The 144,179-nt window shown below is 37.7% G+C and overlaps 1 protein-coding gene across 1 annotated transcript; it reads right to left on the reverse strand.

The window, feature by feature from the left end:
• Window positions 1-5,675: 5,675 nt before the first annotated feature.
• On the reverse strand, window positions 5,676-115,633 carry LOC124157375. The gene is made up of 3 exons (XM_046532045.1): window positions 115,617-115,633; window positions 30,536-30,680; window positions 5,676-7,159 (listed from the first exon to the last, which is right to left on the reverse strand). The coding sequence occupies exons 2-3, from the start codon at window positions 30,677-30,679 to the stop codon at window positions 6,995-6,997; spliced, it is 309 nt and encodes a 102-aa protein (XP_046388001.1). The 5' UTR covers window position 30,680; window positions 115,617-115,633; the 3' UTR covers window positions 5,676-6,994.
• Window positions 115,634-144,179: the final 28,546 nt, after the last annotated feature.

Consider the following 144,179-nt stretch of genomic DNA (forward strand, 5'->3'; position numbering starts at 1 on the left):
TTTTCAGCTGTCGAATAAATACAGGAGAGGAAACCCCCTAGCGCTACACCCCCTTGTCCCTATCCTGGATACGTTGCTGTGATCAATATCAATGTTTGTGAGCTAAATAATTCAGAGCTTGGATCCCTCTAAAGCCTAGTAAAACGAATTAATTGTATTTTTCAATTTATCCTGGGGTTATTGAACCTTATTTTGTACGAACTCACTCATTTATTGAGTGATTTAACCCGAGGATTGTTTATTATCGGTTAAGATGGAGCTCACCCCCAGGTTAAGCCACAAGTGTGTTAATATCACGCATTCAGGCCAGAGAAGTAGTTCCTTTCCCTGGGCCACCATGCAAAGCTAGGATTTTATAGGGGGGTATCCTTAGGGGTCACTCGAGTTTTGCTTTCGGGACGCTTGTGCCATCAGAATGTAGTCTAACCCCCCGGGCTACCAATCCCCCATTTACATAACATGAAGTTATTACTCAGTTTTATTGATAAAATAGGAATATTATCTGCTATTCCCATCGAATATGTCAGCATGGTAGAAGATATTCATATAGTAATAAGCCGTAGTTTATTGACTCTCTTGCTTCTGCTATTCTTGTGCAAATTATTCCATTAATCCCTAATAACGAATTTCTAAAATTCAATGTAATTCCCCTATCGTGACGAATTGGCCACACTTGATCCCTGAAGACACTTTCAAGAGATGAGTTGTGTTATCGTTGCGCTAATTTAGCGATGGGACGGGAATATCGATCGGGGTACCTTTATCCGTCCACTGTTGCTTGAAGTACGTACTTTATCTCGTGACCCTTTCCAACTTGTCAGTATGTAAGGGTGTCCGACGGAAGTTCTTTGATAACTGTATTTGGCATTGATTATTCATGTATGCGTGATGTTTATTCATGCCCAGTTATGGTCAGTAACCCACGCAGGTGTTTTGATAGTTGCGGTTATTGAGGTATCCGATTTATCCCCGAGCAATTTCAGTAACGAATTAGTGTGTTTTGGATTATTATATTATATAATTCAAATGAAAGATAGGCGTCGATGAATTTCCGGAGTACATATTAATATATTCTTATCTTCAAAGATTGTGCAGCGATTATTTAATTTTTGGTGCTTGGTAAACCCTTGAATTGTCGTGCCAGACAATACGCAAGTTCCATTTTTACGTACCCGCGAATGCTTGTTTTTTCAAACATTTTCGTCTTTTTAGAATGCGTGATTTGAAGAACAAGTGTATTTTTACACTATTTTTAAAATGGGTGTCATTAACATCATTTTAATTCTTTCTACATATTGACAATAAACCGTAAAGATAATTAATACCTAAAGCCATTGAAATTGTGATACTCCTTAGTTATGTCGCTTATTTTTTTGTGAAATTTCAGTACAGCGTGATTCTAGTCTCTGAATTTCTTAACGGAGAAATAAATTCGCTGTATTTCCTTCAAAGGTCCTTTCCTTGGGGAATTTCTGTGGCATTTCTGTGATGAGATAAGTGGAGGATGAAGAGTTAACAGCCACTGTGTTTTCTTGGGTCCACTGAAGGCGAAGAGGACGGTTCATACTTTTTTTAGTGTGTGGTATTCGTGGCGTTAATCCTACCTCGAGGACCACAGGAAATGCGGCTTGGGAGAAAAGGCATCGTCATCCTGGGAATTGCGAACGACTGCGAGTCCGTGCTCTACGTGATTCCTGAGGGACTCTGGAATCTTAGGAGCGCAAGCTCCTGCCACAACCCGGCGACGTCGCGTCGCTACGATAAGGTTAGTCGTGCAAGAGGCTGGGCGAAGTAGTCGGACGCTAAAGAGTCCCTGGCTCCCGCTATCCACCCTATATTTTCAACCTTTTGTTCGAGGGTTTCACAAGATGCTCGCATCCTAGTTGCCTGGTCCACCAATTTTATAGGAATTCGTATTTCCCCTTTCGTCTTCGCGTCTCTCGATTGGATTACTGTCGAGAATTGTCGTATCGTGTCTCTATTCTTTAACTCTTTGGCTGGGTACAGCCATTCACCAAAGGATGTAACCAACAAACGGCTCCTGTTGGCGTCATTTGTATCGCGAAATTGACGCTTATAGCACGAGCTTATTAACTCTTCGTCGAAAAAGGTCGCCTTTTGTCTCAACTCCAAAGACGTTTTTTGTGTGGATAATATTTTTAATTCTGACTAGCGAATCAGCCATTGTGTTCAGTAGCAGAATGCATCTCTGAATGTTTTGACGTAGCTGCGCGATTGTGTTACCCAAGTTTATTTGTACTAGGAATACATTGTCCTATGATTACCATCTTCATGTCATTATCTGCCCAAGTTGTGAATGTCAGAATTTAATTGCTAATCCTCTCGGATCAATTCATCTATTATTTGTGTGATTTTCTTGTGTCTTTTGCGGTGAATAATGTCTCTAACATACCTTTCCCAATATTTACAGCCCTTTTACCTGTTATTGACTGTAGGTTATTTCTTTTTCAAAGGAAGCCCCTACTAATTTTGAGACCGTTACGTAAATTTTAATTTTTTGAGCAAAATTCTCTCTTCTGCCATATGGCGTCCAAATTTTATGCGTGACTTCGGATTCCCTGCTACTTCACTTGAGCTTATTTTTCCTTGATACCATCCAAGTTTTATAACTCCACTGCATTCATCAGTTATTATTAAATATTTATCACCTCCATTTTCTACAGCATGAAGAACTGGAATGTATAAACGTACCAACGACTGTAAAAACATTGAACAGAGAACTTAATATCAGTTAATGCTGCCTCTGATTTGGTCTCGTTTTTGCTTCATTGGTTCATATTTAAAAACCGCATAAGGTTCTTATAGTAAATTTTCACAATTATCAGTTTTGTTGCACAGATGTACAGATTGTTTGTTGGCTCCCTTCTATCATTGTTGTTTTAGCAGTTTAATTAATATATTATGTAAAACATTTTAATTTTTTTCTTTTCATCGTAAGCTTGTGTCGCATATTCCAAGCTCTCTCTTCCTTTCTTCCCAGATTTTTGACTTATTTTTATCTCCTCTTTCATTTATCCGTTCCATGCCCTTAGTTTTATAGTCGCCATATGTCTATTTTAAATATTATCTCCGTCGTATTCCCTAAAGTGAATCGATATTTAGTATTTATGTTTTATGTTAAGGACTATCTATTAATTAGCTAATTCATTGTTGTGAAAGTAGATGAAATATTGACGATGGCATTGAACTATTTTCATTGGGTATTATGTTAAGAACGTGTAATGTCGTCCCTAAATGTTTCATTTGAATGAAAGCCTAGCTCTTAAATCAAATACTGATTCCCTAGATCGTCGTGAAATCGCCCGGATCTTGTAATGTACTCATGGGGAAGGCTATTTGATAAGGCTCTGTAATCCTCTGGGACCTCGGTTCAAACACGAATGGAGCTCTCTAGGGAATGATCAGCTATACTCGGGCTGTATCATCAATTTTCCGTCTGTGATTTCATGGTGGGAAAGCTCAGGTGGTAAAGGAGCGGGAACTGGTCCTCCAACCTGGTTTGTAGATTCCATATACTTTGGTAGGCTACACCACCACAGATCAAATCGACCTTTGGGCTGTGGATTTTGTAGTGAAATCCTCTTAAAATCCTTCTCTCTTGTTAAAGATAGTTTCACAATACCAAATCAAATACCATAAGTTAAGGTTTTCTTTTGGTATTGTTCACCTTTGTCCCCGTTATTAATTCGCTTGAAGAAAAATTTGAGTATTTTGTCTTATCTTTACTTTTATTATCCTTGAACTCCATTTCACCCTGTATAACATTTATATTGTCAATATGATCTAATTTATTTTTGGGCCATATATTCTTTGCCAAGTATACAAAGATGTGCTTTAAAGATATAAGCTGTATGGCATATTATGATTTAAAAAATAGGTTAGGTTCTTGTCGGAAGAATTGTGATATATATAATCATTCATCGCAATCAATAACAGATTGAGTTCAAATTACGTACGTTATCAATGGCTTCTTACTATTGCGTGAAATCCTGTTTCAAAAACATAGAAAATGTATGCTCAAAGTCATATTGTATCACGTGGATCGTATATGAATATTTTAATCGATATATCATTTTCTCGACATGGTGGCATGATGGACCTATGTGTTACAAATAATGTTGCAGATTTTTATATCCGTACTTTCATCAGAATACCTTATATTTTCTATGAAATGTATGAGGAAATTTTGGGAAAAATTGATTAAGCCATTTTTTATTGAGCCATAATCCCGTAAGATTAACCCTTATCAAAGCTTAAAAAATATAGACCATTCTTATCTAAAATAATCTATCCAATGTTAAGTATTATCTCCACACGGAATATACGTAGCGTCATTATTATTAATTAATTGGGTTGCTCGTAATGAGCCATTTCGTTACTGTATTACAATTTCCTGAATATTTTTAATGAATGTTTTCAATGAATATATTTAGTCCTTGCCCTCCATACCTATGACCTTGTCTTAGTCATGCGATATTTCGCATATTTTTATTCACGCCAATTCACTGCTTCTACGTGATGGATAATACTTAGTATTCCTTATTTTTAACATTCCAGGAGTCTCAAATTTCGCCCAGTCTTAGGTTGCGAAGTACTTCAGTCTAATCGACATACATTAATCCTCTCATCTAATTAAATAATGTATTTTTAAATTCAACTCAATTGAATTTTTCGTTGATTTTATGCCGATTTCAGCCCATACCATGGCTAAATAACCTTCTTTTTCCATTTAACGTTTAAAAGATTATTGTAGGCGGTCCCTTTGTTTCTGTTTCGTGGTAAGGGCTCTTTTCAGATTCAGATGCATGCAAACATCGCTCATCGGGCGGAAAATCATTTTTCGAGTATGCTATTGATTTTTTTATTCTACAAAAATATTGAACTTTATTTTTTATTCATGTTCTGTAAGAGAGGGTGCTCGTGAGTCAAACTTCGATACAGAGGGAGTACCTACTGTATGGAGGAGGCCCAATTCCATCCCATCGAAGGCTGATTTCTGTTGCCACTTTGGTCGCATTTTAATCCGTTTTCAAAAATGTTCGCGGCGCGGTGATGAGTGCCATACGATCCCCTTTTTTTACCAATATTTGCAGTTTAACGTTTGTAATTGCGAGGAATAGCATCGAAATTATGACTTTGATAGATTACATCACCATGTTAATAAATATCGGTTAAAACCCCATAGTATACCATACTTTCCCGTGAAACTCGGATCACTATGTCTGTCAGCGGCGCGAGTGGCGGATTTTGTAAACCCAATCAAATGCGCGGTGTGTGGCAACACATTTAGAAACCGACTTGAGGACCGCCCAAATTTTCGTGTTAATTGAGTTCTTCGTCCGCTTTCTTCTTTGGAACCTTTTCGTAGCAATGAATTTCAATTCCAAAATAGAGTACATAAATTTCAAGTTGGTTCATCTCGGTGATTGGTTTAACTTCGGCTTGTAGCGGAAAATTTTCCACGTATGGGTGGCAGTTTTTCCCAGTGTGATTTACCGAAAAAATTAAAAATACATATTCTTCTGAAATAAAAGTATTACATGTACGGAGAGATGTGTGGACAGTAGCTTAGTTTGTATCCTTCGTATCTTTAGATGGGCAATTTGTCCTAGAGACGCTATTTTCAGTGGTTTCCAATAAAACAACCAACGAAATCCATTTTGAGAAATATCTAATTTAATCACAACTTCAACATTACAGTTAGTGACACAAATTTAACACACGAAGTAATTTCTCTGAATCTATTCTCAAAGAGATTTAAAAATAAAATTTCTCTGCACTCGATACAACAGAATATCTTCAAAAAAATATACCTCATCAGTGTGTTATGTGGCAGGAATTTTGTAACTTTCTAATCTACGTTTTAAAGTGCTAGTGAATGTATTAGGATTGATTTCAAAGACACAAAGATGAACATTTTAAAGACGTTGTACTTAATTAAAGAAACGCTGATGCTTACTAAGTTTGGAACAAAAAGTAGGTGTTTTTAGTTAGGGTCTTGAAGAGAAGAAAACACATCAAATAATGGGGCAAATTAATTTAATATTGCAGTCCTTGGTAATTATCAATGAGAGGATGGGGCTTTTTCATTAATATTTCATGAGATCTTCGTGCCAGTTCACTGCCAGTTAGTCAGGGTAATCATAGAGAACATACCATTGTCATCCAGCTTACAATAGACATTTTAAGGTTTTGCTAAAAATATACTGCCATGAATGAAATTCTTTTGCGTCATGTTCCCTTTGATTTGAACCGGCTATTCACACAGTTTTATTTCTCAGTATAGACCTTAAGGTATTGTGCCAATAGAATTATTTTCAGTTTTCTGTCACCAATTTAGCTACGCACTGTCGTTTATTTGGTAAGTTTGTCGTGATTTTTAATAGATTTTCCCCTAATGTAAGGTTGTACCCCATGAATTTCATTCATTATGGCATTTCACATCGAATTAAGAATTTTATTCTAAAGCTACGACGGAGAATAATTTTTTACAACTCGAGTGCAAAGAGGAAAGAGAAATAATAGTAAGAATGAGAAAAAAATATTTTTACTGGATCTACATATTTTAATGATACCAAGAGAAACACCCAGTCACATTCACTGAGGTGATTGTCTTTACATTTTTTTATTCATAACATTGCCGTGATGTAAAATCATAAGGTTTTGAAATGAGAAGAATTAGTGTACCACCAATTTTATCCAATATGTAATTCACAAATTTTTCAACAGAAACATGTTTTATGACTGCAATAAACCAAAGAACATCAAGTGTTTTATGTGCAGAAAAATTCCAATAATGAATTTTGAACGTATCACCTCAGTATTTTGATATCTTAAAACGTCGAACCATGTTCATTCAGTGTATCAACTCAATTTTTACATTTTTTTTCGAATTTTGCGACTTGTTTTTTAAATCATTTTTTTGAAGTATAGATTGTGTTGTTTTATGCTGATGATTTGAGCCTTGGGCTTCTTATTGCGAGCGTGGGTGTGAAGCCGCTGCGTGATGTTCGCCCGCTCCGACAGCTGCGGCAACTGATGCAGGTCCATCAACGGCTCCGGCTTCCCTCTTGTACACCAGTTTCCTCTCGAAGAGCTCGTTCTGGTTGCCAGGCTTCTCCAGCTCAGTGTCCAGGAGCTGCGGAATACGAAATGGAATCATTAGTCTCGAGTTACCTCTCAGACCAGAGATATTGACACCTTGAGTGATTAACCCCTTCCATTTCAATGTTTTTCTGAATATCGTTCTCCTATCCTCAATTTATTTTGTCTTTGGTTCTCTTTTAAATTGGATGTTGAGTAATGACATGGTATTCTGTCATTTTTAATCAACGTAGAACAGTGAGAGAAAAAGTTGTTACTATTTCATATTGTAAAGTATATCGTAAAATATATGTAGAACACAGATATCGCTACTCGTATAAAACCATTTTATTACGTACTTCCAGTGCATCATATTTTATTAAATATGAGTTTTTTTAACGTATATTATAGATGCTTGAATATTGTATAACTTTTAAAATACTTATATTGTTCCCCTAATTAGGGCTAAAGTTATGAAAATCTGATAACGAGCTAGACTCATCAATGCAGCGCAAGGAGTTAACAATAGAAATACAAAGCTAATGATGAAACCTTGAATGGAAAAATCTTTGGAAATTTTTGGTATGTTAAAATTAGAGAAAATACTTTGTCAATTTGTAGTAAATCAGTCAATGAGGAGTAATGGTAACGATCAGAAGATGGGTAAGATGGTCGATTTACTTCATAAGGTCACGATCAAATTTTAATCTTTAAATCTCATGATGTTGGAGGTGGACTAACCCTCGACTCCCGTTCAAGCCGACAATTTTTAAAACCTCTTAGAAAAAATAATCATATATTTTGATGGAAATGCTTGTCAAAATGGTTGTCAAAGGTCGTCATCATTGTTACTAATATTGGTTAGATGTACTATTTATGGAAATCCTCAAATAAAAAAGTGATTTACTCGCAACTTGAGAAAACATGGATTCAAATTATCACTACATTTTGCCAATGAAATTATAAATGGCAGTATAAGAAATTTCTGCCGTTTGTATGGAGAACTGAGAACATTTCTGCATGATTTGATGAAAAATGTTTTTTTATTATCGTATCTCTTTAACAGGCATTAATTCATGGCGAAGTGTTTTTCAATTTAGTACATTCAGGAGGTGAATGAAACGAATAGAAATGGGCTGTAGAATTACTCAAGGAATGATCTGAATCCATATTTATTGAAACTAGAATGGGTGCCAAAGAAATTCAGCTGCGTAGCTTAGAGACACTTGTTATATAGAGTCGAATAAAGCGTATTCAGTATTCTGCCTGAGCCATGTCAGATAAAATATGCAAATCCCCTTTAAGTGAGCATGCCCGTATTCGTGAGCATCATATTCAATTTTGTATGTGTGGGAAATGCAGTTGCTAACTCGAAAGGAAGAATCTCTTCTGATGCTCGCTTTCTTTTTAGGATCCGTTGTGTCCTGTGAACCCGTTCTATCCGAAACCGCATATAAAGGCTCAATGCAACAAAAAACTAAGTTTTGTTCGATTAAATCCTTTTCGGGGATATATTCTTCCGCCTACGCTCGATATTCTTTGTGGTATTCCGGCAAATAAATCAGCAGATATGCCGCAGGAACTCTCCGGAGTTAAGTTTTCTCTTCCCACGTTCTTTTCAATCGAAACGAGTGGATAGGAAGATAAAAAAAACAGATTATGGCCTCTTGCATTCCGTTCCATTCTTTCGAATGATCCGGATAGTTCGAAAGAGCAATTCCTCCTATGAAAAAAGTGACTGTTGGTGTGCACCTCTGATGTACGGGATACAGGAATTCCTTGCCGCGACCTCTTTCAGTGTTACGCCAACGATCTGGACTTTGTGAATACGAAGTTTTTTTCCGTTCCGTTCCGGGTCATCGCTATGGTGGCAGAAAATCCCTTCTTCCTCTCTTCCCGTCTGCCTTTAGCCGCGGCCAGTGGCGGATCCTGGATAAGATATGGGAGAGAGCTCCCAGCAGTAGTGACGGTCCGGAAGGTTAAGATATTTTGATAATTTTGGGGCCTTTATCTACAATTTAAAGTTGTGTCATTACTAATTTCCCAAAGAATTAAACTTTTAAAGCAAACATTCATAAATATATTTTTATTATTTTTGATTCTCTTAGCTGTACTTTCCTATGTGCATTCGACAGCTAAACAAAATTACAAATATATCTAGTGTAAATTGGTTCCCTCAGGAGGGAGGCTCAGCCCCTCTTTGGATCCACCACTGTTCACGACAGAATATTCCCCGTACATTTTGTGTGTCAGAGCTTTTCCTAGTCCTATCCTTGATAAAGTGACATCTACAATAATATGAATCATTCCCGAATTTAAACCTAACGCTTATTTTTTTTATCGTTGAGGAATAGTTACTGTCAAGTTTTGATGATTTTATCACCATAGTTACCACTGTGTTAGCTGACTCCTATTAGTAATTATTTGGTTAAATGGTCAGATATTAGTTGATTATTTTGTATCTTTCAGCCATTTTTCAACTTTTGGACACGTTTAGGGTGTCAAAGGTCGTCCTCATTGTTACTAATATTGGCTAGATGTACTAATTATGGAAATCCTCAAATAGAAAAGTTATTTTCACGCAACATGAGAAACGTATATTCAAATTAATGACTACATTTTTCCAATGAAATGATAAAAAATTCTGCCGTTTGTGTGGTGGATTCATTGTTTTCTTTTTTGTTAACTAAGTGGTCATTGTCATACGTGCAATTTGATGAGAGGGCCTCTGACGCGTGTAGTTGGTGGAATGCTTGTGTTAATATTTTTCTTCATTCTAAGATGCAAATTATCCTAGTTCTACATTCAGTTTGTTGGGATATTATTTTTACTTGGGTGTCCATTTATGATATGATTGTAAGCCGTCACCTTTATATATTCAGGCACCTTTATATACTTATTTTAAAACCCAATGGAATCTGAAATTTTAAGTTTAAGATTTCTCCCCTCACTAGGTATTTGGCTCGTATTTAGTGCTCGACACCGTGATACCTACGCCTCTAACGTGCCTTTTGAGTTTTTCAGTCCCGAAGGTTATTTGCTACTTTTTTCACATTTTTCATAGAGAGACTGGCATTCTTGGAGTAACGTCTCTTTCAAAAGCGGCAAAGAGTTTCAACACTATTAATGGAACACCGAGTGGAACCCCTTTTTCAAGCCACGGACGTTTCGGTATGGAATAGCTCGGGGGCACATTTTCCTTTTTTCTCTAGCTACTCTGGGCTTTAAAGAGTGCCCGAGCGGAGAAAGAGATGAAAGAGTTCGTAAAGAGGGAAAAGCAGTGACATTAAACGTACCGAGATGCTCCCTTGGGGTAGGAGTTGCTTGATAAAGTGTCACGGCGAAGAGGCAAAGAATCAAACCGAGGTGGAGGGGAGAAGGTGGAGTGGAAATGAAATGGTGGAGTGAAGGACTTATCCCGGAGGATTAGACTGACTTGAAGAATAGCTTGGAAATATGAATCCACTAGTAGTTGTAATTAATAAAGTTTTAATGTGTCATTGTACATTTGACAACCCTAGGAGCCAAGGGTTACAAGGGAAAGTTTTATGAATTTGGAGAGATAAGTGTAGATAATGGCTGGTGAGGTACACAATATTGCTGTGGTTATGAGATGAAGTGAATTTCTGAATCTAGATCTATATATAGATTCAAATGATGTATAGTATATGTATCAAATGATATGTGTATAGATTCATTTATGTAGATATGCGTAGATTTTGAGACCTTTAAAGAAAGAGAATGAATAACGATAATGTTGCGATTTTGTTTGTCCCATTTTCCATTCTCTAAACTTAAATGATTAATATATCAAAATAATAAAAAATCAGAGCCATGAAGCTGGATTAAAGAGTTAATTTCGCCGCATAATTTCGGTATGTATCTACTTTAGTTCAATGGCTTTTTATGTCACGTACCTTTTAAATACCCATTCCAACATTCAACTCCCCACCCTCACGGTATGGCGCTTAGGTTTTACTAGAACTCAAATGCACACCGACATGTATGTGGTGTGAAGGTTATTTTTTGTTTCTCATTGGTGCACCTTTTTATTTGTGAATTATTTAATAACAGTAAGTGATGTTGAATATAACTTTGTTACTTCTTTAGTAACCGTAATATAAGATGTGTTTATTTTTCTTTTTTTATCGGAAATTTTAAAATTAACGCGGAGCCCTAGTGGGCACTTCATTTATAGGTTGTTTCCAAGCCGAAAAATAGGATGTCCTTAACTGTAAATAAATGATTTTTTTACTTCTGAAAATGAATTTTAATGGAAGCTATTTCTAAATTCTTTGAAGCTCTTCGATTTGCTACTAACCCTATTGTGTCGAACAAGATTCTCTTTTAATCGTTACCGTAGGTGCTATTTGATGTTATTCAGGAGGAAAGATGGAGCTTTTTCTTAAATGTGTTCTGTGGATGGAATAATGTCTCTGTTAGAATGCATATGGTTTTCTTAGTAACGATATCCGCTGGGGAATCCTATCGAATCAAAAGTGTTCAGTTCGCCCTGCTTTGACGACGGATCGTGCCTTATCCTACTACACCGCTTGGGCAATACATCAGGCAGTGTCTCTCAGTTTTTGTCCATTAAGCACGGAATTATTCCCGAACACTTTTTAGCGCTATTAATTCATACTTGTGCGCGCTCGATAATTCCATTTAACCACACTAAATGTGGGAACGAGGTAACGTGAATTTTTACGTTTCTGGAAGGAGAAATAGATTTAAGGCTTGGAGGCAAACCAGGCAAACCAGGCAAACCAGGACCATTCTCCACTTGCCGGAAACCCGTAAGGAAGATTCAAAAAGGGGAAATGAATCAATCCATGCAGGTTGGAAATAAAATGTAATTTTCTTTCTTCAGCATAGTGGGAACCGGCGGTTGATGGTGTCCGTAATGTAAGACGGAATGAATGCAAATTTCATGCAGCTTTAGGTGCTTACTGTGCTTTGCTTACGCATACGAAAGTAGACGCAAATTCGAACGCTGGCGTAATTGATGCTGCCCTTATATTTTCGCTGCCGTTTCCAAGTGTAAGATTTCATTTTGCTTTGCCTTTCTATCCTTTTATTATCCTACTATGTCACTTGTTATTCATTACTCATTTTTTACTACAAATTTTAGTACTTCATTTAATGTTTAAACACGTGAAGCCTTTAGAGTGGTGTATTTGTTTCATCAGAACATAAAAATTTGCAAGTATTCCTGTGACAGTCTATAAAAACGTTGGGTCGATAGTGGCGTTTTCCCGATTTTATTTGGGAAATTTTATTTAAGGTTTATCACAGGTCTCACCTTTCACTCATTTTTTAATCCATCGATTGGAAAGTTTTTTTTTTCAAATTACTCTTCGTCATCGGCCGGTATGGAAAAAATGCGTGGATTAAAAGGTAATTCCTTTCCTCCTACGGTAAATGTTTTCACGTGATGCGTGGCAAATTTATTAAAAATTACCCTTCGTCATGCATCGCAATCACAAATTGGAAGTGTACTCTCTGTTCTGTTCGCGTTTATAACTAACAACCTTAAACTCAAACATCGTCCTGTTGTTTAGATGACTAGTAATACGGAGTACATCCACGGCATGAATCTACTCTGTGGCGATGGTTAAAACAAAAAAAAAATTCAGCTGGTTTGATCCACGTAATATTACAAAAATACGATTTCCCGTTTTGTGACCGAAATTAAAATAGCAGAATAGGGTGGTTTCCTATTATTTTTTTATTGCCTAAATCGAAAGATTATTACTCCTGGAGTACGTATTTCACGCTTTTAGATTTTTAAATGACGATATCTATTTTTCGCGATTAAATGAAAAGTGAAAATTTCCAAGCGCGCGAAAACGCGACGCGTAAGTATGAATGCCGGGAAATCTCTCCGTGTGACGTATTTCTGGTTCCCGCTGCCGCCCTGTGAGGTGACCTTGAGGCGAGGCTTAACGCTGATACGACGCAGGTTGCTAGCGGGTAGCTGAGTACCCTGCTGGCTGGTAGCGCTTGGCTTAAATAAGGATTATTAATACCTTATCAAATGAAGAAAACTTTCCGACCTTAGCTAGTTTAAATAAGTGGTTATTAAGACATGTTTCCCTGAGGTCTGTGCCTCATGCATGCATTGGTAACCTCAGACAATGTATAACTCCTATCTTCTCGTATAGAAACTAGGTCCCTGTGACGTCACGTGGAGTGGCATCGCATGGGCGCCAATCTGGCCCTTTTCAAATGAGGATAAAAATGGACCATTGCCATTCGTCTAAACCGGTATTTCTAAAACGAAATAATATGTATATTATGAATACAGTAATGGTGGGTAACGAATCGCAATCAATGCCTTTCGTTTTCTTTGATGAAGGAAACTACCCTATTCGAGATCACATAATCGGTCTGATTAGCTAGCTGATATTAGCGGTTTTGTTAATGTTGTTTTGATTGTTTTTTTATTTCAATTGAAGGGACACTCACGAAGAATGGGTAGTATAAGGATTTTAATGAAATCAACTTACAAGTATTTCATTTGCTAACTTTTTTCATTTCCCATATTAATACTGAAATAGTAATGTAAAAATTGGCCTCACCTTTTGGTTACTACGCAGCCACCCGCGCGCCGCAGTAGTGCTCTTTTGAGCATAATTAAACGAGAGCTTTGAGAGATTATCAAAAATACGATGGCGCAGTCTCAAACATCGTGTAATTAATTGTTTCTTACAATTATAATCGCTTATTATCGTCCAACCTTTATTATTTAATGCCCTTGAAAATCCAGAGCATTAATTAAAATGCTGGAAGAGCTGGATACCCAGGAAAAACTGTTTTCACTTTAACTGCACAGTGCATCCAAAAACAAACTCGTTTGTTTCAGGCTTTACTTTGTGAAAATCCATTGTATACAATAAAAAGTTATGGTACTTTTTCACAACGAATAAACAAGAAAATAACTATAAAAATAACGATTTCTGTACCTGAAGATGTCGCCTCTCCGACGAAACCGGTCTTCTTAATAAATAGTGTGAAAAATTACCATAACTTTTTATTGTGTACATCCAAAAACATGTTTGCGTTGCCACAGCTCAGTAACTAAGGAGTTTCGAACCTACGTTTACAGACAAAGAATGTGTTTAATTATCTCCCCTACCACCTCCAATGGTATTGCACATTCCTCCTGAAACAGTGTATATTTACCTGCGGTATAATCTTGCTGGCACAGTTTCACTGTCGAAACTGACGACCCGCCGCGTTCAATGCCCGTTACCGCATTTCCCTACCGAGACTATAGTAGTCGACCCTAGCTCTCGGATTGAGCAGTGCTATAAAATAGAAATTCCTCACGTCCTTCCCATTGGATAGATACTGCGCCAACGCTTAGGGAAAGTAAAAGCTGCCGAGCGATTGTTTGCGCCGAGAGTTTTGACAAATGAAGTCATATCAAATCACGCACGGCGGCGCCCCGAGCTCCGGGAACCTGACGAGAATGACCGATTAAACATTGGGGAAAAAGTAAAAAAAAAAAAAAAATAAACGGGGGAGAATAAAACTCGCGCGTCTGAATTTATGTGGGAGGACATGTTGGATGAGCACGTCGCCCCTCGGAGCATCAGCGAACACGTCGTGGAGGGAGAGGAGGTGGCTGCGTGAACCAACCGCGGCTCAATCCGCCACTATATCTGCGCGAGTATTTATGCTTTTTTTCTCCTCCCTTTACTGGCCCGACCTCCCCCTCGCATAATCCATCTCTTTTCGCGTCGCACCTGTCGCGCTGCCCGCTGTTGCATATGACCGTCCAACACCACTCATACATGACGAATTGGACCCTTTCGAGATGAATGAAGATATTCCCTCTCTCTCCCCGGCCTAGTTAATTCCACTCATTTCTCTCCTATATTCCCTACTAGCTAGCCACAGGTACCACTGCGTCTCCATAGAATCTCGATATGAAAAAGCCTGACTCTCTCTCTGTGTCCCTTCATCTCTTGTGTATACTCATATTGCGCGGTGGACAGATATGGGATTCATTACTACGGCACTGTCATTAGCGCTCGTCTCGTTGTCTTTTCTCTCGTGCTCGACGTCCTGACCACGGAGGCGTCAGTCCAGCTGATGGGGATATGTGTGGACTGCTTCTCGCGGCGTTGAACGGCCATAAAAGGAGAGTAAGGATGCACACACAAGGGTCCTCTGCTCATCTGGCGAGCCGACTTCAGAAAGGGCACAGCGCGTTATTGTTTATCCCGTTTGGTTGAGAGTGCATTAAGTTTATTTTCTCCGCGATCCCTTTGTGGGAACGAATTTTATATGGAAAGTAAGTTCTCGTCTTCCTTCATTTTTCTCGAAAGTGAAGATCGAAAGGAATGCTTCTGATGAATGGTGGAAGCAAAAGAAGTCTTTCTTTAATGCTCGTTTTATACTACATGTAATTTGAGTATTGTTCACTACTACTTTGGAATATGATGAACTTCTTGAAATCAGACGTTTTTACTACCAGCGTTGCCGTGAGTTTTTATGAGTTGTTGATGTTATTCTGTGTTTATATTTTTTATGTTTTACCTGATAAACTTTTCTTTATTTTTAAAAAAATATGTCAAGTTGTAAATGACCGTCCAACACCACTCAGACATGACGAAGTGGACCCTTTCGAGAATAAAGATACTTCCTCTCTCTCCTCGGCCTTGTTATTTCCACTCATTTCCTATATCCCCTGCTAGCTAGCGATTTTTAGGTGTGAATATGTAGGTTCAGTTAGGCATATAATCTGACCAGAGTGGGTTGGCATGTCTGAAAAGGGTGCAATGGTAGCAAGTTTACTAATGGTCAGATAATTAGTCTACCTTTAAATCTTATTCTACACTTATCGATAAAATCTGTTTGGAAGCTATTGCAATAAAGATAAGACCTTCGAAGTGCGCATGGTAGCATGAAACAGAGGCAAAGAAGGAAGTAATTTTTCACCCGGTACCCTGCATCTACTGCTGGAACCGAGTTGGAAAAGTCCAGAGTGACCTCAATGCGCACGGAAGAGAACCATATAGCTCACACGCAGCAGGTAGGAGAGCAAATAAAACGTCGTAATCTTTTCGGAGACCCGTAGGATTTAAGTCTTAACTTTCGAATTTTCGAGGAGTAGTAGGTATGATTAGATGACAGGAAAAAGATACGAGAATAGACTGAGAGGATCCGTAAATAAGAAAATAATGTAACCTCCCACGACTCGCGGTTGGAAAATGGTTTTAGGGTGAAAAAAGAACTTCTCCACGCGAAGATAAAAATGTATCGAGTTTTCTAAGGGACGTGGGCGTAACGGTAGACGAGCAAATGGATTCACGGCTGCTACTATTTGCTGCTAGGTTACCCTTGTGGGACAGGATGAATTGGTTTTCAGCGTCAGAAGATGATTTCTTCCCACTCAGCTTTCCCTGACGTAACTAGAGGATTTTTTTATCCCTACTCGCTCCCCCTTCTCTGCGATGAAACATGGAGAGTGGCAAATAATTTCACGTGCGAGACGAATGTCTCCAAGTGCGCTAAGTGGATGACCGCATTGTGTGACGGGCATTTAGTGCCCCTTACGATGGACGTCGTAATCGCCGGATGAAGCTGAGGTAAGGGAGAGCATCTGTAGCTCGCGTAAGGATGGAGAGGTGGAGAGGTTTTAAGATTTTGAGACACCTTGAGGACAAGCGAGAACAAAACTCTAACGGAGATATACTACGAATGTATAAATAGCTTAAACACCCTAATTCACTTGCTGAAGGAAATTTTTACGTTTTTATATAAGCAAAGGAGGTTAATGACCATCTTTGAGTAGGAAATGTGCGAAAGCGCGTCTTAAATAAATAGTTTTGACATTGCTCATACATCCGTCATGTGTTAGGTGAAATATTAATGCCTAAAGATTTAATTTTTACAACTATCAGTTGCCATCTTTTTCCATTTATTCCTGGAATTTTATGGTTGACTAAAATTCAATGCTCTACTGGGAGGATAGTATCGTACTCTCTTTTTTTTACTTTATTTCAGTTCTATAAAGGCTGGTGTATTTTTAGGTATGAATAGAAGATGCTGATCTAGGCGTCATCAAGATTCACTCGCAGCACTCCTTTATATGCCCCCGTCTAATTGATTCTGTGATATAATGTATCTTTACCATCCGGTTTTTTTTGAGGGAGACGGTGGCTGTCCTCCCTTGGATGCGCCTAAGTGAAAGAACAACTCTTTCATTTTTCAGCTCATTCTGATCTAAACTTACTTTTTACCTGAATCTTTCAACATTGTTGATCAAACTAGTACGTCGAAGCATTAAACATTATTTGAGATGCAATAAGGTGGTTTATGTTGTACGGCAATAGCTCAGATAATTTTCCTCAAAATGGCACTATGAAAAATCGGTTTCCATGCGGTGCTAATTAATTGTTCAGTGTGAACACAACCACACCTGTGCAAGGTGCATTAATTTTTTCCTTCAAAATGCAATGGTCCCATTCCATAATTTTGATTTCACCTCGACACACAAAAAAATCATAACGCGAAGTCAGTTACAACTGGTTAGTTTTAATCGTGAGAGGGCGAGGGAGAGTTGAAGATGAGACGTTCGTCGTAGGCGTCTCACCCGTCTACATTCTTTGGGTAATCGTTTGCTTTCCGCCCCTTCACTTAAAGGCTCACCCATCGGTCCTCTAAAAATAAGTACGCGTCCCCGTGCGCCTATGACCCATTGCCTCCGTGCTTCGCCTTCCTGACACATTTCTGGCTTTCCTTGTCTCGGCCGCTAAACCCGTTAGGTGACCCACCCGCCTGCTCATCCTCCGCTACCCGCGAGTCGTCCTTGCCTCTCACCGGCGCGGCGCCGCTCCGGGTGCTTTGCGGCCGCTGACTTTCTCACACCTATCACTTATGTGTTCAAGGGCCATCACGTTTTGAACTAAAGAATTGTTGAGGAGGACTTCGATATCATCTGACCCCCAGGGCCATTTTTCTGGTTGTTCATTGTACTTTTTAGCCATGGTGACATAAGTTAGGAGTTCGGCTGACAAACCATTCTGATTGTGTATTACTTTTCATGTGTTTTAGGAGGATATTAGGAGAAATGAAACGATGATAAGCAAAAATACGATTCACAGAAGTAAACATGTGTGCCAATTGAAGGCCTGTCAATTCTAGCCACATTAAAAGCTACATTAGTCCGCTGAACATCAGTTTTGGAATTTTATTATTAACTAAAACTTAATAAGCCCTTGCCTCTCACCACCGCCGCTGGGTTTCTCACACCTATCAATTATGAGTTCAAGAACCACCAGGTTTTGGCCTAAAGAATATTTGAGGATAAATTCGATATCGTCATACCTCCGGGCCCTTTTCCTTGTTGTCGATTATAATTTTTTAGCTGTGGCGACATCAGGATAGTGTCCCGCTACCAAACCAACCTGATATAGGCATGTTACTTTGTAAGTGTTTTAGGAAGATATAACGTGAAATGAATCGGAGTTAAGCAAGATTAAAAATGACAGAAGTAAACACGTCATAAAAATCAAAAGCATGAAAGACCTTTTTGGAGTTCCCTTGTGAACCGTTAAATACAAGTATTCGGTAATTTGGTCCGTATGAATGTCGTCGACGGGTGAAACATCTTTGCATTTCGACATCATCTAAAAGAGCGTGAACCCATTGTGCAGAAACCAATGACGTCAATGTTTCCGTGGGATCTTTTCTTGTAAATTGTTTATGGGTCTTCTCGTTCCCTGTTAGGAACCAGCTTTCAGTACTATGGTGTTCAATCTTATTACAAACGAAATTAACAAGCCTAATTTAACCAAAGCCTATCGACGTATACTCCTCTGTTATCTCAAGCTCTTAAAACATGATAGAATTTGTTTTTCTAGTTCTCAGCTTGATATTTCGCTCTTATATTGAGAATGTGAATGAATAGGGAGAATTAATGATATCAGGCGTTATTATTGAGGTTGTTCGGCTGCCAAACCACCCTGATTTAGGCGTTTGACTTTCTATATGTATTAGGAAGATATTATGTGAAATGAATCGGTTTTAAGAAAAATTTAAATTGACAGAAGTAAACACGTTTAAAAATTGAAGACCCTTTAATTATAAAAAATACATTAGTCCGCCGAACAAATTTGTGGGATGGCAATTTTAAAATGTTTAATACTGTTACATTTTTCGGGAATTAGGTATTTATCAAGTATATTCAATGTCCATCCATTGAAATTATTGAAGTGATAACATCAGTATCTATGAGATATTTTAAAATTTTTAATCGATTCAACTGTCTTTTTTTTGTGTTACTTTGTAATTCCAGCTTTCAGTTTTTGCTATCAATTTTTTATTTTCAGTTATGCATACGTATTTTTGCAACGAGTTCAATTTGAATTGGGATGATCATAAAAAATTCTTTGTTATTTAATCTGACCTAATTTAACCTCACGGATACTGTGTCAGTAATTCAGTAAAAGATTTCCCATTGTAAGTTATAGTTTCCGTAAGAAACTTAAACCGGGGCTCCTGGCCGAGATTTATGTTTAAATGGATACGGTGCTTAAGCCTAGGTCAGGTGCCCATCCATTGTCTCGTTGACTGCGCCCGGTTTTTCCGCTGTTTACGCTGCAAATGCTGTGTGAAGTACGCATGAATGGCGAAGATACAATTAGTGCAGGATTCATTTAAAACTGTTTTATATGGGGTCATTTCACTCGGACCTCAATTCGCACACGCTCTTGTGGAACAATTGGTTGATAGAAATTGAACTACGCACAACGGTCAGCCGTGTTAACGCTTGGGCTAATGCCTTGGTTAATAAATGAATGAGAATAAAGGCATACACCTTTTTTCCGTTCACATGACGTTGGAATTTAGTAAGGGTTTATCTTTCACAAAAACGAGTGGATATTGAAGCCGGAACTTATTTATTTAAATGCCGATACATGGAAAAATTGAAAGAAAAGTCCCGACATGAAAGACAATGAGATAAATGCATGGGTTGATAAGGAAGACCAAAGGGAGATAAACTGTAGGGAAATAAAATAAATTCCTTGAGTATGGGAATATGTAGGGGCGCAGTATAAAAATCTTAGTAAATCTTGTATCATATGTGGCACAATGTGGTGAAGGTTCTTAATATTAGTAAAATGAAACATTACGCCGGGTTTCTTTGTTGCAACAAAATTATCAAATCCTTTTGTTGCAATAACGATACGCATCGTATTTGAATTAATCCTGTGGAAATAATGTTATGTTAATTTGACTAATTCCAATCTTAGGGTCGTAGCACTGGGAATGAAGTAAGCCCAGATATCACCTTCCGAGGTGAAATTCAATGTGGCCCGCTGAGTATTAAGTATATTACGGAATACTGAATTCTATTATAACTGCTCATTTTGGAATCGACATATAAATGGTTGGAATGGTTTACTTCAGACGTTACCCCTGCTATTAATAAATATTCAACGTTCAGAATTAAACAACTAATACAAATTTATCATCCGAAGTCCAATATTTGTTTAATATTTCAGATATTGAGTGGAAAAGTCTGTTGAACCGAAATTCCTTCATTTTTTCACATGTAGACTTAGTTTCCGAACACTAGTTCCTTTTCAGTCAAAGGATGGGAGAGAAATTCGGTGATATATTAACTAAATACGGGCGGTAAAAGGGAAAATGAACCAATTTTTCTCTCGTATTTTGGCCGTCTTGATATTTGTCTATTAATTAACTTGCTACCAAGACATCGACTTTCGGAATCTACTACGTGTTCAGTATAAACGACTCCTTGACGTTAATGGAGAGAATAAATGATCCCAAATGGACCTCTTCGCATGCAAAATGTGTAATAACCATAAATTTTCCGAAATAAACCTTCTGAGTGGAATATTTATCACTCTGGAACATACTTATTAACGGAGCTGAATTTATTTCTTCGATTTATGTATTTATGACGGGTCGATGTTCAGCCGTTAAGGAGTTGGCGCGATTTAATATATTTAGCAACCACTCATGCGATTATTTGGTTTAAAATGTTCTCTGCAATATAATTTCATAACTTTTGGGCACTTCTTCATTTATATTATTGACGAAAATTTCTGTGGTTTATTATCGAGAGACGGGAAGAAAAAGGGAGAAAGAAACTAAACTTCACTCATATCTTGGCCTTATGTATATTTTCCAATTTAAGGAAGTACATCCAAAATCATCTTTGATAATAAGAAATGTATGTATTTCAATGCGAAATAGATTTTTGCCTAAAATGCGTATGTGTGGCTGAAATTTGGTCCTGCCTGCACTATCTAGGCGAAAAATTTGACCAATCACTCACGATCCTTTTTAAAACTAGATAATCGTGGTACTGTTGTGCAAATGATCTCCATTTTACGACTTCTCGAAGTAAGAGGGGTCAACGCACATATATGTGTAAAGGATTTCCTTATGTTCTACAATGCCTGGTGAAATTTTTGAGTTTGTGCGTACTTTTCCAAGGTAAGAGCTTAGTTGTCACAAAATGCTTAGAAATAATAATCTCTATTAAGGTTCAAAAATTTGTATGAATTATGACTGCCATCATCACATTCTGAACCTGTGATCTTAAGGAAGCAACACGGCTCATGCCTGTCTCCGATTATCGGTAAATGTTTTAGATTTAACCTTGATATAGAAAGCGAGGGTAAGTGAGTGGAGTGCGTGGGTGCTGATCGAAACTTCATGGGTGCATATCCTGGTGAAGCTTTGGGGAATCCCCTGAAATATTGGGAGTGCGAGATTTAGAAGAAAGAGGTGAGCTTTATCTTCACCTATACAAATCATCTTTCCGGTTGAGGCACTCGCTGATTGAAAAACTTAGGATGGAATGAAAATCGCATATTGCCCTCGATCGTGGCTTTCCCTAACAAACTGTTAAAATGTTCTCCGTCACATTTTGAACTGGATTCCTTTTCTCAGAACTTAGAAAGAGACGTTTATGTGGAAGCCGACACCTTTCTTTTCTTGCGTCATCCGAGGCGGACGTTTCGGGCACCTCTCCACCTAGCGGCGATAATCTTTCGTATCTTTTTTTCTTAGCTGCCGCGAGTGACGGACAGGTGAGTGTTTCGTGATGAGCTTCCAGCGCGTCGTTCGTGTGGAGATTTGAGAAACGCACTCCTATCACTCTCACTGTTATAAGACCCGCTGGACTTTCCTTTTTACGTTCTTCCCATTACGTGATCCTCTATCGGCCCGTTTCATCGTTTCTTATCCTGTCTTAACGTCTTTTCTTTCTGCCATTTCATTCACCTTTCTGTGTCCTGGGAAGAAAAATCTTTTTCCCATCAACGTTAGCTATGTCCCGTAAAACTGTTACTTTGGCGGTCGCATTTTTCTCTCACTCTGATACTCTCCTCACCAGGTGGGATCCTAATTGAATCTTGCTTTACCAATGACCACAGAAAGGCTCTTTCGCTTCACCCATGTCACTCTGGTGCCTTATATGGACTCATCTTTTCTTCCAAACGTTTCAAGCATAAACAAGAAAGACCCATTAGGGATTCCCTTGTGAATCGTTAAAAATTCGGTAATTTGGTCCGCATAAAATGTTGTCAGCAGGTGAGACATCTTTGCCTCTCTGGACATCACCAAGCTGAACGTGAACCCATTTTGCAGGATCCAATGACGTCAAAGTTTCCGCGGGATCTTATCCTGTGAATTGTTTATTGGCCTCCTCGTTTTCTACTTGGAAGCAGCGTCTAGTACTGTGGTGTTAACTCTTATTACAAACGATATTACACCTAATTTAACCAAAGTGTATCGTCGTATCCCTTTCGTATCGCCGTAGTCTGTTATCTCAAGCTGTTAAAACATGAAACTCCTCGTTCTCCGCGTGTTATTTCGCTCTTATGAAGAGAATATGAATGAATGGATAGGATAAATTATCTCGGGCGTTATCAGGGAATATGTTCGGCTGCCTCCTCGTTTCCTACTAGGAAGCAACGTCTAGTACTATGGTGTACTCCTATTACAAACGACTTTAACGCACCTAATTTAACCAAAGCGTATCGCCGTATACTCCTCTGTTATCTCAAGCTGTTATAAACACGATAAAATTCGTTCGCCTAGTTCCCCACGTTATATTTTTCTCTTATGTAGCTGTTTAAAGAACACCTTATTATTATGCATTAAGTCACGCTTATAAATGGTGCAACGCTCAGGCATTTTTTATTTCTTCCCCATATGATATGCTTTAGACAGCACATGCCCCTTCTCAAATCAAACGGCAAATGAGAATTACTCAGCGGCAGTTATTCCAAGGCTTAGCGTAGATCCTCCGTCACTTGATATCGGAAGATAAATTGATGCGTGATCATACAGTTTCGTTCCCGTTCTCCGATCTGAGCGGGCTTCATTTGATTCACTGGCGTTTTGAATTTATTGCAGCGCATGTGTCGCGCATGAGTTGATTCCCGGAGTCTCAACATTTGGAGTTCCCATTTGTATTCTTTCTCAATCTGCAGAGCGCTAAAAAAAATATGTATATGATTCAAATGAGTAGGATATTTCTTTAAGGCATTGCCTCTCCATTTTTTTACCAACCTGTTACGTACTCGATCATACTCCGTATTTTTCAAGCGCTTTTTTTATCTGCTTATCTTGTACTAAAATGTCTTATATCGTTCATCTCCTTTGTGACAGGTCTTTCAATCAATTGCGGAAAGCGCCGTCGGAGTTATATTTGCATGACAAGACACACTTATACTCACATTTCCTCTCCATCGCATGTACGTGCGCATCGTCAATGGAAAAAAATTATCGCTTCAGTTTGAATTTGTCAAATTCCATTCAATGAAATTTATGCAGAATTTATTTTCAACCCACCTTTTTTTTTGAGCGACGAATTATTTTTAACCAACCATCTTCGAGTAAACATAGACACCATCTAATAATATAATAGTTTTCTGTAAAATCTCGTATTATTTCTTATATATGAGAAAGTTCTTGGTGCCTATTTGGGAGTTATGAAAATGGTTTGTTGATTTCAAAATTATACCATATTCTCATGTTTCATCATTTGGCATTCAGTTTTCAAATAGCTACGTACCTAATTGTTGTCCGTGTAAACAGCGGGTAAGTATACGTTTTCCTGCGCTAGCGGTCATGAGTCTATGAAAGCGGTGGTTATTTTAAATTATTTTATTCTTATGGAAGCCTTCTGTGCGTACGGAGAATGCATATCGTGAGATACGTCAATTCCGCTGGATGAATGCTTTTCAAGTCCACGTGGGGGAACTAGGAAGTGGAAGTCTGCTCATTCTGTCCCGTTTTTCTTACAGTACTCATCAATCTGATGACTGGCCAGCAGAAACTTATGAGGAAATGTCGGCAAAGATATCAGAAAAGTTTAGATGCGTTAGCCGGGCAAAAATCGTGGTGAAATTGACGAGATTCGGGGCCGTAGGAATACATTGTGAAAATTAAAAATCCTCCGAGTGCCCCAAATGATTACGTTGATACTAACGTAGCATGTGGCAATAATTCTTTTCAAGGATTAGACTTGATCCCGGAGAATTGTACGAATAGAGGTGGGAGCTATTTACTCCCTTATTAACAGACTACATGAATGTTCATTTGCTTGTATATAAATGCAAATTTAAGTCGTTTACATTCATGTACGCTTAAGAGTAATGATCCATTTCGAGACAAGTGGATGGATACGGATAGTGTTTAGTGTCTGATAGATTTTAAATCACTAAATCATAACACTTGAAAAAAGTTCTCTTGGAATATATATTGTTGGATCACTTATAAGCTTTCCCATAAAACTCTGGAATTCGAAATGGCCTGTTCAGGCTCATAGATATCGTAAAATTTAGGGTCGATCAGCCCTTCAAATATTTTCTAGTGTGGGTTTCTTTCTCTAGGATATAGAAAATCCCGTCGTTATAGGTATTTCGCTCGGTGGTAAAACCTCATGGTCTTCGTTATTACCGATTACTACTCTAACTAAGAAACTAGCCTAGGAATGAGCATAGAACCAAGGAAAAAGCATAGTTACAATAGTGAGGGCTGTGTTAAACTCCTTTCCAAATCGAAATTTTATACCAATATTCTGAGCGAAGCTCTTCTCGAAGGATATCACTGAGCACCTCAGATTTGAATTCCATTCACCTAATCTAGCAATTTCCTTGTGAATTTTTTTTATCGAGCCTTGGCGGACTCAAGTCAACTTTGAACTTGAAGTAATATTTCCTCTCATGCCTATATAAGCGATTAGCTCTTTTCTTGTCCATTTAAGGATCTCTGTTGCGCATACCAAATGAAAGTGGTGGGGTATTGAGTTGGATGAATGGGAAGAGTTTGTAGCTTTGAGTTGAGGATTGGAATTTCAGTTGCATTTCTGTTTCCTGTTAGTTTACGAATGATAAATTGGAGAAAAGATCTTTCGTTTCATTGGGAGAGAGATTTCCCAGAGAAATCTTACTCACGGATTCTCTGTTTTAATTTGTTCTGAGTTTGTTGTGTTCTTGGTGTCAAATCCATGCGTAGGAATCAGAAATCAAGGGAAACGTATCTCGCTTTCAAGCTTCGAAAAAATCATCTTTCTTCCTTCTTTCATATCCCTGCAAAGTAAGTAAAGCTCCAAGCTCTAAGTATTAGTATTATCGGAACGCATTGCGATTTCTCTAAATATTCATTCATATTTCAATCCAGATTGCAAAAATTTTCCAAATAGCTACAGAAGGATTGCTAATTCTTAAATACGGTCGACAAGCGCAAAACAGTTCTTTCTTTATATAAATGATGCATGACTGATAAGGAAGGCATTGCACTTGTGTGTAGCATGCTTGTGTTTTTACATCTCTTCGCAATTCATAATATTGATTGACTATATCAGTTTACAATTTTGTTGTTTCAAATGCTTCCTTTTACGATAAAAATTATTATGTGAGTGTTGATGAAAAATATTCCTTCTCTTTGGCATCTCCTGGTTCCTTTATTCTACTAGATAAGTTTTATTAATTATTGTGAATCATGAATGTGTCATGGAATAAGGTAAATGTAACGAATTCGTTTCCATAATTCTGTTTTTTTCTGCTTATAAATTTACATTTCCCCTATACTCGGAAAAATTCTTATTTAAATAGATTCCTTGTTGGATTATGATTGTCTGCTGCAGCTGTGATGGAAGATAAGAGTAAGAGAGAAAGCGAACGTATTTGGTCTTGATTACACGCTGCGATGAATCAGTGTCTGTGGACGTGGAGAGATAGACATACTAAGATTATTAGGACCTGTCATTGTATTAGCTCTCTTCTTTCCACTCATGAGGAAGCTCTCCGGATAAGTTTTCCAATTTACCGTAAGTTTTAGGTGTCTGAGGCGCATCTTCTGCATTCGAATTATTTTGTAACTATTTATGATATTGCGTGAGTTAGCTTACGTGACATCGAATACCACCTCTAGATATTCGAGTTTAGTATGCATAGCTCGTGCTCTTTCTCCGAATTTACAGTCAAGGAGCTTAGTTCCTGCAGTAAATAGACAAGCTTTGTAGACACTGTTTCCGATGCTATTCAGATAATCAGAAGGTAGATTCCTCTCTTTACTGATTTACTTGTTTTTGTCGATGAATGATAATGTATTATATTACCTATGTATATTATTTAGCCTTATCTGAATTAATTTCAGCAGGGCGTTACTATAGGACTTCATGTATTGTGTTTTTCAGTAATTCATTGTGAACCTTTGTACATTTTATGATGAAACAATTGCAGGATATTTAAATTGGGTGATGGTAGTATGGAAAGGTATCAAATTAATTTTTTACAAAAATCGTCATCATTTTTTTCTCTTTAGCACCACATTTACTATGCAGCAAATTTAGAAACAATGGTCAGTTTAACTATCGCATATTGGTGCCTGAGGGGGGAATTAGTTAACTCCTCCATCGATGGCCCATAACATGATTAGAAAAAAAATTATAAAATCTTTGCCGTTGAATTAATATCTGTGCTTGATCATGGAAAACTTGTATGGCTAGCGAATTAAGAGTTACAGGTGGTCCTATTTTTGCGCTTTGAGTAAATTGGCTAAAAGCATTTATTCATCATCAGTGGGAAATATTTAGGGCGTGCGTATTCGTTTTTTGTGTGATATTGATTGACGACGAATTAATTACACTCGTTGAATACAGTTTAGTTTTTTTTTTGTGAAGCTTTATATTCGATTAAAGTCCATATTTTGCTTGAAAATGTAATAATATTTTTACGAATGCCATACGAGTAATTTGTATTCAAAGGAAATCAATCGGAGATAGATAGTCTTAATTAGTTACTCCAGCGTGTCAGTTTGAAAATCGAAGTCATTTTTCCCATGGATAATTAGATTAGCTTTGCCGTTCTTCGTATCATGATGTATTGAAGTGGTTGCATTGATTTAAAGTAAAATCATAGTCCTGCATCCATAGTTGAGAAATTTGTACGTGTGTGTGTCATTTCAATTTATGTTATTTTCCTCTATGTACGCATAGATTTTTGGATAATCTATTTTCCTCTATTCAGCAATGGTTTATGTTTGCTAAGTACGCATAAACATAAACGCAGTAGGTGATTTATCGAGCGTGCGATGCGTATAATCTTAATCTCTTAAGCAGCCCAATATGCCTTTGCGTCGTGATTTTCATTAAACTTAGTCTTGCATGGTACTCCATCTCTCTTCCCTGTTATCTTTCCGTCACGAGCAACAAAGTAGGATTACTTTTGTTCTCAGCTAAAAGTTTTCATATTTGCTTCCTTGTTATCAAGTTACGTAAAACTGGAGTTTGTTTTCTGTTTCCGATATCGAATCGGGGAGGCGCTCTTCTCGAGCAGCTGATATTCCGACTTCTTCCCATTCGTGCCTGTATCAGCTCAAAACATGTGGAAGTAGATTTGACAGCACGATCTCATTGCTGCTATCCTTTCATAATTCAATGATATCCCCCACTCCATTGAATTATTTCTCTGAGATTTCCCCATGGGCTTCCGCTTCCATTTAACAATCACACCGCCAATAGGTGTATCTTTTCCATCTTTTTTGATGTCTCTGTCTTCCATCGGAGGTGGAAATTTTCCCCCAACTCGATAAAGAAAATGAAACTCGTTCAGAGTATAACTCAACCCCCAAGCCTCGCCACAATTTGTTATATTGACCAGTGGCCCTGATCCTGTTCCGAAACAGTCTCAGTTTCCCTGTTCGCTTCTAGTTAATGTCAATTTTTTGATATTTGGCGTGAAATCTCGTGATCGAAATTGGAACACAAGGTAAATTTGATTTTTCTTTGAGATTAGTGCCCAATGAGGTCGTATGCATCAAATAATAGCATCAATGTCATTTGATTTCATTCTTTCTTCAATTAAGTTACTAGCTTAGTCTGTTCCGTCACTCAAATTGATGATAGGTAATTTTATCGTAATTCCTCGAAAAAAGAAGCAACTACGTTTGGTGACATCGATTATGAATGCCTTGATTGAAATTTCATCGAAGAATTTATTTAACTGTTATGCGCGTTTGATAAAGTTAATGTGATGAACTTCTGAAGATTAAGTTTTTGATTGTGATTATTTTAATCATTTTGTATTATTGTGTTGGTTCAGATTTCAAATCAAAAACTAAATGACTCCGGCTTTTGATTCATTTTCAGCATTTTGTTGCATCGGATACTGTTTAAGTAATTTTCTTTTACCCTAAACCCTTGACTTCATCTATACCCAATGCGAATATACATTTGCCGTTCGCTTTGCTTTGATGAGCACCATCGGAAATATTTTTTGTGATTTCAGAAAACTCATGTTGAAATTACACCGATATACACCATATTTTATATTTCATTGAGTGGTAAAATTGTCGTGAAATTAATTATCGTACTGATGTCATTAACAAGTTAATTAGAGGAAAGGAAGCATTCAAGAAAATTATTTAATAAAAATTTATAATCAACGTGGTTTTATAGATTGTGATTTTGGTCGATAGCTTGTCTAAAAATTGTAGTCCATGAACAAGGTGTTGGAAACACTACCATATTCTGGCATCTAATTCCTTCCAATGTCAGTTATGACCTTGATAATGTTCTGCTTTCTCTTTCAGATTTTTTATCAGAAAGAAATATTCTTCAACAAGGATAGGAAATATTCCTTCCCTCTTCATAAGAATTTTTTTCGGTGCGTTGTCTTGTGCGGCCACATCCGGCTCATGAAAAAAAATTTCCCCTTCCTCTCCCTATGCTCATTCACCGGATATTGGAAGTCAGTATAAATAGGTATTTTTCTCCCTGGCCAATGTCACACAAAATATATTTTGATACAGATAAAGAGACGGTTTTTAATTTAAATCGGTTTGGATAATGTAAGTAGGATAGAAGCTTGTACTGACTGTGTCAAGCAAGAGTGGTCTCTTTCAATACAAGGTATTCGATTCATGCGCGTAACAAGGGTTGAATAGAATATCAGATAATGATAGGTAGTGATATGAAAAGAAGTAATTTATGCTTATTATTATATTTATTATTTTCATTATTATTACTGGAAAAATCTCCATGGGTGTAGAAAATGGTGGATGCGGAGTGGTAAGGTGATGAATCTATCATTGATGATTTGTTGACTGACGCCTTGTTGAAAATAGCGGTTTTTTATTATATTATTGCGGTTATATGATCTCTAGGAAAGAGAAAGTGGCTATGATACAGTCGTATATAATTCTGCTACCGCCTAAGTAGCCAAACTTAACGTATTTAATTTTTCCATGTGATAATATGAAATAGAGGAATTGATTTCTCATGATATAAATTTGATAGACATAATTTATTACGGTTAAGTAATGGAGCTATTCGCCTCAGGGATTTTCGTTTCAAAGAAAAAGTATAAATGTGTTCATTGGCTAGAAATAATGCTTCCGAAGGCTCTTTGTATTCTGTTCTGACGAGTCCGTGTTATTGATATTTACGGAAGCCCTTCCGATGCGTCGCCGCCCCATTGCGTATAATTCCCTCTTGTCCTGGTAACATATTTCCTTGATAAAGTGTGAGTAAACACAATCGAAATGTATAAATACCTCTAATACTGACTGATAAATCAACCCTCAAAAATTATGTAGTTATTGAGCACGCTTATTAATGTATATTGCATCAGTATATTAATTAAGTTTATTATTGAAATCCTCCGTCAATATTATTTGATATTATTCTGTTGCAGCCAAAATTACCGTGATTTTCAGGGTACAAGTTAATATATTTATCTTTCTTCATATTAATTACCAACAGTTAGTCAATTTATTTTCGCCAAAGTGTCATTTAATTCATTTTTCCTGCGTTTCTTATACACATTTTTTAGAAAATTATTGTATCTTTAAAGGCAAAAAATGTAACCTGTATTGTATCCGATATTATTTTACTTTTCTTATGTCTATAGGAATTGCGTGTACTCACGTCCTTGATGAGCTCGCGGAGTCGTTCGAGGCGATCGTCCTGACTCCTGGTGGGCAGGTAGCGAGCCTCCGCGCCCCAGTTGGACAAGGCGATGATGACGAGGGCGGCAAGGAGTGCGTGCTTCATGAGAGACAGGGGAGACATCCTGCGGAGAAAGAAGAAAGTAGAGACTGTCATGAGAATTCCATTCAAGACTTCAGGCTGGTTAGTAAAAATACGAATTTCAAAAGAATGCATGCATGGTGCGAACTTTCAGCTTTTTAGGTGCTCACTTGAGCTTAAAATTATTTTCCTCAACTCACTCTTACACCAAAAATATATTTCGTAAGCGTTGAAGTAAAAGAGCAAATTAATTGCGTTTTCAATCATACTTCATTTTTACCCTGATTTTGAGATTTCAGTGAAAAAGTATGACATAGTTCTGTAAACAGCCCTGTTTAGAGAAAATTAGAGGCACATTGTTTTAATGTGCAAGCTGTATAAATTTGAATGAATCGCTAGATAAATAAGTTAATTCGTTTTATTCACCGAAGTAAATTAGCTTACGATACTATTCATAATAGAATCTATATATTTGAGAACAATTAAGACTCCTTTTTTTTAAATCCTACATTTCGTTTATTCTATACTGCAACTACGTGGATCCATTGATTCTGAATTTTAAAAATCATAGAGTTATGGTAGAATAAATATTTTCCGTATGCAGATGTTTGTGTTAGTAGTTGATCCTGCGAAGGAAATTGATAGGTCCAATAATGATAATAATATACTATACTTTCCACGGTACTCCATGATACTTAATTTGTTGGGTGAAGTAAAAGATTGAGTTTCAGACATGGTCGAAACATGAAATTCAGTCAATGCAAAAACATTTGGAGACTCACTTAGGAACACTGGTGGGTGTTGTTTTTCTTTCAAGAGTAGCTTTAAAGCTATCTTGCCATTAAAATTCTATGCGGCAACACCCTCGTCCCATGTACCGATTGGTGGCCGAGATTGGAATTTCGGAATTTCCCGCGGTATCTCCGGCCATCTGTCTTCGCTGTCCCTCCTCGGCCTTTCGAAGCGTTTTAAAGGCGACCCACTGTGGTCCAGAATCCCAAAAAGCTGGCTGAACATCAAACAATTAAAACACTGTGTAGGTTGGATTTTAATTACGTGATTTTATGTCCCGATAGTATTCAGAATATTCATAACATTTTAATTATTATTTAAATACTATAAGTATTAAATAAAAGCGAACAAACTATGTATAAATCCACCAATTTATTTTTGTGGTACTACTAGTTTCGACGCAGCGGCGTCATCATCAGGTACCTGATGATGACGCCGCTGCGTCGAAACTAGTAGTACCACAAAAATAAATTGGTGGATTTATACATAGTTTGTTCGCTTTTATTTATTAGAATGAACCTCCACAAAGTTGAGCCTGTTACGATAGAGATTATAAGTATTCGTTATTTCAGAAATATCTAAGGAGAAAATTGCAACGAAATTACGCTGCCAAACATTTTTTCCGTAGTTACTGTAAGTAGTTTCTGCTTTTTCCCGACACTTCTTCCATGTCTCTATCGCGCCTTCTGTTTTGGTATGATATATAAAGTTAAGTTTTAATAAAGCTTCACCTCCAATCGAGTAATATTCGATAATATACCCATACAGATATGATCCTTCAATCATTGTACCATTTATGCAGTCGGTCACAACATCCACCCGAACCACTGACATGACAGTTAATATTTTCACTTGAGGAGCCCACTCATGACGTGGATGTCAGCTTGTGAGTGCAACGTGTTCCATGAGGACTGTGGTGCTAGTGATCGAGAGCAACCTCATAATAAAAAATTGTTGATGCTGGAGCCCATTACCTTTTTAATACGTCTAATTTTTGTGTAGGTGAATCGTGGAATTGATTACTTGGAACATCTCAATGCCTCATTACATACCCACTCAAAGTTACTATGGAAGTGTTCTATTTTTTTCATTTTTGGCGAGCAGTTTGAGATTCTGTTCCAATGTGAGACCCTCGACTGTGAAGCATAGGTACCCTAAATCGATGGTCGCAGGCAAAACCCATCTCCTCCATCAGTATTTATCTCCGCCCCTCGCCAAAACGCATGCAAAAAAGGGACGGAAGAGGAGGATGTGTGTGGTCATATGTTTGTGCCATCCTTTCCTCCGGGCCATCTTCAGGGTAATGGATGGAGATCCGTGGGGTAAGGAATAAATATTTTGACACGAAGTCGGTTTCGACTTGATAAGGGTGTTCGTGATATCGAAAGGATGATGTAGATTGAAGGAGAGCTGTCTGGTAGATGCGTTGGAGTACTTCCGCGTCTGTTTCCGAGACGTTTTTTTTATGAATGGATGTGTATACCGTTGAGAAGAAACGGATGTAGAGCTTAGCAAAAAATATTTCTCTTCGCGTAGTGACTGACGGACTCAATCAAATAAAGGCGGTGTATGCCAAATACATCTGAAAGTATGGTGACCAAAGGATTCATGAAGTTCCTATGTAAGGTATGGTTTTCTAAAATGATAATTTTGCTCGTTGTGTGCTTATGTTTATACCTATAAAAAATTACTAGCATGCATCTCTGTACAGTGATTTTTTTTTCTTTGACGTGTACTAATTTCTAATGCCATGTGAAATGACACCCTATCTCTTGAAGACGGTGCCTGACATTTTCTAACAGCAACATTCGTAATATTATTAGGAACAAACCAGTACGTTCAAACTGATATGTTAGTTTTCTGACGCTTTGCAGCTTAGATATTTTAATAGGAAAACTGTTTGCCTACTGCTACCTTATTTGTTGAATCACATTTGTAAATGTTATTAAAATATTCTTTTATCTTGCCATGTCGATACTTTCTCACCGATTCTAACTCTGGACGTTGGTAGGTACTAACTGACTCGCGATAAAAAATATTGGTTTGGAGTTACATGTGTGTGTTTGCAATTATTAATAAAACTTCATGAAGCAGAGTCTAAATTCATGGTACCAGTCTTAGTTCATGGTCGTATATACTTCCTAGTTAGATGAAAATAATATTTACTCCTTCCAATTGGGCCATTTACGGTATCATTTGTGCAATAATTTTTCATTTTTCTAGAACCTTTCAACTTCTCTCTATCTCCCAAATGCCACTGAGTTCATTCTAACCATTATCACCGTGAGTACTGCATCCTTTCCCTTCTCTGTACAGTTTTTCATTAGCGGAATCACTGTCCATTTTCTGCGTGACTCTCAACCTAATTTCCTGTATCCCCGAGCCACCGAGTTAGCTGGAATTGTATCCACATTCATTTTTCTCTTTCAACTGTATCGTTCCTTAAATCACTACTCGTTTAGCTAAATATCGTTCCCTTCTTTTATCATCCTTTTGTGGGTTATTTGCCAAAGCTATATCCACCTCTTCTAAAAAAATGAAGATTGCCAAAAGTAAATCAGAGGTGTAATGATTTCAAAATATAATCCTAGCGAGATAGTTTTCTATCTTATAATTAAAATAATCAGGAATTGTTGGTGAAACACTACGGTTAGAAGAAATTTTCTATGTATCGACGTAATTGACCAGCGTTAGAAACGTGAAAATATGTTATTCAGTGAAGAAATAACATTACACCTGCTCTTCATAACATTCGTTTTGTATTTTATTTTAGTTAGCCATTAATTTTTTACTAAGTTTAGCCTTAAGTTTTCTTTATTCCCTTAATTTCCCGAAGTTGTATTTCGTAGTTAATTACATCCAGATTAATCAATTCACCGGTAAACCATCCTAATTCAAGCATGTTAGGGTAGGGTTTGTCAATTTATTAAATTAAGTCTCGGTAATAAGGACACACTGAATAAATACAGATAAAATATATTTCTTACCTTATTAGGTTCGCCAGATTGATTGTTTAATTAAAGAGACTGTTGGCATGGATTTCCTGATTAGACTTGATATTATTTTTAATTTTTTTTTCGCCAAAACGAGAGGGTATTCAGTAAATTAGGTATGTAATAATGCGCTATTGAACGACTGCGAGACTTAATAAAGTTCACTCGTAACGATATACTGTATGATTTAATACATTATTCGATTCAAGATAAGCCTTAGTTTATCGCGAATGTATGGTGGCCCGACTGAGGGAAAACGGGGTCGGGATGATGTCGCATCGGAAGTCCCTTTGGGGTGGGTCGTGCGCTTCTACCCCTATCCTTAGCCCCCGGCTGAAATTCCTCACTGGCGAAAAGCCAAAGGAGGGACCTAGCGAGGTCGCATCGGGAATTGTTGTGGAAGGCTGCGGCGGTTGAGGAGGAGAATTTCACTATCGGAATTTTGAACAATATTTTTTTTTAAAGAGACGCTAGAGTCAATTCCTACCATTCCTCAAATATATAAATATTTTAATTCATGGACCGGGAAGGTTAAGAAAAAGAATGTGAGCGTTTTTTAGCTGTCATATAGAACTTATTAGAGGCTCTGATGTGCACTGGCGTTTTAAAATTTATAATATCTACTGTACCAAGGGCTTTTCATTGAGTCAGCAAGGGAGTATTTTTACTTTCGGCATTGGAAGTAGCACTATGTTTTCTATTAACCTGTTCTTTGTGGTCTTTTATTCGTTGAAGTTATCCAGGAAATATTTGAGTTGCAGTCATAGTAATATGGGCTTTTTATGGAATGCTGCGTAGTTTACAGGGAGAATGTCTCATTATATTAAAACATTTTTGTCGTCACAGGAGATGTATGTTTTCCGAAAAAAAAGTAAATATTTTAAAATATGTGTTAAGAAGTTAAAATGAGGCGATGGGAATGTCTGTCTAGACTTGGGAATCACGGATGTATGGAGGTCCTGGCGTGTAGTAATCTTTTAAATTGTAATTGCATTCTGAGGAGCTTTCTTTTGAATCATGCTTTAGAAGTCCGAATTAGAACTCATGCTATGCTGTCCAGTCCCCTGTTAAAACTGTGGTCAATTCATAGAATTTAACGGTGTCCATTAGAATTGCTGTTGGGAGGAAATCGGGGACTTTAGCGGAAGGATATGGCGGTGTAAGGGATGTTGTGGGTACATTTTTTTAAGGAGACATAAGATTTAAACCCTTCTCAGCAATCTAAATATTTTTAATTTTTCTTTTCACGAAGGAAAACCAGGCGACAGCTACACATTTTGGCCTTTGTGTCAGGCTCCTGTATTATTATATCTTTAGGAAATTTAACATACCTTAGTGCTTTCTTTCAGCCAACTATTGCTTTGCTCCCCGGAATTTGAGCTTTTAATACCTAGCATATTACCTTTACCTGAGTGGTCTGAAATACACGACTGTTTCTATCCATTTGGGAAAATTCTCTGTGGGAATAGTTTTGTATTGCGTAGTTAGTCTCCGAGGAAAACGATTTGCATAGTTTACTCATGAGTAAGATTTAATTAGTAGGTACCTACTCAAATATTGAGTCAACTAAATATTTTGATCTACTTCTCTAGGACTGAAATATAAAGCAAACAGTGAGTAATTTAATGGAGTTTGACGTAGTATGCTAAATAACAGGATAGAGTCGTGATACATAGGGCTGTAATTAGTGTTTTTTTAATGTGTCTGCTTTTTCATTAGCATTAAAATCTTTAAAAGTCCTAATTAGCGTACATTTTTTTAATGATAGGTGTGTACATCTGTTGAATTGCCGTGATGGTACGGGCTGAATGCAGAAAAGACCCGTGAAGATGATGTCCAGGAAAAAAATTCGTTTAGGTAAGAGTCGCATAATGACGACTCGTAACTTATACATCATGGATTTTTAATGCGTTTATAATGAAGTACAACTACTTTCAGCAATTTATTTGTTTTATGTATTCTTTATACCATTTATGAAACTAAGTTAGAAATTCGTGCTAGTGTTAGACATTCGTGTTCATATGTTAACTCATATTTATGATTTCAACATTGATATGTGAGCTATGTCAGTGAAACTTGTGAAATGATTAAAAAATGGCATTAAATACTTAATAATTGGTCTTTTTCATTCTTAAATAATATGAAGTGTAAAACATCAAGGCAATAAATCAGGCAACAATCTCAATTTCGTTTTGGATTTGTAAGGTTCGAGACTCACAATGAAAGTGACTTGATTTGCGCATCAATTGAAAATTTGTCCATATTTCAAGACCCAGGCCAATAAAAATGGCATGAAAAACGAAAACCTGACCCAGAGTATGAAGCGTAAAATTTTATGCGAGAAATGGTTATTCACAGCGCTATATGAGCTAACATCAAAACGAGGGGATTTCTGGCCCTTTAAATTCAATCCTAACGAGTATCTTCTGTTGTAAATGTAAAAAAAATTGAGTACACACTCAAGAGTTAGCTTCAGTCGTAATAAAAATCCTCAACGACCCAGCGCAGTGGAAGGTTTCCATTCATTTCACGGCGCTGGGAGAAAGAAACTCATGTTCACGACGGATCACCACCCTACGCCAAGGAATGAAGCTTTCAAGTCAACTTTTATGCCCTGAATTACATTGCTCCAAGCCCTGATTTTTCACGTTATAGTGCAGCCGTGTATTGAAGTTGAGTATTAAGGGGACTATTCGGCGATCGAAACACTTAGCGAATGCCGGTCGCGTCTCACCTGTGTCCAGTTTCAAGTTATAGGTTACGAAACGACAATATGACGTGGAAAAGCGATTAGATCATCGATCACCGCGTTGAAGAGCGTAGCGATTTATTTTTTGGATGGATTTTTAAAGATTCTTGACTGGCTTTTGACTGGCCTGGCTGAAGGTTCAACATTTTAGCGTGAAATATTTTAATTTCATTTTTAGTCTCTTATGTATTTATTATTTGAAATTAAGGGACTTTTTTCATAAGCTATCTTAAATATAGGATTTAATATGATAGGATAATGCTACATACCATTTTCTAGCTTTTAGCCTCCATGTCTATAAAATATTTCACTCATCAGGTTTATGCTCTTCTCTCGCTGTTTTTATTTCTTGGGTAGATATATCTCTGAACGGTGCCGACAAAATTTTTGTGGCACCGGTATTGACATTTCAGTTTAAAACTGAAATAGTTCTCTTATGATTTGCTTGAATTTTGTGAGGAACAAAATATGTTTGCACCCATATGAGAACTATCTATTTAATAAGGAAAACTTCTACGGCCATGTCCCTGAATTGCTTCGGTTTTTTGTCAGTCAAGGAATATTACTTGTTCTGCGCCAATTATCGACTTTGAAAACTTTTGCTGAGCAATTTGATGTGATTTTGTTAAAAAACATCATTCTAAAACATTCCCCCTTATTCCTCCAGTTGAATAAATAATTTACTGAAGCAGTTTCTCCAAGAGTACCATTAATTTTTGCCTTATTCCCCGCCACATTCTGAAAGATATAAAGCCATTCCACAAGGTGCTGAAGTTTTTTGCCGTCCAGCATCAATGACGGGAAATTATGTCATATACTCGCTTAAACTACCATTTTTTTTGTATTCATTCATAGCAAAAAATCAGTTCGAAGTGTTCCTATAAATAAAAATATAGCGTACATGTTTCGCTTCATAATTAAAATTTTCTTAGTTTAGATTTAATAGTCTTGTAGGCCCTGTCAGGGATGTTAGTTTGGGATGTCTTGAGTTTTAATTTCAGTGGCTCTTTTGGGCATTGCACACTAAATCCTCGCGTCACGATTGTCTGCGATCAGTGCCTACTTTGTGGTTAGCCGAGCTCCTTCCATGTGTATCCAGCCAATCTACTCTCTGTATCATGGTTTGGAGAGCACTCTTTATTCTATGGTTTCGTGATGATGATGATTGCTCTATAGCGAGAACAATTTACTTGAGTGGTCCTCGTGTACGTGCGTCTTGGTCGGTGGTTCCCCTCAGATTCGCATAGAAGACACAGGATCGTGTCATCCATGTTTCATCCCAGTTCGATCGCAGAAATGCACTTTAATCTGAATTGTATTGACAGAAGAAAACCACGGATGTCACCAGAGCTCATGTTCAAAGGCTCAGCAAGCATTTATTTGTACGTATCAACGCGATTTCCTTTCTCTGGTTTGTTTTAATGCATTGATCGGTGCATGAACACTGTGAGATTCGTGCACTCGCGTAGCATAATGCCGCAGTGACCTCATTGATTCTTCTTTCATGAGTAATGATCGTGATTTGCTAAAGTAGCAGAAGTTAGAGATATAGGTGCCATTTGTGGTACATCGAAGGTGTCTTTCATTCCATTATTTTAGAGAAGTTTGGCGATTCAGATGAATGTGATAGCAAATTCAGTTTCGTACGGTATAGGTTCTATAGCCAAATGGTAGAATAAAGTAACATTCTTTGGTGGCAAATACTTCCTCATTATCAGTCGTTTATTTCAATTGCTAGTAATTTATTCTTTCTATTTACCATGTCGGATGTTGAAAAATGTTGAATAGGAATTATTTTTGCCGTCTTGCTTTTTAGATAAGTTGACTTGTGTCAGGCTTCACTCAAAACAAAAACGTATTATTATTTTGTTAATTAGATTTGGGTCGTTTTCGGGAGTATCTGGGTTTGTAATGATTTAGAGCGATTTTCTGACTTCCCTCGGTTGACCCGGAGGGTGGTCTCCAAGGTTAGAGGTGAGTCGCGTTTATCATAGAATGGTCGGACAAAAATCTCCTTGTGATATCGTTTAGAAACCGCTTATTAATGACGTGAATAATGATGAATACGGGGTGAAATGGCAATTGGTATTGAGGGTTACGAACGGCGCGAAGGAAGAGTACCTCAAGAATGTAGGAACAGATTACATATGCACCGTTAAGAATTTTAACTTTGGTTGCTTGACGATAGGAATACGATACTTTATATCACAAATATTGTTCAAATTTCCCAAATTCTATATCATTTATACATGCATGAGTTCAGGTGTGAAAATGCTAGTTCGTCGTGTAAGTGGAAATTTAAATTATGTTACAAGTTTTTATAATAACCACACCTATATTTTCCTTACAGCCTGGTGTCTTAAATTTTCTATGTGAACTCGTGCAGAAGTTAAGTAAAATGTCATCGGTTAGATGAGATATTAATGGCTAGAAGTTTCCGGTCGACCCTTAGCATGAGCAACGTTACGTCGTAGTTGTACTAGAATTGTGTTAGTTGGGAATTGAGTCGGACAGTCCTTAACCCTACCAATGTTAACTGATAGAACAATTTACCTTTACAAACAGCATGTGCGGTCGATTAACACGCCCGCACCGCGGCCTAGCGCTTTTTATCTTCCGAATCATCTGTTCCAAAATATCCTGTATTTTTTGTCGTCGTGGAGATGAATATGCTGTGGCATAAGTAGAGAAAGATACGAGCGAGAAAAGACCGTGGAATAAGCGCTCGGGCGGACGACAAAGAAAGGTCGAACGGAATAATAGACGGAATGGAACCACCACCCGACCCACGTAACGGCGTAATCCAGGGCGAATGCGAGGAATTTTAACGGCACAAACATTTCCCCAGACTGGTGCGGTTGAATTATTAATAGGCCTTCCATCCTGCTCATGTGCCACTGTAGCAATACAAGAAATGCGGAGGAGAGGTCCAGGGGCAAAAAAAAACTTATAAAGGCTATAAAAACGACTAAAAGTGAGGCAGAGACGGGAAGTATGCCATTTTTTCGAGGAAAAGGAGTAGTAGAAGTTGAAAAATGACCTTTTTTTATTACAAAACACCCTTTTTACTAAGGACCTTAATTATTTTTGTGAATGGGTTAACTTGATCGTTGAATATCCCTTTACAATGAAAGTGAATATTAAAGTCGAACTAAAGCTGCCAATGGGTTCTTGGCAGTCCCCATATTGTGTCAAATGAATACTTACCCATATATTTTTGAAATAGGGCCTTTGGAGAAATTGTGCTATATCATATGTTATCCTTAAATATTCATAGTTAGAAATCGATCGATTCTGCTTTCATTAGGTGAAAACTCATGCTAAATGAAGATACACAACCTTTGTAAATTTTTACAGATTAAAACAAAATGTGAAATTTAAAAAAGGTTGTGTATCTTTATTCATTCATGATTAGTCCTATGGCGTGTAACGATTGGCCATTAATTTTTATAGAATGAGTCATTAAAATAAAATTTTTAGGATTTTCCATTGCCTGCCGGGTGTAGTTTCTATCTAGTTAGGGATCCCAGAGTGGCTTAAAAGTGACCACGAAATTTAATTTCAATATTTATATTTCGTTTTTTAATAGACCTGCAAGGGTTTACGTAAAACCCTATAGCTACGACTATCCAGCTATTGTCCTCAGCAAGGGGTTATCATTGTGAGGAAGAAGGACATGGAACGAAGGGGGTTAGATCTGAGAGCGGGAGATCAAAAACATTTTCCACGGCCATTGGTGAAAGCAAAGGAGGAGGAGAATAAGAGGGAGAAGATCCAATTTTCTCGTCATCCGAAATCGAATCCTATCCGTCGTACGATAAAATGCCGGTGGCAAATCAAAACGGGTAAGAAGGGGCACGTTTTGCGCGGGTGACGTAATCGAAATGTAAGTAGAGGAGGAAGCGCTCTCAAGGAGGAGTACGTCGGGAGTGTAGTGTGGAGGCACATTTATATAAAAATTGTCCTCTCAAAAAGATTTTTAAGGCGCACTACTCCCCGAAATATCTCAGTCCCGAGGCTTTTAAGCACTTCCGCCGCGGCTTGCTGACTCTGACGTGGCAGGTCTTTTATCCCCGTCAAACATCCCTAAGCGGAGGAAACTTCACTTATTCACGCGCTTTCATGAACAAAAGAGATCGCAAATCGTCAATTGATTCATGCATGATGATATGAAATGCAGCTCTCTCCGTTATTTCTGTTGCTGGTATTTTATGAGGATCGAAAATGAAGCAATTTTTGAAAAGATCTCTTATTTTTATTCCCCTATTTTCCTATCAAATGAGTAATTTCTCTTTATTTTTTCCTGTGCCACCGAAAACAGTACCATTGGCCTCTTAAATCGGTATTTTTAACTTAATAATCATCTGTAAACGAACATCAATGCCCTGGATAATGGAAACCTACGCAAGCGGGACTCGAACCCAGGATCTCTTGCATGACAGACAAGGTCTAAATCCGTCTCCCACCGAGGCCGGTGAAGATTGACGCAAGATGAATTTGTAAAATAGCAGTTAGGGTAATGAGGAATCAACTAACGAAGTCCACACTTTGGTTCATAATAGTGCAGCGCGCACACTTCACAGCCCAGGATATTATCCTTGATTCTGCCTCAAATTAGTGCATTCCGCTTTTAATCGAGTCTTGTTAGTTTCATAATCGCAACATTTTTCCCACTTGAGTGGTTATTGAGAGAGTAGTCAGAATTGTGGCCTGCTATCAATTAGATAAGATGACAAACTGGAGCACTAGTCCTCTTCTTCAATTGTTTGCCACGCAACTTTTCTCATCGTCATTTCTACGTTTAATTAACTAACCCTTTGTCATATTCCAGCCACGTATTCTTTTCTCGATAGGCTTTTTGATCTTCATTGCGCTACTAATCTACGTTTCCCCAAAGCGCGTATCTGTCCTGCCGAATTCTGAGATTTTTATTTTTAAGATTTATTTCTAACGAATGTTACTGTAAATTAATGCGTTTACGATTCGTAGTTATGAAAAATGCCATTTACATAAGCTAAATCATTCAAAAAAATATCTTTACTTAGAAAATTTCGATATTAGGAGGTAGCATCCCGGTGAGAAAATGTGGCACGAAAACTTTACGACTCTTCAATGGCGATACACTGGAATAGGCTTCGTACTGGGTGGGTATCTGTAATGGTGATGAAAATTCACGTTGCTGATTTAATGGTATTCATAAAGGAAGACTGCTGAGAAGAGTGCTGTCAGGAACGGAAATTAGTTTTGATACATTGCTTTAGAGAGCTCTGGGCATTTTTCATGCCGAGACTCAACGTGATAGTTGTCCACTTGATTGATTGCGAAAATTTTACGTATTTGACATGAAAAATACTGTTTCCTTAAAATGTGTCGGCCCTAGATATCACGAGCCTAGTGGAAATATCACTAGGTTGCCGTAGGGTTCAGTAATGTAAACTAAAAAGGCGTCTAAAATTTGAAATTGCATATGAAGTAATGTAAAAAGGATTGCAGTGTTATTCAGTGAATGCTTTCATTTATGAAATCAGCTGTTAATTTATTATATTTGTAGGCAATGAAACGACGGCTCAGTTGATGTAATCTAGCTAATTAAAATATGGGAAATTCTGTGTTGGGTAGGTACAATTATGAAAATGTTCAATTACGCTTAAATTTGCCTGAGTCTCTGGAAATGAAAATGTACTGTTGTTAAGTAATCGCGTTAATATTTTCATTATCTGATCAATCTATGATTCTAGATAATTATTTAGATTTATTCTAGAATCATTTCATCAAATAAATTTTGTTTCTTATTCTCTATAATCATGTATGTTGTTTACGTAATGGCCTCGATCCAACCTGCTAGCTTTATTGATGCATGGTATATGTATAATGATATATGGCGCTTTATATATGCGAGTCTCGTGAATGTTCTATTTTTGGAATGAATAATTATGTCTGGAGGACTGGTAGCTGCTATAACTATTGCCAAGTGGCATACGCTAGCTAAGATCTGGTTAAAATATCTGTAGAGTGAATTTTTCGGCAGTAAGGATATCACCCACTCTTTCTTCAAACCGAATCGTTAATACGATTAATCTCAGCTCCCTCTTTTTCCGGCTATTTATTTCCTTCATTGTCACTATCTCCACCCATACTTTTTGTGATTCAATTTTAATTCTAGTCACAAAATAAGACTGCAGCACGCGCTGTTTGATTTATTTTCCCCATTATTTCTGTCGACGAAAACCAAAATAATGAATTCTCGCCAGGAGCTACGTCTCAGGAAATCGAATCGGAAGGTTTCTCTATCTATTACTGCCGCGACTGGAATTCCAGTTCCGTCCCGTAATTTATTGGATGCGTGACCGGTGTTTATTTGAATTAAATAAATTTGGACAGTTGTATGATTTTGTCGTGTAGCATACTGTCATAATTAACTTGCCTATGTATTCTGCCTAGCAACAATTGACTTAATTTCTGGGACATATAGACCGTGTGCACGTTGAAATTTTCATTGAATAATTGAATTATGAGTAAAATTACTTTATTTAAATATGAAGAGATAGGAAACACACTTGTGTCTTAGTGACATACACCTTTGAATTCACACCCTTCAAATTTTTCATGCTAAATCTAGGGAGAAAAGTGACACGTCGTCTATATAATATGTACGTTTCAATAATGTAACATATAGCGTTTCAAGATCGGTCGTAGGCAAGTTGGCTTCCCGAATCTTATGTAACACACTAATGCTAAAGACAGTTTGCTTATAGTAAGGTTTAATGCATAAATAAATTAAAAATATCTGTTATCAAGAATTAGTAAATCCGTTTTACCTAATATTTTACGAGGTAGAAATGTGAGAGTAGACAAAAATAGAATCAAATCGTAAAAAAATCGTTTTCGAATACAATCCGACGTCAAAAGAAATAGTAATACCTGTTTAGTTACAGTTGTTTTATTTACAGTTAGATTATTAGTATTGTATAACAATTTCAATTGCTTGAAAAGTTTTCGATAAATCAGGAAAATCTCCAAGGTTAACATACTTTTCTCATGACTCAGAACGGAATGCCTGATGTTGTGATTCAAAGACGAATTCTTTAATGCTTCTGATATACTTCTCCCTTCGTTACGAATCACTTGTCGAGCCATGTCAGTGGAATGGGACTGCTATGATGGGAAATCGAACCATACCTGTTGATATGCATTACGGCATTTAAAAATTTCAAATCCCTTATATTGCTATATTAATCATTTATGTGCATGCTTACTAATTATTTACCTTATTAGTAAGCATAGCTTCAAATAGTGGGGCGGCAAATATGTGAAAATACGTTTTTAAAGCAATAGCTGAAAATGCGTTAACTGAAAGCATATATTGACACATTAGCATATTATCATCAATTCATAGTTAATGTTTTTAAAATGACTAACTACGCGATGTAAATGACACTGGCTCATTCGTCAGTTCGTGAAAATAAGCTCTTTTGTTTCGATGAGCGTTATTTTATTAGGTACCTGATTATTTCTCTCTTCCTCCAGTCGTACAATTTTTAATTTAATTATTGTCCTCTTTTAACTTTGTTTCGAAAAAATATATGCATATCTTTAGGCAACACGACTCAGTATTGGTAATTTTTAAGGGTAAGCACTGATTAATAACTGTTTAGTGAGCAGTCTCCTTCTAATTGTGGAATGGAATAGGGTGAGATTTGTATTTTCTTGCTTGGGTTTCGTTGAATTCCATATTAGTAGACATTTTTGAATCTTCCTCATATTGAATGAATGGTGTCATATGAGGGTTTGAGAAAGAAATGGCCTCTTAGGAAATTTCTTTCCGCGTGAATATTTCAAACTTATTTTCCCGAGTCAGTTTTTTTAGGCAGGCCGTTCGAAAGGAGCAATTCCTTGTTTCATTCTTTCTCTATTGCTCGACTTCATCCATTGATACTAAGCCCTAAAGATCACTTCACCTTTCCTCCAAGCTAATGCTTTCACTCGGAATTTGGATGTCAAATATGTGCGTGAAATCCGACTGGATGCCCTGAATTTCAAAGTAACGTGTGTTGCCCTCATCAGTGTTCTGCTCACGTCTCGCGTGCTCCGAATTGCTTACGCAAATCATTTGTCGTGGAAAAAGGGTACCGCTCTTTTAGTGGAGCCGATCTCCATAATGGAGTTGAGTTGAGATAAATACCAGAACCTTATTCGCCATAAATAAATCAGAATATTTTTGGATTACTGCAATTACTGTCGTTGAATGAAAAGTTGAGCTAAATACCAAAAATTTATTAATTTTTCATGCCATTCGTATCTTTTTTTCAATCTTATGGTAAAAAATAAAACATCTGTCGCCATAAATTAATCAGAATATTTTTGGAATACTGCAATTACTGTCGTTGAATGAAACTCTATGGAAACATTTGCCTTTACTCTTTTGAAATCATTCTCATAGCTAAATATATTTTCGTTGAAAATTTTCCGACCTAGGTGGTCCATATATCAGATATTATCAATGGAGATGATAATGTGTACCAGAATAATTGTTATTTACCTTCGGATAACTTCGATGATCACGAAATTTTTATATCTTATTGTATCACTATGGATTTGAGAGCATTGATTGATTATATTGATATGTGACAAATGTTCATCAAATCCGTCCCAATCATTTATAAAAATATTAATTAATATTAGGGAAAGACAAGTGTAATGATATAACCTCTCATGTACCTTTTGGAATAAATATCCCTTTATTCTCATGCATCCAGCAAAATGTATACCCTTATCTGCGTTAGCATTATGGTTCCGTTAGTAATTGTTTATTGCTAAAAATGAACGGAGAATCACGGCACACCATTGTGAATCCTTAAAATGATGGTATAATCGCATTTTATATGGCGAAATGTATAGGAAACGATCAAGGTATCATTTTCTCGTTGACATCATGAGTGACATGTTGTCATTTCATTCCATAATTGTGAAATGGATTTCGAGCTGTGAGATCGACGCGTGAATAATTGCCTACGGTAACGTTATACGGGATTAAAAAAATTAAATTCTCCAGTTGAAAGCATTTTGTACCTTTTTGGCGCCCGGAATTCTAGAGGGTGATAAATAATTGTCCGTCCCACCGGGAATAATTAATCGTTAACGAGTTGATATCCGTAATTTATGCTGCTATGGTAACGCACTAAAACCAAGAAAAATCATAATTGAGCTTTACAACAGTCGTTTATGTCCTATTTTACGTTACATTCATACTGTATGTAGTCATCAATTACGATTCTTGATAGCTGGGGTCGGTGAACTCGCACAGTCCTTGTCGGTATTTCTAATATGACTCGGTTTGAAAGAATTGACCGAGTTAAGTAATTCCCCAAGGTTTTATTCCTTACTAGGCAAAGAATGGGAGATGTAATAGAAAAGTATTGGGTAGGAGAAGGAAAGGAATTTATTGCACCAATCATTTCAATCACTTGGCTTTTGCATTTTCATGCATATTGCCTTCACCCATGAATTCTGTTCTAATCCTTGGCTTAGATATGAATTTTCTTTTTTTCTCATTAATGTTTCTTTTAAATTAATATATTTAATTTTTATGTGCCTCTTACCAGCAATAGCTAAGATAGCACAGCTCGTACCTAATCTCAACAGCTAATCTAAACAGCTCTAATCCCTTCGGAGTAAAGACGAGTTATTAATCATACGTTTTATTTTTTAAGACCAAGTCTCTCTGTCCACGTTGTCACTGATAAACGCTAAAACGCGAAATGACTTGCTCCAAACCAGCTGGGTGCCGCGTTGTTATTGATATAGTTGTATAGGTTTTTGTCATTTATGGACAGCACATGCTCTAGCAAAAGCAGTGACACTCTAAGACTGAGTCAATAAGACTCTAAGGATGGTGAATTAAACCGTTGCACTCAAGCACCATGTGTGCAACTCCACCGCTCTTAAAATGCTCTGTTAAATTCAGTTTATTGAAAATCTTTCAGAAAAATATGTCGTATCTTAACTAAGAGTGACAGTATTCTCCCTCTTTTAATATAGTCAACAATATTTACCACGGGATAAAGCCTGTCCCAAGTATTCGCAAGTTTTTAAATGTAACTTAATTGTAATTCGATTTGGTGCGACAACTCAAAACTTGACATTTTTATGCATTTTTTGCTGCAGAATTTTGTTGGCAGTAGCAATATGTTGTTGGAATGACCTCAACTATTTTGAGAGGTAGAAAATAGAATACGTTCTTTTGTATATGCATTCGCTAGCTGAACAGAAAAAATTCACCGTAACATTATGTTGGGCAGCATACCCGAGCCTCAACGGGTTTAGCTCTTGGCCATCTCGGGCCATCAAGGATTAGCTCTAGGTATCTTTTTGAATAGTTTACCATGCTAACCGCGTGGTCCACGTGCACACGGAATCAAACGGGGATAGGAGCCCCGCTCCGTTCCGTGCCTTTACACGGTGTCTCCACCGCATACGAGACTGCCAGGATTGCCCTCAAGTAACCGACGCGTCCTGGTTTCGGTCTTTGCGTGGCTCGGAATGCCTCGTGTCACCGCAGGCCCTGGAATGTCGACCGCCCCTGCCGGCGTGTGCTCGCCAAGAATCTTGTCCTTTGAGGGTCGGACACTGAGGTCCAGGATCAGCTTGAATTTCAAATGTCACGTAAACTCTCCCAAGAGCCTTATCAGATATCAGAGAAACATAGCCCGTTAATGTGTATAAGCGGCATAAGGTTTTAGATTCCGCGAGCAAGATGTTTTTTTAGTTGCCTTGCCGTAAGAACTCATTGCAAAAATAACCTACTTTGCTATTAATGTTCATATGATGAAAATTATAAATGTTTTAATCAATGTTCTAAAGTGCCTAATTACACAAACGACACAATACTCCCACAACACAAGCAAATGCACTACAAAACCTTTCTATTGTTATCTGGCTGGTTGTGTTGAACATGGTTTACCGGTACAGCGTTAACGAACACATAATGATGAGGTTCTTTCATTCCATTCCCTTAATTAAGGAGAAAAATATTCCCTTATTTATTCGAGTTATTGAAGTTGAGTAAAATTGCATGGCAAAAGAGACACTGGCAAAACATTTAAGTACCCCTTTTTTTTAATACACCTCTTCTATCTCGTTTAGCATTGGTTTCTTAGACCTGTTCTGAATGGTGACGTGAGTGAAGATTTCAAAAGAATTATTTTGCTTATGATACTCATTTCTCTGTCCTATAGACATCCATAGTCCTTTCTACAGTAACGTTCTTCCCACGTCAATGTCACATTTTGATGAATTCTCTCTTCTTAATTGACAGGGGCTAGGTTGAACTCTAAGTTAGTCTACTTGGGTAAATATGAAGATGTTTTTTGACTCCAGTTCCTCTAGTTTCAGCATCAATGTTTGTTTGCTGATGTTCAGACTTTTCGTGTGTCAAAAGTGTCGATAACATGCGAGGCAAACTACGTACTTCGTGAGGGAAATAGTTCATTGCTGATTTAAGGCAAACAAATGGCGGCAATTAATGAGGAAATTACCATAAGAATCGTCCTTCCGTCGCCGTAATGAGCAAATATTATTCATCATTTAGGGTTCAAGATTCTTGTTTGAGCTTGCAAACAGTTAGTATGCGGATGAAGTTCGGCGATTATTCTATGACGGGAGAATTTGCGTCGTAATTCGTAATTAAGTGGTGGTTGGTTGTGTTTGTGCCACTTTTCTTCGGGCTGGTCTCGCTAGGAGAATCAAAGAAAGAAAACATAAAACCATGTTTTCTGCTATTTCTCACTTTTGAAATTATTTTCGCGTTTTGATTATGTAAAATAGCATATTCGTCTTTATAGGAAAGAGATAAATTAACCACATTAATTTTTCTATTTTGGATCAATTATCTGAGTTATTCTAGGCGTATTACAAATTTTACCGTTCTAATTTACCATCGAGTCACACACTGCTAACATTTGGCTATACGTGTCGCACATCGTTCTCTACGCTGAAATTTCATCATGATATACGAAAATTTTGCTTCTCTAGCTATTCACAGCGAAAAAATGACGTCTTAAACCATTTCGCTGATAAGTTGATGACGTCACATGCTACAGCCGAGCGGGTGAACGCTTTTCGGCTACTTCTCCTCCCATTGGCCTTCCGAGGTTCTTAGCTCTTTAAACTTTTTTTTTAGGGATTCCTGTCGCAAGCGAGCAGTCTACCTGTATTATTTGGGAAACCAGATTAAATGGCGTCACCACCTTATGAAAATCCTGGATAGCTCAGTTGGTAGAGCAGTGGACTTTTAATATGAGCGTCCAGGCTTCAAGTCCCTGTTCGGGTGATTTTTGCCGGTCTCAGTGGCGCAGGGGTGAATCCCTCGCTTGCCAACCCGAAGGTCGTGGGTTCGAGTCTCGCGTGCTTTGGTTGGCCCTGTACAGAGCAAGGATGTACGTGTAGGAATCGTTAAATGTTGTGGAAACTCCATGCAAGAGGCCATATAGTCCTGTTTCCCCTGGTGTGACAATAATTTCAAAAAGTGAGCGAAAGCTTTCGCTTTTTGTCATTTTAAACTTACGAGAAAGTGATTGAATGAAGAATATTTATCACGCCGAAAACTTATCTAGCTTTTCGAATTCTTTGTATGAATAATTAATTCAGGTCAGAACTCGTACTTGTACTGTACTTGTATTGTACTCGCCCAATTCACAATTAATAGACTCACTCGCGCTGAGGTCCGAAAAATTTTGTTCATGTGTCATTCATGTTGAATTTTTACTGGAGGAACGCTGCCAAAATTTTATAGAGTCACTTGGGGGCTCACAAACTCCCGGGTAGGGATGAGCTTTCATCCACGTATGTTTTCAAATATCAGTTCTTTGGATGTCGGATATCTTTAATTTTTTCCGGAGTCGGCCGATTTCGGTTTCGCCAATATCTTATAAGAGTCGGGACAGTCTGGCTCAAATTTTCCCGGTCGGTGATCCCATTCCGCTCCAATGGTTCCAAACCGCATTTCTTTGACTCTCTTCCCTATCAACCCTCCGGCTTCGCCGATGCTCCACTGAGATTAAGTGATCCCTCCTCCGTTTGCTCGTAATTCACTTTCAGTCCTTACCTAACAGCGTTTATGGCTGCTCTAGAGAAAGTTTCCTCGTTGCTCCTGTTTGTTACCCACCCTAGTCAACCATTTATAAATTAAGTTTCGTCCGAGTACTGTCCAGAAGAGTGACGATTCTGCTTTACTTAAAGAATTTAGAACTTCTCTAAAAACACTAACTCGAACGTGCTATTTAACGCATTGATGGATTTATTTCACATTTTTCTCACCATCTCTCGCAAGGAACTGATGGAGTTATTTATTTTTACACAAGTTGTTGGCCACGGTGGCAGCTGATAAAAGTCCTTGCCTACCGTACCAATGGTTCTGGGTTCGATCATCTATTATTAGCCGTCGAAACCCACGATGTACAGGAATCATTGTGCTATTTTTGGGGGTAATTGAGACAAATAAAAATTATTTAAATAAATTGTGTTTCACTTCTTATGCAGCTTTTATTCACCTTAAATAAATTGTGTGTTTCACTTCTTATGCAGAACTTATTCACCTTTTTTCTCGAAATGCCACATTGATGTTAACATTGTGTGTTGTGGAAATATTATAATTTTGAACATATTTTAAACGAAAGTATTTTGTATTATTTTTCATCAATCATTAGGTTTTATATTACCAAATCAAAGGCGAATACAATTAATGTTTTTGTTACTTGTTTCATGCGCTCTATTACTAGAAATGAGCTGAATTATTCTGTTGTGGCGCTACGTAAAAAATAAAGTAGGTATGCGTTTTATATCCGTTGCAAATTTATCTTTGACTATGTGGGCCAATTGGCATAGGTTTGTATTCATAACGCTATTTTCCTGGATTAAGTCACCCTGTGTATTCACTACCTCTTGCTTCCTGGAATGCTTAATGCTTATTTTACGAATTAACCCCGTTTAACTTTCCCCTATTTGTCTGTGAATAATGAAACCAATTGTGATTTAATGAACCGAAACCGTCATCATGCTAATTTATGGCCAGGGAAATTATATCTCATCATTGATAATAATTAGCTATTTAAAATGAGGTTAATGACTAACATAACCCGTATTATTCAGTTGAGAGGACCTCAAAATAATTGCTTAGCATTCATGTGGGGAATGCTTAATGGGCCTTGTAATTATTTATTCATAATTCCTTTTTTTGTTTGGGATGGAAGAATTACATACCATATCGTACCGTTTGTCGTTTACAAGCCTGAGTGTGTGTAATATACTGTAATTTTGTATAAATGTTATATCTGCTATATTTTTAGGAAGCGCGCAATTTACGCTCAGGCATTGTAAATGAAACGTGTTATAATATTTTTCCTCTCGTTAAGTTCTAGAGTGCTTATTCTAATCGCAATAAAACAAAGGATATGGCTGTCATTCAATAAATCTCGCCGCTGTCCTCAAATTGCGAAATAAAAAGCTCCATTGTGTGATAAAATATCACGCCATACTTGTCAGCTGTCGTAAAATTAGGTGTTTCATTTCGAAAAGATTAATTCAAATGTGTGTGCCCCCACCGCACATTTCACGATCCCTTGAACCTTCCCGCGACGGGATATTTCGTTTTCATTCCATGCTCATAAATTTTATAGGGCAATATCACGGTGATAAATATGGTTTGATTTTTTAAGATATATAACATTTTTCACGGAATTGGGAAATGTAACCTTATGGTATATTTATAGTGTAACTCCAGTTATGAATGATGCCCTTACAGAGTAGGGGGTATCAAAAAATCTAGTGTTCCTCTTGAAACTTATGGCTTCATATGAGTCGAAAGTATGTATGCCTGTATTGCTGCTATGTTAAGGGAGGACATGCTGGGCTGACGTTCGTTGGTGTTGAATGCTCCCGCAAATCCATCCAATCCGACGTCAAGGACAAAAAAAAATCTGAATACAGGAACGGTGAAATCCAGCATATCCCTAGGTTAGTGCGATATGTGAGGGTAGAGCTCATATAGCGCCAAAATATGAGCGTGATTTTCGTGATCTGTGATTTTCGATTATGCAAGGAATGTGGTCAAATAGCGTACCGGCGATTTTTCCATGAAGTTTAAAAAAATATATGAATGCGTGCTTCTAGCTTCCCATGGTTTTCGCGCTATGAAACACTAAATCCGTATTAAAACTCGTGTATCTACTATCGCTCCTCTCACTTGGCCACCGTATGTTAATAAAAATTTAGTAAAAAACCTTAAAGTATAGGATTTTACCAAAATCATATGTTATATGGAACAATTGGTTTTGAATTGCCATAATCATCCTCTCGAAATTATTTTTACTGTAGCTGAGTTTATTAAAATATTCAATTCCCACGCATTTAAGCATTGTTTTAAAGTTGGATCCACGATAAATGGACCAAAGTCTCAATTAATCAGTAATCGAGGCGAGGGTGAAGGAAAATTCATTTTTGGAGTTAGATTCACGTAAAACTCCACTTCAAAACCTACCACCCGCCCGCCTGCCTGATTGGAAAAATCAATTGTGTAGGAAGGTACTACCTTGCATTCCCTCTGCTCAATCTAAGGCCGTCTTGTTCAACGACCTATCACATATATCAAGCAGGAGGCGAGGCTTTTCTTTTGCACAGCTCCCTTCCCTTTTGCGTATTAGGTCTTAGCTGGTCGTGCGAATTTTAAGATGCTGCGTCTGCAGGATTTTTCTTAAACTCCCCGTCATAGTTAAAAAAGGACAGAGAGGGGAGGATGTACGGGATAGAAGTTCCCAAGGGTACTGCGAACACCGTATTTTATAATAAGCTGATATGAGCGATAAAAAATATTAAAAACATGGAGAGAAAGAGGGTGGGGGTTGAAATGCATTTCAGGAGGAGGATGTATTTTGAAGCGGCCCGTCTCTACGCCCGAGCAGATAATTTTTACGGGCTCCCAATGGCGAGGGAAAGATCCTGAGTCGTGAAAGTTTTAACCGCCCCAGGGATGGATCGGAGTGGTTTGAGACATTAGTTTTAGACCGGGTTTGACGTTCCTTGCGTCAAGGGGATGCGGATCTCCCAGCTTATATGAGTTTCCCTCTGGAGGGGAGATCTCCTTTGAGATGTAATCTTAAGACCCCTTTATACAAGTGAGATACTTATTTTACAACGATGTAGGGAGATGAAGGAAACTTTCTCTTCCTCAAATGAATAAATTAATTACTGGCAACATACACTTCGCCCGCGATTTTAATATTCTGTGACCATAGCGTATTGACGTAAGCTATGACTTTTTTTTGTTGATTCTGGTACAATATCTGAGTACATTTACTTCGGTGTCTTCTCTGGTGCCTAGAAAAATCTTTTTCTCGTAGTATTTTAATGGGTGTCTGTACTTGCGACTTTTATATATATTTCAGTAATTTCGAGGTAGAAGATACGCGGACTGATGTAGTCTTCTTAATTATGTAGGTCACCCCGCATATGCGAAAATTAATTTTAATTATTTTTTTGAACTATGCGAAAAATTACATAATATCAAATATGCAGCGGAGCAGTCGCAAGAAGAAAATTTTCCGTTATACCACTGATTTAGCTGAGACACTGCTATTTAAACTTAAGTGTGATCTAATTTCAACATTTCCTTCCTGTTACTAGTTCCGTTCGTTCTACGCCTCAATTGTGCTTCGTAGGCATAATAGTAGACTCGCATTTATAGGTAAAGGACTTATATTTGGAAAGTTGCATCAAGGATTTTTCAAAATGGCTAATTCATTTTATTAATTGAGCATGCTTTGAGAAATTTATTTGCGTCGTTTCTTTCAAAATTCACCGGTTATCATGCGAGAATATTTTATTTCTAAAATGCATCCTTTTTATGAAGGACGAAGGAGCAGTAAAAACCCAATTTGTAAGCAAATATTTCACGCATTAAAAATGAAAATCAATAGAAATAATAATATACTTACCAACTGGCTTTTGGTTGACATTTTAAAGGAAAATGTAGTTGGAGGTTTATCATTACTGAACTAAAGCGCAAATTTTCCTTTACCCGAAATCAATCAACCTTAAGAAATCAAATGGACTGTCGCGTGATAATTTTAGAGCCTAGTTGTTTGAAAACCGATTACTAAATTAAAAAGATTGATTGTGTTGACACTAATTTTTGTGCGACTTTGTCGGTCCATCTGGAACTCTTGGTTCGCTGGCAGCAGTGGCATAACTATAGAGGGGATAGATCCCCAACAAAGCCTCAGAGATTAAAAAAAAATATTTGAAATTATTGTCTAGTTTTGATATATAATAACTGCATCTGCTGTCAGTTAAATGTTAAGGCCAAAATGAAGAAAAATGTATTTCCAGGCATGTCATTTTTCAAACGCTTTCCTGGAACTCCTGTTTCCTGGGGGGGGGTTCCCAAGTCCCCTTTAACCTCCCTCAAAGCATTCCTAGTTACGTCACTGACTGGCAGCATGATATTAAAAAGGTTTTCTTACTTATTACAATTATCTAAAGCTATTGACGTTTTCCCATCCCTGCTAGCCTTTTTTTTCGAGTATTCACTGGAGCTTCGTTGTTGTTGGTTCAGGGAATCACGGGAAAGTAGATTCCTTGGGACACTAAAGTGATTTACCTTATCAAATTAAAATTTATTTCGCTGTCGTTCTCTTATTAAAAATGACTGCAGTTCATTTCTTTAACAAAATAACATCATTATGCGATCACTATGAAACTGGCTCAAAGTATCAAGTTCGTTTAATCGTTCGTTCGTTGTATGTTAACTGAAGATTACCTCGAAGTAGGGATAAATAATCCAAATACACGGAAGCTTCGCTAAATTAGTTTGTTAAGTACCAAGATATTTTATCTTAGATCCGTTGCAGAATCTTTTACTAAATGGAAACACATTTTAATTAAATGTAAAAAGTTCTGCCGTTACTTAAAATGGAAGAAATTTATCTCAACGTTCCCTCTGTGATTCAGGAATATAAACAATTCTCGCGGTGAATGCTTTTAGCTGATAAGATTCTCCGTTTAGGGAATAATATAAACCTCATGGAACCAAAGAAACACTTTCTATTAGAGTTCCACCGTTTCGTATCTTTTTCGGCGCTTCTCTTGAGATTTTCCCGCCGCTATTTCCCTCTGCCTTTTTCTGCAATAAGATCAGCAACCCGAAACCGCCTCTTTTATCTCACCATTCTTAAAAGAAATCTATTCCTCTTTTCCACCTCGTCGTCTCTTTCAAGAATCTCGCGAGCATTTTCTTTTTTACTTAATACATTCTCCTTTTTTTACTTAATTTATATTCCCCGGACGTGCCGGCGAAAGACCTTTGCTCTTATTCACACCCTTTTGTCGACCGCCCAGTGTCCTTCCGATGGAAGCTCCCCAAGCCTTTGCCCTTTCACTCCTTTCGGAAGAGACCCGTGATCATGCCGTTGCTAATGGCACTGCTTGTTGTCGTCCGCTTGAATAATCCTGTACCATCACTTTCGTCCATCAGCGCTGCAGATATATCCCGAGCGTTCCGTTATCAGCTCATGCCTGTGATCTATGTGGCCTGTTTTTACAGCAGAGATAGTATAAATTACAGATATTTTACCAATCTTATTTGAGTATTGCTGTAATTTTATCTATCATAGCCCAGGTGAAGCCTTCGGACAGCCCATACAAAAATCCTCGAAGGGCGATGTAGACCAGGGCTAGAAACTGGCCCTCCTGAATGTGCAAAGTTCACACTTCTTTGGCCCGTTACAGGGTGGAATCTACCCTTACCTAACCAAACTAACTTTGAGGTTGAATCTCTGAGTGAGTGATTCGAGTATTACAGTAACGTTTTCCAATTTGAAATTTTCTTCTAATTTTGATGCGAAAGCTACTTTATAACGATAGTTTTAATCATGCATGCTTATTAAAAGGCACTGAATGCGTATTTATGATTACTGTTACAATGTAATCGTGTATTGCAGTGCAATGTGAAAATTGTGGCCAAGCATTCCACGTGATTAAATTAAGTATTCTCAATTGTGGAATACAATGTATCACAGTGTTAACGCTTCAACACGTCATCGTAGGAACTAATCGCTGTGGTATTGATAGTTTTTTACGACTAGCGTAGTAAACGCTTTTCGCCTTCACTATGCTGAAAAACTATTCATATTGCGTCGAAATCGTGTCCTCAACATTAGCGATTTACTATACCTAAGTTGTCGGTCTAATCGTAGGTTAAAATTAAATAATTGATCAAGGAGTCTATTCGCAAAAGGTTTTCCTCCTTACGAAAGAATAGGGATTGATATTTAGCTGCTATTTTTTCGATCGCTAGATATTTACTTTACTATTATTTCAGTAAAATCAAATTTACTTAGCAAATGGAATAATGCTAATATTCTAGTCTCAGGAATTATGCTAATTAGTCTGGTCTTCCCGACGAGTTATTTTTTAATATTAAGGATTATTATCATCTGGGCATTTAAACCTACGAACTATGGGAAGCGCTGGTTCATGAACCCCTTTGGTTAGGGTAGAGTGGAAAAGGTAGCTCCTAAGAGATTTTTCAATTGTAAGACAACTAATTGTTTTTCATATTTTTATGAAAAATAATCGAACTCTAATTTTCAGCTATTCAAATTCTACCTGCCTGATGAAATTATACCATACATTCAGCGTCAACGTATTCTTAATTATTGACCATTAACCAAGGCTATTATTGACCGAGTTCCATTTGTACCACAAACTATGAAGAAATAATGACCCAATCATGAATGAGTCATTATTTCTTATTTTTTATGTAAGAAGTAAGTTGTAATGATTTGCTGAAATTTGAAAGGATGCTATTTATTCTTTGAAATGTGCCTTCTGTATATTAGAAGGTGGGTAAGGTATGTACGTTTATGCATATTCAAATATTCCTCTTCCTTTTCCCCTTCATAACGTCCTCTTCCCCTCATCTCACCCTCTTCTTCATTATGCAGGCTTTCTCAATTAAGAAGCCTCTCGCTCGGGCTTCGCCCCGAAATCCCGCTCCATTTTTTTCCCTATCTTTTTATTCCTTTTTATGTCAAGAAGTTAGGCCGGCGTTATTTTCCCTCCCTGCTCTCATCAACTACCCAAGATTGGCGGTTTTTAAGAATCAGAAGCACTGGGAAGCGTTTGGATATTTTGCCTGGCTTGAAATGCTTCCCCGAGATGTTTTTCGAGGATGCTGATTTAGTGGTTTTCTCCTGAGAAGGGTACCAGCTTTTTGGGTTTCTCCGACGTCCTTCATTTAAACTCTAAGGTGGGCCAGATCTTCATATTTTGTAGCGCCTTTATTCCGTATCCCATCGGGATTATATAGCATTAATTTTTAAGGAATATCGTTTTCCTGGTAAAATTTCCCTCGTATTTTCATATTGATAAAAATGGAGAATCAATTATTATCATTTAAGATTTTGCGAAACGTTAATGGATTGTTTGCAAAAGTGATAGAAAGTTATAAAACCCATTTATTTTGATTTTTCCATAATATTGAGACTTCTCACTAGAATGCAATGATTTCATCTCCCGATTCTTTGTCAGTTTTTCCTAGAATGTACAATTTTCCCTTTGCTTTCTTAGTATAACAACTTACAGTATGGTCGAAAAAGGTGTTTTTTCCAATTTTTACCGGTGAGATTCCATGTCATAGCGCTACACTAAAGCCTGATCATTATTATTTGTTAACAGCATCTCTTTAACGATTTGAAGAAGGTCATGTTCCCAACTCCCGACACGGTTTTTGTTTAATCAATGAGCTCAAAACTGCCTTTTTCATTATCACGACCGCGGCTTAATTTTCTCATATTTTTTATTTTGTTTTGAAGGAAAATAGGAAGGAAGGAAATATTGACGTGCTGAGAAGCAAGAAAATATTATATAAATAAAGTATATGTAAATGTGCCGTTCCGCAACGTAAACCGGAGAGCAACTTAGTATTCCTAACATGCGGTTCAAAATTATGTCAGAAGCTTAGTTTGATATGTAATTATTTCATCCCCAAGAGGTAAAATCATTTTAAATTTAATGTCATGCAGTGCATCTATGTGTTACCCAGTATGTTGCGCATTACTATTGATTTTTTTTCTTGCCAATTATGGCAGCTTTATTGTAAAATTAGTTGCACGGGATCCATTCCCATTTTTGAAAGTTTGAGAAACTATTTAGTCACCATTTAACAGGTCATTAGTCAGTAACTATTCCCATCTACTTAAATATAAAATAAATGCTGAAAATGTACAGCTAATATTCAGCTGCAGTGCGAGAGGAATACTAATGACCCCGTCAACGAACATATTGCGAGATCTGTCTTTTGAGAACATTCGGTGCAGATCCTAGGGAGTAATTGTGCGTGAATTCGACCTACTTTCGTTTCTCATCCATTACTGCATTATTTCATGTCGGCCGGGTCATGCACCAGGCTCGCGGTATAGCAAAAAAGCAAGGGATAAAATTTTTAGATACTAGTGGTTTTTTTAGAAGGAAACTTGTAAGGACTCATTTTAATTAAAGCGAGCACGCTGTGCGAACATCCCTCGGATCACAATGGCACCACACGCTTGAATATTAATGTTTATCGCTGTGTTCGTGTCTCGAGATGGGAGGCTTATCTTCGAGAAAAATACAATCTAAGATGTAATTTTTCCCTTAAAGTATGCCTTCTTTTCGTTAGAGTCAGCTTCGAAAGATTTAATGGGAGCAAATTATTGACTTATCATCAGTACTATTTCAGGCCTGTATTCCAGGGATATTTATTTTGAATGTTTTATTTTCGTTCCCACTGTCGTTGTTTTATTTATGGGCTCAGTGGTTAAAAAGCGGGGGAACGCATAAGCTGAGATTTTCAAATTTCTGGTTCATTCAATGGCCGAGCATTATGGTAGTGACACTTGCGCTTCCTCTGAGTATGTAAGCCTTCGAAATATCCCACATTTCTGGGATACTTTGCTGTGATTGTTACTGGATTTTTCTTTCTCTTAATCAACAGTGAGTGCAGTGTTCTTAATGGAAGTTATCGGCGAGATTGATGGAATGAAAAGGTGAAATGAAAGTACTTTACTTGTATATCCCCTTATCAGAGAATTTATAAACTGCATCCCAAATGAAGGGATTTTAATTCGTGAGCTGAGTAAGATAAGACGTTCCAATTGTTGAAATATGTGATAGTCTAATAGTCTCTTATTCATTATACTCTGAAGATTGTTCGTGGTCCTAAAACTAGGGAAGATGCAAGAGAAACTGCAAAGAGTTAGTCGAGCTTCTAATATCGACAGGCTGGAAGCGAGGGGAATTACTGCAGAAAGGGAAATGAGAAGGCGACTTAAGGAACTCTTCTCAAAGGAGGCGGGGTGAACAATTAATCATATTGATTGAATTTTAATTAGTTTCTCGGACGGCGATGGAATTGAGAACTTCAATTCTTTTGTTGATCCTTTTTCAATTCATTTCTAAATCGCCCTAAGTGACAATTTTCTGCCTGAACATAGTTGAATATTCAATCCCCTCTATCTCTTGAAGCGGTCCGAGGGTGTAGTTTAATTTATTTCAATGGTTTTCATAAAACAAATTTGCAAGTCTACTGCTGTTTTCAAGCTTTTCGACTTTCGTTCATTGAATAGCGGTAAAATGGGGACATTATTATTCTTATCCTATTCGGACACGCTTGATAAAATTTGCGTTCTAATGAGTACTACCCGAAAAATTTTCACCGCTGTCGCCTATTTTAAAACGCACTAGTAATGAAAGTTAAAGGGAGGATGGGAACGGAAACACATGCATTTTTACTTGCTTCAACTGTAGGCTCCTCTTTAGACATTTTAAATGATTTTACCACTTGAAGATGAAATAATTACATTTCAGCTGACCCTTTTCCATAGTTTTGAACCGTATTCCTGGAATACTACGTTGCCCACCCTTTTACTTTACTTAAGAACCATTACATCTACCAATACTTCACTCTTTTTCTTTCATATTGTCTTACTTTTGAGCATCAATCAATTTTATTTTTCCTCTCTATCATCTGTGTCATGAGTTTTCCATTCCGCTTTGATATTTCAGAACTTTTCTCTGCTAGGAATAGCCTTTTTTGAGGAGGTCATTTCTGTTATTAGTGATGCTTTCATCTGTTTGAGCACAGTTCGTATAATGAATGCGCAAATCAAGTGCCCAACACGCCACTTTATCGCCCATTTCATGGCAGAGATAGACTGCTAATGTATAGGATCCCTGTCCCATTCCTTCAATTGCAATTATGGAATGATGATAGAGGAAAAGAAAAAAGTAGAAAAGGATGGGGCTTGGATATTTTTCTCGTTGACCTACATCTCCGTTGAGACATATGATGACAAATAAATTTGAAGCGAAGACGTAGTCTATTTATATATATATATATATCGCTCCTCAGCTATCACAACACTTTGCGGATGTGAAAAAAAATCTCCTCCTTCGTCGGGGTCACCCAACGATGGAGTCTTTATCGCGCAGCAGTCTTCAGACATTCTCACCGCTAGCTTGTAATGACAAACCCCACAGTGGCTGGGAGAGATTACGGGAAAAGACTAGGAGGAGAATTAAGGGATTTCGAATGAAGTCCTGCGTGTTGGTTGAGGGGGAGGAAGTAATGCTCTTTTTTTCTCTCTCTGTAGATATAAAAAAATAGAGGAAGAAATGCAGCTCCGGAGATTTTCTCGCTCTGGGGACGTAGGAGCGTGAGGGGCGGTGAGATTTGAAATAGCCGGCGGACTCTGGTAGCCACAGCGGCGCCTCGAGATATTGACTTAGTCTCTTTCTCTCTCTCTCGCCCGCTTCATGTTGCAGCAAGAGTGGGAATACGAGTGTTGCGGGAGAGGGATACTGTGTGGGTTAAAAGTGTGGGAGGTCGGGTACAGGGAGTGCCCGAGGGCTGTAGCGATGCAGTTGCTTGGAATCTCCCCATGGAGCGGTATCAAGAAGTCGTATTCCTCCCACTCATGGGGAAAAAGTGAGAGTAGACCCAAAAAAAGGGTTAAGGGCGATGAAATAAAGTATTTCGAGTCTTTTCCGCGCAGAACAGGTTATTTCTCGACGTTTTGCGACGTGGTCGCTTCTTCAAAGGTGATTGGGCTTGTCACTAGGGGAATGGGGATTGGTCGCTTCTTGTAAGGTGAAAGTATACAGGGTTGAGAAAAATTGTGTCGCGAAATTTTCAACACAATTGTGTCGTAACTCACGACTACGAATGCTTTACCTGCATTGGTTTTTGATCAGAGCATCCGGTAACAGGGCAAATTCACCACCAATCGGTGCACTTGGCTCCAAGTTTCTGTAGTTCAAAAACTGTGCGTTTTCGACGTAAACATCATGGGTTATTTTGGTTCCTGCTGGCATCAGCTATCCAGGGATAAATTTCGTGACACAATTTTCTCCACCCTGTATTGGTGAAACGGGATGGAGTGTCAAAACAAGGTTAGAAGAACACCAGCCCGACTCTCACAACCTTCAAAATCGGCGGTGGTAGAACACGCGGCTCTTGAACACCTTATTGATTTTTAGAAAACCGGAATTCTCGCCTGGGAGAAGAGGGTAAAACTGGGTTGTTTCGGCAGGCGATAGAAGTCCGAAAACAAAATTGAAGACTTTGGTTCTTTTCTGGCGAATGACGGCTGTGAATGTTTCTCGGGCTTCTCACTGGATTAGGCTCTCTATTTCTGCCGGCGTTTCGACGAAGAAGTATTTAATTGAATCGTCGGCAGAAATGCAGTGCTTAACCCGGCAGGGAGCTCGAGAAAAATTCACAAAAACAAAATTTCGATAGGGATCCCGGGCTCCAACTGAGCGATTCCTGAATGCCCGTTTTGAACACACTCTCCTCCTCAACCTCTCCCCCTCCCTCATTCCCCCAACCACACTCAACCCACTGACTTGAAAAGTATATATTTCAATCCACTTCAGAAGCAGACCAATCATCTTTGAAGAAGCGTCCAGTAGTGTTCGCGAAACGTCGGGAGATAACCTGTGCAGTGCAGTGAGACTATAAAAATTTTATTTTACCTACCATGAACTGCGAAACCCTCAATAAAAAATTAAGTGTTTAGGCCGCTTGATCGGAAAAAATTAGCAATAAATTATTCGTGGGGTGTACTTAGCGTGAGATTCCATTACACATCTCTCATTGGCGTTCAAAGATGAAAAATTAGCGCAAAAATAAACGTGGGGGTTTGTTCTATGTTTAATTTACGCTAAAATTGGCGTGAAAATTGGGAACGCGTAGTGTCGTAGTAATTTTTTTCTTTAGCTTTGCATCGGATTTTGGATTTGTTGCCATTGATATTCAAAGGCTTCAATTCCAGTATTCGAACCTTGGGCCCTGCGATCAGCAGCCAAGCGCTATAGACAATAAGCTACATAGGTACCCTGTAATTATTCCTTTAAATTCGAGGAAGATTTAATTCTTCACCATTTACCTACGATTGGTAATTATTTAGATTTTAACGAAATTTTATTTATAAAAATCTCCATAGAAATTTCGAATGATATGTAGGGTGTGTGAGCATAAAAGTAAGGGAACAAAGGGAAGTAGCAATACTTATTATTTAGATTTAATTTCAGTGGATCACAGTTTTAGCTTTTATCCGACTAACGAAGTAATTTTAGTATCTCCCTCACAGAATGTAGTGCGGTGGTAGCTAATTTAGTTTGAATATGAATAAAATGGTTAATTTTCCCTTCAGAAAGAAAATCCTCATGATTCTATCTGACTTCTAAAAATATAAAGGCGTCCTACCTGATGTATGTAAAAATTCTTAATACTCTAACAGATATTACTTTTATCGAGGAGTGTTTAACCTGGACGTAGTTTCAAGCATATCATTTTTATAGATTATATCATTTCGAACAGTACCTTGGTTCCAAATTTAGCTATTTTTTGGCCTGCTTTCATTAAGAAGAAGACATTTTTTTGCATGCATCATTCCATTACTTCTAGTATGACAAGTTCCAGGGCAAAAAATGCGTCCTTAGATTAAGCACTCTAAAGCCAGTGATTAGGCTCCAGCCACCATTAGTGGGGAGGAGGTTTTGTTGGGTTTAATGGGGATTACGTGAGCGAGGCTCCCGGAGGAGCGGCAGGGCGTTTGGGCGGATGTTTGCGGCGATAGCCGTGATGCGGCTGCATCCCTGACCTATCTGTCGCGGTGACCCTCCTGCGCCCCATCCTTGGTTTCAAAACCCCTGTGATTTGTGGGAGTAGCTTGTCGGCCCTTCCGCCCGTTGGAATTTATATTCTCTGACCTTGTCAAGTAAGATTTAAAACAAGGGAGTTGGAGAAACCGGCCTGTCAGACCAATACTCAATCATATCATATTTTGGCTGCAATGAGCGAATTCTATTTTGGAATTTCAACCCGAAACAGGTTTTCCAAATATTTTGAAATTTGATTTTGAGAGGAAAAGAAATGTTGAATTCTAAAACGCTGCCTAGATTCTGCTTCACAGTATATTTCCCTAACAATTTACCGTCACATTTGATACTATATAGTATTGACCTCAGACGTATAAATTTGCGAATGATCATTGCCCTCACCAATCAACAGTCTGAATCCTTGTGTATTGTAGATAATTTCGAAATTGTATGCTCCCACCCTTTTTTTTTGAAAGATACGGGAATACATCTCATCTTCGTTCCACGACTTAATTACTTTTAAATTCATCGATCTCGGATTTTAAACACTCCTCCATTTCGATGATTACAATATAAGTTATATTAGTCTTCATAAAATAAAAAATAACGTGTGAATTGGTCATTTTATCGCTAATGACTGCTTTTGTCAAATAGTGACGAAAATTTCTATTTTCCGATTAATTTTATCGCAAATTTATCTCTCAATTCTTACCTATACTATTTTATGCATATTACTCATTTACATATGCTTTTTTCCACCATAGGTGACAGTACAAGTAATCGCCTCGTCAAAATTTCTTTTATTTTGAATATATAAATAAGTGCACACCTAGTGGTCTCAGGTATCAGATGTTTTGATGTGATGACTCAATATTTTGATTCCCACGGTTTTACTTCTAAGTCGCTTATGCATGGTATCGAGTTATGTAAGTAGCAACGCTTTTATTTTGATTCTACGGGGAAACCAAAATTTCTCGTTGAAATGAAATTTTGATGGCGAAGAAGTGAGACGGGTGAATATATGTAGAGGAATTTGAATGATAATGGTATCTTGAAATTTTCTGGCGGATGATATGCTTTGTTATGAAGTTTTAAATTCCCTTTGACCGATGAAGAAGAAAATTAATTACTCGCAGCCAAAGTTTTTAATGATAAGAATGGATATAAAATGAATGAAGGGGAGTGAAGTTTTTTACTTTCTCGAGAAAAAAAGTTTCCTTAAAGAGAGAACGAGTTCATTATTAATATATTTAATATGCATGCAACGACAGATTTTTGTATCTTTGCTTTGAATATTATTAACTCTCACGTTAATTTTTTTAAATTAGGGTATGATTTTAATAATTAAACTTTATGATATTCTTCACCTTGTTCTGCTTTTAATACATATGCGCCATTTACAACAAGGCCCCTAGGTACTGACACAAGTTTTGAAATTTGACGGGAGCAATAAATCCTGGTATGGAATATTGCGAAGTTTAATTCTTTCTTCATACACTGTTAGGAAAAAATTTTCTCCTTGAATGCTTCACTATTTTCAATTAGCAGGGCTTTTATGCGAGGGGGGAAAACTTGGTACATATTTAATGAATATTTGTGGATTGGTCGTATTTATTCGACTTAAAGGCCGTTTTAAACTGGTCTCTCACGATAGAAATGTGTTTCCTTTGGTTGCTTTTACCACAAGGAGATTAAATTCCGTAAAAATTACGCTCCAAATTATTTTTTTGAATTAGGAGTTTATTTTTTTAGCTATCTTCAACGACTTACTACAATGCCCACCTATGCCATTGGTATATCTCCACTTTTGAACGTTATCGAATCGTAGGCCAGGAGAATTCTGAGGTAAGGATTATATTATTGCCCCTCGATCTCTCTCTCTCTCTGTAATACTGTCTGTACTTTTGACTTAACGTTAAAAAGGCAGAAATTTAATCCTAGCTCCGGAAATATTTATTTCTGTTGCGCGAAAATCATTAATGGTATAGCTAGTGCGACTTTGTAGTCGTTGTTCTTAAGAGAAGGATCTGTTTCCGTTTCATTTGAGTTGTTGTCAATTAAAGTCACCGTTGGAGGCAATATCCAAGCCGTTCAGCCGCTGATAAATTGTTTTTTTCTTCCGCGGTCAATAGGAAACTTCATACCTAACCCTTGAAAAAAATTTGACTCCATTTAGTCGAATAAATTGAAACACTCCGTTATGACCTCTGGAAACCGTCATCACAAGGCTTTTCTCTGCTCTGGTATTATTGTTCATTTCATCTGTATTAAATGGCCGTAAGGAACTAACTGCAATAGCTAACTGAAACAATGTTGCGGCTCTATCTGCGATTTGCAGTGAAATATCAAATCGGCTCTATAAATTGCCTCCAGTGCTTCTAACAATATTTTCCTTTGAAATCACATTGTGAAATGGAATTGCAAAAGGTTTGGATTTATCTCTTAAATTCTAATTTTCGAATTTGTTTTTTTTTATCCTTCCAATGGAGCCTAAATATTTAGTAAGAATAATAATATTTCTCTAGCTTACTGGATGTGTTGCCTAAAAATGTTGCAGGGACTTGTAATTTTCATCAGACCGTAATGAATTTTTTTAAATATTATATTTCTAGAATTAAAGGTGACATGAGAGCCACAGGTCTCGTATTAATTAGTCTTACATGACGGTCTGCGTGCTGCAGGTGATATTTTCTTCTCATAGCCTCCAAATAAAAAGTGACATTACCAGTACACTCAGAAGTTTTTTTTCCACGCCGCCCACATACCCTCCTCTTTAGCTTTAATTATGGGCTACCGGGAGAGATTGTTTTGGCATATACCGTGCCTGAAGTGGTCATTATGGTCGTTTTAACTCAAAATTGTGTAAAATTCATCAAGATGTTATCTCTACGTCGCATGCATCAATAACACGTAACTGATAAATGTAACTAAAAACCCATGGTGGTTAACGTGTTAGGAATAATCCAGTCGCAGTATAATTAAACCTTTTTAGAAGGAGAAAATTCTATAAATAATATTTTTTTATTTTAGATTTAATTCATGAATTAAGCTTGGAAATATAATTTACCACGGAGTGCCAATAATAAAATATTTTTCATAAAACTACTACCTATCTTAAATGAGAGGGAGGTTTGATGGGATTGAGGATAAAACCACAGTGATTCGCGAATGATTTCTGTACTTCAGTACCAATTTCTGCAATTTGCTACTTTCTAAATCATACATCACCCTAAATATTTTTGATCCTCTTCCAGGGTTTCTCCCTAAAACATTTTTAAATATTCAGGTACTTAATGATAGCAGTATCCAAAGCTATTTCCACCTGTTTTCCATAAGATTTAGAACAGGAATCGGCAATCCTCTTAAGGCCTCCGAAACAATTTCATGCGCCATGTATGTGAGTTTGTCTTTTAGTAAAAATTGGAAGAATACTGAAGTTAAATTTTCAAATTTGAGATACAGGCGTATGCTTACAATGATTTACTCAATATACTATAAAAATTTCGAGATGAATGGGATTAATTTTAAACAAAGTGATTCTTATTTTTAAAATAGAGATTCTTCTTGAAATAAAAACATTCGAGTGGTTGTGATTCTTCATCTTAAGTTGTTTGGGGTGCTATTGGAGTGGGTTAATTTCCATAGCTTATATGCACTATTGGTCTATGTATGCCTGAATTTATAATAGTGTAAAACAGCCCGCGAAAATATAGACATTAGCGTCCCAATGTATCAATTTTGAGCATGCAACCCGCAGGCATGAATGGGATTTCGACTCCTGCTGCTGAATAATCGCGATGAGAGAAAGCAGGGGTAGAGAGAGACCATTGGAATGGTGGATAAACGGACTATCGGGCAGGCACGCGTTAATCAATCGATTAAGACGCTTCGTAATGGAGTGGCGCACGTGTCCGCAATCGAGGGATTGGGAAGTATCGGATAGGGAGCAGGTGCGAGGCTGAGCAGGGACATTGAAGGGTGATGGATGGGGAGAAAGAAGGGTCACGTCTCGTTAGTAGTTTTCGATTTTTTTAAGGGAGAGGAAGGCGTGGAAAAAGAATGGCTTTTATTGAATCTGGATCTGTTGCGGGCCTCAGAATCCGCCTTAGAGACGGAGCTAAGTCTGAATCCGAGTGGATACGAATGGCGCTTTTGGAGAATTATTTTCCTACACAGGATATTATTGTTAAAAATAAAGGAACAAGTCGACATTCGGTCGTTGTCTAAACCCATAAACAAGTAATAATGAATAAAAATCACGGTAGACACAGTGAACTCACAAAAATGAAAAAGAAACTTACAATTCATAGAACATTAGAATTTGATTAAGAATATTACAATTCAATTTATCGTGGTAACGTAGTAAATTCGTTGGAAAACTAATAAGTAGTAAATCTTCCGAGGTCCTAATTCCAGGAGTTAGCTGTAGTTCGTGGAATTTTATGTATTATTTTAATGAGTTAGAAATATTAATACTATTAAACAGCTGTAGTAATTTTCCACACTATATAATTTGCTCCATATAATGTTTGTATCATTGCTATCAATGAATTTCCATAAAGTGAACTCGTCAGCAATTTATCTGAATGTTTATACTACTTCGCTTTGTATACATGATGTTGAAACATTAATAAATAAGATGATGATGCATTAATTTTACGCAACCTGACCAATAATCTGCATCCTTGCAATTTGTCGAAGCTATGAATTTAATTGTGAATCATGGTCTGAGTTAAATGACTCAATGGAGGTATCAAATGAGGAGTTAGAAGGATCAGCTTAAGGTTGGAAGGCGATATTTGGTGGAACTTGTTGACAGGAAACATAATGAAGATACACTTTTGTATGTTCCACAAGAGTTTTTAATACCGACCCAGGTTTCGGCAGTACACACTGTCATTATCAAGGTGAATATACAAAAATTTGCGAGCTTATATTTACCTTATGGAGAAGGGGGGTTAATACAGGGAGGAGGTGGTGATGGTGGGAGGGGAAAAGCTAACGAGGAATAGTTTCCTCAAGGTCAGTGGGTTTACTTGCCGAGTCCAGCAGAACTGATAATAAAGGGGATGAGTGGGAGGGGTACAAAAGGTCGTTTACCACCCGTACATTTTTGTTTCGACATGCTCTTAAAATTTCTAACTGCTCAAGGAAATCCAACCTTTTACCTTTGCAAAGATTGTGGAGAACCTTGACATTGAAATCACTGCTATGGTTGCAGTCTAACAAATGTTTAGCAAAATTAGAGGTTGAATCGCCTCTTACCCAACACTTCATATGTTCATTTTCCCTAGTTTTTATGGCACGTCCGGTCTGAATACACAGAATTACAATCAGGCATATTGCAATTGAGTTAGAAGGAATTAGTGGAATGAGACAAAGGACGAGAAGATGAGCGTGATGAGTGGGAGTTTCTTTAAAAACGGAGCGAAAAAAGGGCTCCGAAAGAAGGGTGATGATGGTCCGAAGTGTGGGATACAAAGTGATTGTATTGGACGGCCGAATAAGGACAATGAGAGCGTGTCCAAGAGGGAAGGGTCCCTTACGAGAGAGAGAATCTCCTCTTCCTTCTCCCTTTGTGCGTCTCCGGTTCTCTTTCTCCTCTCGGAACAAAGTCCGGGCCAGCAGCGGTGGCGGTGAGGTTCAAATGAGACGGAAGGAAACGGCGGTGCGAAAGTGCGAGAGGTCAAAAGGGCAAGGGAAAGCTTCCTCCCCCTCGTACACCTTACCTCAGAAATCGCGGAGGCAGAATTCGTGAGCAAGGGGCGCGTTCGTGCCGGCTCGACCATTGTGACTGGGATTGTGTGTTAAAATGCTTAGAATCTAGGGAAAGTTTTTGTTGAATGCTACTAACGCTCCTACCGTAAAATGCTACAAACTCGACCCTACCACTTCTATCAGACCTTTCATTTTGGTCTTTTACGTTCACCATAGATCTTTCCGAAAAGGGATCATCATTGGAAATAAAGGGATATAACTTTGTTTCACTATTATATTAAAATGGGTACGACCCGGGTTTCGTGACGTAGTTACATCTTCAGGTGACTTCAGGTTTTGTGTATCTAATTTTTTATATTCGTGTAAAAATTACTTGATTTGCTTTTTCAGTCTGTTCCGAATTCCCCTTCGTGACTCATGCATTATTTTCCTTTGCAAATTTGGTGTTTTTTAGAATAAGGGATACGTGCAATCCGCTCTACATGTTCTTTGGTAGAAGGTTATCTTCAGACGCTTTGTATGCTGATTCGGCTCTTTCGTGCAGCCTTTTCTTCCTTTAAAATTAAGGAAGTCTCATCTGTTGTTATAATGAAGGATGATTTGTTAATGAGAGGTTTTTAATGGTAATTATTACTTTAAATTTTACTATCTCACTAGTATTACAATAACGGTTACAGGGTTGTGTTAATATAGAAGAGTCAAGTTGCGTTGTTTCATTCGTAATATCTATATTTCAGTCCATAATCCCTTGGCACAGGGAATTATGAAAAAAATAGCCGATGGTCATACATTTTCGTCTGTAGGCGACATAAAGTTTACTATTCCTCTTAATGTAGCGCTCTCATATGCTTGACGTGGACATGGTAAAGGTTGATAAAAATGTTAGACCTCTCATTATTTTACATTTCCCGTAAAATCCTCCGCTTTTATCACCAGCGCGAATTTCCGACGTCAAATCCCGCCCCTTATCAAACTCTTATTCTTTGTCTGCCATCGTAAAATGTCGGTCATTTTTTTTCGTTAAAAACCTCTAAAAAGGATGTTGAGTTTCAATGCTATACTATATTTTTATGCCCACTGTCACTGGTACAATGTTTTGAAGGCTCCATACGATGCCCAGTGGCACTGTTTTTCTCATTCCCTCTAGAATAAAGTATATCTACGCATAGGAATATATACATGAGGTCGTTCGTTACGGTAAAGTATGCATGATCCCCCTATAACATTTAATTGTTTTTAATTATTTCCTGGAAATAGGAACCATTTCAGTTGGTTATTTTCAAATTCGTAAAACAAATAATGCTTGAAACGTCCTTTTACCATCAGTGCTAAAACTGTTACGCTGGTTCTGATGAACGGAAAGAAACTTTGCGGGTATTGTAAGCCAGATTCCGTGCTAAAAAACAAGGAACTCAACTTAATAGCTGTTAGTCATGCGATATCATTTTTCTTAATTACACCCTCAAGTATATATTTTGACGCCCACGCAGTGAAGAGAGTATAGTTTTCAATTTATAATAAAAGCCTTGGTGCCGTACGCAAGATTACCGTGATCAGATACGAGACTCAACGTGGCCGAGAGGAAATAAGTGTTAAATAAATCCAGTCGTTCCCCTCAGGTGATATTGATTTTTTGCTCAAGTTCAGCTAACCAGTGAACGGAGATAAATCAATACTCCTCGGTAGAATAATTGATTAAACAGGCTATTTGTCCTACATACCTCTTCGATTTTTTCCTGTCATATGCAGGATATTTTTATCAGACCATTTCTTTCGATCGTAGTTAGTCGTAGATGTTTCCGAATGCTCATTTATAAACGATTTACCTTCCTAGCGTACATAAATTATGAATTCCGTAAATAATAATAGATTCACATAATTGTAGTTTATAAAATATGCCGTCCCCATTATGCTACTTCCTGGAAGTTTGCCGTGTTCGATTTACCCATTTTATTTTGTTTGCATTTTTATGTGAAGCATTTGTATTTCAATGACTCAGTATTTTTAAAGTTCTTAAAGAGGGCCGGTTATTTTCCTTGTGCCAACTCGAAAATCGAGGATATACGATCTTGGATGTCCGAAAGCGTCACCTGGGATATGAACTCAAGACCTATGGGTAAACCCAAACCGACCCAAGTGACTCTACCCACTCAACTACCGTCATTTATGTCTGTGTTTAATATTCTGTAAAATATATGCCTGGCCATTATTCTTCCATGACATAGTATTGTTATTTCTATGATGAATCGTCTGTTAAATTTAAATCCATCGTGAATGTAGCCATTTACGATGTTTACAGTTTCAAAAGTTGAAATTCCTGTATAGGAATGGATTTAAAAAATACTTGTATCCGATACAAGTAAGAAATACCCTAAACTTAAATGTAGGCCAATAGATTGCGTTGTATCTCTATTGTATCCTTTATTCAAATCATGCGGTGGTCATCATTATACCGAGCCATAAGATCTGTCATTAACACATTATTTCTTTGAGGCCAATAGTCTCTACGCATTCTTTCGCATGCACGTAACGCTAAAGGACCATTGAAGTGTCAAATGGATTGTTCCATTTGTCACCTCATAATCTCGCTTCTAGCTGAACGCCAATCATTGTCATCCGCTGTCTAGCTGTCAACTTGTCCCGGTCTCTGCCTCTTGCAAGCGTTGCATTGATGTTCGATTCATTCTAAACCTGCCGGTCGTTTTGCGGCACCTTCAAAGGCGACCGTTGGGTTGTATTAAGGGAATGTGCATATAAATATGGATGCAGTACTTTCTCATTTCCCTTAAAAGTCTCTTTGGAAAGCAGGTGATTCACCGCTTTCATCCTTATCCCTTGCCACCGCTTACGTTTTATGCTCAACACTTCCTAAGCGTCACTCTATGCCCTTTGGATGGTGGCTGATGAAGGAATTTAATCAAAGGCTTTTAACTTCCAAGTATAGTAATCCTTTGAGAGGAAAATGAGATTTGTTTAGAAAGTCATTGATCCAACGACCAATCTTAGTTTTAATTATTGTCTGTGAAAATTTATATATAATCATTTTTTTTTAGTTTTGCGCAAAAATTTCAGTAATTTAGGTCTACAACACTGAAATGTGGGGAGCGTAGTTGTCCAGTGAGCACATTATTTCCTTATTTATAAAAGAGTTCCATTTTCAATTTCTGCTTGGAGGCTTTTGTAGCCCCAAACCAAAAATTGCCCACGGTGGTCCCGTACGGTAAATTCTTGGCTTTTAAATGATTGTTGTTTAGTTTATGGTGAGCTCTTCCCTAACCTATTACAAAACCTTAGGGTTGAATCAGTGGGAACAGAATATTCAACATTAAAATAAAAATGTCTCCACTAAGGAGACAGTTGCAACAGAATATTGTGAATTCGTTCTCAGGTCTCTTTCCATGAAATATTCCAAACAACACCTGGGACTTATGCATTCAGTGTACTCATTACAACTATGCTATCAAATTAATTGACAGTCGGAAATATGGATGATTCAGGTTTGTTGACTCATCACATTAGTAGCATATTAATCTCTCTTGTTTAGAAAATATCAGTTATGATGCATGAATTTTATCAGTTCCACTTAAATGCTGTTTCCAGTTTTTCCCGTTCTTTTTAGCATATATATGCCTAGTTCGTGTTGCTAACTTAATGAAAAATATTGTAGCAAGTGAGAATCGTATATTCATACGATGTATTCCCCTAATCTGTGCAGAAAGAGGCCATAGAGACATAATGGAGGCATTAGGTGCGGCAAGGGAAGCTTCCGACTGTGGAGTTTCTTTTCCTTTGCCGTAAAGGAGAATGAAAACGCTCTCTGGGTAGGGAGACGTGGATGGAAGGAAGCATAATACGTCCTCCGGAAGAATGAGGAAGGGAAGTGGTGGGCGATTAAGGGACGGATTCGTGTGAATGTGGAGAGAAGGCGCACCCAAGTAGAGGAACGATATAAGTACCCTCTCAAGGATGAAGTGAATTCCTCTATTGCGTACTTTTCTTTTTGCTTTTTGGAATAAAATAGAAACGTCCTTATTTAGATTACGTGCTATAAATCTTGAATTGTCTCCCTGATTTTACTCTTATTAGACGACTCTATTCATTCGATAGAATAGTTAAGGAAAATTCTGTCCCGCAAAATGTTCTTAAATGTGCCCATCTTCAAGAATTTCTCTCAATAATTTGAGTTCGTGTACATTGCTGTTTCCGCCCTTCGTGTAATGCAAACTATCAAAGGCAAATGAGAATTGCCATGTCTTAAGGTATTTAATGATAGTTGGTTTTATTATTGTATTGAATTTAATGTAGCATCAGACGTGTCCGATGGAAGTCAGTCTCTAGTAGTCTCAGTGAGTCAGTCATTTCTTTGTTGCCATTGAATTTTATATTATATTTTACTTTGCAAATCACCGCGCACTATGCTCGGTATGGCATGAAGAATATACTTCACCTATCCTTGTCGGGCGGGTGGTTTTAAATGTATAAGACTGTCCATATTTAATTTTGTTGATGAAATTACTGGCATCACCTAGATTTTGATTACAAAATTTATAAACAGATTAGTCGAAATTTTAAGCAAATTCATATGGAAAAAATAACAACGTTAGCAGTAGTATTTGTCGTCCGTAGCCTTGAGCACCTGAACTTATCGTTTATGAGCGTTTAGTTTCTAGAAGACCTGAATGCCATGTAATATTGGAGTTACTAACTCTTTATGCCGAACAAAGTCACGAAGGCAGCCATTATCGGGCGAATTCGTATGCTGTATTTAATAACGGAGCGCATTAGGTAAGGTAGGAAAAGGAACATCTCTTCAGGAGGCGTGGTGAAGCCTCGTTTGAAATATTGTAGTAGACTTTGCCCTTGGAAGCTGAAGGCGAGCTTTGATATTGAATAATTTTCCCCTTGCCTTTCTCCTCGGTAGATCCTTGAAATCCTCCCTATAGTGCTCCCCTTCCTTTGTAACACCGTTAAGTCCCGTCTCGAAGAGAATTGGCGGCGGAGAATTCCGTCTTCTTTCGCCTTCGTTCACTTCTCTTTTCTTCCTCGCCTCTGCTTCTTCCGGTGTCGAGGCCGAGGGGGGAAAAAGCGGTCGTCCAGGTGATGGCCTTACCAAGCCATCGCGTGTCTTTTTTCCCTCCGAGTGCTACGCAACAATATATTGCCGAAGAAGTGTATTTTTAAATTTCGAAGGTGATAAGAAAACTCGGTTGCGAGTGCTGAACCAGTTAAGTCAAGATTAATATTGTCGATAAATGTGTCCGTCATTTGAAGATTTTTTTTCTTTTCTTCGTTGTTTTCATAAATTTATTTCCTACGCTGTCACCGGAGGAGATGGAAAAAAGAAGAAAACAATAATCCAATTTTCCGTCTCAATACAAAGTGTCACTCATTTCAGAGGATATTCTCCAAAATAAGAAATACATGAGACTTCAAAGTGCGTTTCAAAGCGGAATGTGTACGTTTAATTATTGATCGTAAATTAAAGTAAATAACGTGATATTATAAAGAAAATTGGTAGAGTTTTTCAAATATGGTAGTGAAAAAAAACTTATGGGTATTTTTCAAGAGCTTTCTATGGCAGGCTGGAATAACTATTTTAAATAAGTTATTATATCACTGCTGTTATTTCTGTCAGTTAATTTTTGAGGGATGTCATTATGCTACGCTATAAATAAGATTTGAAATGGTATTTTTTTCAGTTGGAAGGGTCTGCAGTGTAGAATCTGCGGACAAAGGCTGTCATTTATCGGTCATTGTGACGGCGTTCTTTGATATGTATAAGAAAATGGGTCATTGTTTTCCCGTTTCAAGAGAGTAAATTTAAATTCATAAATCCAAATGCACTTACAAAGTCCCGGATTTGTCCTTGAGCCTCGATCATCAATCCAGCGTTCTATTTTCCTCCGTAGATTTCACGTAAAAGTGCTATGCATAGAAAAGATCTTGTCTAAAATTTTCTGATAAATTAAACTCAAGGACAAGGATTTTAATGAGCCAGAGCTTTAACTCTTAGTCAAAACGAGGTGCATTAACCACATTTATGTGCTCCCGTTAATACCAATACTTGCTGTTGAATTTGTTTTGTCTGTAAATCCGGCAATTTGAGGACAAACCGATTTTTTATCTGTCCAAGTGTTTGGTTTTAATTTACCACGATTAGTTAGACAATTATGTATTGAAATTGGGATTGCTACTTTATGCTCTTATACCAAGGTGATATTCTTACAAATCAAGCCTTGAATTGAATTTTCGGAAAGAAAGGACCATTTTAAAAGTGCAGTGAAGATGTATGGTTTCATTCGCGCAAAAATTATTCCACAGGACAATTATAACAACGGGTTCCGTTGGTGGTTGTGACGCCCCGCGACATTTTCGTAGATCCGTAGTTGGATGATAACAGCGTATAGAGCTTGTGCGGCGTCAAAAATGATGTTGCTTCAGTGTGTGGATACTAACAATCTCGCCGGGGAAAAATTCCCCACCTTCTTGATAATTGCTGCGTAGTCTCGATGTTCGGTGGTTGGAGAGGTAGGACGGTAGAGATCCTCGCGTGGGCGCTTAAAACATTCATTGTCGCGCTTCGTGATGTAATTGACGGCGAAGTTGTGGGGGAAGGTTAGGAGTATGCGGGAGGAGCACAAGCATGCAGCAGTGATAGTATAAGACGCGGGGAAGGAGCAGGAGCCCGCCCGTCCGTGGCAATTAGTGCCCGCGTCGTTCCTCGCAGTGGCGCGCGGGTCCGACATGTGCGCCTGCGAGGTTTTTCAGCTGGCATTAAACCGCCAGGCCGCTCGGAGACCGCTCGGAAATGGGACCATAAGGCAGAGAGGCAAGGAGCGAGAGGGAAGAGCGATGCTTCTAGAAGAGAGACGTGTATTTACGAGGAGGTGATGGACTCCGCCTGGTATCGCGAAGGCGGATTTAAGGAGCTGCCCTCAGGCCTTCCTTTGTCCAACCGATCCGTTACTCTGACTTAAAAAGCCCCAGGATATAATGCTGTTTCTGAGAATTTGTTTTTAAGTCATATGTGAATGAATACGCATATAATTTTACGCGCAAAGAGGATGTGTTGTGCTGAAGATGCATGTAGTTTTTCTTATGACAATGAATACAAATAATGGATGTAAAACAATCTGTAAATCACAAATAATTATATCAATATACAGTTATGCATAATCATGTATTAGACATTTTCATCCGGATGAGCCAATATTAGTCACTCCGATTTAGGTTGTGGTAACTATTGCGCAAGTCTGTTTTGTCGAACTACAGAACCCTTTATTGGTTTTTTGACCGTCTTTCTGACTCAGTGTGTCAGTGAATATTGATTCATTTTTTCTTCCTTCGTCGCATTATTTATACGCGATGGATGTAAAATATTTGCTACATGCAAAAATAAAAAAAAAACTATTCAAAAAGACGATGGCATCAAAATTTATAAAATCTCCTCTGTCCTTTAATACTCAAATATTGGATACTATAAGCAAAAGGAAAATACGCAGTCTATATGGGGTAGGTTTACGTACAGCATTTTTTCAAGCACCACGTCTAGCACTCATCCCAAAACTGAAATTTCCTCTTTAATTATTAGTAAGACCTATTCTAGTTCATCTCATATATAAATTCTATTCTCTTTCACCCAATTATCCGCTTACCTAACATTTTTCCCTCTAACATAGCTTTTAAAATCCCCTTCCAGCATAGTACTCGCACACTGCATTCATTTTCGGAGTGTCATGCGCTTAGAGCATTACACTTCCAGTTAAATATCCTCAAAATATATGCGCTGAAAAAATATAGCCTCCTAATCCGTGCTATTCAAAGAAAATACGCAGGTTATGTGCGTTTTTCAAGAAATTGGTCGAATGAACGCGGTAGGAAATGTATGCTGAAGGTAGTGAGATTTATTTTTTTAAGAGACAAGGGATGAAAAGGGCAAAAGTACGGTAGGAAGCCGTGTGGAGAGGGGTGCGTGAGAAGGTCGATGCGTGAGATTTATGCGGTCTTCCGAAAAGGAAGGATGGAAGTGAGGTCGGTGGGAGAATTTCTCTGGTTGGTCGGCCGGTGGAGTTTCGGAGGCAAGTAAGTGTCAGGCGGTTTGTAAGATAGAAAACGGATGCGGATTCGGGAGCCGCTGAGAGAGCAACGCGTGGGGAGATTTTTGGTTAAAGGAAGCGATGAAGGTTTCGGACGTTGATGAGGGCGGGAGAGGAGTAGGGAAAAGTGGGAGGAACTCTAGCAAGTTCACGAGAGTGTGTGTGTGACAAGGATAGACGTTGGGTGCCAGAACATTTTTATTCGATGATGAAAATTCGTGTTTTTCAAGGGTGGACGTATTCTATCCCGAAATATCTCTCTGGGACGTTCGAGGTCTATTTTCGTATAATAATTTGAAATATTCGCATTCAATATCAACATGCACTTTCACACGTTTCTACAATTATTACGAACGTTGGTGGAGAGATATGGTTCTTAGAGAAATGATTCACACGAAAGGTGACCAGTACAATATCTTTCCGCAATCGGTAGGAGGAACTCACTTAAGTTCAAACGGAGTGAATGTGATGTGAGATTAGTGCGGCAAGGACAGACGTTGTGTGCTAGAATATTTATATTTGGAGATGAAAAGTCATCTTTTTTCGGGGGTGGGCGTAGTCTATCCCAAATATCTCTCTGGAACCTTTTCAGCACCCGGTCGAGGTCTATTTTCGTGTAAATTTGAGAAATACTAATTCATTGTCAACAAACACTTGCAGGAATTTCCACTGTGCCTACGATCGTTTCTGGAAAAATAAGCTACTCAAAGAAATGATTCACATGAAGGTGACCTGTACCGTTGGTTTTCGCATTCGGTTGGATTGTATCCTTGGTGCCTTTCTCAATAAGAGGATGTACTTCTTTCACAGCGATGCATCATATTTTGAGGGTGCTTATCCGCAACATATGTAAAAATAAGCAAATAAATAGAAATTTTAAGTGTTACTATGATTAAATAATCGATCTTAAGATACTCGGTGGGCATTTATTAGGAATTCTTTGTATTCACTGGATTAGAAACTCAGTTCTTTTAGAGTTCCCCAGCTTCTCCATCTGCATCAGATGATTTGCATGAATATTAATGACTTTCCCTCATTGCCTGGTTGCAGGTACCGGCCCTTTTTACCTCTCCTCTTAGCAAAGTCCTACTTTCTGCTGATTATTAAAACCCTCCATGGCGCTTTAGTTTTTAACTCGTTCGTAGAGTTTTTTGGTTTAAAAAAAGGAATTTTGGCCTGTGGTAACGGCGGGTATGACCAAAGCGGATTAGGGAATCGTGAAATAATGGTGTTAACATTTGAGTCAATGATAACACATACTCCCTCTAAGAAGTTGTCTCATATATACCCTTGGTATTGTGATAGCAATTTTATTTACGTTTTTGCCTTTGTGGACAATTATTGAAATGAGTTAGTTTAATAGTCGTCTCACAAGAATAGTGTTACCCAATCACTATATTACGTATTACTGACTATGAACTGGAATATAACCTTGCGTTAATAACTTGTTGCTTTCTGTTTTGCCAGCTCTTATTATTAGTATTGAAAGGCAACAAACATACGGAAAAGCTAGTGCACATTATTAAACTATTGCTGAATAAATTCGAACTTAAGGAAGACTAAGTCCTTACTGTAATAACGGTTTTATTTGCAAAATTTGCTGCGATAGTAGTGCTGAAATGATGTCCTATTTTTGAGCAAATGCTTGGTATTATAAGTCTTTCCTCTTCTCTATTTCTCTGAAAATGAGTACACGCGTAATAAAGTGAAATTAAGCGTTAAAGTCAAGGGCAACATTTAAAGGTAAATTCATACATCTTATTTTTGCCTCAACTAGATTTGCTACGTCGTTAAAAGGATTATGAAATGAGAAAAGCCCGGCTTAAGTGGAGGCATAAGAAATAAGGGCTAATGCGCAAGATTTAAGGTGGGAATAAAAAAAGCCACTCGTTATTCCATTACGCAAGGAAAATGCTCCGTGGAAGAGGAAAGCGGTCCTCAAATCACAGGCATTGCAGTACTAGAGCTCCTGTAAAGACTCCCTTTCCTGAGAGCTAAGAATACCCTTTTTCTGTTAAATGGATAGTGGACCGGTTAAATTGGCAAAATAAATTCCTGATGAAATCAACGATTTGAAAATATAAATTGAAGGTAAGTTTAAAAATGCTTCTTCTCGGAGAGACATTCTATTTTTAGTCAATCTCTTTTTAATTTAGCTTACAAGGCTTATCTCAGGTAGAAGGTGTACTGTAGGGAAAATTTTGTATTCCGAAAATGTTTCTAGTCACCGCATCGAGAACACGAGGAACTTCTCTGTAAAGCGCTGTAGAAGTTTCTAGTTTCGATTTAATTTACGAGGGAGTTGAAGAAAATTTAGTGAGTTGGATAATTGTTGCTAGTTTTAGGACTTAAAATTTATGGTAATTTAGTTAAAAATTTGAGAAAAGAAAAACTGTTTTGGATCAAAGGCATTAAATTGCGCACTTGCAGTGTTCAGTGTCAGCTTTGAAATGCGAAAGAGAATGAATAACGCCAATGACTCCCGTGCGGTTTCAAGGTAATTAAATTCCTATGACTTCGTTTGTGCGTTTTTTATGCTTCCAGGTTCCTGTAATCTTTCGTTGCCGGGGTTAACCTCTCTTGGGAGAATATTACATACGATCTCTCGTTTATCCACCTTTGCGAAGCTAAATTTTTCTGACTTTTTTTCTTTTTGCGGAGTCAGGAAGTGAGTTTTATTTTTTAATTTGATTTTAAAATAGCAAGGAGAATCTCCGCCTTTGAACATTGCGATCTTGCAGAAGGGTTGAGATAGTATAATGTAAGATAGCGGCTGATGTTCATTACGGGTATAAATCTTCAATCCATTGCCTAATAATCAAAATGAATTGCATAGAAAAGCTAAATACATCTTTTTAATAATAATTTTACAAATTTAAAGTTATTCCAATGAAGGCAATTTCATTTCAAATATAAATTTCATAAATAAAATGCTTCAGCTTTTGCTACTCGTATTAATAACGATGATACCAAAACTTATCCTGTGTACTATGTCAGTTCATATTTGGCTATATAATGGATCCATTAGAGGTAAACCAGAAAATGAGGGAGTTGCTCGTTCGTTGTGGTGCATTCTTCGGCTTTGACAATTTATATACCGTGAGAGGAAGTGTGGTTGCTTGCTTCATTTGTCAAGTGAATAGAGCTTTCGGAATAATATATGTTTTTCCCTCTGGAACACTGCGACAGTAAAAAAATGGCGAAGGAGCCCATTAATGCAGCTAGCTTGGTGTAAGAATATTAAAAATTAATTGATATGTATTAAAATTAAGAGCTACGCAACGATTTCAACCCACGCTCCCATGAAGCTCCTCGGAACAGCTTCATCTCAGTTGCGATTGCACTGAATAAGTTCTGTCCTTAATTATCGCACTCTAGGGGATTTCTTTTTTGAATTACGTTAATGCCCTGATAACTCATCTCCCGCGCATGGACTCGTATTTCGGATGAGTCTTTCCCCGGCGAATATTTCCACCACGCCCGTTACGCAAACTGGCGGCAGTCATCATCCTGGGATTAAGACTCATACCTGAGTGAATTATACCTGTCTCCCTCGATCACATGGCCTCGGGTGAGGCACAATACGGTGGGCTATCTCCGGGTGCAAATAAGAGGAGTGTCCCTCAGTGGAAGGCCGCTTCGGTGACGGTTCCAACGGGAACCATTAAAGCTTAATTGCCGATAATAACTCCTCAACCTCCGTGCCGTGCCGTGCGGGATAAATCCCAATTATGCTCATGTAATATATTTTAATCACGTCCACTTTTGGACTCGGTTGGGTTTTCGGATGAGAAAGAGAAGCGCTTAAACCATTAAGGACGGATGAGCTTTACACCCACACTCCTCTCTCCGGTGAGTGAATAATTTCATTTTCCTTCTTTTTTTATTACCCATCCTGAGAGAGCATAAGTAACTGTGTGCTGACTTCAGTGATGCTTCTCCCTCCCTCACAATTATGCCTATAATTTCTCAGAAAAAAAGTAGAAAAAATTTTGAAAAATAATGGCTGGAGAAACATTCAAGTACAATGTTGTATAGGATGGCTCAAAGTGAAGAAAAATATCCCCGATGAACAGTTCACATCATTAAGAACTATTAAAAAATAACGCTGAGGAAAATAACTTCGACAGCAACACAAGTTTCTACGCAAAATAGTGTCATGGTTGATGCCTGAATACCGCCCATGGGGAGTTGGCTGGATAAATGTACTAATTGAATATACAGAATTGTGCCGGTGAATTTGAGATTATTTAGATTCCTCAACTATTTTCATGTCCGGCTGAATTCTTCTTGAAGGCTTCATTTCAGGAAAATACATTAAGTCCATAATACGTCCAGTACGAAAATCTCCCAAGGCAAGAAAATTGTTGAAAAATATATTTTATAAAATGGCCACAATTACTGACCCACGCAGAAGGTGCGGATCAATCAATACTTTAAAACGAATTCTATTCAGGTTCTTCAATGAAAATAGTTGATTTTAACCCTTCCTCGTTTAGATGCCCCGTGATGGAATTTTGTTGATTTCTCCCTATTTGTAACAAAGTTCACTCTTTAGCAAGTTTCTGAGAATAGTTTAATTCACCATTGAGGCGATAGGTATATTGCGAAGGAGGTACAATTTGAATACAGTTTTTCCTAGGAAAATCTCATTATTTACAAAGAGGGTGTAGATATTCACGGCGCCTTTATTACCCTTGCTCTAGTGGATATCCTTCTTAAGTGTCAAGCGTCTTTTTCAAAGAAACCTGGCAATTTCAAAAGTGTGCGCTTTAGCCCGAATAACTTTTGGCCGAAGTAAACTTTGAATGTCAGTGTGCACGTTTTTCGCGCCATTATGAATCCCTCACGGTAGAAGAATATTTTAAGGTGACAGTGGGGACTTTTTGAGGCGCTCCGGACGACCTAAATTCGCCATTTTCCCCAGCTCCCCTCCGAAACCGCGGGCATTGTGATTTTTGTAACTCCTTCGGAAGTTTGTGGAAACGAGGGGACTTTGAGGAGTTTTTATTTATTTCATTTTTCTCGGGAGTCTTCCTTGGTTTTCCTTTCAACTTTTGGATCGCAGTAGGGCTCTCATAGGTTCGAGGTCACGGGCGTGTGACCCCAGATGGCGCGGAGGGATGTAACAGCGCCTTCAGGTAATGGCCCGCCCGTGCAGCGCGGAGTTGGCCGCAAACCTTCTCTCGGGAAAACTTGGATCCGCGTGAGGGTAATTAGGAAGGAGAGGTCGTGTAGGAAGAAGATATGGGACGTGAAAGCATTCAAAGAGGACGAGTTTACCCTCTTCCCTCTCGGGGAGGAAGTTTTGTTTCCTTTTTGTTTGTGCTGCATCCGTTGGTGGGACAAAACTTAGTCACGCACATCCTTAAGTATATCCGCATATCCTTAAGTAGCTAGCTAGGTGGCTTGTTTTCGGAGCCGTGAAGTGGAAGCGTTGTATGTGCGAGTTGCCGGGTTCTTCTTTAAGGAGCGGATCATGCGTAAGGCTTTGGGAAATCGCGGAGAAAATCGTGGATGGGTAAAGGCTTTAATGGGAAAGTGGTTTAAAGTATTTGAATCGTGTTTGTGTTAGAGCTCTAAATTTCCGATGATTATGCTCGCTTTAGCCTGTGCGATATCTCGTTAGCGTTGCCTCTCCGAGAGATATTTTCAAAATTGGGGCAAGGTGGGATATTTTTTTTATGATCGCAATCAATTCACCGAGAAATTGTGGAAGCGTAGCGAACTCTTTTATGACCCTTGAAGCAGATGATAGTATTCTGATTTAATTTGGAAGCCTTAGACTTCTTTGCGGTGTACCATTACTAACAATGAGTTCTCCGCGTGCAATGAAGTGCGGAAATGGCAAGGGAGAAAAATTTTCTAGGACCTGTATATGTTGCTGTCGATGCATGTTTTATTATTATCTTTTAGTGTTATTATTTTTTGTTAAATTAATAGTTCCTAATTATGTGGTTTTTTCATTTGGGCTTTTTTCATGGTATTCTCACTTTATTGTTCTGCATAGCTTGGCACTTAATTGCTTCTTCAGCCATTATTTTAAAAATATTTTTTCCATGGAATTTCGGAGAAATGCATAGTTGTGATAATACTATTTTTATAATTTCAGTCATTCATTTAATTAATTGCTATCATCAGGTCCTTTTTTGTTTTGAAATGCATTTTATAAACTATTTTTTAAAATATATTTATAGTATTATAGGGTGGGACACATGGTCTATATTTACAGTTTTTCAGGTTTTGATGATGAAAATATTTATAAATCATAATTGCTATTATCTCTTTGCTTTCTCAAGCTATAAGAATTGTCTGTTTTTCATGGCTCTAACTGTCTCAATAAATGTATCGCAAGAAAATCAATACTTCGGTGGAGTTAATTTAGATTTATATTAAAATCAAATGCCGTATTTCTGTCGTCGTACCTGTCGTCATTAATTGCTAAAGTTTTTCTTTTATCGGGATAAAATACTTGCTTATTTGATTGCGTACTTAACATTCTGAAGCCATAAGTCTCCTACACAGCCGCATTTATTTGTAATCATTTTATTATCGCTTTTAGAATATCATTCAACACAATATAAAATTTATTGATGTCGTGAATTTTCCTAATCTTTATTGTTCCAGTCATATTTGAAGATGTATTTTACTCATTCCTTCACTCTTATCAGTAATGAAACAATAAAATGCACCGTTACTGAGGCAGTCGAAGTGTGAATTTTATCCACCTCGCCATTTATATTTTAGTATTCCATGAGTAACTCTTCTATTTATTCTTTACCATCTATTGCATTAAATTTTAAATTTATCCTAGGTAGGTATGCCTCATTAGCTATTTTGAGTTGCTCATATAAATATGCTTGGGAATGGCATCAGCGCTTTTGCTGACTTTTTCATCCATCATATTTAAAAAATATTTTACTTTTCCTAATTGTTTATAACCCATTCAGAAAGTATGCGTATATACGAGCAATATTTAGTTTCCTGCATGATCTCAGTGAGAAACATTTGAGGTTTGCTCTGTATTCGCTTCAAAACAACGGAAACTTGTAGGTATAGGACTTCAGAACTAGCGGTTAATGTTGAACGTGAATGCTATTTGACGCTATTCCTATGCCTTATCTCTAATTATAAGTGCCACCACGTGTAGTCTCCGCAACTCCCATGCTGAACTATCTTTTAGCCTTTACTCTATCGTAATATACTGTTCCACATCCCACAGTTCAAAGTTAACTAACCAATAGATTAGATAGAACCAACCCTGATGCCAAATGAGCGGATGATGGCTGGCCATTTGCGTACTTAATTTTAGGTGCCATGCCTTGCTCACTAATTTACGATCACGATATTAGATTTCTCGGCTTCTAAGTGGTCGAGGCTCGGACGATGTGGATAGCGATGGCTTAATTTAGACGGTGGGCGAGAACGAAGGTAAGAGTATGAGATGGAAAGATAAATGTCTTCATTAATTTGTGGCGAAATTGAGATTATTAGCGCCGTCTTTCCTCCTGTAGGTGGGGAATATCATGGCGTGCCTATCGATAAGAGGCTGGACGGGAAATTGCGGAGATGGGTAGGACAGGTCAATTTCTTAATTTCCGTAGGAGGTTGCCGCGGAATCTGATCCCAGCGTGGTCAGTAGGTGGTCGCCACATAGATAGAGAATAAGAATGTAAAGTTAACAATACTTACAAAAAGAGTGGATCAAAGTCCACCTGTATCTCGAAATTTTGCTGGAAAAGACATTTTACGTAACTGGTATTGTCTTTCTTTTGTCAATGACCATAGTACTGGCATAGATGTCAAGATCAACGTAATAGAAGTTTGTATCAAGTACTTTTTAAAATACTGTTAAATGGTCAGGGTAGGGTTTTCTGTGAATTTTAACATAATGTGCATTCTTTTACTATTAATATATTACCATTCTAATTTTTTGCTCCATCAACGACAGCAAAACATACATTTTCGACGACTCGCACGGTTAAAAATTACTTTTCCGGGTTGAATTACGAGTCTGTGTTACAGAAATGGGTTACTGTCTCTGTTATAGAGGACGTTGGGATGAATCCATATCGTCATGAGCGCTCATATTTTCTAAATAACGGTGAATTTATTATTTTCACGATTTTAGATTTTTTCTTCCCTCTAAAAATCGTTCGGTATATTTGTAGCACGCACAAGTTTCCGAAATGTAGTTATATCATCTACTGCGAGTATATCAGCCTCTTAATTTCCGGAGGAGATTGCAAACGGAGGGTAACAGTCGTGGCTAATTGTTGTAGGCCAAGCGGCTGGATTGTGAGACCGCCCACGATAACGGGTCGAATAAATAGTCATGTTTTGTAATTTCCTCACACACGCTTAATTTTTCGGCTTGAACGTCCCGATGAAATTAAACCTCCCTTGTGCTCATTTACGAAATCGCTACTTACTTTCAGGAAAAGGCGGGAAGAGATATTCCGCTCGAAATTGTAAAAGAGATATATATGAAGCTGAAGGCGTCACATTTCCTTTGATGGAACTCGGTCGGGGGATATGATAAAAGAGAGACATTCGATGACGATGAAGAAACTGCCCGCTCGGAAAAAACGAGCCCGCGGACTTTATGACGGAGGTAAAATTTTCGGAGACAGTTGACTGATAAGGCATAAAAAATCTTGTGCGAGATGGGGGTGAGAAGTGGGTGTGTTGGGTGCAATAAAGCAAAGGGTGCGTTAAAAGAGGGGTTTGTAATTGGATATGGATGGGGTTTTGATTGCGCGGCGTTGGAAATTCATTCGCTTGCTCAAGGGTTGGAGATGGTGGTGGAGAAGCAGGGTGGAATGGGCGACCTTATTCCGGCCTTACCTTAATGAAAAACGTCGATGGCGCTCCACAGTTTTCGACTTCCTTTTTCCGAAGGAGTGTGCTTTAATGTACCTACTCGAAAGAGGGCCATGAGAAAAAAAATAATGAAATCCGTCCTACTTGTCACATGACGGTCACATATCTCGTTTTTAGTCCTCCAGCGAATAACAGAAGATGACCTTTCGATGTAAGGAAATCAATCGTACTTAAATACATAATATCATAATGCGGAACATATATTAGAAAAAAATGAGAAAAAATGTTTTGCATGTGTAAAGGTAAGAAGTTTTCCGATCTTGTAGGCGGACTATTTTTGGCCAAGCTACTCTAATGGGGTGGCAGTCCTTGCCAAAAATGCATGGTTCGCGTTTGATTTGAGCACCAGTAACCGTATATATAGCTATATTAACGCAGTAGAAGCAAATTTATAGCCTCCACTTCGCAGATTCGGTCGATTTTTGGTCTATTTTGGGTGATCGTTGTTGACAAAATGTAATACTCTGCTCGTATCAGCTGCGTTGTCCTCCAATGAATGACCGAAGATGACAGGACCTTTAGATATAAGGAAATCAGGGATACTCACAAAAATAATATCATAAAACGGAAAATTTCTAAAAAAGATGTAAACTTTTTTTTGCATGTGTAAAGGAAAAAAGTTTTTCCATCTTGTTGGCGGGCTATTGTTGGCTTAGTTACCCTAATTGGGTGGCAGTCATCCCATGCCAAAATCGCATTTCAGCTGAAGAAACCGCATGAGTTGTAATATCAGGGCAGGGAAGCAAAATTTTAGCTCCACCTTGCAGCTTCGTTCGGTTTTAGGTCAATTTTGGATAATTAGTTTTGGAAAAATGTGATACCCTGCTCATATCAGCAATAATGTCTTCCTATCAATGGCAGAAGATGACCTAACCTTTCGCTACATGGAAATCAATCATATTTGAGAGCATAATATCATAAAACGGAATATTTTTAAGAAAAAAAGAGAGGAATATTTTTCATGTGAAAAGGTAAAAGGTTTTTCGATCTTGTAGGCGGGCTATTATTGGTTAAGTTTCCCTTATTGGGTGGCAGTCATTCCTTGCCAAAATTGCGTGGTCCATTCTCGATTTCAGCTCAAATAACCATATGTGTAGTAATACCATCGTAGCGGCAGCAGATTTCTAGCCTCCATCTTGCAGGTTTGATCGGTTTTGGGTCTATTATAGGCAATAGTTTTTGATGTAATATGAAATCCGCCAAACATCAGCTAATTCTTTTGAGGTGGCCTTACGGTTTTCAATTTGGATTCATAACGATATGAAATAAATGTAATGGAGATAAAAATAAAAGAGAGAGATTTCATAGGACGCAAATATTCCTGGTACCGATTTAAATCTATATCATATCTGGTGGATTATAATAATGGCCAAGTCGGGGAGGTTACCCGATTATGGTGGGTATTGAGACAAAAGAAGCCTGGAGGTAGAAGATGGACGGTGCGAAGGAATCGGTCCCCCTGGGAGATGGAGAAAATCAGAAGAGAATTAAAAGGAGAAAGAGCAGAGTATAGTGGGGTAAGGCGGAAGGCAGAGGGATGGAGGAGAAGGAAAGGAGGATGGAGAGAAGGAAATGGCAAGGACGAGAGAAATTTAGGGAGAGAAAGGAAGGAGATAGTAGGAACTGCGAGGATTGTAAGGTGCAGTGAGAGAGTTCGGAGCGATATATGTTAGTATATAGGCATAATATATATGTATGGCAAGGCCTCTCCGTCCTTAAGACGCATCCGGTTTTGAGGGAGTGGAAGAGCGGAGAAGCATCAGCAGCGGCAGGAATTTGGTGAATGAGTGCGTTTTCGCTCTGCAGGGTGTGTGTCGGGTTGGAGGAGGAGGAGGAAAGGGACTCTGAGGGGTGTTTATATGCGGGGGGAGGAAGGAGGAGAGGCAGCAGCCAGCAGGTTACTTACTTGCTCAACAGGAAAGATATTTGCGGGACCTCCCGAGAGAGGGAGGGGTAACTGGTGGGAGACAACGAGTGCGGAATGGTTTAGTGAAGGTGCGGTGAAGGAAGGCGGAAATGCGTCTCGTATATGTGTTTGTGTGTTTACGTTCGTTTGTGTGCGCGCGCGGATGTTGTAGGTGGAGTGAATCGTTGGGAGATATGTGGGCGGGAGGAGTAGCCCTGGGAGAGGAGATGCTGCGAGATACTTACGGGAGAGGGAGTCCATTAGTGAGATTCGTCGGGGGAGAAAAAGGCGGGATGCTGAGGAAATGAAGTGGTATTTTTTTTTTTTTTTGGCGTTTAAGCGCAGATTGGATAAAGTGTGGGGGGTGGGTTGGGGAAGAAAAAGGAAAAGATTGCTTTTGAAAAAGGAAATATGGACCTCTTTCATTTTTCTACAAGTTTTGGAAACTTGTGTGTATCTCTCTTAATGGTGTTTTGCGTCTCCCGGATATATTTCTGAAGGAAAAAAATATATATGCTTATGGATACGGAGGGATCCGCATAATCCGATGAGACTTAGCGTGAAGCCTGTTCTAAACGATATACATAAGCAGTTATCGCTGATAGGGGAGCTTGTGAATCATAAGGAAGTAGTAGGGACGTTTTAGGAAATTTATGTTCATTGTCTTGAGTATTTCCGTCATATTCTATGGCTACTTCGCAATTTTAACCCGGAGATTGTGGAGATTACCATTTCATTCCAACCTTTTTTTTACTCTCCCTTTAAGTCCTCATCGGTACCATATTTTCCCTCTAGAAATGCCACAGGTCATTTCCCTGACGCTTTTTTCGTAACAGCTTTTGTCAATAGGGTGGTTTCCTGTTTTCTTAAATTGCCTAAATCGGAAGATTGTAACTCCTGGGGTACGTATTTCACGCTTTTAGATTTTTAAATGACGATATCTATTTTTCGCGATTAAATATAAAGTGAAAATTTTCAAGCGAGTGAAAACGCGACGGCTAAGTATGAATGCTGGGAAAAGGACGTGTGACGTCATTCTGGTTCCAGCTGCCGCAGTGTGAGGCCACCTTGGTGCGAGGCTATGAGCGCCGATACGATGCAGGCTGCTAGCAGGTAGCTGAGTACCCTGATAGTAGGTAGCGCATGGCTTAAATAAGGTTTGTTAATACCCTATCAAACGAAGGAAACTTTCCGACCATAGGCATTTTTAATAGGTGATTATTAAGAAATGTTTCCCTGAGCTCTGTGCCACATGCATGCATTGGTAATCTCAGACGACGTAAAACTCCTGACTACTCGTATAGAATCTAGGTCCCTGTGGCGTCACGTGGAGAGGTATTGAATGGGCGCCAGTCTGGCCTTTTCCAAATGAGGTTAAAATTGACCATTGCCATTCGTCTAAACTGGGATTTCTAAAACCAAAATAATTTGTATATTATGAATACACTGATGGCGGTTAACAAATAGCAATCAAGGCCTTTCGTTTTCTTTGATGAAGGAAACTATCCTATTTTATGCAGTTATAGCGAGCTGTATGTGCGTCAATCACGTTCAAATTTATGCAGTCTGAATTTGACCTAAGCATTTTTAGCGTTTTTGTTTAGCTGCCTATCTGCTTATCACTTCTCCTCTTATTCGTGGTCAAGGGATTGAAGGGGAATCGCAGGGGTCATAATCCCTCCAAATTTTATCAAAAAGTTCTAATTTTGATTAGTTTAATAGTTTTTGTATCCTTGTAAAGGAGTCAAGGGAGTTTATATCCAAATTCATTGAGTGCATGAAATTTAAGGCTTCAAAATGCATAAAAGAATGGTATTTTAAAAACTGCTACTCGCGAGATATCGGGATAGGCCCACCCCCAAATTTGATGTTGATTCCGCCCCTGTAGTTATGATATAAATGTTTACGATAGGAAGTATCGAATGATAGTGACTCCGGAAGGTTTAAGTCTTTTTTGATGCCTACGTTTCCTTCCGTTACATTAACTTTTTCGTCTGACTCTCAATGAGTTTTCTCGTTATCTACCCATTCAGGCCATTAAGGCTGAAAAATATATCTCAGGGTATTGCAATACAAAAAATATTTCTGAACCATATACTCGTTTAAACCATAAGGAGTTTGCTTACGAGCTGCATTTTCTCGAGTGGGATTATCTCTTTTTACTCCAGGTACTCCTTACCACGACTTAAAGTGGGTACTCATCAATTACCCATGAGAAAGAGTTTTTGTTGTCTAAATTAACTGAGTGGAGCAGTTAAACCTGTCCAAATAAATAGAAAGCTCGTTCTCACTCTGAAGGAAAGCAATTATTCCAGAGGGAGTAACATGATGGATGAGCATAAATGAATATTTTCTACAAAGTATTCTAGTTCCTTTTTTATTATGAATTTGCGATCTCAATCGGTTGTGCAGTAGTATTTAATTTCACGCTAATATTTTCGACATTTAAATTATGGAAAAAGTTGGAAATTGCCAAAGTAGTTCCTAATTTTGGATGTTGACAAATTTGATTCATTATTTATCAACCACCATTTTCAAAATTAATTGCAACTACTACGTACATTCTCCTAATAATAGTCTTTTTGTCAGTAAACACGTTTACTTCTTCATTTACATATAATTTTATCTCAAATTTCCTCCTGTTGTGACCTTTCTTCTTCTGGTGTCATAGAAACACAAAGTCATTTCCATTCGCTGCCTTGGTAATCCTCGCCATCTTTTCCCTTGTCTGGATTTTAGAAAACTATTGTGGCACTTGTGTTTATTTTTTGAGAGTCTCTATTCCCTACTCTGAGTGATTGTGTACACACATTCTCTCAACTCATAGGCACATTTTCATGGTATAGATTTTATTTACATTCGCTCCTAATGAAAGAGTTTTGTTTTACAATATGGAATTGTATTTCATCCATTTGAGTAATACTGTTAATTAATTTCTATAGTCATATTTTCGCTAAAGATACTTAAGCTAAGATAGTAGAGGGATAAACAAATATCGCCATTAGGAAGAAATACTGTCCATCGGAATTAGGATGAAAATCATGCGTACTAAGAATTAAGCTTAGATTGAATAAAGTGCTCTGTATGATTTATTGTTTTTTATTTAATTTTATGAATCTATAATCTCCCAAAAACAGCATTTTCTGGCCTTCTAAACTTAGAATTTACAGCCGTTTTCCAAAAACGAACGATCTCACGATAAAGGTCTTGAAGTCTCATTCGTGGTCAATTTTCAACACATGCTGTTTTCTCGAATTAACGACAGTGTGGCGTAATGAAGTGCCTCTGAAAAATGCCCCTACATTTCAAAGGGTCATTTTCGAACATTTTCATAGCCCGCACTTCGAACGCTCCTTTGTTACAAACACTGAACTGCTTTTTTTTTTACAACTTCTCACTTTATCCTTTTGTTTCACCCAATATCTTCCACCTTCCCATGGTGGTCGTAACCTTTTACTCGTCTCGTTAATCATTTAAGACGCATTTTGGGGCGTGCGCATGGCGCCAGGGATGTTTCTATTTCTGCGTCTCTTTCTCTGTGCGTTTCGGAACGCGCGTAAAACAGCTTTCTGCGGCACCGGGGCTATATAAAAAATTTGGTGAGGTAGGTAACCAAGGAGCTCTAGAATGCTTTACCGCTCTTCCATAAGGTGTGCGGTGACCGTTTCTGCCTGCGGCCGCAGTCGCCACAGCATAAAACTGCTCAAGCTCCATCCAAACCCTATCTGCTCCCGGGGTTTTCCCTCGTACCGCAGCACTATTCCGCTCCAAGACCCGACCGGAAGGGTCCACCTCCGTCAAGTTTTCTGTCCCAGGAGTTAACCCTCGGGCGGTAAATTATTCAGAGGCTTTAAGTGACTTGCGTGGGATATTGCGGTGCTGAAACTCCCTGCGACTAGGTGTCAATGTAGTAAAAGAGCAGATGTTTGAAAAACGATGTATTTTCGGAGGCGAGGACTATCCTCGTTGGAAAGATTATGATCGTGCGTTTGAGTAACTCCTCGCGACTCTATTCTCGGATAGAATTAAGTATGAGCCACGTAAGTGTTTTGTCTGCCTTAAAATGTAGGAGAGGTAGGGGCACCGTAATACCTTTCACTTGTTGGAATTTATAGCGCACGATTTTTTTTCTTCCTTGCCACTTACCACTGACTATTTTTCATGAATTTTCTATCAAATTTTGTATGCTTACTGATGGAATGGGAAGGTTAAAAATGGGTTTATCGCTTATCAGAAAAGCGACAAGAACAGTCAGGCCTGCAATGTTTTCTTTTATTAGGGATAATTACATTAGTTTACGCATTTGTTACTTAAAGTAGGTACTTTGTAATGGTTTTATTGAATTTTAAGTGAAAATCTGTGGGATATCTGATGAAATAACTATGTACATGACATTGGCGTTGGTTTTTACAGTTGAGGACCGGGTTGATGTGGTGTCTAGAATGTTGGCTTCCCACCCGGCGGGCTCGGGTTCAAATCCCGGAAGTGGCAGAGAATTTTCAGAGACTGCCCGATCCCTGCTTGAGTGTTGTGTGGATGACATTTCAAGCTCAACACTCCGTCCGTCGGATGGGACGTTAAGCCGTGGTCCCCTTGGCGCCTTTCGTTAAGAGCAGGCTAATGCCGACGCCGGGTTTCTCTTCACCCTTCCATACCCTTCCCTCATGACGCAAATGACCTCAGCTGTTGGTCGCCTCCTCCGAATACCATACCATATCAGTTTTACAGTTGTTTGGTACCATCATTATAGCCAATGATTAATATTGTATGATTCTAATGGTTTGATTCTCTTCAATATTGACGTTGAATTATTTGAATGCGGCTAAAATCGTTACTTTGATGAATGCTCTATCGTTGAAATTACGCTTTTGGCGCTATATGCTTTTCCGAAAATTAGCATTTTACTTGAGTCTTGAAACTTCACCTCGACTTGATGTTTCTTGAAAGCAGCTGTAATTGCTTTGAAGGAAAATCTTGAATACATAATCTTTAATAGGATGGAATTGACTCTTCCTCTTGGGAGTACCCTTCTACCCTTATTACAGAAAAGCGATCGAAAGAAAACTTCTCTTGCCGTGAAACCACAGTAGTGACTGCTTCCGAGGTGTACTAAAGCAAGAACTTCACGGAACTTCAGACGGTATCTTAGTGTGATAGTATGTACTTTCGAGAAATCATTAGATTCCTTGTCGCTTTTCTTGTTTGAAAAAAACATGTAAGACAATTAGAAACCTTCATTTCTCATAGACCTAGGCAATATTTGTTTATTACCTGATCATTATCATGATCAGATTGAATAGCAGTCATATGGTAATTTTTGGAGAACATTTTTAACGATCCCGTTATCAACGGAGCTCTACTTAGTTGCAGGCTCGTCTTTACCCCTATCTTGACTTCATTAAAGAACATTCCAAAGATTTTTTTCTTAGCTGAAGACTCATTTATTTCTCTCTAGGTTTTCTATCTTCAGTTTAGTTAGCACTCATTGATGGGAAGAAATCATATCTATTTCAAAAACGTTATGCTTTCAGAAATTCAGAGGAGAACGAAGGAATTTCTCTCTCATCCTAAATATCTCTCTTGTTTAAGGCGATAACTTTTAGATCTCTTCGTGAAAGAATGCAATGAAACCTAGATACCGCAACTGTTTCGATAAACCACTTCAATGGTTTTTCTCTCAGTGTTTGTGTACGCTTTTTTATTATTTTTCTTATGGCTAGACCCATAATCCTTCGAAACTTTATTGCTTTTTTATCATGAATTATTTGAGAAAAAAACTTGTTAGGGTAGGCGTACGCTTATTAGTTTAGCGTGTGTGACAATTTTTTTAAAGCCACTGAAGAATGAAGCGAATTTTAAATATGAAATATAATTCCTCGTGTATGGTTATATCAGGCAATTAGTATTACATGCGTGTGTTATTGTATCTGTTTTCTCTTATCTGTTGTTCCGCATTCTGTGAATTATTTAGGAAAAAAATGTTCCAAAAATGAACTAGTTTGGTTCTAGTGATGCGTTTTACCGTCATTTAAACTTGTTACTCATTATTCTATAGCCTAATTTTTATGCTAAGTACAGTGCAATTTATGAGCTATCCACCATGTTCAAACTGGATACTTCGGTTTTTGCCTCACCAAATGAGTGTTTGCAAGTACTAGCATATTTTTCTTTTTTTTTCAAATGATACTGGGACTTACGGTTCATGTCTATGTTTATTAATTTTCCACATTGATAGTTCGTAGAATGATGTGCAGTGCTATATACACCAAGGATGAAATTCGGTATGAAAAAATCTATTACCTTAGCTGGGATTCGAACCCGAATCTACCGATTGCCGGTTAAGTATAAGCTATCAGCTACACCACCAAGCCATCTTTCTCCAAGTTGAATTTCAGATTGAGTTAACCGAGCAAGGTGTTCTCGACTCAAGACATGCATAATACAGGAGACGGAGGTCGTGTTTACCAACCATTTACTTATCCACAATAGGAGATAATATGCAATATATTGGTGATAATGTGCTACGCGTCGTTTCTGAACTATTCTTATTTAACCCTCTTTTAAATCCATCGAAAAACAAGTGGACATCTTGGCTTCCATTCTATTCTCAGCCTGTTTTTTGTATGGATGCGTGATCAGAAGCGAAAGGTGAAAAGTTGCCTCAGAGAATCATCTTCTCTTTTGGGTCTTTTTTGAACGGCAAACATCCCGAGATCACGGGCCTAGTTGACACTGGAAAGAGTGTTAAAAAATGTGAAACTTTTACCCTCGACGACAGGAAACCAATTCCTGGGACGGAACTTTTCAGGATTAGTTGTCCTCAGGGATTTTGTGATTAGCGTGAAAAGTCGTTTGATTGAGAGAGTGTCCGGGGAAAGTTTTATCGGGGTTTAACCAATCTTGACATGATAATCCATCTGAGCTCCTTGGTCGAAAAGTTACTTCTCATTAGTGTCCAATTGGCGATGCTTATTGCGAAGGAATTATAGTATCAGATACCCCATCTCCAGCTTGCTGGCGACAGGAATTGGCCTTCTTTGGCAACTGCGGACATGACCGATTCTTTTATATCTTTCAAATGTAAAGGAAAAGATTTTAAACCACCTGCACTGTTTTCTCGCGGTTCAAACTCAGTTAATAAGCTTTTGTGGAAATAAAAATGGATTAAGACATTTATCTTTCTGATTAGCTACTACTTACAGCGGATTTGAATGCTTTTAAATTTACTCTCCAAGTGATATTCCAGCATGACTTGATCTACCTCAGTTAATGATAGTACATGAATGAATTTTTTGTTGTGCCATCTTTAGTGTATTAAAAAATATAGCTTGTTATAACATCAAAACGGTAAGGCACTAGTTATCCTCAATATTTTGATGGCGATCATGAGTGCAATGGCCTTAATACTGTTTTTGAGCTTGGATGTAATGACCGTGGCAAATCTGGATGGAGTGCTTTGCCTGATCGAATATTTTAAATTAAATGAAATAAGCAAACACTTCTACTTCTATTAGGTACATTTCATAAACCTGGCAGTAGAATCACTGATTGGCTTCCTGTCCAAGTCATAGAAAGGTTCTTTAAGTGTAACATTTATTTTTAATGTTTATCTGTTTCTATGCAAAATGAAAGAAAACGTTTCAGATTCATCCTTTTGGAGTTTTCTGTATTCATAATCTAGTGATCACTTAATATGAGGATGTCTTTACATTCTCCGTTTAAACATCGTGTTAGAAGTTTATTTGGTCTTACCGCTGACCAGCCTTATATTCTGCTAGCGTCTCACTTTGGGAGTGAGACAAATAAGCTTGATTTTTATAGGGGAGACGAGAGCATCAGTGAAAAATAAAGGCAATAAAGTCATGAAGAGCGCGGAAGTCGTCGGGGTTTCAAGGAAAGAGCGCGACGAGTAAGAGCAGTTCTGAGAAAGGCAGGCTTGGTTTAATGGGGGCCACACCGGGGAGGGAAAAGCGGTTAAAATGAAGAGCGAGAGAAGGAATTTCAGAAGCGGAAATTTTTTAAGCCATGAAAGATGAGTTATTTGAAGGAAGAGGCAGGCTATTAAGAATAAAACTGCCTAATGATAGACACACACGTCAAATTATTTTTATCTCACTTAGGGTGGAGAGAGAAAAGAGAGAAAAAAGATTTTATTTCGTAATCCCAACACAAAATATTGAACGAAAATTTGTGACATACTCGGATGCCACTCAGCCTCATATGAGCATTCTATAAATTTACAACTGGATAGTCGTCCCTATCGTGCAAATATACCGGTATTTAGCGGGCCATTTTGTAAGTAATGCAATCAAAACAAGAAAAGATAAAGTGATACAAGCAAATCAACTATCGCAGAAGGATAGCAGTGCGAACATGACAGCATATTGCTCACGATTGTTATTTATGGTATTGTCTGCCATTCGATAATGAATCCTTGCTATTCCATTGGAAAAAAAATTTCAGTGGGCCATAATAATGGAAGATTAACTGGGGACATTGGAGTAAACGCCTCCTTGAAAATGTTGACGTGAATCGGAATATATATCACTCTGCTGTATATCATTTAATAGCTCCAAGAAAAAAAAAATTAGCCGGCATTAAGGACCGTTGTTTAGTAAATCCGATGTGAAAATTTATTTTGCGTGTCAAAACGAAATTTTTCATTTTTGCGTGAACTCAATCTGTAATTATCTGAGGAAGTTTTTGATTGATTGATTTCTCTCATTTCTGAATTCGAAGTATGGAATTATAATATTTAATAATTTTAGTTTTTAGATTCATTTATTCCGTCGCTGTCGTATCCCGATAAATCCTTCTAATAAATCCAGACTTATTTCGATCAAATTCGGTTTTTCGGTATTTACCACCCTTTCATTGTTCTGTTTTTTTCTAAGTTCTCCCTGGATTTATTAAAAAATATATATTTTGTGATTTTAAATGAGATGTAACTGCATTAAACTTTATTCGGAATGACAACTTTTAATTTTATTGAACAGGCATGATCTCGTGGAACTTGCTGATGTTAAGTTGTTACACTGTTGCATGTTTCGTTAAACATTGTCTATGCTCGTAAAGTTCTTCAAATCTCACTGGCGGGCAAATGTTGGCATATTCGGTTTGACCTTCGTGGAGAGTCATTTCCTCTCGATGTGTGAGTGAGACGTAACGTCATAAATCTCTTATTTAGAGCATTGATATAGCTCATAGTTTTTAAAAGGATATTCAAAATGTTAATTATTAAATGATACATAAGTTCATTTTCGATGGGGTCACTTTAAACGAAGTGCCTCCGACAATAACCTACATGACTTTGGCCGTGTTCCAGCCCTTGTGTGTCGAGCATGATATGAGGGGAAATGCAGAACCAAGTGCTGAAGGGAAGTGGACGAGTGAGACCCTACCCCTCTCTCTTATCCATTGTGCTAACGCTCGTGTGTAAGTCTGTACTCCCATACCACGCTTTCGAGAATCATCTTCTTATCTATCCCGGGATATCCTCCTAGTCCCCCCCGGTACACTCGCCTCAGCCGCCCGATGCGTCATTATCATTGATCCGGCGAATCCTAGAGTATTTATTCCCCAAGAACTGGGTATTATCCTTATCTCGAGTCATTTTTATTTGCTATCCGAGGATCCTAGTTCTCCAATTGTGCCCACTTTGCGCGACGTCGTCGTCCTAAAAGAGCCACCACACATTTTACACCTTCTTTATTCTTTTTTCCTGACCTTCTTTTCCTTCGTGAGCCGTGCCCCAGCTCGTTATATCGCGTTATGTGTGTCCTCGATCCCCTGCAATTTTTTTCTCGCCCCCGTCCCTCCTTTCAGTCCGTATCGGTTTCATCTCTTCGAAGCCGAAGAGTGGATTCCAGTTTAACAGCTCCGTGGCGAGGTCGACTGAAATCCTTTTGTTTGAATTATCCCATTCCCCGAGGGCTCGTTCCCTTAGCCCTCTCATCCGATACATTTTTCCGCTCGCCTTTCCAGAATTAATGTCATGACCATCCGAGAGATTTTCACCCCGCTCTCATGTGTATATTTGTTGTCAATTTCAGCCATTTTCCGCCATCGGCTCTATTTTTCACGCCCACGCTGCTGCTGCTGCATCTGTTTTTTTTCCAATCGTGAATTCGCTCGTATTGGAAAACCATTGAACCGAATTTGCCTCACAAGTAATGGCACCTGGCTGACGAGTAATGTCACGATCATTGGTGCACCATCCAATTTTTCGTGCGGTGCCTTGAAACCAATTTGGGTAATTTTTCCGATGCGTCCGTTAAGGTTAAAATCGTTAGTCTTTCGTAATTGCAGGTGTGCTGCGCTGTTATGGTTTTCCTGTTCCATCCATCCATCCGAAACGTTCTGATAAAACATAATGGTGAAGAAAGTTGGCAATTTGAATTTTTAAAGATACAGTGGAAATTAAATTGGATGAGAAGACATTTAGGTTAATTTAAATGTATGTGACATATTATTAAGTTAGCCATCAAATTGGACGTTGATGATGATGTGGTAATCCATTACAAATCGCTGAGTTCGCTCGCCAAATATTATTTTGCTAGACTTAAGTATTGGCAGGTAGTTATTGTGAGGTGTCAACAGTTTCAGTCACATGTTATGTTTAAATGAGAATTTACCACAAATTGATCCCTTCTTTTTTACCTCCATTGTCACTTGTTGCGATACAAATACTGAAAGCCCACGTACGTTTGAGGATAACCAAAAAAGGACGTTATGAATCATCATCCTGCAAACAGTTTATTCAATAATTAATGCCTATTCCACTTAATATTTGTAGAATACATCGTATCTTCCTTAGATATTTGATTCTTGGCAATAATTGTCTCGTTTCATACTATTTTCTCTTCAAAAATTCGATTGAATACTTCTTCTTGAAAGTTTACTCTCTGCCAGGTGTTTTTATAATCAAGATTGCTTAACTGAATTTTTTTATACTACGTGCTCCTAGTAGGTCGTGGCCAAATGCTAGAAAATTGTTCGGAAAAGTTCAACAAAGAATAGTACGCATTCTCGTCGTACCTCGCCTATTGTGTTTGAAAATATTTAATTAAGAAAACTTCACGCAGAAAGACTTAATCAAGAAAAGAATGCTTTGTTTTCCTTCCGGTTCATCAAATGAGAAAACAAATCGTGGGAAAGTATAGCTTTTTAAATCATTCTGATACCCTTGGTCTAATTTTTGTGTTGACAGAAACCCCTAAAAGAGGGAAGAGAAAATGGTGAAATGTTACATTTGCAATGAGGATGAATGAGAGAATTTAGGAAGAAAACACGACGATAGCCGGAGGCGGAGATAATATTTTTCTCTTTTCCAATATAAGGGTCGAAAAGATCGACAGCCGAAGATGTGGAGAGAGAGGAGGGAGCACAACGAGAGGTCAAATATTTACCGTAGTGTTCTTCGAAATATAAGGATGAACAGGCATTCTATTAGCTGACATTTCACCCTCATTTCTATCCTTTTTCCTCCTCTGACTGTTAGTCTTAAAGTCTGTATTAATCGGAAATGAAACAGAAGAGAGGAATTTCTCCGGAAAAGTTCAGTGGAAGCCAGAGACTGTGAGGTGTGAATACGGATAAACGTTCGCTTGTTGTCACTGGAGCTTCGCATTTATCTCCCCTCTTGCATCAATGGTCGTGCCGCTATAGCGACGGAATCAAGGTATTATCAAAAAGGCAAACAATAGAGGGATCTTTTTTTATTTCTTGGTGGTCAAGTTTCTGGCGCATAGGAGCGTAAAATGGCACATTTTGCGACCGAAAATCCTCCATTATTTAACGAGGAACGGAAAAAAGACGTTCCAAGTACCAATTATTTATTTTCCCTCGTTTTCTCCCCCAGCGAATTCGTTTAAACTCTTTTCAAACCAGTATTCCTCGCTTCTCAAATTTATTCAGAAAACTATTTGACGGTCATCCATTGTGTGCCCGGTCAAACGAGGCACTTTTTTTTCTTCTAAAATTGTTATTTCTCAACGAATGATTTTTGTGGCCAATCATTGTGAGTAAAGGTTTGTTAAAGATGAATAGACTCATTTGTACGGCGGGTAAAAATGCCTTACTTTTTACTGTTTAAGTTTCCTAGCGTTCGTTTTTCTCATGATTGAAAACAGGCATGTGTTGAAAATTGCCGCAGTAATTTTTTTTAATAAGAAAAGAATTTTAGGGTAAAATCTATGGTGGCAAGAATAAACCTACGAAAGCTGCACTCAGATGAAGAAAATATTTCAATGAGGTCTCATTTTTGGCAAATTTTCTCAGTAAGCTCTTTTACCCCCGCTCTACCCTTCAGAAAGGAGTAGATTCCAGCAATAACTTTACCATTAGCTATGTATTTATACGAGATATCGTGATACCCTATTCCTCTTTTTAAAAAAATCTTTGCGTCATTTCCATCAAATGGTATATGCGAGAAAAACTCGTGAAAACAATTGAATTATGGTGTAAACGGTGATATTTAGTCTAAACACTGATGCGCAATTGCTAAAAGGTTTAGAGCACTGACAATTGGAGCAGGATCTCGCTGCTAGTAGTATGCGAAGTAAATACAGATATAATCATGGTGATCCTGTTAAAATATATATTTTCTGGCAAACAAAATAGATTGATACTTTTTAAAATCAAAGGTTAACGTTGACACCGAGTTTCTCATCACCATTCATTCCCTTGCCTAAATGACTCGAATGACCTCAGATGTCGGCCTCTTCAATACATACTACTCGCCACATTTTTGTTACCTTACTGGCCTCCGTTTAAGCGGTAAATGCGTTTGAAACTGTAATCCCGCTCTATCTACTCAGGTGACTACGAAATTGGGCAAGGGACTGTCGGACCCAAGCTCTTGCCGTCATTGTTTCCGCCGCGCGTCCACGACTATAGACGATGTATACAGACGGTACTTTGAGAATGTCTGAAATGGCATACCGTCTCAGTTACCGCACAACACTGGAGTGAGAATTAAGTTCCCTCATTCACTCCTGAATGCAATGGGATTCGGTGGCAGTCGTATATGCTTGTATGAAGCAGATCAAGGGATGCTCTTTTGGTCGGCGTGGGGAAACGTTGGGTAACCTCTCCGTTTCCCGCCGTCTACCTCCACTGAATTCAGAGCGTTAGGTCATATTCAATCTAGTCCCTTTTGCACAGCAGTGTGCTTCAAAGCTGAGTTCCTGCCCGACAATCTTTGAACCTCCTGTAGGAAATGATTCTGGCGGTATACCTTGCGTCAGAGTGTTGTTGCGGGATAGGTTTTGGTGTTGTAACCCATAGTTGGTCTCTTGATTCGGTGCATTTGAATCTCCAGACAGACTTGATGGCATCTTTGATACTTTTTAGAATGTCACAAAATTGTATTTTGAAGTTCAGATTATTGTTTCATACCGACTTTCCTTTTATTTGATGGATAAATTTTTAATTCAAGAGGAAGACCTTTTTTATTTCAAAGTTTTTACGAAGAAAAATGTTAATTTGATATTTTTTTCTGTTTCATGTGTGCTGTGGCATGATAGTGCTCTGAATTTTTAGAAAGTAAGTAAACTTTTGCTCGTAGATCCTTTTTCAAGCTTCCACCTCCGCATTATCAAAATTTCTCATTTAAAATGTATATGATGCATCATTTTAATTAGGTTGAGGATTTTCATATTCGGGTGTTTAAACTACAATTTTAACCAATTACTTTCAGTTTCACCTTGATTTAGTATGTTTTAGGTTAATAAACGAAGTTGTTAAACATTTACGATCACTCTCACTTCGACTTTTCATGTTTTACGTTTTAAAGCTCCTAAGAGGTATACCGCACATCAAACCAAACGTGTCGTCCTGGTTGCAGCAGTTTCGAGTTCAGTTTAGGTGGTATTTCTTTTGAGCGAACTGCGTCCCACATTTAGAAGGAACGATAACGCAGTTGATTGCGATGCCGGGAAAATGACAGATGGGGAGGTTCGTCACTTTCCGGGGGATCCATAATCGTGTTTTTAAAGATATCCATTAACTTCCTTTTGCCACGATCTATCCGTCGAAATACACGTACATTTGCTGACAATCGGTAAAAAATGGTACGTTAAAAAGAAGGAGAGTGAAATTTCGCATGGCGGAATTCATTCTCTGTATTCATAGTCAGGATGAGTTTCTTTTTTTACTGAAATCCAAGAAATGAGGAAAATTCCGTGCAGTGTAAATGCGCGAGGAATAATATTTGAGTTTGTGGGTTTTGAAGGGGGAGAGAATTTTTCGCACGCGTAAAATTCAGCGGCTTTTGGCGGTTACTCTCCCGGGACCTTGGTCGGTATTCATTGGAGAAATTTTTTTCCGCATCCTCGGGAGGGATTCCTAAGATACGTATGGTTGACATTTCTCAGTGCGCTCATTAAAGGCATTTACTTGAATCTCCATCTCTTGCAGTCCATTCTTTGTATTTTCCTCTTTGTGTGCATCATTCAAATATTAGTCAAAGGAAGCATGGAAATATACATGGCGGACATTTTAAATATGTATTTCGGAACCTTTTGACGATCTTTAAAGCTGTTTTTCTCATGAGGTGTCCGCTTACTAGAGGATTTCACGCTCAACTGTACTGTAAGATTTTTACCATACTTAAGTTAACCCCTCGTATTAAAATATTGTAGTTCAAGAGCAACAGCCTCTAACTTTGTTCGAGTGTAGTTGAAATGGAGTAAGGTAGCATCAACCATAGCTTATCTTATTTTGATATTCTGTGCACCAGGTTTATAAATTTAGTGATGCTTTAAATGTTGTATTACAATAAATTGTCCATTTGTGTTTTAGTTGTTTTTTAGTTGTTTGTTGGTTTTTAAACTTAGCTAAATTTATAGTGTAGCATTGAAGAGTTTTAAATAGTGTCAATTGTCTAAAAGTGGAATAATATACTCCTTTGCTTAAAAAATTTTTATTGTGTCCTTGAAATTCCTCTTGCAAATGGCCATCTTTTATTCCTTGTCAGGGAAAATTTTCAATAAATCCAATCTCATTTTCCCCTCACAAATTTTGAATTTAGAAATTATTAAAGATATCTGCATAAGTCTTCAATTACTGCACGCTCGTACCTCTTAATATGAAATCTCAAGTTAGTGACTTCAATTTTTGTAGTTGTTTTTCAGCTGTAGGAGACATGATCTGAATAATAAGAGGTATGTAACGTCATCGGCTCGATCGATCATTCAAGTATTAATTGTGATAAATGGCTTTATTTTTCACTAACACGCTTCATTCCTGGATTTGCGCGTGATTCATTACCTGACAACATATTTCGCTCGCTCAAAAAATAATTACATTAGATATCGCAACATGCATTTATTTCGAAGCTTTAATATTAATGTACTCTACTGTGTATACTCCTGAAAATGTTTGGATGGAATGAAGTGAGTTGGTTTCAATTGAAAGAGGTTATGTCTTTCTTATGGGCAAGTTATGCCTTCTACTCAATTATATTCCTCAAATTAGCAACCTTCCATCACCATGGACATAATCTGCCAGCATATTTCCCGCCTACATGCTATTGAGCGGTGAGAATATTAGACGAGGTAAATAGTAATGAGTCTCAGGGAATGTTGAAGTTAAAGAATGTATGTTACTTAATAAGAAATATACTCTTCATCTTTCGGTTATTTTCCTTCGATGAATTAGGCCCAAGATATCTACTGTAATGGAACTTGACGATAGGAATGAAACTCGAGACCATGTTTGAAATCAAAGCGTGGAATGCGAACAAAATGGATTGTATTATCTCGGGAATATTTTGTTATGCATATGTATCGTATACTGTCTGGTCAAAAGCAATTTGGACGAACACCACAAGCTACCCCAATATGAAGTAATTTTAATCAGAATAACTGTCGTAAAGTGGTGTTTCTTTTTATAGGCCACGCCACAATAATGTTAAAGTTTTTTCCTTGTTATCACGCTTTACCTGTGCGCTGCCTTCGCGTCGCTATTCGTCTGGTTGGAAGCCCAATTACCCATCCTTTAACTAGATTTTCAAGATTGTCATTTTAATCGCGGCGTTTGAAATGTTCGGAAGAGGTGATGTATAGCACGATGCGTTATTTTTTAATGCGACCTTACTTCAAGCAAATGACTTAAGAGGGATTACATCACTCTCGTTCCACGAATTTTTCTGGAGGTATTTGAAATTTCTCTTGAAATTTTCAGTAATATGGAGTACCCAATTCGATATTTTCCTGTATCTGAACTTTTTGTTAGCAGTTTTCTTTTATCTCTTTCCTGTATCGCAAAGTTTTTCCTCAGTATTTTCTCAGGCATATAATATTACAAAATAATATATTACATTAAAATTCTCAGATATATTTTCTTATATATTTGAGGTATATATTAACAAACGCTGGAAGGGTCTACTTTTTTCCACTAAAAAATTCAAGATGAAAGCGTCAGTTTTAAACAGGTAATACCTCTCTAAAACGACACAATACTGCCGGCCGGGCGGTAGAGATACGTCCTCTTAGCAGGTTATATTCACTTGGCTTAGTCCGGGATGAGTTCTATCCTCACCAATTAACTATTCTTCTAGTTCAAACAGCGAAGAGAGAATGCTCATTATTGTACGATTTGGGTTTTAACTTGAGGATTAAGTTAGCGTCGACAGATGATTAATACAGCTTAAAAGCGGTATAACCCATGCGAAGCTCTCATGTTATCCGTACCACGTCAAAACAAATGCAACGTTTGTTCACCGTAACCTCACTCTCAATGTGTGCTGTCTTCGCGCTGCTTGTAGTGGTGGTCTAAATCCCAATTGCCCTTTGCCTAACTCGATTGTCGTCCACTCGGATGTCAGCCGTGTTGCTCTTGCAAGGGAAAGAGAGGAAGGGATGAGAGCAGTTAACCGTTGCCCCGACATCCCAGTTCGTGTCGGCCGCGCCGCGCGACGATAATCCCGCCATTAACCTCTCCCTAACCTCCACCGCTTTGACCGCGGCCATAAAACCTCTGCTACCATTGACACGACGCTTCAATTAGTGAGCTCGCTCTGAAGAACGGGGGCAGAAGAATAGGACTCATTGCCTCATTCCGAAAAAAATTGTCGGTGAAATAAAAACGTTCGAATGGAAGATAAACTCGAAACTCTGAAGATATCCCAGTGAGGAAAAACTATGCGAGTCAATTATAGTCGACACTTAGCTTTTCTGTGATTGCGGAAAAATGATTCCTGGGTCGCGATTTCTGTTTTGTTCCCGTTTATGCCTTCTTGGGAAAAATTGGTTGTACCCTAGGAATGATTGTGCTTGTATTCACATTAGTGATAAATATTATGTGGTGAATATTTTCATCAGCTATAATTTCCCATCATTTTGCCTCCGTTCTGTGATAATGCTCTGGTTTAAAATATACTGTGGGTCAATTGCTGTTTGCCAAGTTTCCGCCACATTTGTGCTTGGGGTACTCTCAAATTAAATTGAAACATAGTTCAAGTTAATACAAGCTTAGCTGTAATTTAGGCCGTGGAAAGTTGTTTTGAAGCACACAAATGATTATTTAATACCTTTGTTATAACTTTATCCTACTCATCAGCCAATAGCGTGAATTTACAAGTCATTTGGGCTATTTAGTGAATCGTTTTGTAAAGTACTTGATATGTGAAAAAAATTGAATTTTAGCTTGTAGCGACCACGCTTTGCTAGCCTGCTATGTCGTCCACAGGAACTTGTCAGGATAGAACGGTCAGCCATATTAGCCCAGTTTACAAGGATGCTACGTGGTATAAGCAGGCAGTCGAATGGTGGGAAAGTGTACTAAAACGCTGTTCTTTTTTGTTCATCTGAATGTATATGTTTTTTTCATTGATCGATATTTAATGCGGAAATTAATGTGTACGTGATTCTTTCAGTTACAAATTTAAGGTTTGCGTTTGCCGATAATAAGGTTTAATTATTTAGGAAGATGAGGAAATCGAAAATGTCCTCTTCTCCATGGATCCATTGCGCTTTATTAAATGTGGTAGTTTCTTTATAGAATAGTTTCTTTTTTATACAAATTTCCTCTCGTTAGTACTAATCTTAATTATTATTTGAGGAGAGATATCACTCCTGTTTTTTTTCGTTAAGGCCATTTACTGCTTGAATTAAACAAAGCTTTATAAATTGGGAAGACCCAGACTATTATACACGAGATGCCGGAGTCCATTGTCCTTTCCTCTTTGAGAAGAAAGCCCTCCTTGTATTACTCCGGATTGGCCCTCTTTTTCTTCTCTTGAAATTCTTGAGTTGAAGGAGGGTTGGGTTCCCGATTCTAAGATTCGTCTCATCTTTGCGATGCACGTGAAGATAAGCACAGTATTTCTTACGCTCTGAATATTTTAATTTTGCACCGCAGCAGCTTTTCTCAACAGTGTACATTTTCCTCCAGAAACTAGGATTTTTTCTCTCCACCCGCATTTCTGAAGTCATCTCTGGGTTTAGAATTCAACGTGTCCTTCTTTCGCTATAGAAAGTATTGTTTAGTTAATTTTTTGTTTCAAGCTCTTCTGGAACCTTTAATGCTAGAAGTTCTTTATGGATCATTCAATAATACTGATGAATAATTCATTAACTCTCCATTTCGCAACTTCAAATTTCAACTGCATTTGATACTAGAGGCATATCGCCTTTTTAACGTTTGCGGTGGTAATTATCATAGCTATTATGGAAATACTGTTATAAAACAAAAAAAACATTTCAGTGATCCATGGGATACTATATCAATCGCCAACCAAGGTATTTCAGTTGGATGCATAGAGATACATTGCCCTTAAAAGCGGAGTTTTTTTATTCGTCATAATTATCTTGTAATGAAATGAAAGGTAAAAGTTGACGGCTATGCTTCTTCTGTTCTCTTGTTCTTCTAATAAATCCTTTTTTAGCGTGCCCCTTGGCTCCAATTTTATATCTGAATCAGTTTCTAAATTAATTACTCATTACAGCTATAATTAAATTTGTCCGCTACAGCCTCTTCTACTTCTCCCACCTAAGAGATGCAATTTTCATATTAGTATAAAATTGGTACTTAGTCTTTGATCTTTATCTAGGTATGAAGGGTAATTACAGTGTCTTCTCCACGGTCGCATATCATGAAGAATTTTTACCGGAGTCCCGAAGTATGGCAAGCTAAATATGGTCCTGTTATGTGGCTGAAAAGTTAAATTGGCCTGTCTTAGAAAAGATTTCATTTCAAATTTACATTCATTTACTTCATTGCACCCTCTTTGTTACCATGCGCTAGACGCCATGAAAGTTGAGAGCTTAAAATGAAACGTTCTTTACACGTTGTTTTCATTTTTTTAAGCTTATCAAACCTCTAATTTCATATCTTAGCTAATGTAACGAAAGATTAGTTTTCTTTGTAGTGGAATAAAAAATTTTCGTCGCAATGCACCGATTTCTGAATGAGTAGTTTCCTCTTTGTGAATACGTTAGAAATACTTGATTCTACGGATACAATATGGTGAAAAAATTTAGCTCAACGCGAAAAATCATTTTAAAAATTAATATAACCGTAAAATTTTATGAAATAAATGCGTACTCTTTGCTCATTAAAAAAAAATCAAATGTGACGTGTGCTATTTTTCTTGGTTCATCCCTGTAATGGATATACTTGGTTATACATACGTTTAATGTCCGCTATGATTTGTGCCGTGCCGTTTATAATTTTGTCTTGTTATTCTTGCGCTAAATCTACGCTCTAAATCTGTCTATTATTGTTTATCTTAGTATTGTAAGTCTAGTATCTTAGTATTGTAAATCTAGTATTGTTTAAATTACTATGCATGATATTTCGTTATTTACTGTATGAAAGGAATATCCATGGATTCAATTCTTTTACTGAACGGAATTTATTAATTTCATTTCTTCTCCCGGTTTGCTTAGTTTTTTTCGAAATATGCCTCAATCAATTCAAATACTATCGGTGACTATGAAATTATTTCCTCAGAATCTGGAATTGCGGTTTCTTTGTGAAAAGCATATAGCCGATAGAGGGATTTTCAACGCATGTAAATTCTCGTAAATTTACCAGAAAGTCTTGGAAGTAAAGTTGATTTTTTTCTTTCTTTAGGATAATTAAGGACATTTAAGCGTCGTGCGCGAATCATCACGTTCAGAGGCCTTTGGAGAGTTGTTTGTTTCTTTCTTACCAGCCGCCAGCCTTATTCTTGAGAGAATGAGACTTCGATTGCATGGTAAGTTGATAAATTTACTATATTAGTGTATTTTAATGATGCTATTAACAGTTTTTGTTTTTGTGCGGGTGACCTCTGTGTTCGAAGTTACCGCCTCATAAGAATTTAGAACGATAATTAAGTCAGAATCTAGGAATACTCAGCATAAAGCATGCCGTACGATCATGGACAGGATGAGAGCAATATAGGGTACCTGTTCATGTGAGTGACGAATATCTCGTATATGGCTAGTTTCACTAGTAATAAGTTATAGTTAGAAGGCTGGATTGATGAATCTAACTGTCACATGTGCATTCTTCTCTTTACTGTTCGTTGATATTAAAACTTTATTTACCCGTTCAAGCCATTTATGGTATATTTCCTTTTTTGTGATCACACAACGGAAAAAAATTGGCAGTGGCAGCTTTTATCGTGTTTAACTTTTTTGTCAAATAACTGATTGAGATGCTACCCCTGCACATCGGGTTTGTTCTAAACGCAAAAAATTGTAGTTTTCATTAAGACGAAGGAGAGGAAGGAGCACCTCTGGAATTTCGTTTCGTTTCTCGGGCGTGCGTACTTTGCTCTGCCGGTGAAAAATATTTCCGATATCCGCGCCATCGCCTCCGGGTTTTATTTATGCGGCGAGAGAACTTTCACATTCGCGAACGATCGACGGAAAGAATAATCACTCAAAACCTTAATGGAATTCGAGATACTATCGCATTTGCACCGCGGTAAGTTCCCGCCGCTTTTTTACTTTCAAAATTTGCGACCGCCCTTAATGTTTCCATGTTCATCGGAACCTTTCAAAGTGTGCTTCGTTTTTTTCATATGGGAATACATCGGGGGATATGTTTTGCAGGTTTTTCTTTTAATTCTGCCGAGGAAATGGATGAGAGCAATATATCTTCGCCCACAATAATGAAACTCGCATTGAGTACGTGAATCGGCCTTGAAAGCATCAGGTGACAAATGAATTGTTTTCTTCAAAGGTAATATTTTCTGCTTTTTATCCGATCGATCAATAAACGCGTGGATGACGTTACCGTTATGATTCTCCGCGATGATTCATCGTCGTTCCTTTGTCAGTGGCCATGTGCTGGGAAGTAAGCCGGCTGCATCTCAGGCGGTACCTACGTGCGCCGGATTGCGGTTTGCCGCATATCCCCGGGGATAGTTCCCGGTGTGTCCCCGGGACGACAGCGGAGAGAAGAGGTCTGGCCTGAGTCGCCCGTACCGAGGTCAGCATCGTTATTTTCTCTCCCCTTACGCATATTCCCGCAACTGTGCGTTAGTAGGTTGTATGAATCCCCCTCCTCAGAACGTTTCCATATGAAGATAGCGGATGCATGGTTAATTTTGTGCTCACTCGGGAAATTGGTCATCTCATGCGTCTAATCTTTGCCAGCTGAGGCATACCTGACGTATCTAATCCATTCGGGAATTACTTAAATAATGTTTCATCGCTCTCCTGCGCGGTAGTTCTATACAGTGTTTTTTCTTGCGCGGCCTTATTTAGCGTGGATAGTTAGTCAAAAATGATAGTACTAAATAGTGACGAAGGTAAGTGCTAGATTAGCCCGGTCATATCTAAGATTTAAGACCAAAAGGAATTGATACGAATAATCAGAAAGGAACATAAAACGCTTAATATTTGAGGCTGGCTATTGTTTATGCCAAAATGATAAGCCGCCAATTGCCAAGGTATAGCCAGTAACGGATTGGTGCGAAGGCCTAGGATGAAACTTTGCAAGACATTCGGCTGTATTGGATTTTCAATTCAATTGTTCTGGAGAACGTTATTTTAATGTAATTTGCGTGAAATTGTGCGAAGTGAAAATAAGTCAGGTAATGATTACACATAAATGCATATTAGCCTATTTAAGACTTGACTTTCGATTCTGTGCGTATTTAATATACAAGGCGTTTAGGCGAGAGGCGATCTCTCGCAGGACTTAGAAAATATTTTCCAAAAGTGGCCCGAGGTATGGGGAAATATTCTCCAATGATTTCAGTTGCCTTAATAATAGACTTGTCAAAGCGTGGTTCTGAATGTATAAGTGGCATAAATTTGCTCGCTCCAATCTTATCAGTATTCTCTTTGAGATACCTGTTCACTGTGACTTTAGTTTTTGGTGACGGCTATGGCAGAAGGATCTCAAATTGAGTATGAATATCGGTGGTGCAATATATTTTTCTCAGTCACGTACTCTTCCCGTAAGTATCAATCTTGAAAAAAATAATTCAGGTGTTATTCAATGGTCATAAATTTTTCGATATGAAAACATTTCAATATTATGTTGTAATTTAGTCCAGGAAAATTCGTGAGGCATGGATCGGTCGATTGTTAAAAAATCCAATTGCTTATCAGATAATTACGGCCGCAGTGGGTGCTGCCGCTTATTGATCCAAAAATACGTTCTTTAATATTTTGAAGCAGAATTTTCCTTGTGGTTTGCTTCTTCGCAGTTGGTCGTTTGAATATTAAGTTTAACCTTAATCCTTTTCTTGTCACCATTCCCTGAATTCGCTTTAATGTGCGTGCTTGGTATTTTTTAGGGTAAAATGTTTTCGAGTTTTCATTTTGAGCATTGAAGCATATCGGAAGGTGATATGTTGCCGATATTTTTTGAACAAAAAATTAAATGAAAGTCTAAGATGGAATTTAGGTCCTGGGGTTTGAAGTAATTAGACGATGGAGAGCCAATTCCCTAAATGAGTATTTTCTCGAGTAAGCTTGGGTTACAAGCATAAAAATTAGTCTTTCAAGGGAAAAATTTTGCTTCAGACTTCATTCTACATTACGCGTTTATCAGCGGCGGTTTTCAACAAATAACTCAGGTTTGAGTTCTCAGAAGCCGAGTAAGAAGTGAGACTCAACCTCTCTCAATTCTTTGATAAACTCTCGTGAAATTTGGACGCCTTCTCGTATTTATTTGATTACATACCAAGTCATCTCCCCGAAAACTAATCAATCAGCCGAAATAGGTCGGCCGTTGGAGATTTACTGTCTCATAGTTAGAATTATCTTTAAGTTTGCCTTTTCACGACTAAGTAAGAAGGATTGGTAAAATAATAGGCGTGAGATTTATAGGTAAAGGAAGCCGTTAGTCCGGATTATACTGACCTCATCGGCAAATAACAAGGAATAGCAGTGCAGTTTCCCATTCGGCGAACGGATTACCGTCTTTCCAATTTTGTATTATGAGCTCACAGTTTCGAATCGTATTCCCACTGGAGTATTTCTTCCGCAAATTGAACTATGAAGTTATACTTTAATTTTAGCTTCCTTGACTTTACTTATTAATGCGTGTTAACATTAATGATAAAACTGTCGCTTTTTGGCTTATTATTGAAAGTTGTCTAGTGATAATTTGCTTCGGTAAATTTCTTTAATCGAACTAGCGCCCTTATAATTGAAGACCTTAAAAGTCAAGGGGGATAAGTGTAATTTTTTTTTTGTGGAGATAAGTACAGATAATGGTTGTTGGGGTACACAATAGTGTTTGGGCAAAGGGATACGCGAAAATCACTTAATATACATGCATCTGCTTATCAGTGATTCGCTTGTATCCCTTTGCCGCAACGGTATTGTGTACCATTAGAACAATCTGTACGAATGTCCAAAAATAAAAATTTCGCTTGTTCCCCTTGGCTTCTAATTTCCTCAAGTGATAAATATAGTACATAAAGTGTAATTCACTTGATTTGTTTGTTTCGGGTCTTGAATTTATTTAGGACCGATGGAATCGCGATGCACGAAACGAGCTATTTCCATGGTTCACATCTTCTGATTAGAGTAAGCAATTGCGTACGAGGTTTTTGAATCTCACGTTTAGCCATGATCACCAATTGATCAGATTTTCAATTAGCTGCGCTTCCTATGTAGGATTTTCTTAGCTCTGCAATGGGATCGCGGTCTGGCGTCTAATAAAATGGGCTTTTGAAACGAACACCAATTATATATTGCAATCCCATTCAGATAGCTCTTCACACTGTTTAGCATTCTCATTATCCTCTCTCTAATTACGTGACTGGGGATTAGCGTAAGGCTTTTCTCCTTTCGGCAAAGAGAAGATTCTACTCGCTCGTGTCGCCAATTTCTTTCCATTCAGTAAATATCTCCCTACATAATTTATACTTGCGAGGATTCAGTAAGCGTTTCATTCCCATTTTGAAAAAGACATCATTTAGTACGCGAATAGGGACTGTATAATTATAAGAGGCTGCGAGCGTGATTTAAAAACGCTCATAAAATGTTTCCATACAACTGAAGCTAAATAAAAAAGACCTCTTCAGTTAAACGATTTCATTGATGTCGGTTTCTCGCAACACTTCAATTTGTTTTTTTATTTCATAAAATGTAAGCGGAGTGAATTTTACACCGTCAAGTCTACAAATATATGAAGTGAATAGGAATAACGTACCTTTCACCGGTGGATATTTGCTTGACTTTTATTTGAACGAATTCTCTCATAGGAAACGAATGTGCTCATAGGATATGAAATTTTTTGTTCTTTTTATTTTCGTTGGCCTTTTGAAATGGAGAATTGCTTCCATTAAAATCATCTATATCACAGTGATATTAAGTCACCAGCGTTACTAAACGTTTCACACGAGGTCGGCATTAGGGATCTACTGAATACAGCGTATCGTTTAGATTGAATGCATTGCTTCCGCGCTGTTAACATCCGCTAAACCTAAATTTTGAATCTAAAAATTTTTTTTCTTTGTCGATGAAAGAAAGCAAGATTACACCTGTAAAGATTATAGACGAGGTGACGGATTGACAGCAGGGATTGCGCCCCCGAGATACAGCCACGATCTTGCATAGAATTTTATAAGTAACGTCAAATCAGAGCGAAACTATAGTCCTAAAATGCGCTCTATTTCGTAGCGCGAAACCTGAATTCAGGAAATATTGAATATTGACACTAATACAGAATAAGCGAGAAAATTTACAGCAAGGATGAAACTCACCATGAAAGAAAAATCAGCCAGGATGGAGGGAATTACAATATCATATGAAATCGAAAGGAGCATCTCGTGCTTGGGTCTACATTATTATCAACTTGATCGTGTAGTGACAAAAAAAGGATCCAGGCTTAACTGCGGACGCATTGACTCTTTTACTGCAGTTGTTACTAGTGACTAAATCTATCTCATCAGTCCTATTTCATTTGAAACACGTAATTCTCCATATCAACTACAATTCATATAATCCCAATAACTAAGCTTTATCCTTCTACCACCAAAGTAGCATAGCCGTGTTCTCATTCATGCTAAACACACGTATGACGGCGTATCCGGATAGGGATTTACGTATTCCGTGTCCCACGGCAAATTACGCAATAAATAGTTATCACATTTAGGAGAATAACTTGGAGGCTCTTCCCGTTTCTTTAGATGAAATGCCTTCCTCATTTGCGGTGAATTCATTTTTCGCAGCCAAGCGGGATACGGACTAGAAGAAAATTATCTTCTTATTCCTAATTTTACTCTAGCGTAAATATTGAAACGATGCGTCAGAGAGTTTTAAACGAATTAAAATTGTCATAGCTCTGCGAATATATTTTAACCTAGCATTCAAAATCATCGTAAAATGTTGAAGTGAATATTAATTCATAATCATGCCGCTATTTTACGGATCTAGCAAAAAACTAACATTTGATGAAACACGAGGTAAAATCACTCGTAATTATTTTTGATTTCATTTAGCTGACATGTTCTCCCTAAACAGCTTACGGTTTCGTTATTATTTTAACAGCATCATTATAGGAGTTTTCTATCGTCCTGTACTAGCTTTATGTTTTGACACAATTAAAGTCTATTCAAATGAAATATATTCCCAAGAAATTGAAATTTGTTAAAAATTATGTTCAAGTAGCGTAAATATTTTATATGTTTAATTAAATATGCATGAGAAAAGAATAAACGCCAAAGCACGCAAAGAAAATCACTTATCCTTCCTCAATGATGAAGATGAAAGAGTCTTCTTATTTTCGTCGTGCTTCTTGCATTCCCAGGCATCGGTAATTCTGTGCTAAGTAAAGTTATAGCGAAATCTCACGAGAGTAACAGTCACCTTCAAATTATTCATGTTCTAAAACGTAATGTATTCATGTCCTAAAGATGTAACGGCGAAGTCCTAGGCTGAGTAAGTTCTAAGAGGCAGAAAGGCCTTTCTACTTATGCATTTTACTACTTAGAACTTAGTCCCGCACAGGTTATGCATATTCAAACTTATTCTATGTTACGAAGGAAGAAAGGCCATGGAATCCTTGTTATGGGAATAAAATGCTTTCTAATTAGTGTAAGCAGTTGGCGAAACTCATTAGACCTATGGCTATGGCCGCATATTAATAAAATTTGCACTCTTAATTTTATTCACTTTTTCTTCCGGTGTTTTTCCTTCGGCACAATTGTGTATGGCAGAGATGGAAGAAATTTGATGCCATTTTCATTGGACTAAAGTTTATGCAATGGAATATCGCCATCTCTACTGCTAAGTTCTGTCGACACGTTATGCCGCTAATCGGGAAATGCGATGAAAATAAAATATGTTGATAGTTTACAAACTATTGCATGCTAGTCTGACTGACGCGGACTGCGAGTTAACTCAATGAGAAGGCCCGTTTTCCTCTTGAAATTTAGCTATCAGACATCGGAGCCTCAAAAGCTGTTATTTGGTGATAGTTAGATAAACCTCTGTAGGTGAAATGAAGACGGCAACTCGAGCAGGGATGTAATTTGGACCCATCATTCCAACAATTCAGGTTTCGCTTCACTTGGATGGATTCTATCCACGTAAGAACTTTGTTCCCAACTTCTGAAGACTTGCGAATTGGCAACGGGAAAAACGTCAAACATTATCTGCTTTTACGACCTTTTTTTTCAAAATTTTAGGGTGAGCAGGTAAGTTGTGGGGATATATATAAGGGTGTTAGTTTCCTCAGGAATTGAGGAAAGCATTTCCTCTAATGTTTCAGATAAAAAGTATAAGAAGCTCCTAGTCAGTATCAATAATCTTTTTAAACTCTAAATATTCATGATTTTTATCTTGTAATGGAAAATATTACGTCCTCTATTCCTTCGGGAAATGGGGAAAAAAGGAGTTGTTCAAATTGTCTACCGCAAGAAAATGAAACAATAAATCATCGGTTTGGCTGTTACTAATTTTTTTCAAACCTCTAAATATTTATGAATTCTGTCTTGCATAAGAGAAGACGTACCTACGTTTTTGAATACAGTCTCTTGTATCGAGAGGAAATTGGATGAACATGGATGTTCACCAAATTTTCTACCGCGGTGGAAGAAACTAAAAAAAAAGTCATCTGTTCGTCTATCTTTTTGAGATCCTATAAATCGTTCCGGAGTAGTTGTTAGCGAAGTGGAAGCGGAGCGAACGTTCGTGTCTACCTGACGGGGATGTGAGGAAAAGAGTGAAGTTTACCACTCGATTACCTTTTCACTTTGGGGTGCGTAGAAGTTCACCAAATTTCCAACCTCAAGATGAAGAAACGATAATTCACCGGTATAACTGTGACTAAATTTTTAAGCCTCTTAATATTTATGAATTCTGTCCTGCAGTGAAAAAGTAGTACGTCTCCACCATAGTCTCGAGAGGAAAGTGGATGAAAGTGGAAATTCACCAAATTTCCTACCGCGGTGGGGGAAACTAAAAAAAAATCATTTGTTCGGCTATCCTTTTGAGGTCCTACCTAATTGTTTCGTAGTAGTTCATAGTGAAGTGGAATTAATAGTTGGCTTTCGTGTCTACTTCCCTGTCGGGGATCTGGGGAAAAGAGTGATGTTCACCACCCGCTTACCTTTTCACTTTGGGGTGCGTAAAGGGTGCTGGTGTAGACGGAAGTGGCTCACGCGTTGGTCTCTCTTTTTTTTAAATGGGCTCCGCCGGGGCTGTAGTCGGCAGGGTTTTAGGCGGCGAGAAGTCCGGATGGGATTTCTTCTTCCTTGGAGCTCAGGGCCGCGACAATTGGGGAGAGCTGTGTTGTGAAGAGAGGACAGACGTTTCGCCGGCAAGTTTCGCAGGAGGACACCGCACCTCGCATACCAGACCCGCTTATATAGCCAGCCCAAAAGTTGCGCCCGTTTTCCGCTTATCCTCCCCTCCCCTCCTTCCCCCACCCCCGCCGTCCGCACGCCAACGCTCAGGCGCGCACCCCTGGACCCCTATCTCCTCCACCCCTCCTAACCCTTCCCCTCTCCATCGTACGCTGTTCCCCATTCCCACTTCCAACGCTGCCTCCCCCGATCTCTCATCGTCATTCCATCTCCAGGACCACTGCTAATTCTTTCGGTTTTCTTCCATTGTAATCATGCCTAACTACTAAGTAATATTTTAAATTATGTTCTTTATTCATCTTTTCTCTTTAAAATATCGTCTAACTATTAATTGATGCATAAATATCACTACATAGTGAGACGATATGAATTTTAAAATATTACCGAATAGTAAGACTTTAGGTAAGTAAGGAATAAGTAAGACCCACAGCTTATAACAGGAATTTCGAGGGTGGCCATTTTTAAGGAAATGTGGTAATTACCTATTTCAACTCTCCTTACCCAGTATAAAAAGCCCTGTTCCCTCGTCGTCTTTCCATCTCCAGGACCACTGCTAATTATTTCAGTTTTCCTCTATTTTACTTATGTCTTACTATTATGTACTATTTTCAATTATGTTCTTTATTCATCTTTTCTCTTTAAAATATCGTCTAACTATTAATTGATGCATAAATATCACTACATAGTGAGACGATATGAATTTTAAAATATTACCGAATAGTAAGACTTTATGTAAGTAAGGAATAAGTAAGACCCACAGCTTATAACAGGAATTTCGAGGGTGGCCATTTTTAAGGAAATGTGGTTATTACCTATTTCAACTCTCCTTACCCAGTATAAAAAGCCCTGTTCCCTCGTCGTCTTTCCATCTCCAGGACCACTGCTAATTATTTCAGTTTTCCTCTATTTTACTTATGTCTTACTATTATGTACTATTTTCAATTATGTTCTTTATTCATCTTTTATCTTTAAAATATCGTCTTATTATTAAGTTATATTTTAATCATTACGTAACAGAAGGAGGATAAGAATGTAAAATATTGCTTAGTAGTAAGACTTTAAGTAAGCAAGGAATAAAGTAACACCCACTGCTTATAACTTGAATTTCGAGGGTGGTCATTTTTAAGGAATTGTGGTGAATGCCAGTGGTGTCATGGTAACGGAACGCGTCGTAACGCCGTTCTGGCACTGGTTAACAAAAGGCATTACTGCCAAATAACACTTTCATCAATTTTGTTTCCAAAAATGTCTAACATATGCATTTGTAAGCAAAACAAAAAATGTAAATAATATCTTGTAATAAAAAACACACAGAGTAATATTTCATTTTTAAAGAAAGTTAAGGAAAGTGCGTTCCGACACTGCCAATTTTGCTATGATGTCACTGGTAATTAACTATTTCAACTCTCCTTACTCGATATAATGGGCCCTGTTCCCTCATCGTTTTCCCATCTCCAGGACAACTGCTAATTATTTCAGTTTTCCTAGATAAAAATATTACGGCTTACTATTAAGTAATATCATAAAATAAAATTCTGAAATATTACTTAATTGTAAGACCCGCAGGTTATATATGGCATTTCCATGGTGGTTATTTGTAACCCATTATTGCCAAATGTTTCTTCCAAGGAACATCAAAAATGTATACATTTTTACCTCTATTCAGGAAAGATTTAAACTACGTGCACGTATAATGGAGAAATATATAGTTGCCATAACATTTATAATTAAGTAGAATATTTTCACATTTTTAAAATGAGTAGCATTGAAATTTGATTCCTCCCAGAAGCAGCGATGGGTTAGTAAGGGTTAAGGAAATGTGGTTAATCCCTGCAGTGAAGTTTTCTCGGGTTTCACACCGGGTCAGGTCCTCCATTTCTCCTTCCAACGTTTCGATGAGCAACTCGCCCATCGTCTTCAGGGATTCAGGAATCCAATGGATCCAGGAATCATTGGATTCCTGAATCCCTGAAGACGATGGGCGAGTTGCTATTCGAAACGTTGGAAGGAGAAATGGAGGACCTGACCCGGTGTGAAACCCGAGAAAACTTCACTGCAATTGTTCGCCGGGAAAAAAACAAAAATTATATTAGTGGTTAATCCCTATTTCAACTCTCCCTTCCCGATATACGATGCTCTGTGCCCTCATTGTCATTCCATCTCCAGGACCTGCTAATTCTGCCACTCCTTTCATTTTTACTGGTTTAAATTACATATTACTATTGAATAATATTTTCAAATACCTTTACCGGCAGCTCTTAATTGCAATTTCCAGGGTGGTTATTTCCAGGGAAAAGTAGGCTAGCACTTATTTCAACTCACCCTCCCCGACATAACCCGCCCTGTTATCTCGTCGTCATTCCATCTTCAGGATCTATACTAATTCTTTCAGTTTTCCTCGATTGCTATTATGTTTTACTTTTAAATAATATTTTAAAATATCTTTACTCGCAGCTTATAAATTGAATTTAAAGGGTGTTCATTTCAGGAAATATAGTAATCCCTTATATCAACTCTCCTTTCCCGATGTACGATGCCCTTTACCCTCATCGTGTTGCATCTCGTGGACCTCTGCCAATTCTTTCCCTTTTCATCGACAAAAATTTCATCGAACCATAATACGTTATATATCTTTACCTCCACATTGTAATTGAAATTTCCAGGGTAGTCATTTATAAGGAAATGTAGTACATTTCGAAGTGTTTTGGATACTTTGATTTCTGGCGATAGTATCGAAAAGAAACATAAAAATTAGGAAAAAATGTGGTTGGTAATAAGCGCTCTCGATTTGCTGAACATTCTCCTTTAGGCTAGTAGTCATTCTCCTACTCTCGCTGTTCTTGCATTATACCCATTTTTTGCACACCTATTCTTTATGTTATTCCGTATACTAATTCATGATCACGCTGATCTCGTAGAATCTTTGGTTATGTAGACCTGAAAGATTCAACTTTTCGTTGACTTTTTCTCAAGTCCGGATTTTGAGTGGATGATTAGTAAGATGAGCATTTTATGAGGATCGATACCCTTTAAAATTTTATTGGGGTGAATTCGCACCTTTTTTATGTCTAGTGTGAGTATTAAACAGTTTTCATAACCTCAATTGATTGTTTAATTGTACAAGAATAGCATTTTATACCAATGGGAAACTTGCTAGTGTTAAAAAAATTGGGTAAGACCATCTGAGAGAAGTCAGTAAATATCAAAATTATTTTAGTATAAGAGATTATCTTCCTTGTTAACGTGTAACATATTCGTATTTATGGACTTGTGAGCATACTTATTTATGCTGACGCACCGCATTGCGAGTGCAAATTTGAATATGCTTGTATCATCGTTGCCATAGCTCAACGAAAGAAGCTTTTGCAAATTTTTACCTTATTCGTATATGAGGACACTTTCATACAAAAAAATGTGGAAAAAAATAATTACACGCAAGGTTTTGGATTATTTTAAGAGAACTCATCGCTCCCGTTTATTTTTAGGAAGACTGAGGATAAATGTTCAAATTTGAGATACAAGATTTGAGCCTCGAGGTTTGCCTGTTTCGCAATTTTAGGACTGTTCTCTCTAAAATGAAAGTTCGATTTTTCATGTATTTCATTTGTAAGCATTTTTTGTAACTGAAAATCTTCAAGGAGAGAATTAAATGAGTGTTTTCAAGTAATCTTGAACGGAATGAGTTAATCTCATGCCACTAACTAATCAACATGCTCTAAAGTAGTCCTGTTTAGTTTCTTTGAATGTAATTTTCTTACGTATAAGCCGCTTAGCTTAGCCTATGGAATGTTTTTAATAATAGAAGAAGAAATATTTAATAAAAGGTCAACATTTTTAGTTAATGACAGTCTGTTAGGTTTTGCCTTTGTTGGACAATTCCCTATTTTTTGAAGACTTTTTGCTTGACTGAGTACATTCTATATCCCCTCCTTTTCTATATTTTTGTATTACCAAAAATAATATATGATACTGACAGTGAATATTGCAGCCAGTCCTACTCTAATAATTACTTTTCGTGATCACCATTATTAGCTATTCTTCCATATTGATTTATTACATTCTGTTACTTCCACCTTATGTTTGTCGTATCGACACTTCAGCTGATCATACTGCTGTTGACATTGTTAATTAGCTAACGAAATAATTCAGTAGTATGTGTCGCGCGGAGACAGTACGTGCCGAGATTGATTTTTTTTAGAAGCCCATGTTATGATATTCTCTCTTCGATGAAATTAATGATTTTTATTTGAATTTTATCATTTTTGTCCATTTTCTTCATCATCATCTTTAGAGTATCTTTTCTTCAAAGTTGGGATTTTATTGCATCAAACAAAATAAGAACGATGGCTCACTTTTTTATTGAGGCATGATTTTTTTATAATTTTCCGCGCGTTTCGTTAACTTAAATGATACAGAGTTTAAAACAGTGTATGCTACATGACGTGGCTATAGATTTAGATTTCGAGAAGTAATTTTAGCTTCTTTTAGAATAAAATGTGTTTCCTAAGCTTCATACAGTGTAGTATTTAAGTGGAAAATGAAAAATCTGAAAATCATTCATGTTCTCCAGTTCGTAAGCTAAGCACTTAGCGGCCTGTTGCTCACACAGTTTTTATGTAGCAGGTTTAAAATATACTACCAAAAATTTCAGAATCGTTTTTATTGGGATGCACAGGAATAAAATAGAAGGCTGTTAATGGTGTACCCATTGATGTAGTTCCTATTCTGTTGCTCTCGAATAAATTTCCTTATCATGGGTCTGCGTTCATTGGGCAATAAAATATTCTCTCCGGATTGAGTTTTCATTATTGGATGAAACTCACTCTTTACTTGTTTGTATATTGAGTGAGAGAAGGTCAGTCCTTCAGTCTCAGTACATCGCCGCTGTCCTTCCATTTGTATATCTTCTCCACGCGTTCACGTTTTCCTAATAATTAGCGTCAACTACGTTCCCTAACACCTTCAAATAGCCAGCCAGATTCCTATTATCGTCAAACCTTCATCTGGCACATAATATTGAAGAGTGGACTTGTTCCGACCTATGGACACAAACACGAGGATTGGAATCGTTCACCATTTTTATCATAATTAATTGTGATAATGTTTGAAGAATAAAGATACCCTTTTCTCGTTTTTCGATCCGTCTCCTACTCCTCAAACTACTCATGGGAGCGAAAAATCGACGGGCTTATCTTTTTCATAGATAAGTTTATGACGTCACCGACTCTTGGCGAACGGCTCACCGTTTCTCTGTTGCTCATCAGCTAACGTGGTTCGTGTGTACTAATACTCGTGTGAGCGCTTCTTTCTGTTTAGAACCGGGTCTCTCTGAGCGATTCAATCAGTCAAAACTCCATTGACGTCATGAAATACCAACTCTTGAAAAAGGGGGAAATAAGTTTACGTATTTTAATGTAGATGCCGTGTTTCTATCCACCCTTGCGTGAGACCCACCCACGGGCTAGTGTTTCGGCTACATAGCTCATCACCCTTCCCTTATGGCACACGCCAATGAAAGAATTATCCTTGCTCAACGAGTTCAAAACTTGCAATTGGTCAAGAAGAGTCACTCGAAAAAATTACGTAAAATATCTTATTATTAAGGATACACCCTTTTTTATGAAAATTTTAAAATATAATTAGGATTATGCGCTACTCCAGTTTTATGGTTATGAGCAGCCTTGTCACCTAGGACACTACTCTAAGCTATTTTGAATCGCTTATTTAAATATTAAATACTACTTCTAAATTGCAACCGTCGATCACAGCTCTACACAAGTGAAAAACGAGACCGTTAGGAATTATTCCCATCCTTCGGCTAGGGTGAGACACTAAAAAGAAGATAATCTATCTATCTCTTTAGAACATCTATAATAATAACGAATCACTAGTATTTTTAGATTATTAATGGAAACAAAAAACATAATGAATTTAAAAGGGAGAATTTGCCCGTCCCTCCCCATGGCTCATTCCGTTTTATATTTAAATTTAGATTCAGTTGTACATTTCTAAATAATGATAATATTACGTATCCCGCTATTACTGTAATAATAATTAGAAATTATTGCGTGATAATGAAAATAAACTATTCGTTTAATCGAGTGCTTTTATTTCCTCTTGACCTCAATTTTTATTTTTTAAAGCGTCTTGGAATGTAAGTCTTTAAAAATTAAATACATGTTTTTTTCCAACGTTTTGGTATATTTTTATACCTTGTTTAGGCTATGAATAAATATGATTACACTAATTTGATACATAGAAGCATAAAAGGTTTTAAAATTATATTTTACAATTATTATTATTAAAGTATTCTACCGATTAAGGTAGGTTTCCATGGAGAATGGAGTATTTAAGAAGAATTCCTGGAGCCTCCCCTTCCATCATGCACTTCCCTCTTCAATTCACAATAAGGCATACTCCCTTTCATTCTATCTAAAAATCCTATTCTTTTCCTTCCTCTCCCTCGTTTTACCTAACATTCTGCCCTCTAACACTGTTTTCAACATCCCCTTCCCGCTAAGTACATGCTCTATCCATACCGTCTGTCTCCTCCACATATCATCTAATATTTTGCTATAATATAATAAAAAAGAATTCAATAAAGATATCTCACAAGTAAAAACTTGCCTTTTTGTCTGCTAATTTTAAGTTATGCTAATTAAGATTATGCTTTACTCGTGTTGAATGGCTATCCACCTAAGAGACTGCTACCCACTCTCGGCTATAATTTGTCTTCCCCTCCCCCTAACATTCGTTCCCTCTCCATCTTTATCATCCCCTCCTAAGCGGCAATGCGTCCAGTCCTCGCGTCACTCTACGCCCCCTACTTTCCTCACTTAGCGCCGGACCAGATGCCTTCATCACATGGCAGCCGCCAGTCACACCATCCACTATAATTCTCCCTGTATCTTCTCCCACGCCGACAAACCTCTTATTCACAGCGGTACGTTTTTCTCTCTCCCATCCATCTAGCCCTCCGCTCTGCAAGTTTTCTCGCCAATTTCATTGCACACGATGCCATATTGATCCCTCGTGTTTACCTTCAAACACATCCGCCCCGTTCCCTCAATCTCTCGCCCCCCCGGCGCAGCACCCGGATTCGTTTAATTAAATTATGGTCGTAACCTCTTTCCCCTGTGGCCTTTTAGGGTACAGCTCTTTTTGCCTCTATATATTCTTCCTTGTCGGGTGTGGCGGTGCTGTTTTTCCTCCAATCGCGTTCGGCATCGCAATTTATCCTCAGTGCGTCCCATTGCTGGTCGCCCCTTTGATGGGCTTACAGGGTTTTATATCGAGTTCGTCAGTGGAAACACATCTGTTGCATCAGGAAGATGGGTGACCTTTTACTGTAACTGAGTAATTATTGGGTCGCTCTTTTCAGAAATAATAGTAGGCTCTACACCTCAAAATGTAATGAACATGGAAAAATTATTAAAATGAACGTAATAATGAAAATGAACAACGTCCATTCAAATTTGTTTGTTTGCACGGAGTATTCCTATGATGGTATGTTATTTAGAGGAGACGAATGACATCTGAGTTCATTTGCGTCGTGAAGGAAGGTTAAGAATGGAAGGGTGGAGAGAAACCCGGCGTCTGCATTAGCCTATTCTTAACGAGAGGCGCCAAGGGGACCACGGCTAAACGTCCCATCCGATGGACGGAGTGTTGTGGTTGAAATGTCCTTCACGCACATTCGAGCAGGGATCGGGGAGTCTTCGAAAATTCTCTACTATCACGAGGATTTGAACCCGAGCTCACGGGATAGGAAGCCAACACTAGCCATCACACTAATCCGATCGTCTTACTGCTATGGGTGATATCATAAATTTCCATAAGGAGGAGACAAAATTGTTTTTTATCTTGAATATATTCGTGGATATTTTCTTTCTTTCGCAGTCTTCGGTGGCGGCTGAGTGAAGTCCTAGTCGGGCACAGAAGAGGTTACGGTTTCGAATGCCTCCTAGGTAGGTTACAACAATCCAGGATGTGGATGTTCGTGTACGTTTAATTGTTAAGTTAAAACCCCTGATTTTAGAGTCTAATTGTGCTGTTTTCGATATTACAGGAAAAATTTATCATATATTCTTATAATGTCTTAAAACCTTGCCAACACGTCAAATTCAACATTATAAAATCTTGATATAATTTTTTTTTCATTACAATCGAAAAATACTACTGATTCGTTATTATTGTATATCATTTCTTTTTAGTTTCTCACCCTAGCAAAACAAGCTAATTACTCCGAGCGCCCTCGTTATCCACGTGTGTAGTGTTTTGATTGACTGTTGCATTTTAGTAGTAATGTTTAAATAAGCGATTTAAAATGGCTAAAAGTAACGAAGCATAAAAAATCATGGCCAATCGCTCTGAATCATGGCAGTTGCAAATTGCAGCTTTAGTTTTTTGTAAAATCCTTTGAATTCATTTGATTACGAACCGTATGAGCTACTTTGCTATCAATATAGAGATCATTTCAATTATTAATCAAGTGTATAATATATTTTAAATAAAATCATTAAAGCCTGAGGTACTTTTATTAATATAAGTATGCTCATTTTATCAAAACATTTTCTATATAGATCACCGGATGGCTTTTTTATTCATAATGTATCCACAACATGCCTAACAGCATGAATAGCTATATTTTAAATATTTGTCGTGATGAATAGATTGAATGAAATAATCATATATAGTCTTTGCATTGCTGTGTGAATTTCCTAGCTTTTTTGGGTAAATGGGCGGAATAATGCGCTTAAAATCATACATAAGGTAATGATGCTAATAAAATCCATTATATACAAGTGAATACGTAGATAATGTAATTTTTCATTATTTTAAAATACAAGTTGATATCCCAGAATCGATAATTGCAATTTCTGAAAGCCAAAATTGATGTCTTACACTTCCTTAGTAGGATTTACTAGGATTGATTTAGCTTACATTCATCTAAAGAACCTAGATTTATTTAACTTTTCCGATTTCATTGCGTAACATCCATGCTAAAAAAATGCAAAGCCGTGCTAACCGTGCCTGGAGCGAATTGTTGACCTGAGTGGCATTACGTGTGTAACTTCATTGGTTTACTATTTCCAATTCCTTGCGTTGCTATTTATTGGCAAAAAAATGAATGGAATACATAAAAATGCAGCTTATTTTTAAGTGATGCTGATATTTGCTACAAACATAGTTTTTACAGTGAAAATAGAGGTGATAGTAATTTTTTCCAATGTTAATTTAGCGTGCCTCAGTATATAAAATGAATGACATTAAGAGTAGGTGTTTCCAAATGTATTTCTGGGCAAATAGGAAAATAAGTTTGCTATAAATTTAGCTACTAAATTTTCCCTTTTAATTTCGTAGCCATGCCTTACCTTATGATCTTCCTATACCATATGATGATTTTCCGGTAAACACTATTTCGAACTCGCTTATTGTATACAAACATTTTACTCTTTTTCCTCGCTGGTCTTTGTTATGCTTTGAGATTCATTCATTTATAATAAAATCAGTATAAAGACTCTACTTAAGACGAATGTATTCAGTTATCTTGTATCGTGTAGGCATAGAATCCTCTGAATTTGTCATTTAGTCCACAAGATTGATTCACTCTTATGCGGGAGATGCGGCTTTAGAGATGTTAAGAAGTATAGTTACTTTAGTATTATCTGTCAACACGACTAAATACTTTTAAATGGAGTAGTATAAATTGCCGTCTTGCAGACATACCTACGTATAAAATAATTCTAAGCTTATATTCAATGCATAATATCCTCGAATTTTGGATATGTAGAAACTTCGTCGACATTATTTACTGCTTTGAAGCTTTATTTTGTCTTCAGTGCGGCCTTAATACATTTGTAAAATGATGAATAAGCCTATGTTTTCATTGGAACAGAAAATATAATTAGTGGCATGCTGATTAAAAAAATTGAAAAACTTCAATTCAATATTTATTTCACAGAAAAAATGCTTGAAAATTGGCTTATTGTTGCTAAATTCAAGTAGATAGGGTGGTTTGAATAATAAAGAGGTTTTGGAAATATAAGCATGATTTTACCTTTAGCCATGGGCTAATATTTGTGAATTTCTGTCTAACGCGATAAAAAAACAGAACGACTGGCAGACTTTTTTGTGGAGCGAAATATTTGATTTTCACGGTACTCTATTCATTTCGCTGAGCAAAAAAAAAATAGCTCTAGAATAAGGCACTCGTATCTTTACATCCAAACTTTTCGCTCGGTTGTTCACGCTCATATTAATGTAGTTTATGGAATTCGCCGTTTGTTTCACATTTCATCTCTTTTCGCCCTTTCATCTTTATCCCCGAAACTTTCCTCCCATTAATCCACCAGTGTTCCCCCGCCTCTTTCATGTTCCGCTCCCGCCCCTAAACCATTGATTTGTGCACTCTATGTGGCGAATGAGCAAGTGATTTTTTTAAATTTTATATGTGTATCGAATCCCTTCCTCGGCTCTTAGCTCACAGTTTCCCGTCCTACCCCACCTCTTCTCTTTTATATTCTTATGTAATTTTTCTCTGCAATTTATCCGCCTATGCCTATATTTTCCAATTTTAAATATTGCGATTTGTATATTGTGACCTCTTTTGTATGGTATAGCCGCAATGTGTCCTTAATGGACAATGTCCAAGAAATTCATAAATCATTCCATCATCATATTATTCCATGCGATAAATTCGGTGATTTTATTTACTCTCTTAGATAACTTTAACTCTTTACATTGTACTTCCCAAATATATAATGCAACTCAATCCGTGGTGATTCAGACTCTGTGTTCATTGAAGCATTTTAAGGTTACGCTTGTCCTAACTCAAAAATGTCGATAATCCGGATTACCTGGGACCACACACCTTATAGGTAATCAAAATCAGGGATTATCGAGATGAATCGGTTGTATAGGCCGCTGTGTGACTTAATCGAAAAAGACTGTTTAATCGAAAATGAACGTTTTCTCATCGTTCTCTAGTAAATTTTATAGTTGGATCAAGAGTTAGTACGGACAAACGTGTGGGGTGGTTTCTTTCACCTTTGCGGTCCATTTTTTTTATTTTAGCAGTCTTGTCCAAATTAATTTTTAAGAAAAAAGAAATTAGATTTTCTTCTTTTTCTTATCTTGACCTCATTTAATTAATGATTAAATAATTCTTGGATTATAGGTCATATATAATGCAAAAATGTTGTTAACAAAAAACTCTTTTGTAACCTTTATGTATGTAACAATATTGTATATCGTTATATTTTATCGTGTCCTCATGTTTTCATCAATAGCCCTGATGAAGATTTTAGATAAACTGAAACGTTGGCTAAGAAATTTTTTGCATTATATATGACCTATACTCCAGGAATAATTTAATCATGAAAAAAGAAATTGTTGACTGGATTGATGGCTGCCCTTTTAAATGTTCTTATCGTATTGTTTGAAGTAAAAATCCACTGGTTGTAATATTACTCATTTTCAATCAGAGAGATTATTCTTCGAAATTTTTCAATACCCGATTCTCTGGAAAGTTTTCCCTCGTCAGTCATAATCGCAGTCTGCGTATAATCGCAACGCCTTGCGCTTTCGAGCTCAACTCGACGTTGGACCTGAATAGCACTAGGCCTGTTGAGACAGCCTCGACTTTGGACCGCAAGGGGTAAATTTGGCATAGTTAAATACCTAATCGCTCATTGCTTGAACATGATGGTTGATTTCAATGTAAAAGGACAGATTTCGGTGAAGGTGAATCGTAGATGCATGAATTGTTGCTAACGGCTTTCGGGAGAAGCTGCGTGTTGCGCTTTGTCGTGCGATCTTTCGCGTCCATAATAGGGCGCATCATCAGGCGACGAATGAAAATTCGGAAAAATGTTGTCAATTAACATACTCGTCCACTCTCCCCATCCGTGTGCTAATTATAGTAATCCGAGTATATTAATTGACAACCTTTTTCCGAATTTTCATTCATCGCCTGATGATGCGCCCTGTAATGGACGCGAAAGATCGCACGACAAAGCGCAACACTCAGCTGTTCCCGGAAGCCGTTAGCAACGATGCCTCTCGCTGCGAAAACCTACGTTCCAAGTAGATGCATGAACTTCACGCATTCAGGTTAACAGGTCAGTTTCTTTCCGTACGTAAGAGCAAGTACTATCTGTAAGCCAGCGATTCCGCATTTTGATAGAGGTTGAATCGTTTTCTTGAGCCACTTCGACCATCAAGGATTACTGCGTTGGGGCGTCCGATGACCCGTGGATTTGAGGCCAGAACCCTTGGGGCAACAGTCAAGCGGTCCACCCATAAGGACCGAACCGAAAATTAGGATATCCGGGTTCGAACCCCGGCTAATCTCGGTGATTTTTTCATGGTGATTTACAACCTTGATGTATATAATGCCTAAGATTATATTATTATTAACTTACTTTTTACGGATAGTTGAGTGGATGAATATCTCCAACCGTGTGTATGAATCTCATGCATTTATATCGGAGAAATCAATTTTATTTTGAATTTCACCTAGACTCATTGATAAAACTGATAGTTTGATGTTGCCTCTTCTGATGTGGATTCCGCTATCAAAGGTCATCCACTTTAAGAAGCAATGGCTTGCGTGAATGCTGTAGGATGTGAGGAGAAACTCGGTGTGGGGTGTAGGCCATCAGGGAAACTCATAGGAAAGAATGGACTTATTTATATCGTTGTTTTATTAGCGAGTGCTCAAGATCAAAGGTACTGGTAGAATGAAAAACAGAGAAGAGCACTGGTGGTGTGAGGAGTTACTTTTTGGCTCTCATAGAACTGAGAAAAGCGGAAATTTCTGTGGCGTAATGGATTTCGTGGAGCATGATTGAGAGGAATTTCCTAAGAAGAGATTCAAAGAAAAAAATTCGAAAAATGTCCATAAAAAGAGGCGGTATATCTGTGACGATATTTCCGTAGTTGATAGATAACTTCATTTATATTTTAAAATATTTTTATTCTGCATGTATGATGGCTTGAGTGCTGGTTTATCACTGTGAGGGCTGCAGTTCCGATCCAGCGGTGGTGGAAATGTTTTCACAGTAAACCCTCCTCGCTTTTCGTTACTGTTTCATCGTCTCGTATGCAGTACTTCGTTTATTTAGCGATATATAAACCTGTGGTCCTCTCGGCTTGTCTTGCTCCTTCAAGAGGAGGTTTACCTCTTGATTTCTGGTTTCTCCTCACGCTTTCTAACCTTTCTTTTGTTAGGAAAATGGCATTTGCTGCCCTTGTGCACCTTTACTGAATAATAACCACCGAATAAAGAGCTGTTATAATGGTCAAAATTGGTACGTTGAAGGTGAATTAAAATTCGAGTTGGGCCTACAGTGATAATTTGATGCTATATCTACTATTGTAGCTTCCGCTAATAACAGTCATGGAATGAAGGTGAGCTTTCCGTGAATGTTTTCGGTAGAAACCCAGTGTGACAGGTGTAGCCCATCAGAAAAGGTTATCGGAATATAGTTTCTATAAATCTGATTTTCATAGAATGTGCTTAAGATCGGGGACCATTACTCCGAAGACCCGCATTTGCAATGTTGAATCTTCTTTGTCATGAGAGGAAGGAATTCCGTTTGTGCTCTTAGGATGAAATTAACCACAAAAAAACCTCTTGAATGGGCCAGGATTTCCCCATTGCTAGTAAGGTATCATACCAGTTGCATACCTTACGGGGAAGTTCCCTTATTAGATTTCAATATCAGAAAGTATTTTCTACTACCTAGCAGATCAGCAGGTACTTTGATTCACTGGCCGTGGATTGGTGAGAAAAACGTAGTATCCTGTGCCATGATATGGATTTCCGAATATCTTTTTCGGTAACCATTTCCGAAAGTCACCATCAATCCTAATACTTTGCCGGTGTAAATAGTAGCATGCCTGTCCGATACATGGAAGATCCGTATCCTGATCAAATCAAATAATTTTTTCATGGCAATTTTGATTCTCGAGGGATTTTACCTTGCTTCGTTGCCAATGAACACGTACATAGTTATCTGATGATTTAACGCTTCTCTGAAATGCCTACCCGGAAAACTATCCCTTCTTCAGGACTCTTTGCGGTAAACTGACGGGAGCCTAAAATATTTTTTAGATTGAGCTGACGATACCACTTTGGTGTGATATACATTCTTGGAAAGAGATACAGGGATGAATATATATTTGAAAGAATTTCCGGGAAGGATGAAGGATGCAGTATATCAGAAAAATATACGTGAGTGATTCCAAATTGAGGTTTTGAGAAATGAGGATGGTATCCATATAGAGAGAGTGAAGTAGGTACGAGCATATTACCTGCGGTGTTGGTAAACGTGTTTTTATTTCGAGATTTCATTTCGCGAGGAGAAATTGAAACGGATAAAATGCCGTGCTATATCATGATGAATGATAATTCTGCCATAGATATATTCGTTGTCACAAGAGGCGTAACGTTTATTAAGATTTACTGGTGGGTTCTTTTGATGAAATAACGTTGAGAATTCGTAAATGGTTTTGGTATACGTCAATTTTTAATATTTGGCTGAGTAATTTCCGACTTCAAACCTTGAAAGATGCTTTAGGGCCAAGTATTGACATCTTGAAACTAGATCCGTAAGATAGATTGGTCGGGCTATACACTTCAGTATTTTTGTAATTGCGAAGCATAAGTTGATTTCTGTGATTCTTTAAATCTTGCTGTATTCATTTGATTAAATTCAAAGATTGGGAAAAATGTCTATTTTATGGTACATTTTACGTGCACAAAAATTCGATGTATATATATCCTCAAAATTTACACCGTTATTACTGGATTTCTTTAAGTATTTTATAACGATTTTACTGACTATGCAAATGAGCTAATTAGTCTCTCTTTTTATGAGGAAAGGTAATCGTATAATTGAATGAAGAATTAAAGTCACTATTGCGGTAAGTGACAATAAACGCCTTTAGTGCATGGATTTTACTACCATATCCTTGAATTGAGGTTCATGATTCTATTGCAGCACCTTAAGATACTTGGTTGCGTTTATTAACGGCCATACTTATTTTATCTTTCATTTGTTCTTTTGATTGTGTTTTATTCTTCTGTGCAAAATAGTTTTGATAAGTATGACAATTAGTTCTCTCATCTGTTTTTTTTTCAGTTATGTCATCTTTAGTGGTATTTTATCCTATTTTCATTTAGCTACTCCACATGCAATTTATTTATCCTTCGACGGTTACAATCATCTCATATAGTATTCTAAGTTTAACCCGCTAATATGGCGAGATGGACCTAAAACCTCTGTCTGAAAGGCAATCGGGCCTCTTAGATTCCAGTGATAGTACTAAATCTGTAACTGCAAGCTTTATGGCATGCATTGGCATAAATATGTCAGATTCAAGTTTTTTGTACCTCGCAATTTAGGGCAGAATATCGCTTTCCAGAGATCGTCGATTCATGGAAATATCCTAACAACCCACTTTTCAGTCTATATGCTCAGCTTCTATTTTGGGCCCGTGACTTTCCTCACTTTTGTTCACTTTCAGCGAAGTATTTTTTTCACGCAGTTTTGTTGCAAGCAGCGAGACTCGGGAGACAAATAAGAGAGAGATGTGCTGAAAACTGCCTGGAATACGGCAGTTGCAGTGGGCTGTAATGCCACATATTCAAGTTGCACTATGGTTTACTGAACTTGAGGACCGGACCAATAATCCATGGAGAGCAGCACTCGAATGGAAGTTACCCGCGGAGTGAGTGATTGCCCCAGTTTTGGAGAGATGGGCTCCCCGAAATGCGGTTCGGCAAACGCCCTGGAGGTGTCCGCAACGCGAAATCAAGGATTCTGCGGGATTGAAAATCCTTTTGGTGCCGTCCACTGTTTTTTCGTGGATGACTTTGACGTACATATCAATTTAAAAAATGCGATTTAATAACAATGAAAGCATAGTGGCAAAACTCAGCGTCATCGCTTTAACTGAAATGAGCATCCAGCGTGCGGAAAATTGCTTGAAAAAGAATCGTGCTGAGGGTTTGATATTTTAACAGTGAAATTCCTCTAGGCGCTCCCTCGTCATTTAAAACTTGGAGTGAATATCAGATCTGACCTGTTCTCTTTGTCATCTCACAAAAGCTTGATATTTGATTACGGTAAAACAGGAAATGATGATTTTAATTTATTAGTGTTTGTTGCCTTTGCTTCCTTTTATGGGAATGCTGGTTTAAATTATTGCATGTTACCGATGCCTGGAATCATTCCCTTTAAAAAGTAATTCGCATCATTGAAAGACATTTTTGAGAGCATTTGAGAGGTGGACAGAAAAGTTATGTTGCGTTGAAATTATAGTATTCTTTTCGTGATGGTACAATTCACTTGTTTGTTCATGGATCGGTACTTCTGGGAAATAGTGGGAATCTTTTGAATGTCATGTTCACTTAATTAGTCACATAACTCATAACCCTTCCGTTACTATTAGTTCAGTATAATTATTTACAACAAACCAATACCTTTCCTTTTTAACGTTTAATCTTTCTCTGTTGAGCCAATCAAAACAGTTCGTTCAATTGTATTAGGCTCAACTAAGTGGAAGTTAATACTCGAAAATGAAAAGGAGACTTCGTTGATATCCACTAATTTATTTTGTCCGCACGGCATGTTTCGAAGTTATCAAGTCTTGATAATGACCTCTATGGTTCGAAGCATGTCGTACGGACAAATATAATTAGTGGAAATCAACGAAGTCTCCTTTTCATTTTAGAATCAAAACAGTTATGAGCAGTGGTGGATCCATAGGGGGGCCAAAGGGGGCTATAGCCCCGCCCTTGAACATCCAATTTACACTAGATAGAATGGCAATTTTTGTTCGGACCCGCAATACTTCTGGGTGTTTACCGCATGCTTAGCCCCTCCCCCCTTTGTCCCTATCCTGGATCCGCTACTGGCTATGAGTGTAGGTAATATGTATGCTTAGACGCATGTGTGGAAATAAACCCTATAGAAAAGTTAGGTATATTTCTCTAAAGACCAGAATGCATTTGTTTATTTAAACAATCCACCCATTAAGTAGTGGTTTTGGGAAAGGAGCTGAATTATCGTGACTTGAATGCGAAATATTCACAACCCTGTGGCCTAGTCTGGCGTAAGCTCGCCCGTGAAAACCAATCATAGGGTGGGAGCTCCGAGCACATAGCACTATGAATTTGTTTTTTTTTTTGCAAAAATAGTATAAAAATAAAATTCCACGGTCGCCGGCGTTCATTATCTTATTTCTTTGTCATTTAATATTATTTTTTACTACATCAAACCTTCGCTACCTATTCAGGCGGTCACCGTCTTTGAAAAATAGGGACACATATTTCCTACGTTGACGGTTTCGCCCAAGGCTGGGTAAATCTATGAGTTATACTCATGAAATTTTAATTGTTTCCTGAATGGCAAGGATCAAAGTGACCCTAATGGCTAGCGCAGTGACGCGACTGTGAATCGAACGCGTTCCAAAACGAACACTTCGTGTGTATATTAATGAGACGTTTTGCCATCATAGACGATATCCATTACTACTAGGAAGCACAATCAAGGTTTTAGCTAATGTGAGTATTTCAATGATATTTTTTTTCAGTCAAGCCTCCAAATTTTGAGCCTGTAGAAGAAGAAGCGCAGTTTTCATAAAACTGACATGATTTGACTTTAATTCCGGATTCAAATGATGATATGTCTTAAAGTAGTTATGTCTGCCCGTGCCCGAGCCCCTTGGGCAAGGGTTCAAATCCCGGCAGTGGCAGAGAATTTTCAGAGATTGCCCGATCCCTGCTTGAGTGCTGTGTGGAGGACATTTCAAGCGAAACACTCCGTCCGTCGGATGGGACGATAAGCCGTGGTCCCCTCGGCGCCTTTCGTTAAGAGCAGGCTAATGCCGACGCCAGGTTTCTCTCCACCTATCCATCCAAACCCTTCCGTCATGTTGCAAATGACCTTAGCTGTCATTCACCTTCTCCAAGTACCATACTAGTTTTTTGACGGTCATAACTTTTAAATGTATCATGATTCTTAAGGTTTTGCGAACATGAAAGACATCCTCATACGTTAGCAGTTACGAAAGTTCTGCAATTGGACCCTGAATAAAAATGTGTAATTTCAAATTCAATTTTCATAGGTTTCATCATATAGGAAGCCACTTTATTGTGTTCGTTAGTTGACGAACTACAGCTCGACTGACGACTATAAGGAATCAGCTGCCCGAGATGTAATTTGTAAAAATTGCGTTTGAAATTCCACTTTTAAAATTTTCATAAAAATTATATATTCGTCGTTTCTCGCAAGTTACTCCTTAATTAATGTATTGAGACCTATTGCGCGAATGAAATATTTGTTGAATATTACCAAAGATGTGTTTCACTGTAAAATTAAGCGGAATAACTCATGAAGAATGATAACATTTCAGTAAACATGTTTGGTTCGATATTACTCCTACTCGGCTTTTTCTGATAATTACTCATATTTCGATACGATTGCCCCTTCGCGGTAGCTTTTGTGATTGTGGTGGTATTTCGGAAAGATAAAAAAGGGAGGTAATCGGCCCCCGAAGAAATTGAAATCAGACTAGTACATTTCATAGTTGGCTGATTTTATTTTCTTTTTATCATGTAAAATTAACATATTTGTTTTTTCACTCAGAAATTAAAGTCGCAGTACCCGAGGTTCTCTATTTTCGAGTGAAATACACGAGGGGCTGCATCTTCCCAGCTCTGTAGGCTTTTTTCGAGATACCTTATAGCTTAAGGAAGCATTGCCCCAATATATTTAATATGCTCATCTTTTCTCATTAGTTACCTTCGAACCATAAAAATTTTAATCCTCTTGCCAACTTTAATCCCAAGCATTAATATGATGAGAAAAAGTTCGGCTTCATACGATTACAAGACCTGTTTTTAATATTTTAAGAAATTTAAGAGGGGATGAATCCATATCATGGGACTCGGGATTGGTTAGTGATTTGTGTGTGTGAATAGTATCTTGATCAAGGTTGAAGAAAAAGTGCTTCCGATTCATTCCTAATTTCTGCTATACAACTTGCTAATGGAAATGGGCATCCAAGTTCTTCTAAGAAATATATTTTAGCTCTATTTTTGATAGTTAAATTAGTTGACGCATTAAATTAGGATTAAAGATCGTGACAATATATAGGGATTATTTCATCTGATTATATGCTCATATTTCTTTATTCGTTCTTCAGTTATCGGTGAGTATCAGATCATCGTGCAGAACAGCACTTAAACTATGAATCATACCGAAGATGAGAATTAAATCGCATTCTAGTTCTTGTTCGCGCTTTGTGACGACCAATGGTAACAACAGGCCTAAAACGTTACCGTCCGTCAAACTGCCAACTAAATTTAAGCACGTTACGTGATTCTTAGAAACCTTAGTATTATTTTATCCACAAGCAAGTTTGTGCTTATTTCCTCGTCTTTCACACTTTTAATCACATGAAACGAAGTAGTTCTCTTAATAAGCGGTCCTAAGGAAATCATTTCATGCAATCTGGAGATGAGAACTTGGCGTGTAAACTAATTGAATTGGCGGTAAATGCGTGGGATTATTTGGATTATCAGGACCTTTAAGATGAAATATTCACTCTTCAATTACATTATTTGGTAATACTTAACCCCGTTATGTTATCAATAATATACTCTCATTGGTGAATCTTACCATAACCCATACCTTATCTTATAATTAATATTATCTCTATTATCATTGCAATAAGTTTGAAAATTATTATTATAATTCAATATTTGCGCAGCTGAAATTAGTGACTTCATATTTTTTCTGATGAAATAATGCTTCATAACTTATTTCTTAGTTTTTTTGCAATGAAACTATCGAATTAAGGTGTTACTTGGCAAAATGTAGAGTAGACAAGTAAAATAAAATTAAAAAAACTGAACATATAGTCGTTAATGATGGACCTTGGTAATTTTTGTATTATTTGACGAATATTGTTAAATTTTAAGTAAAATATAACAAAAATTATGCTCATCGCCAGTTTTTTTCTACCTAGCTCCCTTCTTTAATTACGGCGACTTTTCCAGTGCTCAAAGGGGTATGCAATGTTTCGTCTCATAATTAGCTAGAGCGAAAGCATTTATGATAATTGGAGAGTAAAAAACATCATATTATTTACGATGCATGACATTTTTTCATAAAAATATCTTTGAAAGCGTATTTTATCGCGAACGATTCCCTTTATTTTTGCTAGAATTTGCATTTAAGGTCGATTTCAATGGTTCGGAAAAAACGCCCACAGTATAAGCGGGAAAAACATTCGCCATGTATATATTTGAATATTTCGCATACATCTTTCCTCGATTATGCTTTTTTACACGCTTCATATACCATTTATAGATAGAGAATGTTTTGCAAGCGTGGAAATCTAAATAGCGGCGTTATGTTTCCTTCTAATACCTGTCTTCTGGGAAGCCTTTGATGAATAAAGATGGCTAGCACATATCAGTGTGGATGTGGTTTACGTCATATTTTGCGTAAGTCTTAAGGAGACGGAGAAGTTGGCTAATAACCTATTATAACCCAATATTGCCTCTAACTAACATCAAAAATGTATACATTTTCAGCTCAATTCAGTAAAAATTTAAACTACACGTTCTTCTGTGATATACAGTTCAATAGTGAAATAAGTAGCTACCACAACAATTACGACTGAAAGTTTTCGCTTTTTTGAATGAGAATTCTTGAAATTTAATTTCTCCTAGAAGCAGCTGTGTGTTAGAAATGATTATAGCCAGGAAGTATTAAAGGAAAGGAATGATACATCAAAAAATAGGGAAGCATTTCGAAGATGAATTTTACTATTTGAACGAGAACTCCAGAAAAGTCCTCGCCGATCTGAACTTTTTCCGATAATTTTCGTCTGGAAGATCTTCCAATGAATAGTTTTTGGAATGAAGTCCTCTTTTTTATAATCGTCGAATATAAAGGTAAGAAAAAGGAAAGCGAAACGATTGGAATATCTTGAGTTGACGATTCGGTCTTGCATTTTATATATTTCCATGGACTGGAGTGCTGAAATTTTGAACTGGGGCTCAGTTGTTATTGCCAATCGTAAAATTAATCGGGATTGCTCCCACTGCGAAAATATTGAAGGGAATCAGCAAGGAGTGAATTGTTTCAATTTCTGCAGCGATGACCTGAGTCATCAAATATATCCATTTGCGCGTGAAATTCTTCTGATACCAATATGCTTCTCATAATTTAATCAAATATCACTGGATGCGTATGAAAAATTGATGTAAATTAAAAAATGGTCTTCAAATATCGCTGATTACTCACGTTGAGATTTAAAATCAAATTATTCATTTCCGGACGTCGGTTTTTATTTATTCGTTTAGTATGAATGGAAATTTAATGAAGTTTAAGGTATCCGTTTAATGCAATTTCTCAATTCAGAATTAAGGTCTCATTTATTCAAGCCCTCGCTCGTAATTAGTGTTCCAATGCATGGAGATATCAGCGTTAATCCATTTTAAATAACTTCTATATCTATTTTTTACCATTAATACACATCACATTCAGTCATCTGTTTTCTATTCAGTGCACGTATTAATACAGCTTTCCTTATATTGCTTCCCATATTCTGAAAAATCTTCTATACTTATCAGAAGTATCCATTACTTTAAGTTATATTTAAGTATATATTATTTAAGTTAAGTAATAGGTTATGTATGTTCCATCTAGTTATTTTGTTCAGCAATTTCCCCTGATATAAATTTGAGGTCAATTTCATCGCCTAGCATTAGTTTCATGACGTGGTTTTCCTTAAATGTGGGGCTTTCTTTTTACAGGGTTAAAATACCTAATAAATCGAAAAAGACTTGCCTTTACCTTTCGTTTTTTTCAGATTGTCTTGCGCAATGATATTTCTCTAGCTATTTAAGGTAATTCCGCTCATGAAGTCTACCAAGCAGAATTATAACTCTACAAATGCAATGTTGTTTTCTTTGCAATCTGTTTACATTGCGATATGTTATTGGGAAAGGGAGAACATATTGCAAGCCTTATCATTTTCAAGATTGTGGAATTTCAATGCGGAAAAGTGTTATTTATTCTTGGAGTATGACCTATCAGTTAAAGACTGGCGTTATAGATTCTAGTGGTATTACATTTCAAATTAAATTATATTAAAAGTGATGGTAGTAGTTACCATCTCGTTCTAAAAATCCTTTTTTGTTTTTAATCAGCATAAATGGCCTATTTCCGTGGGATAATTACCCTCTTCGCGTCTAATCGATTACGCCTATCATCTATATCTGATTAGCGCTTAAACTTTAATTCGTGTTTGCATATTTTCTTCAAATATCCATAGAGATTGAGTTATGTTAGGTAAAAATGACATACCTGGTGATTACAAATCACATCAAAAGGTTTCCGCTGGTCCTTCTTAATGCAGAGGAAATAATTTATCCCGTACAAAACAGTAAACTTAGACTGTTTTTCGAAATAATTTATTTTCTGCCTTATCTCTTCAAAGAACAGCAATTCTAAAGTGTTATTCAGTCTCGAGAATTGATTTCACTGGCGTAAACTTTTCTAGTTGATGAAGGAATTAATCTTTAATACATTTTCATTTGGAATTATGGTGTTAAATTTTCGTAATCGAAAGGCAATTTATCTTATAATATCTTTTACGGGTGATTCCTCAATCGATCATAGGAATATTGTTACAAGGCATGTCGAGTATTTATTGAGTTAATTTGTTATATTAGTTATGGGAGAGTATTTAGCTCGCGGCGGTAGTTTTACGTAGTCACAGTCGTTTGAATCTGTCAAATTTCATTCTTGAAGCAGCGCATGCACTTTGTTTTTTTTAGGAAAATCCAAAAGTGACTCAAAACTAGTGTGCTGCGAGATGCAAACATGTGAGGGAGAAGTTATTTTGAAGCTCGAGTCATATAGTTGATTATTTCGAGTTGGAAACAATTAATTTCCACATTAACTGTAAATGTATCATAATGTATGTGCCTTCGGTATTTATCTTTGTTGATATTATGTAACTATTCACAGAAAAATACGCTGGTAAATTCTACTGCTAGGTATATATTTATAAGGGTAGAGATAAAAGTTAGCCCCCGAGTAAAATTAACTGAATCTATTCCATTACTTCACCACACATATAAACTAATTTTACAGTAATGTTCTCAGCAGACAGCTGAAAAGCTGATAACATGTTTTTCTATAAAAATAAATTGACATTTTAGCGTAGCGACCAGGTTTAATTTTTCATTTAATATTCAAAGCTTCACTTGAGCTGCTCGGCCTTTTTCGAGATATAAAGAAAACCGTTCAATTAGCACCACACTTGCTCCCATAATTTTAAATCTTAACGCCACGATGCAAAGTTTCTCGAGTCGCCGCAATAGGTCGTCGCGTCCTCTTTACATACCGCTCCATATCGGCATCCTTCGGTACACAATGAAGCGGCGAAGACCTTTTGTGGCTCATTCATCTGCCCTTCTAATCACGCGGCACATTATCCTCGTCCCTCCTCTCGTCTCCCTTCGCCCATTCATCCCTCACCTTCCCCCGGCCGCGAGCCCTCCCATCGCCGGGGCGAGGAACACCCGCATCGCCGGACCCTTGTCATCCATCTTCTCTCCTCTCGCGAGCTTTTCTTCTTCTTCGCCTGGGCACAGACCAAATTGCACCCCTGGGGAAGAGGGAGGGGAGAAGATTTTCTTTCCCCTCACGTGACCCCCTTCTTCGTATCAAACCCCTTCTTCTCCCAAAGCCCGTATACTCTATAGCTCCACCTTTTTTCTCGAAATATTCCCGCTCGTCCTCCCTTTCTTTATGCTGTAACTTTGAGTGCGTGGGCTGTATTATTCTTTTCTCTTTCTATCTATATTGCTCGCTTCCTTTTTCATTCTCCGTCTCTTTTGACTCCTCCTCACTCACCTTGCCTCCATAGCCTCCCCTCCCCCTTTCCTTCAAGTTTTTTTTTGTTTATTCTTGGAACTTCTCGTATCCTTCCCTCTTCAAAGCGTTTAAAGATTGCCTTTCCAGAGATTTTTAAGATAATTTTTTTTAAGTTTTTTTATGCAATGCACATTTTTTGGGTAATTGACAATTGTGGTGACTGTAATATTTGTTTTGTGCTTCCACTGGCGCTCAATGCTGGCCAGAAATGTTTCCTGAATTGTTTCTCTTGGTGTTATCGACAGTGAATAACGCCAATTGAATAATTAATGTATTTATGATACGCTGCCTTACGCTGCCCGAATAGGAGGCTGTATTAACAGCCAAATTGTGATTTTTTTTTCTGATATAAATTTTAGTTTTTCCGCTATTTTATACACCCTGAATATCTGTTTTAAGTTTTTTTCTCTGTACAAAAATTAATGGTTTTTAACACATGGATCTGGTTTTCACCCTGCGTTTGTTCATTTACCCCGGAAGAGAATTTCGATGGCGTTACATCCGGCTTCTCCAGATCCATTTAGCTGATTTCTTTTACCGCTTAAAGGGTTCTATTTTGCACCATCATTGCCCATTCCAGAACATGTTCTCCGTTTATTTCCTGGAATTGATATCATAGAGTGCCTAAGTTATATCATAATTTAAATGTTTATGTGATTAAATGAAATGATTGATGTAAATTAATCCTCTGGTAATGATGCACGTATATTTCGTAATGGAACTTACGGGTCAGAATCCTTGGAACTGTCAGCTTCTTTCAAACCATCGTATTCCTCTTACTTCGATTCTTTTCGTCCTTCACCTAGTTGAGCCTTCATTTTTTAATCTTTCTTTGTCGCATTGCCACTTATCCTCCGAGCCCCGTCGTTTCTTTTCATTTCATTCCGGAATGTTCCGCCTTATTTAAGTTTAAAATTGAAATAAAGTTTTTCAAGTGATTTTGGTGTGATGTTTTTAAATTTAATTTTCATATTTGGTGACAATTTTGTTCTCCTTTTATGCTTTCGTCTTACCTTTTTTGCGTGGTTGACGATGATGTACTGTTTTCTTCCTATGAAGTTTTGTTCCGTAGCGCCTACACCACCAGTGCAAAATGGCGATTAATTACCATTCACATTTACTTTTTGTTGTTGCTGTGGTGTCTATTCATACTTGCTATAATCAAAGATGTCTTAATCTCATCGTTTAATTTGGCTAAGTCTCTATTCACCTTCCAGTGTGCTGTGAATTATTTTAGCATGGTACTTGAATATTTTGAACAGGAATCTTATTTTTATTTAAGTAGTCAACGTCTGTTACTTTTTTTCTTGGTATTTTTTCACCCCTCTTTACTTAGCGCCACCCCACGCTTTCTGCTTTGCCTGAGGTTTTTTCATCAATTTTTGGATTCTTTGTCTCCTTCCCTTCAGAAGAATTGACGCCAACCTTTCCTTCGCGTTCTTTGTGTGATTTTTATTTTTGGCGGTATCGTTAATTCGAGATTTTTTCTTTTCATTAACTGTTTGTATATATCACCTCCGTTTTATCCTCCTCTCCATGCTCAAGTGTATTATTCTTTTACGCCTACGCCGCCGACTAAAAAAATTCAAGGTTTTTCCTCTTTTAATGTATATAAGTTCAAACGCTCAGAAATCGTCTATATCATGCTTAAGTTATCCAGTTATGTGACTTAATTGGGACTAATTCTTCAAATTTTCTTTCAAAATATTGTATCTTGTTCCGTCACCTTTTTAGTTTTGTCTTAATTTCAGTTTGGATTTGTAACTTTATATCTTAAAAACAGAGATGAGTCGTTCGTCTCTGTATTAATTATCATTGCTTTTGAATTTTACTTGAAAAGTATTTGCTTTCGCTCTCTTTTCTTCCTCTGTTAATATAGTAACTAACAAAATTATTCAGATAATCAAAGTTTTTGTTTTATTTTAATTTTGAAGAGGTCTTACCACGATAATCATTGTAATTGTTGTAGTCAGAATAAGTTACGAGACATTCTGTATTTTAAAGAGTTTAAAGTATCAGATTCACTCCATACGACTATATCTTATTGACTCATCATCTATTATCATATCTTATTGACTCTTTTCCGTTCTAGAAACGGAAGAATACCTCTGAAAGTTATTTTTAACCAAAGGCTCCTTCTTTGTCTAGAATGTGATTCATCAACTTTGGGTGGTGGACATATCACTTGTGGTCGATATTGACGGAGGTAATAAAAAAATACTCGAAGGATATTTTTTATAAATTCTTAAGAAAACATTACTTGATAATTACCTTAATTATAGAAATATCTAGTTTCAAGTTTCATTTTGCACCTGATTTGTGGATATAATTCCGCATAAACGAAGGTATCCGTTGGGGGAACTGTTTTCAGGGCCGCTATTTATGCTGGTTGCTTGACGACGAAAACCTCCGTTTTAATGCGTGTTGCGGCGCTTTGCGTGGGCTGGTCTTGCGGTTTCGGAGAGCATCTTTGGTCCTTCCCTTCTCATCTTCGTCTTCTCCATGCCTTGCGGGCTGGATATGGCCGTTAATGGCGGCACGTGGCTGATTAAAATGGGTGTGTGCTTTTCATCTTGGCCTCTTTTATTTCTTAAGCTTTCATGGGAAGGAGTAGCTGTCGTTTCTGCTGGTCTTAATAGTCGCCACGAACGAGTGCAATGAGGGCCTGAAGATTATTAAAGCTGGCAGGTAATTAGGATGAGAATTTTGAATGAACCAGTGTACGCCGTGCCGAGCTGCGGCTGGGAGTTTTCAAGGTGTCGGGCGCTTGATGCTTAGGTACTTTTCGTTCCCCTCCGCCTTTAAACCGTATATCTCTTTCCAGATTCCAGTTATGTGTGCCGAATTTTGCACATTTCTCACGCCAAAATAGGTCCATTCGCAAAATTTACTTGTTTCCTCTACCATAGTGGGAGGACCGTCCTTTATGATTCTGTCCCTCCTTTTGTACCTTTTCAGGTGAATCGATTTACTCTTATCTGCCTTATTCCGTGTCTATGTATATTTTATTATTTTTTTCCTCTCCTGACACCTGTTAAGCCTCCTTTTTTCTCCTTTTATTTTTTTATTTTCCACTTCAGATCATTTTATTCAGAGTTTGACCCTCAGGACCAAATTCTATGCCAGCATTCGGAAGCCACTTAACTTTTCCCGAATCATCCGAAGACGCTTCCCTTAGTATTATTTAATCAGCTATAGTACATTGGCCTAATTGGTTAATGCTACGCTGATTCTGGCGAGTTTTGTAAAGGAAAGAAACGGATTTTTGGTGGCACTGCAAATGTCGTATTCTGGTTATATCTGAATGATTATTAATCTATTAAATCTATGGATTTCCATCTAAATGAATGAATCCGATTACCATCATCACACATACACACACTCTCATTGATTGGACCCGAAGTTTTGTGCGGATAGAAATCACTTCGAAGTAAGCCACAGGCGTGTGAATTTCACATATTCAGGGAAGGGGGGGGGGGGCAATTCTTTTCTCAGGGCTACCTCGAGCTTCGAGAATTTGTACTTTTGGGGGCATCTCACATATGCAGAATCTCTAATAGGGCGTGTCTTTTTAATTTCCGGATGATTTCCGGCTCATCATCATCATCATCACTGGTCAAAAATCCTACGATTGGTTTGACGTAGCTCTCCTCTCAATTCTCCAATCAGCTAATCTTTTCACTCCTACGTATTTCTTTTCTTTCACATCTTTCTTTACCTGTTCCATATATTTTGTCCGAGGTCTTCATTTTCCGTTCTTACCATCCACTTGTCCCTCGACGATTGTCTTCATCATACCATCATGTCTCAAGATGTGGCCTATAAGGTTGTTCCGTGTTCTTATTAATGTTCTCACGAAGCTTCTCTTCTCCTCTACTCTTCTTAGGACTTCCTGATTTATAACTCGGTCGATCCATTTGATCCTCATCGTTCTTCTGTTGCACCATATTTCGAAGGTCTCTATCCTTGC

The sequence above is a fragment of the Ischnura elegans genome, chromosome 4 (assembly GCF_921293095.1).
Source record: "Ischnura elegans chromosome 4, ioIscEleg1.1, whole genome shotgun sequence".
Classification (NCBI taxonomy): Eukaryota; Metazoa; Arthropoda; class Insecta; order Odonata; family Coenagrionidae; genus Ischnura; species Ischnura elegans.

Excerpts from the sequence above, each read along its gene's own strand:
- LOC124157375 (XM_046532045.1), bottom strand. The coding sequence starts at position 30,679 with ATGTCTCCCCTGTCTCTCATGAAGCACGCACTCCTTGCCGCCCTCGTC. Across the intron at positions 7,160-30,535 it reads TCCGCGAGCTCATCAAGGAC|CTCCTGGACACTGAGCTGGA; the intron begins GTGAGTACACGC and ends CGTATTCCGCAG.